At 45.7% G+C, this 138,834-nt stretch overlaps 10 protein-coding genes and 1 long non-coding RNA gene across 24 annotated transcripts in view; 6 read left to right on the top strand and 5 right to left on the bottom strand.

Annotated features, from left to right (window-relative positions):
• Positions 1-12,276: 12,276 nt before the first annotated feature.
• LOC134070474 (zinc finger protein 503-like) lies at positions 12,277-14,713 on the top strand. The gene is made up of 2 exons (XM_062526852.1): positions 12,277-12,774; positions 13,144-14,713. The coding sequence occupies exons 1-2, from the start codon at positions 12,520-12,522 to the stop codon at positions 14,563-14,565; spliced, it is 1,677 nt and encodes a 558-aa protein (XP_062382836.1). The 5' UTR covers positions 12,277-12,519; the 3' UTR covers positions 14,566-14,713.
• Positions 14,714-21,231: 6,518 nt separating this feature from the next.
• Positions 21,232-46,098, bottom strand: LOC134069558 (uncharacterized). Its single transcript, XR_009936842.1, has 3 exons — positions 46,023-46,098; positions 45,001-45,070; positions 21,232-21,441 (listed from the first exon to the last, which is right to left on the bottom strand). It is a non-coding gene; the product is annotated as an uncharacterized LOC134069558 (long non-coding RNA).
• Positions 46,099-46,103: 5 nt separating this feature from the next.
• Positions 46,104-50,229, top strand: LOC134069557 (catechol O-methyltransferase domain-containing protein 1-like). Of its 2 annotated transcripts, none has more exons than XM_062525517.1 (7): positions 46,104-46,260; positions 47,145-47,275; positions 47,684-47,789; positions 48,053-48,171; positions 49,123-49,177; positions 49,289-49,422; positions 49,608-50,229. In XM_062525517.1, exons 2-7 carry the CDS (start codon positions 47,171-47,173, stop codon positions 49,758-49,760), a joined length of 672 nt encoding a protein of 223 aa, XP_062381501.1. In that variant the 5' UTR covers positions 46,104-46,260; positions 47,145-47,170; the 3' UTR covers positions 49,761-50,229. The 2 variants fall into 2 exon arrangements, with proteins under 2 accessions (XP_062381501.1, XP_062381499.1); XM_062525515.1 differs by lacking the exon at positions 46,104-46,260 and adding an exon at positions 46,758-46,972.
• A 127-nt stretch (positions 50,230-50,356) lies between these two features.
• On the bottom strand, positions 50,357-56,222 carry LOC134069556 (voltage-dependent anion-selective channel protein 2). Its single transcript, XM_062525514.1, has 9 exons — positions 56,095-56,222; positions 54,719-54,796; positions 54,284-54,333; positions 54,016-54,168; positions 53,788-53,840; positions 53,230-53,457; positions 52,260-52,410; positions 51,940-51,997; positions 50,357-51,440 (listed from the first exon to the last, which is right to left on the bottom strand). Exons 2-9 carry the CDS (start codon positions 54,783-54,785, stop codon positions 51,349-51,351), a joined length of 852 nt encoding a protein of 283 aa, XP_062381498.1. The 5' UTR covers positions 54,786-54,796; positions 56,095-56,222; the 3' UTR covers positions 50,357-51,348.
• A 982-nt stretch (positions 56,223-57,204) lies between these two features.
• On the bottom strand, positions 57,205-69,232 carry LOC134069992 (sphingomyelin synthase-related protein 1-like). Of its 3 annotated transcripts, none has more exons than XM_062526172.1 (6): positions 69,155-69,232; positions 65,147-65,743; positions 64,094-64,189; positions 62,265-62,382; positions 60,226-60,376; positions 57,205-59,540 (listed from the first exon to the last, which is right to left on the bottom strand). In XM_062526172.1, the coding sequence occupies exons 2-6, from the start codon at positions 65,725-65,727 to the stop codon at positions 59,236-59,238; spliced, it is 1,251 nt and encodes a 416-aa protein (XP_062382156.1). In that variant the 5' UTR covers positions 65,728-65,743; positions 69,155-69,232; the 3' UTR covers positions 57,205-59,235. The 3 variants fall into 3 exon arrangements, with proteins under 3 accessions (XP_062382156.1, XP_062382153.1, XP_062382154.1); XM_062526169.1 differs by lacking the exon at positions 69,155-69,232 and adding an exon at positions 68,339-68,510; XM_062526170.1 differs by lacking the exon at positions 69,155-69,232 and adding an exon at positions 66,695-66,811.
• On the top strand, positions 68,947-70,343 carry LOC134070577 (dual specificity protein phosphatase 13A-like). Its single transcript, XM_062526967.1, has 3 exons — positions 68,947-69,089; positions 69,320-69,537; positions 70,069-70,343. The coding sequence occupies exons 1-3, from the start codon at positions 68,947-68,949 to the stop codon at positions 70,260-70,262; spliced, it is 555 nt and encodes a 184-aa protein (XP_062382951.1). The 3' UTR covers positions 70,263-70,343.
• A 699-nt stretch (positions 70,344-71,042) lies between these two features.
• On the top strand, positions 71,043-74,061 carry LOC134070200 (dual specificity protein phosphatase 13A-like). Its single transcript, XM_062526464.1, has 3 exons — positions 71,043-71,327; positions 71,830-72,047; positions 73,121-74,061. The coding sequence occupies exons 1-3, from the start codon at positions 71,200-71,202 to the stop codon at positions 73,330-73,332; spliced, it is 558 nt and encodes a 185-aa protein (XP_062382448.1). The 5' UTR covers positions 71,043-71,199; the 3' UTR covers positions 73,333-74,061.
• A 468-nt stretch (positions 74,062-74,529) lies between these two features.
• On the top strand, positions 74,530-79,949 carry LOC134070676 (dual specificity phosphatase 29-like). 5 transcript variants are annotated; one of them, XM_062527086.1, is made up of 5 exons: positions 74,530-74,818; positions 76,855-76,946; positions 77,613-77,797; positions 78,473-78,693; positions 79,094-79,949. In XM_062527086.1, the coding sequence occupies exons 2-5, from the start codon at positions 76,944-76,946 to the stop codon at positions 79,303-79,305; spliced, it is 621 nt and encodes a 206-aa protein (XP_062383070.1). In that variant the 5' UTR covers positions 74,530-74,818; positions 76,855-76,943; the 3' UTR covers positions 79,306-79,949. The 5 variants fall into 5 exon arrangements, with proteins under 5 accessions (XP_062383070.1, XP_062383072.1, XP_062383071.1 ...); XM_062527088.1 differs by having other exon boundaries at positions 74,530-74,822; positions 76,855-76,932; positions 79,094-79,948; XM_062527087.1 differs by having other exon boundaries at positions 76,855-76,932; positions 79,094-79,948.
• A 7-nt stretch (positions 79,950-79,956) lies between these two features.
• Positions 79,957-86,753, top strand: LOC134070578 (dual specificity phosphatase 29-like). The gene is made up of 8 exons (XM_062526968.1): positions 79,957-79,992; positions 80,310-80,453; positions 81,647-81,864; positions 82,165-82,356; positions 82,953-82,974; positions 84,664-84,837; positions 85,274-85,497; positions 85,689-86,753. The coding sequence occupies exons 2-8, from the start codon at positions 80,311-80,313 to the stop codon at positions 85,952-85,954; spliced, it is 1,239 nt and encodes a 412-aa protein (XP_062382952.1). The 5' UTR covers positions 79,957-79,992; position 80,310; the 3' UTR covers positions 85,955-86,753.
• A 413-nt stretch (positions 86,754-87,166) lies between these two features.
• kat6b (K(lysine) acetyltransferase 6B) lies at positions 87,167-120,917 on the bottom strand. 6 transcript variants are annotated; one of them, XM_062527081.1, is made up of 18 exons: positions 120,779-120,917; positions 119,512-119,569; positions 117,187-118,087; positions 110,238-110,346; positions 107,517-107,632; positions 106,935-107,016; positions 106,134-106,263; positions 103,848-105,115; positions 102,173-102,339; positions 100,764-100,879; positions 100,433-100,574; positions 99,911-100,072; positions 99,237-99,330; positions 96,394-96,625; positions 95,627-95,786; positions 94,024-94,317; positions 92,245-92,557; positions 87,167-91,830 (listed from the first exon to the last, which is right to left on the bottom strand). In XM_062527081.1, the coding sequence occupies exons 3-18, from the start codon at positions 117,826-117,828 to the stop codon at positions 88,151-88,153; spliced, it is 7,707 nt and encodes a 2,568-aa protein (XP_062383065.1). In that variant the 5' UTR covers positions 117,829-118,087; positions 119,512-119,569; positions 120,779-120,917; the 3' UTR covers positions 87,167-88,150. The 6 variants fall into 6 exon arrangements, with proteins under 6 accessions (XP_062383065.1, XP_062383066.1, XP_062383064.1 ...); XM_062527082.1 differs by lacking the exon at positions 119,512-119,569 and having other exon boundaries at positions 120,779-120,915; XM_062527080.1 differs by lacking the exon at positions 120,779-120,917 and having other exon boundaries at positions 119,512-119,713.
• Positions 120,918-123,805: 2,888 nt separating this feature from the next.
• adkb (adenosine kinase b) overlaps positions 123,806-138,834 on the bottom strand; it is a 156,872-nt gene continuing 141,843 nt past the window's right edge. For both annotated transcript variants that reach the window (XM_062526614.1, XM_062526615.1), the window contains exons 9-11: positions 135,345-135,459; positions 125,825-125,911; positions 123,806-124,795 (exon numbers count right to left, since the gene is read on the bottom strand). In XM_062526614.1, coding sequence (XP_062382598.1) covers positions 124,671-124,795; positions 125,825-125,911; positions 135,345-135,459 — 327 coding nt within the window. In that variant the 3' untranslated portion in view covers positions 123,806-124,670. The remainder of the gene's footprint in view (positions 124,796-125,824; positions 125,912-135,344; positions 135,460-138,834) is intronic.

Raw genomic sequence — 138,834 nt, forward strand, 5'->3', positions numbered from 1 at the left:
GTGTCCTGTGGTATTGCGCCTTTGAAATCAACTGCCCTCCCACCCAACACCCCCACCCCTTCCAACACCCCTCCCTCCATCTGTGACCCCCCCCCTTCCCACCACCCCCACCAGCACCACCTTCTCCCTTTCCCTCACAGGGTCCCCGGGAGGACCCTAAATCAGATTTATAACTACTGTCAGAGGCCGGGATGACAGGCAAATTCATCTTCTCCTCATGAGTTGCCGTCCACGGCATCTGGGCCGCTGATCTGGTCCTAACAAGTCCAGAGGTCCCCGCGAGCCGTCCTTTAAGGTTACGGCCAGAGCCTCGGAAGATGAATTACGTCTGTCATGGGATTCTATTTAGACGGCAGTTCAAGTAGGTGTGGCTTCCCCATATTGGGGTTGGGATGACGGAGTGAACCAGGGGTGTGTGTGTGTGTGTGTGTGGTGGGGGGGGGGGGGGGGGGTAAAGTCCAGCTGCATGTTAGAATTAATAATATCCTCTTGTGTCAGTTTGGGAAGCCCCACGGCTGTTCCAGTGTCTGAGTAATGCGAATGAAACAAGACGATTGTCCCATCCTTAGCACACGAGAGTGCACACCTGTGATCTTCACAAGGTAACGTGGTCTCCTCTTTAGCGGTCGGTTGAGAAGCCTCTGGTTGTTATTCGCCTACAGCATCCATTCTAAGTGGGTACACGGAAAAAGGGAACCAGGAAAGAGTGTGTGTGTGTGTGTGGGGGGGGGGGGGGGGGGGACCACCGCCTTAGCTTTGCTAGTCGAGCGTGCCGATGCCTTACTCATCTCCCCGGCCCCCACCCCCGACCCCCAACCAAAAACACCCGATAGGCACCACCCTTCACTGCCTCCTAGACAAAGGGTGCTTTGATGTCATTCTTCCCTGCATTTCAGACAGTTTAAGTGCAGACAGGGGAGAGCATCTCTTGAAAGAGAATGAGCAATTACATGCCACTCAAGACCCGGGCCTACGACAGGGGTTTGCGCTCCAACACAGCGGGGAATCAGTCATAATTAAGAAACTGGTGGGCTGTGGGTGCCAGGATGCCGACTGAAGACTTAAGGATCACTGCTGAGCTCTTCTTTTCATCCATGAAATCAATGTTTTTCATGATTAAAAAAACGTTGTAAATACATCATTATACCCATTATGCGTTAGCTATTTAACCCTGCGTTATCTTGAAGGACTAGCTCAAGTGTTATTGTTAGACAATGCTACTGGAAAGGAAAAGCTTGAAATCTTGAACACAGCTTGAAAAATGGACGATTTATACCAGTCATGAGTACCCATGAGAAGCCACAAGCCATCTTCCTCCTCCTCCTCCTCCTTCTCCTCATTCTCCTCATAGGAAGTGTTAACAAACAGTTAGCATTTGCGGGAGAGGGCAGAGTCAGCACAGAGGTGTTGCTTTTGCCCTCCCGAGAGTCCAAGCTCTCCCCTATACCTCTGTTTGTTCTGCGGAACAGCACTCATCGCAGGGGGTCTTTGGGAGTTAATGCCCGGGAAAGGGGGGTAAAAAAAAAAAAAAAAAAAAAAGAAAGGGGGTAGGCTGAGTGGCAGGGGAGGAAACATTCCCTTCCCTTTTAAGCCTTTAAGAGGATGAAACCTCTGGGGCTAGCTACAGGCGCGCTCGTAAGGCTATCAAAGACACGGCACTAACATATCGCCTCAGAGCATCTCCTCAGCCGAGCGCTAAAGCAGCCAAGCTATCAACCCGGGGCTTTCACAGACAAACACTACGCTGCCTTCCTGCCACAGAAGCGGCTGAGATAGAAGACAGTTATATATATTTTTTCATCTATAATACATTAGTTATTCTATTTTAAAAGTTGTCTTACATTGATTGATTTAGTAAACCAAAATTACCTTCAGTTATTTCGACTACAAAAAATTACAGTCTATACCTGTAAAACTAAACAATTGGGCTTACTTAGCAGCATTGGGAATGGTAACAATATGCGCATGATTTAAAATGCTGCTCTTTGATATACGTTTTAACCCACATTCTACTGAAAAGTTCATGTGTGAGAGAGTCACACTGTTATTTCAGTGGTTAGGGCATACAGTTGATCTGGAGATCTATTTTATCCATCACCTCGAGAAACACCTATCGGTTTTTAGAACTTCAAACGGTACCTCATCAAAAAGTCAGCAGTCGGTGAGAGGAGTGCCCCTAACCTTGATGGCTTGCCAACACCAAAGGCCTGGATTGATTTTCTGTAAAGCAGGACAGGATCAGCCTTCTACTGGGATCACCTGCCTCGGCGGAGCCCGTGGGTTCACCATAAAGTTAATAATTCATTTTTAAGGTGGAGAAGGTGGAGAAGAGGGGGGAGAAGTACAAACACAAAAGCACTGCCACACCAGCCACAAAGGCAAAGTTACACCCGTTACCTCAGTGGTGGTGGAGGAGTTGATTTGCGGCGGAGGGCTTCAAAGAAAACAAAAAAAAAGGCATCGCTTGGCAAATAGTCCTGACTCACAGAACCTTTATGATCAGACAGCGTCATTGGGTGGCCCCGATTTCGAACAATGTCTCGAGTGTGTACCAACACAAAGACTCCTGTGAACGCAAAGTGCAGATTATGGGCGATACATTGTTCTCGAGTCGGCCTCTACATCCCACTTGTATTAAAAACATGCCGAGGTCACGGCAAAGTCAACGTGATAAATGAAATCTGGGCAAGACTTAACCTGAGCCTTTTATAATCCCCTTTAAATGAAACCGCTTTTTTATTTTTACCCTCGCAGAATATTTAAACTGACATATGAGTTTGTGGTCTAGCATCATCTCCTTGAGGGGCGAAAAAAAAAAAGTCTGGGAGATGTATGGAGCTCCTTGAACGGGGGGGGGGGGGGGGGGGGGTCTTCTTGACCTAAAAAGTGTTGGTGATGAATCTGAAGGCATGCCACATTCCCACCCCTGCTCTGAAATGATGATTCCCTCTGGCCTGACTCACTCTCTAAGCATACTGAGCCCCACATCACTTCTGAATTGAAATGAGGGAGGTTTGTCTGCGAGACGTCACAGTAGCAAAATAGAGGTTGCAATATATGCCATGACACTGTGAAACACATGGAATCTCCGCACGGAAAAGGCTTGGAGGGTGCCATTCTACCTGTCTAACCAAGAATTACAGACTTGATCGATTCTTTGTAGTAAGAGAGAGAGTGAGTGAGAGAGAGAAAGGTGGCATAGACATTCTCCTTTGGGTGTTTATCTGAAGTCATATTTCTGTGGAAAAACCAGGCATGTCAACAACACGTACAGCTGGGTAAATATGCAAAGGAATTTCTTTATACCTTGGAGGTGTGAGTGTGTGTTTGGTTAGCCATCCGCCATTTTTAGCCAGCTCTAATGTAGTGTCACACAGATACATCTCCACCATTTGTTTTTGTGGGAAAGGCGTGAAGGCATGTTAGCGTGATGCTAAATGCTCAAGCAAGCAGAGCCGGAGTCTTTGTGAAAGAGCAATCTTGTGTACACCACCGTGTCAGTTCAACCTGTTTGAACCCATCAGCATCACCTTCACCACCCTGCTTTCTAAAGGTTGTGTCATTTCATTGTAAACATGCAAGGGAAATGGCCCCACCCTGCTCAGGACCTGCATTAATAAACCATTACAAACAGAAGAGGTTAATTATGTACATGCTGAATTATGCACAAGAAACTTCTCAAATGTTACCATAAAAACAGCTAAATATTGATTTTTCTTTCATGATATGGATAAGGTCAGTGTATGGTAATATTGGTTCAAGTCCAAGGAACAGTTCATCAAAAAAACTTAAAACATAGCTCTTCAGGCAGAAGTAAAACACAGGTAACTGCACTTTAAAGACTATTAGTAAAACATTTCACATTTGTAGAACTGCTAAGTGGCAAGAGGCAATGCTATTAAAACACATAACCACTTTCAAAACACACTTGCAGTCAACCTAAAACGCCTCTCAATCCAGATACTTCACATTGAAATTGCTTCTCTGTCTGTAGCTCCATTTTACGTTCCAGGAAAAAAAAGGATGTATTTCGGTCACAGGTACATCTGGCCCTGACAGTCACTATGATTTATAATTCCTACTCTCCGCATCCTACGGGCTATACAAATAGATGGCAAATGTGATAGGCCACACAGACAGCTTCTGTAACCTAGCACCAAGTTGTATATTTGCTCATTTAATGGCCTAATGCTACCCTCCTCACATCTATATATTCCACTATACTCACTCCTGAGTACACACACACAAAAATGTATGCATGTATTGTATTATAGTATGCACATACTGCAGAGGTTTATTATAACAAATTGCTACCTATGTAAGCCTAATATCCCTACAGGAGAAATCTGAGCAAAGATTTGGTCGATCACATCACGATGGAACTGGAGAGTGCAGCCCATTTGAAATTCATTATTCATAAACGGATGCAAATGTTGCCAAAATATTCAGCAGGACTGGTGTACGCGTGAATGTAAATCTGGGTAAATGCAGGCACCGTCGGAGCGGAGGAAGATGCGCTAATAAACGTGTGTGTGTCTCTCAGCAGGTACTTTTTCACCGCGCTACAAAACCTAATTAAGCTCACACACCCCTCAGGATTTCCCCTCCCTGACGCTGAAGCGATTCCGGTTATTCAACTATATTACCTCTAAATGGGTCAGATAGGCCTTTGCGAAGATTTTTTATCTTTTTAGTGCACAGCCAATTCCCCCAAGGAGGCCCGAAACAGCCCCAGACAGTCCACGAATCAGTTCATTCATAACACTTTTAAAAGAAAGACAAAGATTTTGCTATCTGTGGGGCCATACCGAATCCCGAAAGATCGCGCTCGCCAGTGGATGACAACGACAACTCCCCCGGTTCTTGTCACTTCTCGTTTCGCCGAAGACTGAGTCGCCTCCTGTTTCCTGTCAATAGGAGGGCGTCTGAAACAACAGTGTTCTCCCTTCAAACGCCACACGCTCTCACTGCCAGCCGTGAACGTCAGTGTCACTCATTCGTCAATTAACGGGATCCGACCCGTAAAAGAGCGAACACGCTCTCGGACTTAAAAGGCACCGTCAAGCCTGGTATGAATCAGAAGAGACAGATAGGAGTTCAGTAGCAAGCTGGCCGGTAATACCATAATGTGCTTTGGATATGGATATCGGCTGACAGCGATGACAGGTTTTATTGAACGTCTTACTGTACCCAGGCCTCTCACTTTGTCCTCTTTGTTCTCCCTCATCTAGGCCGGAACATCTCATTTTGACAGCTAAAGGGGCCATTTAAATTGCAAAGCAGTGCACTTGATTTAAGTTGGCGATATGCAAAATGGATACATTTTCATACCTTGTGGTTTGGACTAAAAAGGCTTTTTCATTTTTCTTTGACACACCCTAATACACTGAGGTATAATTATCTCAAAGTGAATAATTGTTTTAACAACGAACATGCTGATCAGTGATCATAAGAGTATACTAATGTCCTCATCTTCAACACCATAAAAGCAATAGACGTTTTTCATCTGTAGGAACATTCACCTTTTTTACAAGTCAGATTTGATGCAGTCTCTCATTCAGTGCCTTCAAACACAGCTCATTCACATAATTCAATCAAAGTGGTGTAATAATTTTTAGAACGCAACAAAATGGATGGCATTTTGACTCAAGCTGTGACATTCATACTAAAATGTTAGGTTTCGTTGAGTGTCTTGGCACGTCCTCTCTACAACAGCTCTGGCGTGTAGAACGAAAACACATTAACACACACACACACACACACACACACACACACACACTCAGAGGAGTGGGCAGGCCACTATCCATGTTAGAGTCTCTTCTGCCAGCCTGATCACACTCATGTGCCAAGCACACCAACACAATTCGGCAGCGCTCAGAATCCGCCTCTGGTGGTGTCTGTATGCTGTACTGAACCCCCACCCCCCCCCCACACACTCACACTCTCACACCCTCCCTTTCATCACCAAATCCTGATGGAAGCCTCCTTCCAGGTAATCCATAATCCAGGCGGTGAAATGTAGTAAGAACATTCTTTCAGGGAGATAGAGATGAAACTAGTCACTCCTACAGACATTCATCCACCCTCCCCCCCCTTTATCAATGTGCAGACCCAGCCTTGCATATAAGTCTACACACGCACACCGTAACCACTGTGAGCATGGTCTATAGGTCAGATGGATGTGTATGGATCAAAGGGAGTGTGTGTGTGTGTGTGTGTGTGTGTGTCTGTGTGTGTGTGTGTGTGTGTGTGTGTTTGCGTGTGTGTGTGTGCGTATGTGTTTTCTCAAGTTACTGTGGTTGAAGTGCAGTGAAGGCATACTCAAGCATTGCTGGCATTTGCGCGCGACATCTTATATTTATGGATGAATGTACGGTATTTGCCTTGAAGGGCTTATGTTTGTGTGTGCACATGCGATTTCTCTGATTACAAGACACCTTATTATGTAAATATGTAACAGTTTACGAATAAGTGGCACGGACGCGCATACCGGTTGTACACACATCAGTGTTGATACAGCAGCGCTTAAGTTGTGATGTGATCATGGTGGTGTCCTCCGTTTCAGCACACCAAGGTGTACACGAGGCAAAGCATCCAGGTTTAATTCAAGCATGTATCTTTAAAAAGACACTTGAGAGTAGTCACGGGTCCTTCCTCGCTTTACTTTTAAACCAATAACATATCCTAGTGTCATTGCTTCTGGGGGATTTCAGTCCAAACTATCACTTCGTAAGACTATTAGGGAATATGATGGGCCTTTGAGGCTATCTGAAGTTTCCAGAAAGTTCTTAAGTCAATAATATGGCAGCTGTCAAGGCGAGCTGTCCCAAATGCACCAGGTATTGGTTCCAGTGGCAACCTGAGGGAGGGGGAAGTCAATTCGACTGAGCAGCATGACTGCAGGGAGCTACGTCCCATGCTCACCTGGTGGCAAGTGGTCGACAGTCTAATCTCCTGGCTTTATGTTTCTGCAGAAGACGTCTCCATCCGCAGATTTTCCTAATTGATGAGACACCCAGGAGAGAGACAGAGGAGAGGGGGGTTGGGGGTTGGGGGTGGGGGGAGCATGAGCTATCCTCAGGTTTGCAACTTAACTTTTCTTGCCACTTTGCAATCACGCCACACCTTTCGAATTGCCTTTTTTTTTCTCTCTCTCTCTCTCTCTTTTGCGCGAGCACGAAAACGGTTAAATATTTAACTTTTCCGCAAATTATATCAAAAAGCTGTCGGCCTAAATCTACACCACATGCGGCTGGATGGCTTCAAGGGTGAGATATCAGAAATACTCTCCACCGTGCACCCGCGTATTACGAGTAATACTTTCTGACACTGTTTCCAGCCTTGCCTCACAGCTCGGCTCAGGAATTTTTCTCCTTGAGTGAAGCATAAATCAGTCAGAGCCGCTGTCATCTCTGCCAAGAGACGTCTCGCAAGCCTGCAGTCTAATTCCTGCACTAAAAGGCAATGTCTGTCACCGGGTTGAATTAACATGCCATCAAAACGATCAGAGCCATTTTGTCTGTCAGATAGCGCCGCAGAGGTTGAAAGGGAAGTTGGAAACACACCTTTAAGGAGTAATTACATGCGTTCAGAAGTACAGCTCTGACAAGAGAGCGCATTCACTCTGATGGGACTGAATTTATGGTTCATCCAGCAAGGATACATTATAAGCATCCTATCTGACAGGGCTATATTGAGTGGCCAGAAATGGTCTATCTGGGATCATCCATCATTGTATTGATTGTATTTATGTGGCTGCTACAGCATTCTCTCCTCCTGACCTTCTTCAGGCACCAGAGATGCTGGGGAATTAGTTAAAAAGACTTATTACATCAACTGTATCACAGAGTTAACAGCCATTCCCCGCGCGTCGTTCAGACCCACTTAAGATTAGACACTCGGTGCGATATTCCCTGTCTACACAGCGAAAACAAACATGACAATCCATTCATCTTGGTTGGATTAATTACACACCAGCACGCGGAGGATGACCCACTTACAACATAATCAAACTTGGCATCCTCATCATCGCTGCTAAAAAACAAACATTAAAATAGAAATTGCATTTATATTACCGGAACAGATATAATCAGGGCTAAGGAATCCAGAGTATCCAGGGAATTGGAGAGTCTTTATTTACGATCACTTCCAGATGGCTTCCCATTCTCAGGTCTGGCCCGGGCTCGGCCCTCATCTGGCTCCTATCCGTGCCAGCTCTGTTCCAGAGTTTGATGCCATCTGGGTATTCCCTGGCATCGTGTTGTTTGCATTTGGGGTGTTTATTTGGGCCCTGAGAGACTTTTGAAATCATCGCTGCAATTATAAAGGTTTAATGAATTAGCGATTAGCAATGTCTGCTCATGAAGCAATACAATTTATTTATCTAGTCTCTAAAGAGAGTCAATGCTTTCATCTTCTGAGGCTGTACATTTACTAGAAGTATACAAGTATCACCTGAGCATCAGTTTAGCATAGCATTTAACAGTATACTTAGTATAGTGAGAGAGTGTCTGCATTAAATATCTATGTGCCCCCTGACAGTAGGGGTGTTGGATAATTGCCATCTTACCCTAAACCAAGTGTCGTAGCCAAATGTCTGGATTGAAACTTAACCTGAAGACTGCCCTTCTCTGCACATGTATATTCAGGTTGGAGCGCACCAAGCCCTCCATAATTAATGATGACTGACTGCGTTATGCAGCGCAACGAGCAACACTTGACCTTCCAGCCAGGGAGATCAAATGGATGAGCCCTGTACAAGGCAAACATGGAAAAGCTTCTTGCATGGAGCCCTGGTAGAACACATGACTTTTCATGTGCTCAAATGTCAGAACAGAGCTGCTTCAAAGAATCTCTCTCTCTCTCTCTTTCTGTGTGTGTGTGTGAGTGGGGGAGTGAGGGAGAAAGAGAGAGAAAGACTCCAACAGAATATATGTATTTTGTGCGAATGTATTATATCTCTGTACATGTGTGAGTAGTGGTGGTGTTCAAACACTCAGAGAAGAATACCAGCCGAGATATTTCCCCAAATGTAATAACTCTTACACATCAGTGCTCCATTAGAATCCATGTCTTGTGGCTGTTGTATTACAATCATTCAATTCTTCATACATTTATTCTCAAAAACCCCACACATTTCACTTGTGTTTCAAGTGTGTGTGTGTGTGTGTGTGTGTGTGTGTGTGTGTGTGGATGTGCGTATGCTTATTCTTGTTCTTTTTCTTATAAGTGTGTGTGTGTGTGTGTGTGTAAACCTGCAACAATTAAATGAATGGGGAAGAAGGAGTAGTGTAGCACAACCAAGAAGTGGCCAAGTGAAAGCTAACTCTGAGTCACTGACCAAAAGAATGAGCAAGAGCCCCTCTAGCCGCACGGTGTGCGTTAAAATTATTGGGGAAAGAGAAAAGGTAATTTCATGCAGTCATGACTTAAGACACCATTTAGGCGAGGCTGTTAATTTCCTGATGGGAGCACGCTCAAGCCTGGCTCCGGCCAGCAGTACTTAAGCACTGTTGATGTGACAGCAGTGGGTGCAAAAGGGAATCAATTATGTCGGACCTTCACAATCCAGGGCCTCTGGAAAAGCACTGGAAAGTGGAAACTCTACTTAAATAGCAACATTGAGGCAGGTCTTCTTCAATGTGTATTTAGTAAGATTAGTATCCTTGTAATCAAGGGGTGTGCAAAAGACAACACACCTTTGGGGAAGTCTTGCTAGACAAAATGAGGTGCAGCTTGCTTAGGATGGGCCGGGATTTGGCAGGTAAGGAAATGAAGAATGAAATCAAAGAACTGCGCTGCCTTCAGTCCTCCATGCGTTGGGTGTCAGATCCAGGAAGCTTGTCTTCCAGCCCAAAATGACAGCTCTTGTGTGGGAGACAGGCGATTTCTTCCACGCTCGTCAGAAGAATCATTCGCTCCATTTGCTAGACATTACCATCACGTTTATTGGTTGACATTGTTCCTATCATTCCAGTGATGACGTGAACCTGTTATAGTATTCAAGATCCACTGGCAACAGTACTTGATGTGTTTTATTCCTCATTCCTGGCTATCCCATAAAACAACTGAGATCATGACATTGGTTTTATAGTCCTATGACAAATACAAATAGCCCTACGTCTTACTGAAATATCCTGTTTGTTTCTTTTTTATCCTGAAATTTTACAAGGTCGGTCAATGTCTAAAAATGTAAACAAATATGAGGGTGCTGTCCTACAAAGCAAAAATGTTACTGAAGCACCACAGTGTAGGCCTACGCTTAAGAAAAACATGTTTCTCATTTGACTGGAGTAGATGACTTATTGTGAATTACACTTACACTTAACGTGGCTGGGAGGGTCACATGCAAAACATGACTTGTCATAATGATAATGGCTGTCAGAGCAAGCCCTGACTCATATCATCCCCATTTTCAATTAAACCCTTTGTGAAAGATGAGGCTCTTTCAGCTTGGTGGATGAGACAGGCCCCAGTCATAATGGATATGAAGCGGTTGCATATTAATATAAATGTATTATTGATTCATATACCTCCACATGTTCAATGAGCAATTGCTGAAATCAGTTCAGTCATACAGAGAGAAAGAGTCCAAATGGCTACCAGCCAAGCACAGGGAGAAATAGATAACACAAGCGGAATTTGAGCATCATGGCCTGTCACTCTTAAGGATAATGAATGGATCAGCCAGTAATAAACAGAGTTGCTGTTTCAGTATCCGCCTGATTATTACATGCCGAGCAGAGAACTACTGGTGTGTAGGGAGTGCGGAGTGGCGTTTCAAGAGAGTCGACTAACAGAAATACCTAAGGGTTTTTACATGCTTAACTTAGTCATTATGCACTAGCCTACTCAGAAGTCTATGTGGTAACATGGATTATAGTAAAGGAAGGCTATGGCGTTAAACAAATGTATGTGCAAAACTATGTAACCTAAGGTCTTAAAAGTCTTTTTTTCCACACTGAGTGGTTGGTTTAACCTTTGCTCTTTAAGAAAGTCTAGTCCTGGTGATAATCATATTATATGCCAACTCCATGAGTAAGTTTGTGCATTTTTAAACGTCAATACCTTGGCTTTTCCAAGAACCGTCACGCAACAAACTGGTGAAAGATTAGTTTTCATCTGTCATTTAACAGAGTCATCACTGATGCCAAAATACATCGCACTGAAAAGCCTTCAGAGATAAACATCAATGCTGTAAATAATTGTATTTGCATACAGGGACCTAGTCATAAACATGTCACTACGGTGAAATATGGACAGGCATTTCAAACTTTCTATTTAAATGTCATGAAATATGGCAACGAAAAAAATGTGTTCCCATTAAGGGATAATGCGGAGTATTTGGTGTCTAGTACACGAGGCTATCCATCATGTAGACAATAAAGGGAGTTTTTGCCTGACGTAGGAAATTTATGGTCGCCCTTCCGTGCCCTAATAACTCAAACGTAGTGTCAGGTTGTGACAGGCGTTGCCGAAAACAGCAACCCCGTTATCAATCAAAAGAAATCTCCTGCATATGTTAACTTTTCTCTGATCAGCAATGCACTTTATGGACGAAAAGGCGAATGTTGATCTGAAACCTTTTAACGATCTACTGACCTTGGTAATTGCATGAGAAACGATGCCAGTGATTACGCATTCTTTGCTCTCATTATGGCACAAGTAAAATGTCAAACTGATTTTAATATCTCCCTGAATTTTCTGCTTTACAATGTTCAGTTGAATATTATCAGTTTAACACTGAGTTAGTACCACCTCTACGATTGTCTGATATTGTTCCTAAGAGTCTTTAGGAACAATATCATATAATATTGTTATAAGTCGCCTTATTTAAGTTAGGCTATGTTTGCAGTGTCTATAAAATCACTCAAATATCATAGCAATCTTCAAATATAAGTAACCCCTAAATTACTGAAAAGGGCAGTATGTTATTTGGCCAAGGGCTTGGTGGTTGTACTTGTACATTGGTTTACTGATCCAGTGGATAGCCTACAGCTAGGTACTCTGCGCTGTTGTGCAATAATGTTTTCAATAAGAAAGTCTAGGAGTCAGCACCACCTAAAGCGTCCACAAACCTAAAGCTCAAAAGGAATCTCCTCCCACTAACAGGAAAAACAGCCTAAAAACTTACGCCCATATCAAAAGGGAACGTCACATCCCCTTGACCCTCCAATCACCTCGAGGTTCATTTTGATTGGAAGGCGGCAAAGCCTTTAATCTCGGGACGAACGCTGCGCGTCTCTGAAGAACGCGAGTCATTCTACAACATCTCGAGACACGATTACTTGCTTACGGACCTGCTGCAAGAGTCGCAGAGCGATATGATGTAGTCTCAACTGTACATCTGCGTAACATGACTTGGTGTGGATTTTAAACCTTGTATTTGAGGACACAAGTTGTTTTTATCGTCGTTTGGCAGTTTTCCATACAGGAAATATACGTGTTGTTAACTTTTTAATTATTTTCCTTTTCTTTCACAACAAATGCGTTTCCTTTCGTCTAAATGACAGTTGGGTCATGATTACATCGCCTTCGGTTTCTGTACTGAGAAATTGTTCAACCAACCCCATCTGGGAGAGCTTCGATAGAGCGAGAAACGTCTCTTCGAAAACAAATAAACCATTCGTGCATCCCGTGTCTCCGTCGGACCCTCAACGGCAGGCAAATCGAGTCCCCATCAAAATTCTGAAAATGCTGACGGCACGGGCTGGACACATCTTGCATCCTGAGTATCTGCAACCTTTACCATCTACTCCCGTGAGTCCTATTGAGGTAAGAATTTTAATATAGAAGGGCAAATATGCGTAACACTCAACTACGCACTTCTAGCCTGTAATCTATGTGTGTCTTGGGCGAATGCAGTTCTATTTATCGCTTCTTATGGTTGTATAGATATTATGGAACGTGCATAATGATGTTTATAAGTAGCGGTTTATGTAAACTTCACAAAAAAAGACCATGATGTGTTTAACTGTTTTGAGCGCACGTTATGTTATGCGCAATGCGGAGCGCACCCTAATAGTACAACCAAAATATTGACGTTGACATAATTCAACAAATGAAAGCGCTTCTGCGTATCTAATGCGCCCTTTCTGAACAAGTGGAATGACAACATATTGTGTTTTTATTATTTTTTTGCAGCTGGACGCCAAGAAAAGTCCTCTGGCTCTTTTAGCACAAACATGCTCTCAGATTGGTAAACCAGATCCACCATCCTCGTCCAAGCTGTCGTCTGTAACAAATGGATCTAACGACAAAGATTCCAAATCCGGTCCGCTGAAAATGAGTGATATTGGAGCTGAAGATAAATCGAGCTTCAAGCCATACTCTAAATCCACGGAGAAGAAGGACTCGTCGTCGGGTGCTTCAGCTGGAGATAAGACAGGTTTCCGTGTGCCTAGCGCCACCTGCCAGCCGTTTACTCCAAGAACAGGGAGTCCGAATTCCTGTACCTCTGTCTCTCCTCTCCCGTCGGAGTGTAAATCGACGGACAGGGAGGACAAAAAGGATTCTGATAGTAACAAGAATGGCATTTCCGAGGGCTCTGGGAACGGTGGTGCGAATCACAATAGGATAAGTGGTAGTGGTGCTAACGGGGAAGTAAACCAACAACCGGAGACTACAATCGGGTCAAAGCCCGTCACATCTGACACAACCTCTGTTTCATCTGCCTCGTCTGTCCTTGGATCAGGACTAGTAGCTCCCGTGTCCCCTTACAGACCGGGTCACACCGTGTTCCCCCTCCCGCCTGCGGGTATGTCATACCCTGGAAGTCTAGCGGGGGCCTATGCGGGTTACCCGCAGCACTTTTTGCCTCCGGGGGTTTCCCTAGACCCAACAAAGTCGGGGAGTCAACTGCTGAACGCGCAGTTCGCTGCGGCTTGCAGCAAAGCTGCTTCCAGCCCTCTGGCCGGGGCTTCGCCCCCATCAATAATGTCCGCCAGTTTGTGTAGAGATCCGTACTGTCTGAGTTACCATTGCGCAAGCCATTTATCCGGCGCCGGGGCCAACTCACACGAGTCAGCCGCTGCTGCAGCTTTGAAGTCTGGATACCCTCTCATGTACCCTTCACATCCACTCCACGGCGTTCATTCCACGCCACCATCGTTTGCTGGACACCCATTGTATCCCTACGGTTTTATACTGCCCAACGACCCCCAGCCACACGTTTGTAATTGGGTCTCGGCGAATGGACCCTGTGACAAACGGTTTTCCAGCTCCGAAGAACTTCTGAATCACTTGCGGACTCACACTGCCTTCGCCGGGACTGAGAAATTGATCTCAGGATATCCAAGCTCTTCGTCTCTAGCCAGTGCCGCGGCAGCGGCCATGGCATGTCATATGCACATACCCCAGACGGGGGCTCCCGGAGGGCCGGGAGGGCTGGCACTCAGGAGCCCGCATCACGCACTAGGACTCAGCGGTCGTTACCACCCGTATTCTAAGAGCCCTCTGCCGAACGGGGCACCTGTACCTGTGCCGGCGGCCACGGGTCCCTATTACTCTCCTTATGCATTGTACGGGCAAAGACTAACCACAGCTCCAGGCCTTGGATATCAATAGAGACTGTCATGTTCAAAGTTTATAAAAGATTTGAATTATATGCCTAAAGATTTTCTATATTGAATGTCCACGTCGGCATATGGTCGACGGGCCACTATTTATTTACGTTAGCTTCAAGCGATACAAAAAATAAAATGATGAACCCCAATTTGGAAGAGACTCAGTGTTTTTAAAAATCAGACAATGATCTCTTAAATTGCACCATGTTTTAGGGCTATTGCTTTTGTTTTAATCTTTTGTAGCAACCGTGTATAACTATTGCAGGTCTATGCAAGATGCATGTCGTATATTCAAGATCAAATCAAATTCAGTCTCAATTTATTTTAAATTACACATATTGAAACTAGTCAAAAATAGTGCTTTAGGACAGCTTGGAGAAATTACAAGTCTATTTTACGCATATTAAACGTGTCATTAAATGTAACTGAATATTATACCCTTATTTCATCAGGGTATTTTATAAATGATATGGGTCTTGGTATATCGAATCGGAACTGAAATCCTCTTAATATTTAGGGACCGAGAATATCATTATTCCAAACAGAGATTGTCAGTGGGTTCTCGACTGTCAGGCCTGTCCCATAATGTCTGCATTAGCATGCATTATTGACATGGCAGTTGTCTGTGAAAAGGGGCCTTGCGTGTTTTTGTCTTCTTTAGCCTATTATAATCGTGTTATTATCCAAAGTTTGAAACACAATATATTTTCTCCCATGACAATTGCAGAAAAAGTACATCTGTGACTCAACTGTATGTATAGCCTACAAATAAAAAAGTTGACTTAATTTTGCAATATTAAGCGAGTTTCCTACGTCTGAAGGAGCACAGACCTAATAGTTTTGTTTATCACCTGGACATAGTAGCCCAATATCTGGTCGACATGTCACGTTAAGTTTTAAGACCAGGTTATTTCTTGCTGTTATTCTGTTGGCCTCACCAGATTAAGTAGGCTAGTCTAAAACAAACTGTAATAAACCTGGAGAGGTTTTCCATTGTGGATGAGCCAGTCAAAAGAACTGTCCGTATGTTTTCGAGGATTTTATTTGTCCTCGTTTCTGGCCTGGTCATACGTCGACTAGTCTCTGGCTATGCTACAGACAACACATTTTCACAATCTAATTTAAGACGACAATTCTCTATAGAGTTAATGTTTAATAGTTTATGAATGTAGAACTACGCGATGGCCTGCTGCAAAAACAAAGCAGCTCGCACAAAGAGAACCACTGACTGAGAAAGAACTCGGCCACTCCAATATAGGCTAGGGCTCCGGATGTATGGTCTTTTGGTCTCAGTTTATTGAAATTGTTTTAAATGTGGATTTTTATCCAAAGAAGTGAAGTAAAAGACAACGAAGTAAAAACAAAACACTATCGAAAGGTTTATTTTGAAACTGCATTGCCAGCGCTGATGACAGTACTTTGCTCGCATAGGCCGATTCCACAGCTGCAAGGCAGGGATGCGCCTAGGGAGTGATCTGTCTTCCATTTTCAATCCAATCGCCGAATCCTAGCTGTACCTCCATGGTAATATTCATCTGTGTTAGGGAGGAGGGAGGACGTGTTGGGGGAAAAGTGTGGTGTCTGCTAATGTCATAACCTTGGGCTTGACCCGTAAGCTGGCCTTCAGATGATTAATGGAACCTCATAACCCGGCGATTGAGGTCCTGCTGAGATTAGTCTATGAAAGAATAAATAATCGTGCATTTTTTCCGTGATGGCAGTAAAGTCCTCACATTCACACACCCCTTTTAATCTGTGCAGTGCAGGACAACATGGCCTTAGAGTGCCGAGAGCGCAAACAAATGTGCTCCCTCAAATATTGGTTGCGCGGTTCTCTAACTTTGGCTGTTACAAAGTCTGAGTCTGACGATGCCCATTGGTATTTCGGCATGATGGAGCTGCTTAGTATTTTGTAGACATGTTTTGTTTCTTTGGTTTTAGTTCGACTTTACAATTAAGTTATCTTTTTAAAAAAAATCTGAAGAGAAATTTGATATTTTTTATTCCAACACGACTAAGCCTACTGAAAACCAGGTCCCACCAGACAATATTTAAATAAATTAAGAATGTCAAGAAATTGAGATAAGCATGTCAATATTCAAATGAGAAAACTTCAGGTCCCATGCGCAACACTGGACAATTGTAGTGGGAACACGGTGAATTTAACCATGCATTGAGGTACAATCTCATCCTGTTTTTTTGCGAGAAACATTCCACCTAAATTAAATTAACATTGAATTTATTTTAATTTAAATGGAAAACAAATGACAAATTAGTCGTGACTTTGCCTGTTTCTGTGTCTGTGTTTTCAATGGGTGTCATGGAAAAGTTGAAACCGTACCCAGGTCACATGAGTAAGTTTCATTGGCAAACTCTTTTCCTCTGTTGTCAAAACTACAAAGTCAGGTGTGTGTGTGTGTGTGTGTGTGTGTGTGTGTGTGTGTGTGTGTGTGTGTGTGTGTGTGTGTGTGTGTGTGTGTGTGTGTGTGTGTGTGTGTGTGTGTGTGTGTGTGTGTATTTGTGTCGTGCATAGGCTAATCAGGCGATATCTACTGCATTAAAGAAATAATACATTTGGCACTTTAGTAGCCACCTCCATAAACCTGGGCCTATAGTATTGGTTTATGTTCAATGTGCTAAAATGAAAGTTGACCACCAGTCTAACGCTGAAGCAGTTTACGTGAACAAAAAGCTACACGCATAAAAACGTTCACCTCCTCACTCGTTGATTTTTCAGAATCTGGGGCTGGCACGGCAGATTTTGACTTTATCTCCAAACGCGCAAGTATAGTTTCCACAGGAGGCGCATAAAAAATATCCATAGTCTATTAGCACAACACAAGTCAGCTCACTGGCATACGTCGGCAGCACTGCCCTAAACAGTGATTTATGGTGACAAGGGACGCGAGACATTTCTACAGATTGTGTGATTGCGATAATGAAGCCGTAAAACCCCGACAACATGAAACGACGCATGGGAGCCCTACTCGTTTAATCAGCTCCCTACGAACCCTACTGCATCTGAGGTCCCGCGACGGCATTACCCATGCAAAGTAAATCACATTAATCCCCGGAGATAAAATCAACATCATTAATGGTCACATGTCGTATTCATCAAAACGAAGCCATCCCCGTTTGACAGATTAATCCCAGCCAGAGCTCCTTGGTTGTATGGTAATGGGCCTTGTCGTCGACGATTCACAGTAATAAGGCAGCAGTTTAAAAGGACGCTCAGACCATAGCAAGGGACGCTCACTGATCTACACGACTAAGGATCACACTAGTGTACAACGCTGGGATCTGAAGATCTCTTCCCCAGTTCATAACTTCAGACGTGGCTGTGGCCAACTATCTTAGCCACAAATTTAAAAACGAATAAATGCTATTTATGAGGACTATAAACAAATGCAGTATAGCCATTTAAATGATTTAAAAACATATTAATTATCAGGTGAAGGACACCATAAATAGGAAATAATTAGTCATAGGTATTGTCTCTTGGTGGGTTTGTGTTGCAACCCAATCAAATATACAGTCAGATAAACAGGCCTTCCTATACTAATTATAATAATATTATTATATATAATATTGTTTTAAACAGAGTAATGTAATACATCATATTTCTAAATGTCAAGACACTATAGCTGCAACACAGTACACTTTCAACATTATGAAGCTGGTTTTGTTTACAACAACTTTCTATGCTTTCCATTGTATGCTCTGTTCACTGTAGCCTACACTGTCAGCCTTGTGATTCACACAAACGTTATGTAGCCTAGTTGTCTACAGTAGACCTATCCAATGTACTCAGTAATTAGATTCTGCACTAAACACCTCAACTTACCAATATCTATTATATAAAAGAATAGCTGTCTTATTGTTATCCGCAAATTATCCAGGTATATATATATAGCATTATCTATAACACTATAATAATTAAGTAAGCTATGTAAGCTTTATTTATATAGTGCCCTACATATATCACAGAGTGCTTTACAGGCAACCACAACATCCTAATCAAGCATCAGGTAAAGGGTGCCCTGCTATGAAGTCCTTTGTATGCCTCTGCCTATGGTCATCTCGCCTCTCTCGAGTTTCAGATCCGTCATTGTGATTTAATGCTGACGAGTGGCTGGACAGCCGTGCCAGGGTCACCCACGGCCAGCCTTACACCTTCCAAATGAACCTGCGGCCCACCTTACCCCCCATACATAATGTAAAGTCATACTCTATCAATCACGACCCTGCGCCATATATCCACCCCAGCTCTCGACACGAGACCCACTCCTCCGAAAGGACTCGCGTCCAATGGGGACTTCAGGTTTGTGAGAGCACCAGCCCCCTCCTCAACCTGCCCCCCTGCTGTGCTTTGAACTTGATATAAAGGGGAAGGGGGGGGGTGGTGTCTCTGGCCTTGGCTAGGTCTGTGTATGGGGGCCGTGTTTTCAGCCTGGTAGCATGACCAGAGCGAGACATCTGCTTACACGAGGAAAGATGGCCGCCGATGACCGAGCCGTGCCGTGCTCATCTCTCTGGCGGCGGCAGCTGTTAGCCATGTGTCTTAGCATCTGGGAGCTGTTACGCTCGACGGCAGTGGATGTCATAAACACCGCCCGTGAGTCAGGCCGCGGCTATGTCACGTTTCAGAAGTCCGTTTCAGGGTAGAACACTTCTCAGATTGGACTGTGTGTGTGTGTGTGTGTGTGTGTGTGTGTGTGTGTGTGTGTGTGTGTGTGTGTGTGTGTGTGTGTGTGTGTGTGTGTGTGTGTGTGTGTGTGTGTGTGTGTGTGTGTGTGTGTGTGTGTGTGTGTGTGTGTGTGTGTGTGTGTGAATTATACCTTCAAGTTAAAGTGCACATAGCCACTGGGGATGGACTCCCTCTCAAAACAACATAGCTCAAAGTTTAAGCCCACAGACCACTATAAACAACAAACAACAGCTCATGTGAGCAGCTCCTTAGCAGACTCTAGCACAGATAGAGAGAGAGAGAAAGAGAGAAGGAGAGAGAGAGAGAGAGAGCGAGATGAGAGAGAGAGGGAGGGAGGGAGGGAGAGAGGGAGATGAGCAAAGCAGATCTGTAGAAAGCTACAGGTCCAGTCTGTTAGAAACTTCCCACCGAGCGCTTGACTGATGAGGGCCCTCGTCACACTTATATAAATGAATGTCATCATTTTTCCTCAGTTGGTTCGCTGGAGAATTCAGCGGCTCTCGAGTTTTGTGTGTGTGTGTGTGTGTGTGTGTGTGTGTGTGTGTGTGTGTGTGTGTGTGTGTGTGTGTGCAAGCTCCCTGCTGGAAAAGGGGACTCGCATCACTGTTTACCGAGCCAGAGGGAAAATAAATGACTTTTCGCATGTTCAATCAACTGCGAAGTGTGTGTTCAATCACGCCGAGGACCGCTGGTTTGTTTTGGTTGCCGAAAAGCTTGACTTTTCTTTTTTTCAAACATTCCCCCATATTAATCACTGCTATACCCCCCCCCCCCCCCCCCCCCCTTCACACCATCACCCCCCCCCCCTTCTCTGACAACTGGAGTAAACAAAAGGGTCCGAGTCCAAGCAAGTGTTTGAGGGGAACGTCAAGTCAGCGCAACCCATTCAAGATACAGCATCTCGACTGTCCATTGAGAAGCATTCGGTCGAGGGGAGAGAAAATCACCAGATCTGTAGCGCTATGTCGTGCATGGCAACTGAACAACATAAAGAAGCACTGTACCTGGAGGAAACTCTGTTATAACAAAAAACGGGCTTTGAGGTTTGGCCTGGGAACATGCGAAGCAGAGCCGCTGTCTAAGATTTCAGTAATTGAACAATAGTCTTGTGTAGGTTTGTCCAGAGAAACTCGGCAGCAGATGTTTGTCCTGGCATGCTGGAGCAGAAGGTTTGTTTTATAGGCCTACTAAGGTGCGAACTTGATGAGGAGTTATAGTTTGCTATGTTACTGTGTCAAGTAGGGTTCAATATATTTTCCCTGATTTTATTCAGCCTAATTCTCCCTCCAGTCACGCAAAGGGTCTGGCGTATTTGATCATGCCAAGTTAGGAGGTTTGAGAAACACAATGCCTTTACAAACACGGCTACACTGAACACGATAATACTGTCTTTATTTAGTGTGCAAACAGAGTGACTGAGTCCGAGGACAAAAGGTATTTAAGAACTGTTGACGGGCCAGCATCCCAAACCTCACTTGATGTTGGATCGTTTTTTATCGAGGAACGGCCACAAATCCTCTCTCATAGTCCAGTCATCTCTCCTCATTCCTGTTCTCAAAGCTGGTTATTATGAACAATTAAAGAGGCATCGACTTGTCATTAGTCTAGATTACAAGGTTATGCTGGTGCACGACTTTTCCTCCTCTTTGCCCACGAAACCAGAACCCTGCTGTACTTAAAATGCAATCAGACATAATACCTTTCAAATAACAGCACGGAGGAAGTCTGCTTTTTATCAATACATCATTCCTCCACCAAAAAAACTTAAGGCGGAGGAAGACGAGTCCTCTCCCCCCCCAACCCACCCAACCCTGTAGGTTTGGCGCATGTAACATTTATTCTGCTTTACGGAGAGATTAATGGCCCACTCATGCATCTCGGGCGCTCATACATTTTTATAACTCCGGTGTGAAGTGATTTTGATTCATCAGCAGAGACAAATGAGGAGTAAGTTACCGCAGCAGCTGCTTCGCCAGTCGGCGGCCATATTTCTCCCGCCGCCACAGCCGCTGCTGCTGCCGCCGCCGCCCTCATATTCATATTTCTCTCTCGGCGTGCCTGTCCGGCACAATGGCTAGCGCGGGAGATGGATGGGACGCGCGGTGGACTGATGTGTTGTTAATTGCAGGGCCTCCAGTCTCTGGTGTGATTGCTTTTGTCCTTTAATCACTGCAGAGAGAGAGAGAGAAGAGAGGAGAGGGAGAGAGAGAGAGAGGAGAGAGAGGGAGATGTGGGTTGGGGTTTGGGAAGAATTTGTGTACTGATGAATCTGTGGGCTGGGGAAAGTTTGATATTAACTACGTGGGCAAGAGTCTGAGTCGCTTTTACATGCATTCGTACATAGCCTCTGTGTGACTTCACGTGTGTGTGTGTGTGTGTGTGTGTGTGTGTGTGTGCACGACAGAAGGAAAGAAAAAAAAAACACTAAACAAATTTGCACATCCACTTGAAAAAATATGGCACAGAGAGGGACAGGATGAAGGAGAAAAAAAACAGGGTGGACTCCACAATCAGTCATCAACAAAGCCTAGGGATAGAGCAACTGTGAGTTAAACAGTGGTCCCTTGTCTGTCAACAGGAGACAGAGCCTATAATTAACAGTCCGCCAGGCATGAAGGGGAGTGTGGGGTTAGTTTTGAAGCCCGCCATTGAAAGCAAACTTTTTTTTGTATCTAAACGACTTGCTTACATGGAATTGACTGCTTGCGGTTGGTGTGATTAATGACTTGTGGCCTTGTTTTGTGTAGTCGGCTAATTAGCTGCACGCAGGCCAGCTGAGGTGCCATGAAATCTTCCCCTCCCCTTTCTCTCCCTTTTTTCCCTTGATAACCTGAACTTTCTCCCCTCTTTCTTTCTCTCTCTCTCTTTCTCTTTCTCTCTTCCTGCATAATGGTAGCATGTGGAAACTCTTACAGTCAGATCTGTAGAAAGTGCAGATACCCAGATGGTGAGGAAGATGAATGGAGGCTCCAAAGGCAGCAAACATACTGTCTAATTTGAGAGAATACAAATGTATGGAACACTGGCATTGTGTTCTTATTCGGTCTATGCTTCCAGTGCACGTGGGGGTTGGAGTCCAAGCGCCTTGGCTGCTGGTTTAAAATTAGGGCCCCGGCATATTCAAGCCAGAGAGAACTTCGCAGAACTGCCAAGAGCGTGCTTATTTTCCCTGAAATAGCTTTCACCACCTCTTTTTCAAAAATGTACAGAACAGCAATGTCAGTTGTAGAAGAAGTGGCAGAGGCAAGGCTTCCTAAAGTCTTTTTTCATCATCAATTGAACTGTCTATGTTCAAAAAAAAAAAAAAGAAATAGAAATGAGAAAATAAGTTTTGAAAAGTGTTTCCTCGAAAAAGTTTACCGTGCCGAATTTATTTGAAGTGTTGCCACGTTGGCTGTCACCAGTCGTCTGGCTTAAAAAAAAAACGTAATAAAGTTACAGTGAAGTCTGCATACCTTGCCCAAGGTGACAGCCTCTAATTGCTTTGGTGTCAGCGTGTCACTGAACAATGCAAAGCCCCTCTCGGGGTGAAAACTACGTGCGGCGTTCGGCGCAAAAAAAAATCCTCTCCGTTTTGGTTGGAACCGACACACACTCAGCGTGACACCGTGTTTACACAGTATTTCCAAGATGGAGGTCCCGCGCGCAGGGGCGAGCCAAGGCAGAGGAGGAAAAATAACTGTGAGCGCGACTTGCCATTTTCCTCCTTTTGCGAAAACATTTGACTTAGATCCCTGACATTGATGAAAAGCAGCGGGAGAGACAAGCAGAAGGGGGATTTCTGGCGGCGATACAACAAATGAAAAAAAAAAAAAAATGCAAGAGTGTGGACCTCGCACGGAGAAATATGTTTCGTGTCACGGGGGCTGTCAATGGCGTGACACTCACAGTCCACAGTGCCGACCGAGCAGAGCCGTATTCTTTAATCACGACGGCCAGAATGAAAGCGAGGTGGATCGAGGCGGAGGTGTGCGAAGGGTTAAGAAGCTAAATCAGAAGCAGCAGCTGATTATATTATCAGAATAGCATGGTGGGGAATGAGAGAGGCTCTCTCCTGTCTTCCCCCGGCACTCAGCACCGGGGCCCGTCTGATCCATATATCACTTAGCGTCGTGACAAATGTTTTTCACTTTCCAAAATTAGATCAGACGAGCGCTATTAATCTTGTCACCGTCTGGAAAGAGCAACAAGATTCCACCCTTCACTCTCTCCCCCTCTTTTCCTAAATGTCACTCGCTTTTTTTTCTCTCTCTCTTCTCTCTCGCTTTTTTCGCGTCCTTGTTTACAGAGCAGATGTGGCACCGGTGTGCTCAGTCATTCACAAAATGTTTATCCGGTTTTTCCCTGCGGCGCGACATAGTTCTATAGCGGCTATGAATCCGTGACCATCCTCGGCTTTTTAAATATAGTCTGCCAGTGATCTTGCTCCTGAGAGCGCTGATCGCAGTCTTGAGGACATCTTTGGCACCAGCACCGGGTTGACCTCTATAGGAACTCAAAAGACCTTCAGTCTGTCACCCACTTTGCAAATTAACGGCACGACACAACATGTCAGGTGCCGGCCTCCCCTGACAGTTACAAGCCATTAGGGGAGTAGTGATGTTTTCACCAAGCGACAGACAGAGAAGTCAGTCAGCCAGGCCTTCTTTCTCCCTTCTATCGCATCCACCACCTCCTCTTCCTCCTCTTCCTCCTCCTCTTCTTATTTTTTATATCTCTGTGAGTGAGTGAGTGTATGTGTGTGTCTGTGTGTGTGTGTGTGTGTGTGTGTGTGTGTATGTGTGTGTGTTTGTGGGCTTTATAGAGGACTTGTCTGTCAGCTGGCGCTCAAGTCATAACAAATCACCAGCACTCAGCTGAGGCTGAACATTCGGCAGCGTCGCGAGGAAGACGGATGACCTACAGGCCTTTGAAGTGAGGCTGGCGTCTCAGATGGGTCCCGCGCGCTGACAGAGAAATATACACAACAACACAACCAGTAATGAGAACATTAAACATTCTTGCCACCTGACAGACGTGACAGAAAAGCTTCGGACGCACATCAATCATCCCGGCCAGACGTAACCTTGACAATTAGTCCTCTCTTTAAGTACCCGGGGGAAAAGAAATGACAAACCCCAGACTTCTCGAAAAAAAAAAAAAAAAATTGCGTCACAGTGCTTTCGACCATTAGGGTGGTGATGAGCTTTCGGGGGGCGGGTTGCATTTCTGACAGTGCGAAAAAGGACATTAAAAAACAAACCCCCGAGACACTGTGCGGCATCTGAGAGTGAGCCACAAATGGACAGATGACAGTGGAGGCAGAGCCGCGGGCGAGACCGTGATGTTGGACGTCGACTCGGCGGCGGCGGCGGCGATGACAGAGCGATTCGTGACAGGCCGAGCACCGCCTCAAAGATGACAGCCAGACGTTAAACATTACACGCATCTCGGCGCGCGCTCGATACTTTGTTGCTATGAATAATACCACGTCGCGGCACTCGGCTGGGCTCGGAATGAATATTTTATGCTCTGTCTGTGATAATGTTTCGGTGATGGAGGTTAAGTGATGGCTGAGATAAGTCAAGAGCCGACCATTTTAGCAGCACTCTTCGCCGTGAAAGTGAATGGTCTCTTACGGCCATTTTGTCCGCGCTGTAATTTCTCATTCAGGATTTTTTTTTCTCAGGCCTTCACTCGTCTTGGACACAGCTCCATTGCCACAAGACTGACCTAGGAGTTAGAGGGTTCACATTTGTGTCTCTCTCTCTCTCTCTCTCGCTCTCTCTCTCTCTCACCCCTCCAGCGCTACTTTTAGCACCATGTTCATTTATCTTGAAGAGATACCCGAGATCTCTCTCCAATCTGCTGTGGTATTAACACACCCTAATCGCACCGTACGACGTAATGATGTGTTAATCACCAATCTGTTTTCGGCACCTGCTTCTTCTGAACTGCCCCGTGAAAAACGAGACCACCAACCCCCCCTCCCCCCACCCCCTACCCCCGACTCCTCTTCTTCCACCCTCAACCCTCGTAACTGAAAATGAAGACGTCTCAACTTCTGAGCCTACAAAAACAAAAGGGCATTGGAAGAGACACATGGAGACAGGAGGAGGTATAGCGAGAGAGCCTGTTACAGTTAGTACTAACATACATTGCTGTTTTGTCTGTCGTCTTTAATGGTCTTGCTATATTGCTCTGTTATTCTTAACACTATCTGTATCCAAACAGTCATGCTAATAAAACAACTTGGACTTGAAGAGGTATTAAGAAAGATGGGGGTGGAGGGGAGGAAGGGAGGGGGGGTGGAGAGAGATACTCTCTTCCGAGGAAGTATCATTCACCTTATTTTTTTCTGTTCGCTGGAAGAGCAATAAATAGCGTGCCAAGGGGTGCCCGGCTGGCAGCGTTACGAGATCCACCTGCACTTGAGCGGCGTAATTAGTGGCCCTGAAGATGATGGACGACGCGGCGGCCTCACCCACTGGAACCGCACACCAAATGAGGACACAACTAATTGCCATGCAAAGATCCCTGGCATGGGGACGGACAAAGAGAGAGAAAAGAGGGCAAGAGAGAGAGAGAGAGAGAGAGAGAGAGAGAGAAAGAAAAAAAAAAGATGCAAGGGCCACTGCTGTGGCCAAAAATGCGTCTCCCTCAACCCTTCCATCTCTCAACTGGTCTTTGCCACCCATAAATCACTGGCTGTTTACAGCTGATACAGCTGACACTGGCCTTAGTCATCAGCATGCAATCGCTTAAGCGACAGAATCCATCCCCACCACATTAATACCACTGCTCCAATGTGGAGCTCATGGTTCTTATTCCTCCCCCCTCCTTCATCTGCTGCTGTTACTGTCTCCTGTCCATGACATGCCTCCCACCATCAACTTGCACTTATCAGAAAATGGAGAACAGATGGGGACCAACAACAACCAAAAAACACAGTCGGGGTCACTCTCGCTACGAAGCCGAAGTGCTTCTGAACTCGTAGGACGGCAGATATTTTTAGGGGGGAGGCAGGAGGGGGAAGAGAAAGAGAACTACACTGAGAAAACTACAGTGTGATGGTTCTTTCTCTGTGTGTGTGTGTGTGTGTGTGTGTGTTTGTGTGTGTGCGCGCGCATGAGGGAGTGTGTGTGTGTGTGTTTGTGTGTGTGTGTGTGTGTGTGTGTGAAGCTTGAGCTCACCTGTGTAACCTGCCAAATGCTTTTGGTGATTACAATCCAAGGATCAGACAACGAGACAAGTCCAGGGAGCGACGGAGATGAATGGCCTGCACACTCGCCTGTGGCTGAGCTGAGCCTACTGTAATTGCAGACAAACTAAACACCCAGTTCTCTCTCTCTCTCTTTCTCTCTTCCTCTCTCTCTCTCTCTCTCTCAATCCCTCTCAATCTCTCTCTTGCTCTCTACCTTTCTCTCTCTCTCTGTAACTCACTCAATCTTTCTCGCTCTCTCCCTCTCTCTCTACCTCTCTCTCTGTAACTCACTCTATCTCTCTCTCTCGCTCTCTCTCTCTCTCTCTCTCTCTCTCTCTCTCTCTCTCTCTCTCTCTCTCTCTCTCTCTCTCTCTCTCTCCACTGCTACTCCAAGGTCCCTGTAAACCTATGGGTGTCATTTTGGTTTGATAAATGCTGGGGTCATTCAGGAGATTAGATTTTACATGATCCTTCCAGTCTACCTGACTTCCATGTCTGCCTCTGCTATTATGATAATGAGAGTAGCCTGAACACAAATGCATCAAATTCCAGAGGTTATTGAGAATGTGTAGTGTAGTAAAACTGTAATGTTAAAACATGTTAGACACATTTAGTGGCAAAACCAATTAGTGGCCAGAGGATACAAAACACTTTAGTGAGAAACCCATTCCCGAAACTCTAAAAGATGTGCTGGAAACGTGACAAACCCAAGGGTCTTAGCGTAATTATTAGCATCCCTGTGCTCAAGTCCAGTGTGGGACTATCCACATTTATATAAAATCACGTGGGGAGCAAAATATGGAAAACCTAAAAAAACACTCAATACTTTGCAAATGTTATGCCCACATGCCCAAAGATGAGGTCCAAACATCAAACCCAAGCACTTCACAACAGAGAAACTCATTTCACAACATTAGCCACACAACTATAAAGCCCTGTAATGAAATAAGCCAATAACTGCAAGTGCTCCAGGGCCAGCCTTCAACAGTGTTGCTGCCCTAGACGAGATTGTGCGTTGGTTCAACTGAGAGGCATACTGTAGATGGACTGCTAACAACATAATGGACTGGAACAAAGGTGATAATATCTGACTGGGAGACACTCAAAGCCATATGCTCAAAGCACTCATGCTGCACCACAAATATGTACACAAAACTTTAGTTTGAGGGTTTTTTTGAAGTGAAAATTAAATTTTTTGTTCAAGTCAAAATTGGTGGGTATGCATTGAGTACTGAAGATAAGGGAGAATTTCAACATTAGTCTTTCTGTTGCCATCTCTCTGCTGACAGCAAGAGTTCAGGCTACAAAACTCCTGCACTAACTAAACGAGGTGTGACACTATTGGTCTATCGTGATACTGATTACAGATTTGGCATCAAATCGTGCTCTCACAACAACATCATTCTGCCGCCTTCAAGCCAGCAAAACAATGCTTTGAAAACATGTGTTTGACTGGAAGGGCAAGGAGGTAGCAACAGGACAACACTACAGTACAGAGACTAATTAGGCCTGATTGTAGAGTTAATGTTATGAGAGTATTAAAATATGGGGTATTTTATGGGAAAATATTAAAATGGGAAAACAGCTTGAAAAAAAAGTGTAATGCGAGAAACACAAAAAAACAGGTTGCCAGGTATGTGGTACAGAGGGCACGGTGCCGCAACTGACTACAACACCCAAACCACATTCGGCTCCAAGTGCCCACAGGGACCTAGCCTGGCTAGCGCCTATCACTTCTCAAATGAGACGTGGTTTCACCATTTTCTCGTATTTGAAAAAATGCCCAGATCCGTTCATTGGGCGTCACGGATGTCTATCAAATGCGTCTGTGCATACAGTAGCTCATCATGGTCTTGCTTTCTCCCCTGTTCTGTGATTGGTCGCCAACATCAGGCGAAAATTTGGGTGTTAGTTTCCAGACTGCCTTAGCTGCGTAATTGAAATCACCGCGCAAGGCAGGATTTGTGTCCTTTCCTCATCTCTCTCTCTCATACTCGTGTCTATCACAAAAAAAAAAGGTAAAAAGCCCAAAAACTGTTTTAGAAAATGGGGGTGGATACAAAATTGGAAAAAGTGGCGGGGACATGTCCCTGGCACTCCTGTCATAAATGACGCCTGTGTTGTGAAACCTGTTTGATCCAGTGTCCTTTGGCTCATTCATGAAAGCAACAGGGTTGTTTCTAATCAAAGCCTGCAAAACAACGTGTCATGCAAAAAGAGCGTGTCATGAGCTCAACACAAGGTTAGAAAAGCCATTGCTGAGACAGCCATTCAAATGTCTGCTTTCCTTCTCCACCTCAGAAGAGCTGAACAGACATCTGGAAACTTCCACACCCCCCCCCCCCCGACTCCATCCTGTTCTTCCTTCCAAATCACTGTTTGGTATAAATACATAAATGTTCACAGTTGCCAGGGAGAAATTAATCATTATTGATCTCACAAGGTGCACGAATGAACTGGACATCATAAAGTCCCTTTACTGCTGTTCCCAATAACCACAGGCAATATTACTCCAATATACACTGAACGTAAAAAATATTATCTTTCAAAAGTGTATAGAAAGAACATTACCTTTCTACTATTACATTCTGTCAACCTTTTCTGAGGGCACAGGGACTTTATAGCCACCTAATGCCATAAATCAACACATTCAGGTGCGCTCGGAGCACAGGTACAAAGGAATATGTCTTTACACAAAGCAGTGTACGAGGCCAGCTCCTCTGCTTCTCACCTCCTGTCTCTCTCTCTCTTTCTTTCTCTTTCTCTTTCTCTCTCTCTCTGTTCCTGTAATGGTATATCATCATCATTATCGTCCTGAGCTTGAGTTGCGGCTGTCAGGAACTGGCTCACGGCGGCTCGACGAGAGGGGAAGAGGGGAAGTTTCATTACGCTGGCAATCATTCACCCTGACAGGGCTCCTTACAGGAGTGTGTTAGCGTTAGCGCTGCTTTTTCACTCCACGGAAAAGTGTCTGAGGCCGAGATGGCGGTTGGAGAAGGGCTTGAAGGGAACCAGTGATACAAAAGAGGGGAGGATTCCAAGTTTTTAGGGCGTTTTTTTTTTTTGGTTGTATGGTGCGTGTTTCATTTCAGTGACTTGATGGATCACCTGTCATGTTGTACTTGCTTGATCATTACTTAACACATATGTGTGGGGAGGAGGGGGGGGGGGGGGGGGCGGAGTTGTGGGGTCAAGGCAACCCAGTTGAAAAAATTAAAAACATAATTTTTTTAAAAAACGTTTTCTTCATAAAATGTTTTAAAAGCCTTACAGTAACATATCGAAATGTCAGCAAAAACACATTTGTCATCGCATTCAATAATGCATCAGCAAGAATCAAAATACACAGCCCCAGTTTTCGTGCAGTGAAATGTGTTGCACTCACTGAAATGAATCCTGCCATGCAGTACAGGCTTTTCAGCGTCTGCATAACATCTCACATTCTCCTGGTGTCTCTTCGTCTTCTCACCAACCACCCCCCCCGCCACACACACACACACACACACACACACACACACACACCATCCTACTTGCACTCAGTCACTCATCACGTTGCACTACAAAGAGACGTGCCTGCGGATATCATCCGTCAGAGCAGGCCTTTTATGACCCATCAAAAGACAATGCGCTGTCGAAAACAAGGAGCGCCTCCGACATGATGTGACAGCAAATACTCCAGAGGAAGATTAAACAGTCTTTGAAAATGGAGGAAAAAATGGGGGGAGCCCCTACGTGGTGTTGGTGTGCAGGGGCTCTCTCCCTCTCTTTCTCTCTCTCTCCCACACTTCTCTCTCTCTCTGTGCTGTTCTCTCTCTCTCCCACCCTTCTCTCTCTCTCGTTCTGTCTCTCTCTCCCCCTTCTCTCTCTCTCCGTCCCTCTCTCTCTCTCTCTCTTTCTCTCGAGGCGAGGTTTAGAGAGGAGAGTGGCATCTTTGATTGGTTGGTACAGTAGGCTCAAAAAAATTATAGTGATTTGTACAAAAAAATGTTGTGTAATTTGTGCCAAAAGGGAAGGGAAAATAAAATATCGACAAAGTCACAGAAAAAATCAAAGCGTGATTTGCATTTGTTGACCAAAATGGCTGCGACGGAAATTGCGTTTTGTCATCATTCTTTCAGGTGTGAGGTTCTAGCTCCTCCACAGGTCGGGCAGGTTGATTGGAGTGCCCTGTTTACCGCAGAGGAACGATACAGCGGCTCGCCTTGTATGGTCCTCGAGAACTTGAGCTCGCGAGCGACTCCTCCTTAGACAGGAAGACAAGTCTGAGGACGAAGACAAATTAGTTCTGTGATTAATGTATACGGTAAATGAAACTCCCAAGAGGTGAAAATGAAGCCACTCCGTGCCTACAGACAGACACCTGCAGCCAGACACAGCACACACACACACACACACACACACACACTCATCTCTGAAGGTGTCTGAGGTATCCTTTTTCATTTTTTTTTTTCATGTTTTCTTTTTTCTATTCCCCAAAAAGGAGTGGCCGTCATGTAGCCATTACGGGCAGGGAGACCGACAGGACAAGAGAAACGAGACAAAAAAACCTCCACCCCACCCCCCTCCCTCCCTCTCTCTCTCTCTCTCTCTCTCTCTCTCCCTCTCTCTCTCCCTCCCTCTCCCTCTCTCTTTCTCTCTCTCTCTCTCTCGCACCACAATTACATTGTTGTCAGCATGTCACTGATACAGGCTGACAGCGGACCCGGCCTCCAGAAATAATTCATCAGGTGGCAGCGACAGACAGAGAGAGAGAGAGAGAGACGCGATACGTGATCCAGTTCAGACCTGTCAGTGCACTCCTCTCCGATATTATGGGGGCGAGAACATTAATCGCCAGAGTTGCCCCCACCCTTGCCACCCCCCCCACACACACCACCTCAAATCCCTACCAACACCCACCCATCCGCCAAGCACATTCACAGCTTATAAGACTCTCAGAGTTGGATAAATTAGAGTGAGCACACATACACACAAACACATACAGACAAACACGGAGAGACACATAAGGGGACAAAAAAAAAGAGTGGATCTCACATTTCGTTGCATAAGTGGTTAGCACTCTGCCGCTAAGCCCCGGAGGAGCCTATGTTTTTTTTCCCTTAATGCCACACATTGAGCCCAGGATCAGGTTCAGGTTCTCACTGCCCTGAATGCTGCTTCACAACAAACAACGGCATGTTAACACAACACAACACAACACACGACAACCACAAACACAACACATGAAACCATAGATTCCATATAGACCCTTTCAACTGCATAAAAAAGGAGTGTTCCTAAGGTACAGAAAACAACTTTGAGATAATGCTAACTTGAGGTCGAACAAAACTGTAAAAAGAAGTTTTAGAGTCTACGTTTTGTAGAGCATTGGGCTAAAGAACTAATTCATTCATTTTTCCGATTCGTTTCAACATGGAAACCTCCAGGAACAGATTGAAACGATCTATACTAATAGGGGCTCCATCATAACAAACATAATGATAAGCAAAACAGTATGCTCTGAATGCCGCTTTTCAACAAACGACGACATGTTAACACAACATGACACAACACGTACTAAAGCCAAGGGTTCCGCGTATTGAAAGAGGCTCCATCACAACAAACGATAATGAGGAGTAAAAAGAGCGGGAACGCGGGTTCTGAGAGTTCCTGTACTGGCCGTTTCCACGGTTCCCAGGGGTGGTGTTACTGTGGGTGCTGTGCTGTGTCACATCGTGGGGGCTATTTCTTTTAAGTGTGTTCTGGCAGACGCCCAAACCAGCCTAAGCCGGGGCCTATTAGAGCGTTCATCAGACTGGGCCACGAGAGCAGCCGTGTCAACATCGTTTGTCATCAATTATTCACCTCGGCCACTCAGGGGGCTGTGGGGGTGACCAGGAGAGAGAGGGACGCTCTCGGCCGACAGCGACGCCTTTGAACCCAACACCGCCCACCCCCACCCCAGTCCCCCGCACCCCAACACCCCCGTCCTTATATGGGTAAGGGGTTCCTGACACCCTCGTTCCGCGGCACAGCAGAACCGGGGGTGTGGGAAACGAGCGCGATGGCGGGAGGGGGGGGGGGGGTGGTGGGTGTGGGGGTTTGTGCGAGTGTGTCCGTGACCTGGCATTTGCCTCGCGGCTCCCGGAGGAGCTCGGCTGTCCCCAGCTGAAGATGCAGATGCCCCCAGCTGTCAGAGCCACTTGAGCGGGCCGGATAAAAGGGGGGGAGAGCCTGTGCGGGGGACGAAGCGGCGAAGCGGCGGCGCCCCGCATGTGATCACTCCTCTGTTGTTCTACAGGGGGAACGGCTTAATCGCCCTCTTATCGCCTCGCCGCTATAGGCACGTCCACAAGTGCCTGGCACAAATGTCAGACACAGGACGGTGGAGAGGGCTGATACTCGATGCTGGTGCTGGGAAGGTTCACCAGAGTTGATCTCACATTTGTGACAGTTTTGCAACATTAACATTTATATGAACATAAACATGTCAAGATTTAATTGGTGAAATATACTGTAATTATGCATGGGAACGATTACCACATTCATGACATTTACTTACTTACTTACATACATTTGATCTTAGAAGAAGAGGCTAGTAGATGATAGGAAGGGTTTTGTTTTGACACACTTTTTGTAAATAAATAATATCATGGAGCTGCTTTTTTTTTTTTTTAAAGCTCAAGTTCAGTTGAATTTCTCAATATTACTATGTTATTTCAGTCCTAAAAACACTTCAACATTAACTCAACAAATAAGTCTGCCATTCCACAAAATTCAGAATTGTACCCATTCTCATACAAACTCGAGTAGCTCACTCACAGCCTCTCCCATCTGAGCACTTTACAGTTTGGGATGCTCTGCACGGCACAGCCAAAGGTTAAGCACACTTCATAGCTTATTTAGGGCAGGCATGGAAATAGCCTTCCAGGCCGTCCGGCCGGTTGTCCGACCGACCGACCGGAGGAGCCAGGACGAGAGCAGCTCCGGTTTCTGATCGTCGCTCCAGACCCTGCGGAGGCCATTACGTTCGTGACTCAGATATGAACGGAGCTACAGGCTCCGACTCAAGGAGCGAGGGGAAACTCAGGAGAGACTCTCAGACGGAGTAAATCACCTCAGAATCCTCCACCACCGTCCAACCACATTTGCTAAGTCACTTAGAGTAGGTGGAGTACATCCTACAGCAACAAGCGCTCTCCAAATCATACGGAACGTCCATGTCAAAGTCACTGGCAACACCCATGTGAAAAAGCCACTAGGTAACTCCAGAGCATCTAAATACTTTTATGAGGTGTTAATCCGAGGATGTCCAAGTGACTTCACGTTGAGTGATGGGTTTGTGAGGGAATTGCAGATAGGTGTTTCCTGTAACTGACCTTACACTAGAGTGTGTCGTCTGATCCAGAAGGAGTGTGTGCAACCGCCAACTGTCTCACAAAGTCGATATATTTATTTGAATTTTGGCATTCAAGGCCTCTGGAACTTGCCAACGAGGTGATTTTAGGATTAAAGGTTTACTAAGAGACATAAGCAGGTTGGTCGGGATACATTTTGCCAGTAGCCACCCACTCTCTTCCTGTGAACGTAAAATACTCAGACAGTGGGAATGTCTTTCGACGTTTTTTAGTGGGCTGACGGGATGGTGACCAGTTGATTTTGATGTTTAAGTCTTTTTGTTTGTTGTTGCTTACCTAGTTTAAAATGGTAAAAAAACATTGCGTGTCTAGGGATTGCTCCCAGTGTGAAAGCAGTTCACCTTAAAATAACTATTAACAAGGTCCACGACTTTAAGGATTATGGCTAACATAAAATCCGATTCATAATTTCATAATTTCTAGGCAACATATCTCTCAAACCCATTCCACAAATTATGGGATTATACTGAAATATTAAGAATGGCAAAAAGAGCCCATATTAGTCTCATAACTACAACAAGTGACAGACTGTATATGCCCACTGTGTACCAACAAGGCATTTCACTGGTGACTAAAAGCTCAAGAACCTCATTGAAACCTCATTCATAATTTACATGCAACCACTTGGATAGCATGCGACCGAACAACAGTTGGGATTACAAATGACAAAGGCAAGGGTTTGAACGCGGTTGCACTCATACACACACAGAAACATTAGATGTGCCGTCTCAACACATCTGTACGATGCAGAGCTCAAATGACTAGTGAGGATAAAAGCAATACAACACACACACAAAAAAAAAGACGAAAGTGTGGAGGTGGACGATTCACAGCGGCCAATAAGATTAATTACGGGCATTTCAGCTTCCAGATTGGATTTTTTCCCCCCTTGCCTTAACTTCTCCTGTAATGGCTGGTCATGCTCCACGGGGCTGATACATTGTTGGTCTCTTCGCTGCCCGTGTAACAAAATGCCTAATGAGAATTCTTAATGAGCATCATCTACCTGGCTGTCTCTTCAGTGGAAAAGTCAATATGCTGTCCATTGCTAGGAAAGAGAGTATGTGCACGTAGTGTGTGTGTGTGTGTGTGTGTGTGTGTGTGTGTGTGTGTTTCTGAGAATATGAGTTTGTGTGAGTGTGCGGATACCTGTGTGTGTATACCCATGTGGTTGTGTGTGTGTGCGTGCATGTATGTGTGTGTGTGTGTGTGTATGTGTGTGTGCACACATCTTGCTTGTGCTTCTGCATGTGTGTGTGTGTGTGTGTGTGTGTTTGTGTACACATCTTGCTTGTGTTTCTGCATGTGTGTGTGTGTTTATGTGTGTACACATCTTCCTGGTGTTTCTGCATGTGTGTGTTCTTGTGTGTACATATCTTGCTTGTGTTTCTGCATGTGTGTGTTTGTGTGTGTACACATCTTGCTTGTGTTTCTGCATGTGTGTGTGTGTGTGTGTGTGTGTGTGTGTGTGTGTGTTTGTGTGTGTACACATCTTGCTGGTTTTTCTGCATGTGTGTGTGTGTGTGTGCTTGCGCCCCACTGTCCCAGCCAGATAAGCAGAAGTGAGACTCTCCTTCGGTTCTAAATGATTCCCTCTTCCCGTGAGTGCTGGCCGCCTCTAATTGCATCCATCAGCCTCAGCCACTTATCTCCCATCAGTATATTTATTAGCGCAGCAACTAGATCTGAATTATTAACAGCTTAATGATGTCAGCTCGGAAAATATGTTGTTCCTCATTTTCCCCCTCGGAGGATCAATGCAACACATTTGCTGGATAAATGAACTACTACTTCACCCAGACGGGGAGGCTGTGGTCAATGAAATCCCCACTCCTCGTGCACACACACACACACACACACACACACACGCACACACTTTCTCTCATGCTGTCTCTCCCCTCTCTCTCCCTCTCTCTATCCCCCCTGCCCAGGAAGATGAATGTTCATAACACAGGGCTCCCAAAGGCCTGGCTATATAGGATGACATAGTTCAATTTAATGAAAGAGTTTCAGCTCGGTAATGGCTTGTGCGATATACACATTAGCTCAAGCCCAATGCACTTAACACAGCCCAAGCCAAACAAGACTTTTCTGAGCACAATCTCCCAAGTAACAAACAAGACTTTTTACGAGCCCACTGTTGTGCAAATGAGAACAGACTTTTCCCCCGAATGCAGAGAAATAAACACTGAAGGAAGAGGTATATAGGACAGTCAGTGTAACGACTGCAAAAGCCATTCCTAACGAGGGAATTAGCAAGACATACTCCTTCATTCCTATCATCCATCTCCTATAAAGCGTTTATTTGCTCCCCACGAAAACAATCTCTCCTTGGCGTAGCCAACGTTTGAGGTGTCAGCACATTACCAGTCAACCAGTTAAAGCGCCTGAAATATTACCTGAAATGCGGATGTGTGTGAGGTTTTTTTTTTTTCACACTCTCACAGCCACCATAACAAATCGCTACCCTCCCCAACCGCCCCCCCCCCGAACTCCCCCTTTGAAATAACGGCCTGAGTGATTTCTGATTAGTAGAGCAAATCAATGCGGAGAGAGGGGCGAGCCAAATTTGTCTTTTTACAAGCATGTGAACAAGGCAGTGGAGATTGACATTTACATCGGCTAATCTCCTGTGACTGGCAGTGTATGGGGGGAGGAAATCAGATCATTGATCTGTGCTTTTAAAAGGGGGGGGGGGCAGGGGGTTTAGGCAAGCACTATAAAACGCTCAAGCCAAATTTACACAGGGAAAACCAACCGGCTGTATTTTCCAAAGCAATACACTTGCTGGTCGTGAGATGGCATTTGTTGTTATGTTTAGGGGCTTATTGATTTATTGAGAGAGGGGATGTGGTCGGTTTGGCTAAGTGGAGCAGTCGCGTGGATTAAGGGCTGTTGATCTGAATTAGGGAAGAGTTACAAGACAACAAACAAACACCAAAAAGCCACTATAGGCCTACGCCAGACGATCCGAAAAAAATCCCTTTTTCTTTCACTGGGCAGTTAACATCTCAAACTGCCCCTGGAGAGGGAAGAACAATGGGGATTCGGGATTTGACGGACACGTGCTTCCCGATTTGATGCCATGCCTGGCACTTTGAAACCACCCGCAACAAATTATTCAGCAACTCGCTGCCTTCTCCGCCCCGCCTGACAGAGACGCACAGCATTTATAGGCTCTGCTCAGCACGGCCAGTAACACGGAGAAGGGCTCCCATAATTCCTAGTGACAGATATATCTATTTATTCATTTCCAGGTGTAAAACCTGGCGTTGCCAGTCAAAAAGGCGAGAACGCACTGCCTTGTTTCAGACGGCTAATAGCTAACTCGCGTCTCAGGTTTCGGGGCTTGACAACCACAAAATGGATGCACTTCGCAGCAGCTTAGGATTCTAATTTGACGCGAGCGCTCGGGGCCTGTCTCCAGAAATGAATAGCGCCAGTCACTTGGCGAGAGAATTGATGTCCACCGGCCTCTATATACAATTACATGTGATGCAAGCCAAGGACGTTTCTCTGGACAAATGATGACAGTCATCTTTAAAAGTAATGGCCTCTGCAGCATTTTCTAAAAGTTCCAGGTCCCACCCCACCCCAACCCTACCCCACAAGTAATGAATTTCTGATCTGGGACACAATGATAGATCACCGGGCCTGGGACAGGATACTGTGCCCACAATTTAATTGACAGGGTATAAATCCAAGGAAGAGCGCAGGGAAGGTAGGGGGAAAATTTTTTGCATGATCAGCAAGGTATCAAACAATCATTGCAGATAAGTCATTTTTATAGGACCTGGCGAGTTGCTAAATCCAGACCACTGCTTTATGGTGGAAATTAAAATGTCAGTTCAAACGGAGCACCACACGATTAATTATTTGGCCTAGGATTTCAAAGTGATTCAACTTTCAAACATTGTCTGTCCGACTCTATTTCATAAATGAATCGCTCTCTATCTCTTTCTTTTTTTTTTGGCCAAAAATCTTAAAAAGCGCAGACATCGCATCATGATCTGACTCTTACAACTAAATCCAGTGTGTGTTTCAGGATGAGATTCAAACCTGCTCCTCAGTCTAGTCTCCCCTGACGGACCAGTCCAATAGCATGGGAAAATAGATATTACTCCATGTTCCCGCACTGGAAAGGATCCAAGTCATTCCGAAAAGACACAGAATTCTCATTTCAAGGCACTGCAGAAGGAGATGACTCAAAGTGAGAGCCAGAGACCAGGAGAGACAGAGAGAGAGAGAGAGAGAGAGAGAGAGAGGGGGGGGGGAGAAAAAAGAAAGGAGAGAAAAGAGGAGAGATATTAACCAAGAAATCACGGTCTCATCGCGGCCTTCCTTCCTTTGCACATGGACGGCCATGTGTGGAATTCCAGCACGTCACTTTGGCGAGATGGACGACCCCGGAATTAAACCCGGCAGAGTTAAACATAGTAGAGGAAGTGTCTCTCGCTCTGCTCTCAGCGGTGATGTATTGCGGCGGTCTGTCACGGACAGAGGGCCGTAAAAACCTTTGAGCATGCAGAAATTTGTTTTACAAGCTGTGCCCCGCTCACCCACCCAGCCAGCTGCTCATAAATTCCTCCGCTGTGGGTACACGCAGTCTCTCTGTCAGATAAAAGGGCAAAGCAGCACAAGATGGACGCCGCACACACCACCCTCCGCCCACACGGGGAACAACTTTTAACATATTTTAGCACATTTTAGCCATCCCTTGCATTCCACATGCCTCGACACCTTTTTTTTCTTTTTTTTTTTTGCTTATTTGTGTTGTGAGTTCAAACACAAGACACCTCTTTTGGTTTTCTGAAGGGCTGTTGTGCGTTCATCATCCAACGTGACCTGTCCTTCATACCACTCCTGACACAGCACTGAAGAATGTTCCGGACTAGTTTTGTCGAGTTAAGACACAAGGCATCCCTGTGACATTATATTAATTCATCATCATATGATGGTCTGGTTCCTCGTAGCCTGCGTAGGTGAAAACTAAGTCATCCGCCCCGAGTCGTTAAAACAACTTATAATAACTTAACGACTCTCTCTGAGAATGGCATCGCGTGTAGATCATTCTGGTGGCCTGATGGCCCAATTGGAAGAGATTTACAGTGCGGGCCCCAAATAACTGGCCCGACAGCAGCACGGCAACAGGGATCCCTCCGAGTCGAAGAGCACAGCTGGCGCACTACATCTTCCTGAGGGGTCAGGCAAAAGGGCACGCGTCTGACTCGGACATACGACACGACGCTCCCGAAAGGGCAGAGGGGGTTTTAATGTATGGACGTATAATGGCGGTGGTATGGAAACAGCCCCCTTAACTTCTGCAAATGATGACAGAATGACAACAACAATGGCTGATGAACCAGATCCCATTGTAAGGGATGTTAACTGTATGTGCTTCCTATTCCTGGGCCCCTTTCTTGCCGTTTGTCTATCTGGCGCCATCTAGTGATACAGACTCTCACTACGCAAATCTCTCAGGGAAAATAGCACAATCTGCAAGACAGAATCAATCCATCATTCTCTCCAATGAGATCTTATTTAACATAAACATGCTTGGGTCTATGATTTAACACGAGCATGGGCGTTTTTAAATATATCTGTCTATTAACTGATGCGTAACCCGCGCCTTAAAAAGGTCTGTTTAATGAGCCGTGTAATAACAGCACAGATCCTCTGTTTAGAATGGCATTGCATCGCCTCTCGTTTTGGACGTCCGTACGAAGTGGCAAGCGGTTTTGGGGCTCGGGCACGAAACGACTGTCTTCTACTTGACATTTAATCATCGTGGCTTAAGGCTAGAGTCTCGTGCTGAGCTCACGCAGTCATGCATTCACAAGTAAAGGTCTCTTGTGCCGCTCTTCTCCAGTATAATTCAGCCCTAGTGCTTTACCCACGCCCAGACGAATAACTCACAAAGTAATCTTAGTCAGGGGCGAGGGGGTAATATAATGTCACTGATGCTTATGGGTTAAGGGCAAGGCGATAAACGAATTATCAGGTTGTGAAGCAGCAATGTCGTGAAATCACAGAGTTAATGGGGTGCTTTCTGTTTTTATTGATGGGGGTTTGTGACACACTCCTTAGCACATACAGCAATACTTCAAGTGATCGTAATTGCTTTGCGGACATGAAGTCAATTGCTCGTATTGTTCACCAAAAGGATGTATCTGGGAGGAAGTTGTTTTTTTCCTCTGCTTATTAGGTAAATATGTAACTTGTGTTTATACTGCTTCAGAAAAGGGCAACATATTTAATATGGGCTTACTGGGGACATATCCTTGGGCCTCCACACACACTGCAGCTGTGTGAGCTCAAAATGGTGGGTTTTCCAGATGAAGACGCCACAAAAAGTAATCAATAGAAACGAGGGCAAACACAGCTAGTCATCACTAAATTGAGGTCTCGCTGAATGAAATGTAGGGGCCTTGTGGGAAGTTAAAGAATTGTTAATCTTTATCGCCGACTTACTGGATGCTTTATGGCACTTTGAACAGCAGTTCTGGGACGGAACATCCATAGATTCTGCGAAGGGGGGCCAGGACGATTTACGGCTTTATTACGCTTTGTCTAAGAGCCCGGGGAGACTTAATTGAAAGGAGGAGACAGAAACGGTGAATTGATTTAAGGGGTTGGTGCACGGCAGAGTGGGATGGCGGCGGAACAGTGTGTCATCATCTCGGAGGCTGGTTTACAGCACAGGGGGGGACTGCCCTCCATTTTGATCTTCTGTTAAAGAAGAGACCAGAAGGCCAATTTGCCCCCCCTCCACTCCACTCCTACCCCCGCCTCCCCTCAGCTATCTCTTCTCATCCCCCTACCGACCGTCCAACTCGTGCCTCACACACCTGTGTAGAGGTCGTTACCGTGGCGCCGGAGCCACGTGAGCGCTGGAGGTCACCAGAAGGACTCCGGCAGGCGAGCGAGGCAGCGTCCGTCCACCGCATGAGCTACGCTGACAGGAGCCTGCCCGGGGATTTATGGTCGCCGTGACGACCGGCCCCCTGCTTCCACTGATAAGGCCGCGGTATCCGCGGTAATGGCCATCAGGGGAGGCATAAGTCACCCAGGAAGGAGGCGACACCGGATCAATAGATCACTGCCGATTTCTCATAAGGCCCGGGAAGCCATTAGTGAAAGGGAAGCCTTTGTTTGTCTAATGACAGATACCCCTCGGAGGGGCGAGGCAGGGGCAGGAGGCCCTAGTGAGGTATTAACGAGAGCCATAATGAACACACACTATGGGTCACTATGAAGCCCCATCTAAATATTTGTCCTGACTGTTGAAAGCTCCATTTGCCTTCGCAGGGAAACACACTCTAGCCGTGTAGTCCTCAGGGTTACAGGGCTAAATTAAACAGGCAGTCGCTGAAAGAACACGCAACGCGGCAGAGACAATGTGCCTGTACCTCGACTGGCACGGAGCCTGTTCATGAGATCACCACAGTCATGGGTTCAACTCCCAGAACATCGGCACATGTACTGATAAGGGGGGTGTATGCTTTCATTGTAATGTACGGCTCTCTGACAAACAGTGTCAGCTTAATTAAAAATGGCCTGTATGGATTCAATACATTAAATGATAATGCTGAAGGGGCAACCACAAAAGAGTTAATTAATAGTCAATGTGTGCGTGTGTGTGTGTGCGTGTGTGTGTGTGTGCGCGCATGTGTCCATGTGCATGTGTGAGAGAGAAAGCGAGAAAGAAAGAGAGAGAGGGAGAGAGAGAAAGAAAGAAAGAAAGAAAGAGAGAGAGGTGCCTTCAAATTTTCAGTTAATCTGAGCAGACCGAACTGAACTGGACTAGCCATCATGACCCAGGCCAGACAGAGAGAGCGAGAGTGGAGTCCATCTATAATGAAAGCCCTGTGAGCCATGCCAAGCCAGTGGAGGGCTGGGGGGTAAGTGGGAGGAGGGGGGGGTTAGAGGCCTGTGACTCCGACAGCCCCACAGTGCAGTGCCCTCTGCAATGCATTAGTTCTAATCTTAAGAGCATTCAAATGCAATTACCCCGGCACATGTGACAACTCTAATCTGGGACAATCCCCCATTAAATTCTCAAGGCAAATGCATATTGTTGCTATCACGGCGAGACTGGCCTTTCAGGGCGAATAAGGGATCATTAGTTGTAACAATGTATTAATGTATAATGTGACGACAGGGCCGGAGCCAACACAAGGCCACAGCTGAGCGAGCAATGTGCCTATAGACGATGAAGGAATAAATTAGTGTATTAGGATGGCGGGACATGCGTTTTCACAATTAATAAATTCCACCACATCAAGTTGTGATTTAATTATGAATTATGTAAATGGTTGCCATGTATTATTCACACATCTATTAGTCGAATGGGGGTGGGGGGGCTTAGTTGAATGGTAATGATTTTATTTTATGCTCCCCCAAAAAGTAGTCAGGACAGGGACGGGAAGAGAGACAGTTGTGACTGATTCAAACATGAAGGCTGTCACACACGGGATGTTGGGAAAATTAAATAAATCCTTTTTCGGTGAGGAGAGGCTTTTGGACTGTAATGCCTTCTCTGACAGAAACATGCACAACTCAACGTCTAAAAGTCTCTCGCATCTCTGTGCAACATGCACTCATGGATGTATCCATGTATGCATACAGTAGGCATTATCCATACATTTGGGTTTGGGAGCCCGTTTGGATGAGAATATATCCCAAGAGTAAAAATAGTCCCCTAAGATATAAGAATGTTCTCAGTGGGGACTATCTTTGAAGAAAAAGATGAAAAAAAAACTCTTTCATCTCGTCGACAGGAGAATGTGCCGCTCACAAAAGGCCTGAGGAGGGCTGCTAGATCGGCCTGTCTGCCCGAGCTTTTGTGACTCAGGGAAAATCGCCCACTCAGCTGCCAGTCAAAGTGAAAGGTAGTCGGCTGCCAAAGTCCAGCTGTCTGCTTGATGAGAGACTATGAAAACGCTAATGGGTTGTATCTCTCCCTCGTGGAAGTCAAGAAGAAGAAGACGGGCAGATCTAAATCTCCGTTTGACGGATGATGAAGGAGACACATTTGTCATCTTGGCTCTATTACCGTGCATGTCGTTGTAGCTTTTAAGTGTCAGCAGGGTTGTAATAAACTGTTAATAAACTGTAATCTCATAATAAGCTGCAGAATGTGTGCAGACGACACTGTGTGACAGGCAGCTAACATGACAGCGCTTCGTATGAATGAAGCATAATTTTGAAATGTACATGTTATAATGGATAGACGTGAGACATATGAAGAGAGTTCAGATGCATAAGCCTCTAAACGCCACCTCCATCAGATAACGATAGTGAGTGAATACTCTCCACACACAGTATGTTAATCAAATAATTTCACTTCAAAATAGGGTGACCAGACGTCCCCGGTTTCAGGGGACAGTCCCCGTTTGGGGTTGCCTGTCCCCGGGAAAATACAGAAAAACTACCTATATCCCGGTTTTTTGAATATAAAACTTGTATTTCAGTCAGATTGATGCTCAAACTGAAAATGTCCCCGTTATTTCCACATTTTTGGGATTATGTCCCCAGTTTTGGTTTCGGACATCTGGTCACCTTACTTCAAAACCCACTAAGTACCCTTCTCTTCCTGGTCTGAAATATCAATTTGTAGTCAAAAACCTATAGGAGCATAACATGCTTATATTTAAAAGAAAAGTGGTCAGGTGGATTTAGAAGGTTTTGCATCTGAACTCTTCATTATGTTGATAACGTTTGCTTTGGTTCTTATTGTGTCCAAAGTTAGCTTTGGTTCTAACAGCTTATTGTGTCCAAAATTAGGTCCAAAGGGCACGCCTGAAGTAGAAACTCTTTCTGTGGCATGAGAGAGAGAAGGAGAGTGCTGCGTTGGGTCAAATATAAAGATTAAAATCGGGTGCTCTTCGGAATGGACATAAATGAAATTGAAAAAAATGCGACTGTCCTGTATTAAAAACGCTGTGCTGTGTTGAAGGCAGTCAAAAAGTCAGAGGCACACCGATATAGTGAAAAAAGTTAAAAATCATTTATTGCATTTGGATAAGCCTACACGTTTCGACTCTTTCTGTGGCATGTATCAAGATCCTGGATCCTCAACATGCAGATACGTAATAAAAACAAACGAAGAGTTCAGATGCAAAAGCCTCTAAATCCACTTTTGTCAAAAATGAGATAATGATGGTGAGTGAATGCTCTTCACATATAGCCTAGTGTAAGTTACTTCAATAATTTAGCTTCAAACCTCACTAAAAACCATTCTCTTCCTGGTCTGAAATATTGATTTGTAGGCGAAACCCTATAGGAGCCTGATACAAAATGCTCATTTAAAAGAAAAGTGGTCAGACGGATTTAGAGGCTTTTGCATCTGAATCCAACGTTAAAAAACACTGTTCAGTGAACAGCAGTTCAAGAACGTGAGTGATACCATAGACAGGACCAAACCTAAGGTAGCCTACCGTAGTGCAACACACAGTGAATAGCATATAGGGTAGACTCACTAGAGAGAGAACATGATGACATACTGGCAGGTCTGAGGAGAGATTTCCTCCCTGAGGATGCTAAAACAAGAACAGTGGCTAAGAGTGACATTGCAGTGCCACTGACATGATGCTTCCCAGATAAGTAGAAGGGTTTCCGAATGAAGTCTTTTCTGGCCTCTGGTGGCCATCTGTAGGTACTTACATTTTGGCCATGACCCATAAATGAAGAAAAAGTATTCTGCTACATAGGGCAAAAAGAATCATTGACTTCAAACTGCAAAGGAATCCAATTGTTTCAAACAAAATTATGATAAAACTATAAGAACTGTTTTAAACTAAGTCTGAACAAAATATGGTAGCATAATCATGACAGAATTATGTTATAGATGTGTAAAAAATCATTTTCATCCATACAAGACTACAGCTAGCCTATAGTGCAATATTACGATCTTCACCATCCATTGGCTTACTTTACATTAAAGGGGCTGCCTTAGTCATAGTTCATGCAGCTGAAATCAACAGGATGCAAAGATCTCAGACCCCCTCCCCCCATTTCATACTGCCTTGCAAGGACATAATGCTTGCTGATCTTGACCTTATGCTCATGTGTGTTTTGGCAGATTAGAGTAGATAGTTTATCATAATTAGATTAACTGGTGTGATGTTGCGTGTTGAGGAACATTACGTGTTATGGCGTTTGATGTCCTCCAACTCCCATGTGTCCACATGACTTGTCTGAAGATCACATGATGTTTCTTGCCCAGAGTGAGGGAGGTGGGGGGGCGGGGGATAAGCAAGCACATCACATTAGAGGCTAAAATAGTTACTATTTTGATGTTATCATGCAAAACATGACCACATGACATCTGCATTCGAGCCATAAAATCAAATCGTGTGAGATAGTGGTCAACAATAATCAATTGGAAGCTTTTTCAGAGAAGTGAAATGATTTCCTGGTCAAAATCTTTGCCAGTATGCAGTCTGAGATCTCTAACTGTAGCCTGGTCGAGTGTCTGTAGTGGTGGTATTGGTAGCTATTGAGTTTGGCTTTATTTCTGTGTGATTTGATTTCACCGACAATACTTGCCCATCTCTAAATGCCTGTAGCACACCATACTTTAATGGAGTATCCTACATGGCTCTCCTTAGCTGCTCTACCTAATTGGCTGTTATCAGGACACCGATGCCATAATTATCAAAGCATAGTAAAATATACTGATTAAGAGTGAACTCATTTCATTGGACAATGTTAAGATATATATTAAAATATGCAATATACCAAAATCTCACATGTTGTTTTAACATTGTTATTGCCTTATTAGCAGCAATGACATCCAAACTGAACCTCACTGGCAGCTCACTTATAACCTCAAAGTTAATGGTGAAAGAATGAATGCCCGAAATCCTGATATCAACAGCATGAAAATTCAGATGCATTTTTAAATGCATTTGAAAAGGGATGACCACACAAAACATTTCCATTTGAAATGGCCATGCTCCTCATAAACTGCAGAGGGCACTGTTATGAGAATACAATAGCTATGATTCATGATGACAAAGCAAAACTGATATTGCATATTGTTAATAGGACAGAGCCTACAGTAGCCTAAGTGTTAAAGTGTGATACATTATTAAGGTGAAAGGATGACAGCATTAAATACGGTTAATGTTTCCTGTAACTTATTTTAGGCTATTTGGATGACTTACCAGCCTAAACTGAATTATGGATGAGGGATTGCTGCTATATTTCCAAAACTCCCACAAGCATGACCTTAACTTGGACAACAGCCCACACTGTCCTGAAATTCAAAATCGGTTAGTCACGCGTTAAATTTCAGCTCCACCTCCTACAATAGGGGCCATTTTAACCGAATCCGCTGCATATTGCACTCCACTATTGACATAGACTAACGGTCCAGCATCTTGAGCAATAAAGTCCATTTAGGTGAGTGCACTATCTAGCCTTTTAATAGGTCTAGCATTTTTAATGAATGGAGTTCGTTCGATTATGCCACATGGACATAGCAAGTTAATTGTGATTAATAAAATAGCCTGCATCGAGGAGTCACACGCCTCTGTCGTCTTAAAAAAGTCAGAAAGAATAGCATAATCATAATGTCTCAGATACTAATGATAAGCTTGCGACATTGTAACAGATCTCAGTTAGCCTTTTAACAGGTGGTTTGATTGCTTACTCAGACTAGCTTACAATAAGATGAATCGTGGGGTTTAAGGCAAAAGGAAAGGGAGCAAGTTAAGGTCACGCAATGTTCGCCTATGTTTTGAATAAACAAGGCTATGCACAAATTGTGAGGTTGCTGCAATTAGAGACACAGACAGTAAAAAAGGGTTGCATGAACGCACGAGCAATCATGTGACTAACAGCAACATTGCACCCCTCAGAGTTTACCACATGTTATCTAATACAAGCGCCCCGATGTGGACAGGTCGCGGCTTCTCAGCTGGATTTTTTTAACGGTTACAGCCACTCAAGTTGACGGTAATAGGAACAGACTTCGGATGAAGTAGGCTAAGTTGTATCGAGTCCTTGGTGAATGACTGCTAACCGGTAACAATGTCACTTCAAAATGTCAGTAAAGAAGCTTTGATCGGCTCTGCAGCACTCGGAGTTGTCTTTGTTGCAGGTTATTATGTTGGTAAGAGAGGTCAATTAGTTCTTCCACTTTTTAAGTTTTGATAGACTCACGTGAACGTCATGTCAACAAGATTTAGCTGAACCTTACCTGAAGCAATTGTGTCAAACATGCGGGACTGTTTATTGTCGAGCAGTGTAATGACTTGTTAATAACTTGTATTCTTGTTTCAAAGGCAAAGGAAGATCCAGATTCACCAGTATGGATATTTTTAAGAGCCACGTTGGGGCAAAGGACAACCCTTTGATGCAATATGTGCTCAATAATTCCCTGAGAGAGCACCCCGTCTTGAAGAAGCTGAGATTGGTAGGCCTGCACCGAACATAACGTTTTACCAACCTATGCCAACTGTGTGTGTGTGTGTGTGTGTGTGTGTGTGTGTGTGTGTGTGTGTGTGTGTGTGTGTGTGTGTGTGTGTGTGTGTGTGTGTGTGTGTGTGTGTGTGTGTGTGTGTGTGTGTGTGTGTACTGTATGTGTGTATACTATATATATTTAATATTATAAAAAGTCAACATTATATACATTGAATTACCCTACAGGCTAGTTAGGCCTATGTTGTGTTGTTAAGGTATATTCACTTTGTAGCCTTAATGAAACTATGGTTTCAATTCTCCATGGAGTGTCACAGCTTTCTGACTACATGAAGAGATGAATGTAGAGCTACATAAAATACTCTCCTTGTTAAGCTTTCCCTTTGCCCCATACACATTGCAGAAGACAATGGATCACTCCTTAAACTACATCATGGTGGCTTGTGAGCAGTCACAGTTAATGGCGAACATGGCAAGGCTAATCAAAGCTAAAAAAGCCATTGAGATTGGTGAGTAGTGTATTCCCTAAACAATATCACCATCCATCACTTTCAGTTCATGTCATTCATACTTATCATACAAAACACTTTGAAAACTTTGCAATGAACCATTTTGCCAGCACATTGTCACTAATTAAATCGTAATCATATTCGAATGCTGTATGCAAGCATATTTGATGATTTATCTTATAATGTATTTTAATGTGTGTGTGTGTGTGTGTGTGTGTGTGTGTGTGTGTGTGTGTGTGTGTGTGTATCATGTTGTTTCGCAGGCGTGTACACTGGGTATAATACCCTGAGCATTGCCCTGACCCTACCTGAGGACGGCCGTCTAGTGGCCTGTGATGTCAACGAGGAGTTCACCAACATTGGCAAGCCCTTCTGGAAAGAGGTGAGAACCAATCAACAAGTTAATCAGTGCTGGACAGAAAGGTAGTCTGCACGCTAGATGCTGCCTTCATACTAATGTAATTGTCAGAATGGTCAGAATGTTATAATAATTGCTTGTGAAAGTCTACACAAATTCAAGTTACGATGTTATCCTTTGCTGTGTTCATTTTGCAGTGGAATGCATAACCACAGGTAACTGTTGAGTTTAGTAAGCATGACTCATGCATGTACACAGAATTGTCATCAATCAACAACAATCAAGTTTGCCCTTGCTTTTCCCTCTTAACCATATCATCGGTCTTTTTTGGCCAGAGGTTGAAAGATAAAAGTGCCATGGGGTGACCAGTTACACCTTGGTCTTTCAGGTTAACCATTAATCCACTTGCTGAACTGAATGGATTTGTTACACACATGCATGTACACTATAGCATGGTGTGATGAATGCATACCACTTCACAGAAGCAACTCTTTGTCAGTTGGCAACGTCTTGACTGTAAGACCAAGATGATAACACACCAAGATGTTTTATGATATAATTTTTATCATAAAACAACCATATTAATCTGGTATGCTAAATGGTGTGTTTATTGCTCCATTTGTAGCTAGCGTTTCAAATATGTAGTCATAAATGTTTCATTGCAAGACGGTTTAAATGGTGTGTCGTGTGTGTATATGCCCGATAACACAGCCTAAATGTGTTGAGGAAAGCAAATCAGTATTCAGTTTTATTTCAGACATTTTTTGGATCTGGCATTTTAAGAGGCACCTAATAGAAAGAGTAATACGATTATAGAAGATCAGGGATTTCTCTTTCTTAGGCTTTAATCAATCCACCATTTACAATATCTTGATATATGTTTGGCAACCATTCTATTCCTTTAGGTGCATTACTCACTGAATCTAATGTCTATTAGTAACACCGTCGTCTCTCCTGTAACCCCCCACCCCCCAGGCTGGAGTTGAACATAAAGTGGACCTGCGGTTACAACCTGCTTTGAAAACCCTTGGTAATGCTGATTAATTAAAATCAATTAATTAATAGAATCACTTAAAATCAATTCATATCAGTTACACAAAAACAAATGAGTATTATTTACAATAATTTCCTCTCTATATAGATGATTTACTAGCAGCTGGAGAAGGAGAGACATATGACTTTGTCTTTATTGACGCGGATAAAGTCAACTATGACAACTACTACGAGAAATCTCTTCAGCTTCTGAGGAAAGGCGGCATCATCGCCCTTGATAATGTAAGTGGGGGATCATCAGACATTATGGCTAGGCTACATCCTCTTTGCTGATACAGAGAACATGGGATGGTGATGAAGTCTAGTGTTCCATATTCTTACCTCCTGTTGTCCATGGTGACATTGTCACGTTCTATCTCTTCGGAGATTGATGATTCTCATTTTGCTGTGCGTGCTTCTTTCCCAAGATGCTTTGGAGCGGTAAGGTCGTCAACCCCGCAGAGGATGACCTGGACACCAAGTGCCTCGACAAGTTGAACAAGAAGCTCCACAGGGACGTGAGGGTCAACGTCAGCCTGCTCACAGTGGGAGATGGACTTAGTCTGGCCTTCAAGATTTAAGCCACTATAGAGAGGGCGTGACGACACTGCCATGGCCACACAGGCAGTCAGACGGTTGTGTGTTTGTAATGTTGTTTACGGTGAAAGTAAAGCTGTACGGTTTATATTTTGACGATTGCAGGGATCAGTTGAATTTATGAATTGTATATGAGGCATAATGGGTACTGTTACTACAGTGTATTTTACATGTAAATGATCTGATAATTTGGTAATTTCTATTTAGCAGACACTGTTGTCCAAAGTGATTTACATGTATCAACTATATTTCAAGGGATTACATTGTTCCCGGAACAACTTGAGGTTAACTGCCTTGCTCGAGGGCACAATGGTAGAAGCTGGGAATTGAACCCACAACTTTTCAGGCTTTTGCATGCTAGCCCAGCTCCTTAACCAATAGAGTACTACTGCCTGCATTACCCAATTTATCAAAACACCCTTGTTAATACAGTATTCTGAGAACAGACAAAAAGTGTCAAGTTGTGCCTTTTGTTCCTCAACCCAATAGGTTAAGTGATGGTTTTACATTTCTACACAATTGATCCACTAACTGGCCAAGAACAGCTTGTACAGTACATCACAGCATGTGCACCAAGGTGTCAAGTTTAAAGACTTTATTGTAAAGGTTGACATACACAATGGGGGGGGGGGGGGACTGCATGGTTTCCAAGCAACGTCCTTGTCGGCCATTTACACTGCAGTGGAATAGGGGGAGCAAAAGAGGAATGGGTATGGTGGATTTACTCAGTAATTCAATGTGGATATCTCTTAATTGATCACACTGAGAGAAATCCATTTTGGCATTATTTGTGACTTCATTACAGTTTCCAACTGAAGATGAGAAGCAGTAACAGGTGGATCTGACCAAAGCTACATCTACTTGAAACGAGACAAATAAAGCCAAGCCCAGTCTGACAAGACTGCAGGGCTTTTTTAAGTGTATTGCAGTCCAATAGCATCTATGTTAAGAGCCAGCCTTAAGGACCAGCAAATGATAATGCTAACGCCAACACATGTGCAAATGCTGTTTTTGGGGGGGAAACAGCAAATCTGAAGATTTAAGGTGATTCTGAAGAGTGCAGAGCAGCTGAGGTTTATAATTCTACATTCAGAGAACATTTACTTAAAAGAAAACACTCTCAAGTAAGATCAGGAGGCCATTCTCTTTCAGACCACCCGAATGAACCCGCAGAACCAAAACATAAACAAACAAACAAACAAACAAACAAACAAAAAGACAGAAAAAAAGCCAAACATGCAGAACATGTTCCAAGTTGTGTCTTTTAGAAATAGATGTATTTCATTGTCATGGCAACTCAAGTGTATAGAAGAGGGGGGGGTGGACAATACAGCAAATAAATAACAGGAGTGAACATGATGGAAGATTTCAGGAAAAACAAAACAAAAAAAACTGGACTGTAGCTGTCGGGTATCCATCATATCACTGTGGTATGGAAGGTGTGAATATATAGTTTCATTATTATTATTTTTTTTCTTCCCTTTGAAAGACCGCCCCTGCTGGTTAAGCCAGAAATACATAAGGCCAAATTCTTCCCATAATTCCTTTCTAAGGTGACAAGCGGACTGGATGTTATGCCTCCAGCTCCAGCCCCAGGCCCAGCTTGTGACCGCCTGCGTTGATGTTCTTCCCGTCCATCAGGGCGGACATGGTGAGCTTCACACCTGGAACGTAGCATGTGTGTAATGTTAATAGGGATGGACCACATTAAAAGGAATAATTCATCAACACACACACACGGGAATTGCCACAGAGGCAATGATACGATAACATTTGAGCCAAAATGTGATATTAGGATTCTTTACATTTCACAATAAAGAAAGAGCTGCGATTTGATTCAGTGAAACAAAATACCCTGAAATGCATGGGTACCCTTTATTGGATTTCCAGAACTGACTGACGCTGCATTTAGACTGACTTTCTCTGCCCTTTTTAGTGTGAATGAGGCATTGCGCCATCTTGTAAACTTTCAGAGTTACCGCAAAGTTCCCCAAAGTAGATATGTGGCAAAATAGAATTCACCATCACAAAATACATGTCAATATAAATATCAAATACAGTTAACTGAAGGCACTGCATCAACATATTGTGCATAAAATAAATATTGCAATACATTCCCCCCCACCTCTAAGCACACAGGTAATTAACCGGCAATGTACATACCTGGCCTAAGTGTCTGGGTGTAGCCGACGCCAACCAGGCTTGCGTTATTCACCTTAGCCTGTAAAGTAGCAAACACACATACCCAAATTAGTCACCAACAAACAAGAACACTCTGGCCCCTGGGGGTGGGTTCACACATACACACGATTTTCACCTCTGGGTGCTCAAATTCAATTGTTTCGCTATGGAATACTGAGACTCTGGAAGAGGGAAAAGCATGTCAGTGTGAACGCCGCCTCGCAGGAGTTCATATGGATTTTTGGAAAGATCCATATCCATTTCAATGGATCCGAATCCAACTAACCAGAAAGCATACTCACACTTAGAGAGGCACTGGAGTCCAGCTGGTACTTGGCAGCGATACCAAAGCGTGTGCTGTTGTTTCCTGCAGTCCAGGCCAGATTGACGGATGTCTCAAGCTTGTCACTGACCTTCTGGTAGATGGAGCCACCGAACTCAGCTCCGTCATTCCTATGGAGCAAACATCCAAACGTGGCAAAGTCAGCATACTAGACAATAGAGTGAAACCTGCAGCTTAATTTAAGAATGGTCCACACAATGCGTTTTTTTTTTTTTTTTTTAAACAAGTGAATATTTCTCATCGGTTAGATCCCAGCATTTTAGGAGGTTGTTTTTTTTAAAAAAAAAAAAAGTTTTAAACACGGGTTAACTTTTGTCGTGTGGACAGCAAGGCTGACGATTTTACTGGTGACATAGCCACAAAAGGCTGGTACTGCATGCATAGCAATCATGACTGGTAAAAGTAAAACATGTTAATATGATAAACAATGGTTTGGCTTGTTCTGACAAGCAGAGTGTCAGGTCGAGTGCAGTGACTGGGTTCAGGGGTGGGGCTAAGTTAGAAACACAGTGTAACTTATAGTTAAACATTAGCTTAGCCTACCTATGACAAAAGTTTCACATTTCTCCGGTGTAACTTGCCCTACACTAGACCTACTGTAATACAAAATGTACAGGCATTTCCACATATAGCAGTCGCATACTCAGAAAATGACTTGAACCTGATGAGATGAGCTGAAAACTGAATTTCCCAGTCTGTTTCTCTCATGCATAGATCGCATGAGGCTGCTTTTGGAACGTTTGTGTCTCTTCATCACAAATTAATCGTGAAGCCTGCACCATCACGGTGCCATTGACTGGCCTGGCATATGCACTAACAGCACTCTGTTTGACCTCTTTGTGTGGCCTTTTGTTTTTTTAATTGGTATCGTTACAGGTTGGTTTTGTGTGGAAGAGGCCTTAGTGACCTTTAATGGGATGTGGGCTTACACGTTGGTGTGCAGCTGGAAGTCTCCGGTTTTGTAGCCAACCGCAAAGTTGTTCTGGGTCATCTTAGACTTGGCCGTGTCGAAGCTCATCTGGTAGCCAGCGAGCCAGCCCTCATAGCCGACAACAGCGGCTCCGTGGATTGTAGGTCCGGCAAAGTCGAAGTCAACATCGCAGCCGAGGTTGACGTACTCACGCTTGTAAGCAGTCTTCACCTTTCCGCTTTTCTTGCTGACAAAACCAATTTAAAAAGGAACACAAAGGGTGAAAAATAGATTTGACAAAAGACACTGCACACAAATGCTCTAAAAATATCACTCTAAATGTCAGCACTTAGAGTTAGAAGTAGTCAATACATTATGCATAACTGCTTATGATATTGTACTCGGTTATGGCTGTGATCTGCCAGGGTAAACATGGGACCAGTCAACAAATATAAAAATCTGATATGTGGGTGGTAGAAATGTGCTTGCATGTGGTTATAACATTTTCAAAGCCCTTTGTCTCAGTAAATATATGGGTCTGTGTTAGATCAATGTTCATAAGCTATCAAAGTCTTACCCAGTATTTGGTGAGAAAGTTGTGTCGAAAGTAAGTTTAAGTCCTTTGGTAATCTGTTTCACAACAAAAAAAAGGGGGTGCCATGAATACACCACAATTCAACAAATTTAAAACACACGTTCCCACATACAGCCACCCGTTTGATTTCCATTTGACATCCGGATGTCTAGCTCAAAGGGGCTATAGAGTACTGTAAAGCAAGATGGTGGTTCCCTCCCCTCACTATACCTGGTCTTCAACAGTGATTTCTGTTCCCAGAGTGTTGTCTGTGTTCCACTTCTCCGTAAAGGTCAGGCCATATTCTGACCACTTGTACTTGGTCTCCAGGTTACCATTGACTTTGCTGGTGTCAGTGTTCGATGAGCCTGAAGTTTTGAATTCCTGAGGGTGGATGCATACATATAGATCAGCTACAGATATTGATTAATATCCTTCATCAGGTGTGTCAACATGCTTTGTTCTCTTATCTAGATAGACAACTAGATCAGAAACATACCACTCCGTTTGCGGACTTGGTCTTCACGTCAAGCTTGACTATGCCAAACCCTGTAGGACAAAAGGAGTCATCTTTATGGTGCAATTAAACGTACATGCAAAGGACAATGCACCACTCCAGAAAACATATTTTCCGAATCATTAACTGTACTGACATTACTGAATGTATAAATGAATGTCCATAAATCATACAGCTTGCTCTTGCCTGTATGAACCACGCCCTTCTAATTTGCAGAAGCTAAATTTGCAGTAAGAACAAACTCTGGAAAACTACTGTATTACAAAACTATGCAATCTCCACCCACTCACCAGTGGGAGGTCAACACCCAAAACACATACTAGCTAACTATATTATTGGTTAAAGTGACGCCTCCATGTGTCATTACTTTGACATTTATGGTGCCTTGTGGAAACAAAGATTCTTTCAATGACATACCATATCCTTTGTTGAAGATGTCCTTGGCAGATTTGCCAAGATCACCATATCCGGGAGGAACAGCCATTTTTTTTTTATCTGCAACAGAGACCTGAACATGAGCACATCTGTACACAGCATAACAGCCTATTCAGCATCCCAAGCCCAGTAAATGCAGTTATTGACTAGAAATACAATTCAAACGCGAATGCAACCTCCACCGTCTCCATATGCCAGTTCATGTACCAACGGAGTTTCATGGTATTTCAGCTCATCTTAGATCAGTTACCAATGCAGAGGCTAATCATCTGACAACCCTTAAGCATAAGGGTTACCATAAATACTATTTGCAGTCAGACCACTCACATTTATTGATCTGCCCAGCTGACGATGATTGAAGTGATGCAATTGACTGACGTTGCAGATTCAACCAATGAAAACGTACTATTGAAGGAATGGAACAAATCCACTCCGCGTCTCAGGAAATCACAATTTTTGAGATACGCTTGAGATGTCACGTCTCCATACAGGTCAACTGCGGTTCAGACCCCTAGAACATGTGCAGCAGGCTCCAAACGTGAAGCTTTATTCTCCTGTGGACGAGCTGGACGCTGGTCTCTTGACTGATTAAGCATATTAGAGTCGCCTAGCTAAGTTGGTTAACTTGGCACGAGTTTGCTTGACTCAGCACGCAATCAATTACCCACCATTGTACTGATCCGTCAACTCCACAATCGAAAGTAAAACCAAAAGGGTTGGATTTCAAACTACCTGTCCCTACTGGCACGGTTCCTAACAAGTGATGACTTTAAAAAGCGTTAACGTAAATCATTTTACGCAGATGCAGCACTGCCAGCTAGCTATCCGTACCTGCATAACCGGCCAACTTACTGATCACCCTCTGACCAAATATCACGCCAGCATACTAATGAAGAGAGGTCAAACACGTTATTATCTGCAGTTTGACACAACCTGGCTACATTGCTACAATGCTATGGCTAGCTGGGCGTAAAAGTCACGACATTTGGTTACCGGCACGGAAGCCTACTGTTGTTCCCTATGCTATGTCAATGCTAACTTTCACGCTACGTTGGTGCAATGGTTGATACCGATAGTTACACAGTTAGTCAGCTAACATTACCAGCTAAAGTTTCGCATTCCTAAACTGGTGCGGTCGACTCCCACCAAGCAGCTGCTGGACTGCTCGCTAGTTAAGCAATACTAGCTAGCGTTAGCCCTGGCTAACGTTACCTATCCAACAACTCAGGAGGGCACGCCATGTTCTATTAGTATTTCGCAAGTTGTACAACCAAGCTGGCTACATTGGCATACAAAGCGGTGTTGTAACAACTGTTAACAATTTGTTCCATATCATTTTTCAGCGATAATTGTCTTACCTGAACAGAGGAAGCAGGTAATGTCAAGAGGGTATTGATTTCCTGGCTGTTACTGAGGCTGCAGTGCCACAGTACTTCACTCCAGCTGGAGGGCGATGTGAAGGAGACACTGCACCAGCAGAGGCGAATGCTAATAGCACTTTTAGGACCCTTGATTTATAGCTGTCCTTAATATGCCTAATTGAAATGACCACTAACACTTGAAGATGATGAAATGTAGTACAAACAGTAGTGTTTTGTCATCGTACACAAACATACGTACTATTCATTTGAAATGAGTATCTTACAAATTCATACATTATGAATACTTTCACAATAGTTAAATTTCTTTCTTGTTCGGCATTTGCTAACGGCATCTGTCAAAACTATCGTCAAGGTAACCATAATGTAAATATTGGGTACATCCTGGGGTACATCAGTCGTTGCGGCTACCGGTAAAGTTTTCGGAAAGTATTCTTTATAACTCTTTTGCAACGTTAGAAATGGAAATCAATAATATTCAACTAATAATGCACGCAAATATCACGAATTATTTATTTATTTCACGACTTTGGCTATCGACTCGCTAGCATTCTGGCTCTTTAGATGTCATGTCTCCTATGGTAGTAGCTGCTAGCTAGATTAGCACTTCAATCATGATAAAAAGACGTCAGAATTGACATATAGGTCAAAATATGTGTACAACCAAAGATCCTTCATTAACCCTCTCTGGTACAACACATCCCCGTCTGACATGTGTTAGTGAAACTATCAAGCACACAATTGACAATATAAAGAAATACTTCAAGGCCCCCCCATCAGCCTTATGAGGTTGTTGCACTGTCATATAGTCAAACGTTACGCTAAACTGACCACCATTAACAAGCCAGTGAATGTTTTCCTCGCCGTGAGGGAATCTCCACAGAATGCAGAAAACGTCTACTGGAGGACAGTTTAAAAAAATGTAACGTTAGGACAGTGTTGAGCCGATTGCCAGAATCCGCTGTAGCCTAATCCAGCGCACTGTCATGCAGACTGCTAAATATGCACGTGTCATCTGGGCTGCAGCTTGGCGAAGGGGATTTGGCCTGGGGACCAGAGTGGACAAAACTACACCTGCAAGCACGCACGTGAACTGTAAACTGTTTTAATAGTGACAGACCGTTTAATATACAGAAATGTTCAACAGCCTATGCAACAGCCTATTCAACATTCTAAGAACTAGCAGGGGTTAATCAAATTATTGCTACTCACATGATAAGGTAGATCAAAACCATCTCAAAAGAAGAGCCTACGTAATTAAATTCAGCCATGATATTTTAACAAATCCAAACGCAGAGGCATTTATGGCCAGACCTGTAGTCAGTTGAAAATTTGATGTGCAGATTAGATTACTGTAGGAGACATAATTTACCATAAAGAGGTTATGTGGCTTTTTCTGTATACAAAATTCTCCACTTACTTTTGCAGTTATTCCAGTGTTAAGTTTGTACCTTCTGAAATAATGTTGAAATGTAGAAAACAAATACCCTTTATCCTTTGACATACACACCAATAAATTAAGACAAACAGTTTCCAAGAATCTGGGAAGGACAAACATTGTTGCAGTATTTTCTTTTCTTTTTTTTCTTTTTAAACAGGGACACTTGGCTCTTGTCATGCCGTAAATTGCACCTGTAAATTGTAAACAAAAAAGGTACACCAACCCATACCTTTTAAATGTGAAATTACGACGCAACAAATTCAATCGCAAAAAAAAACTTCAAAAAACATTACCCAATAAACCTTTTGTACACAATATACAACATCTAAACATTATTGGCAAACAAGATGATCATTAAGACAAGTTTGTCCACCATAGTCTCCCCATATTTTGGCGTCATTAGGCTTCATCATTGGTACAGTATTCAGATCCTTAAAAAAACAACATGATGTTGACAGCAATAGCAAGGCAGAACGACAACAGCACAAGTATAAGGAAATCTGACATTCTGCTTTACAAACACAGCATCCATTTAAAAAAAAGTCTACATCAAACTGTTTTCTTTTTCTTTTTTTAGCAAATGCAGTCAAGGACCACTCAAAAAGTATCAGCAGTTTGTTAAGGAATGCAAAAGCTCTGTGCGCAAGTTTAAACTCTTGGCAAATAAGAAGCAAAACTTACTTCACCTAATAAATGAAATATTTCTTTGAATGGAAAAATTAGACACATGGTTAATAATTGACCACAGCTGATATCATTTCACAAGTCTTCCAAATTAGTGTATCTAGTATATGAAATGTTATGTCAGGGTTTTAGGAATGCATCATAACTTTAAAAGGTATCATATCTTATGAATCTTTATAACACAAAAGATTCCACTTATTTCTGTACATATAATACTGTTTTATGGTTTACTGAGGAAATGTTGACACAATAAAAATGGCCATGCACAATAGACTGACCATAAACAATCTCTCCGTGGAAACCTTGTTTTATGTTTAATATCCTAAGGCTTTTCTGAGTCATCCATCAAAGTTTTTTTGTTTAGCATTTTTTCATCTGTGTAATGGCAAATTAAGTTCTGTTTCTCCCGCGTAAGTTGTATTCTATTTGAAAAAGCATGGCTTTATTTTCTTATGTTTTTGATCCAAAAACCCTCGTGCAAGGGTTTGGGAAATGAATGAAGTTTTTCGAGCTTGCAGAGGAGCCGACAGATTTTGCTTAATCCCTTTTACTAGGCCCAGCACAGCAGGGGGAACCACTCCAACTGCTAAGCCACGGAGTGGAGCGCAGAAGGAAATATGGCAGCGTTGGGCTATGTGCCGAAACAAATTATAATTATAATTGTAATACTAAAAACAAAAACACCAACGAAGACACTGTCGCTCCCAAAACCAAAAAAAGAGACAAAAAAACTATAAATATTAAAAAAAAAGATATTGCAAACAAAATGGCATCTTGAGACGCCAACATACCACCTCAAATCTCAGCACATGGCCTTATGAAGCCTCTCAGTCGCTCTCTCACACACACACACACTCACTCACTCACACACACACACAAACACACTCACACACACACACACACACACTCACACACACACACACACACACTCTCCCTTTCTCTCACCCCGTTCCCAGCAGCTTTTGTACCAAAGGGAGCCACACCGGCACCCGGGTTTACCAGATTAATCTCCTCATGAAAGTGGGCTTGGTGAAGGGCCAGCAATACTCGTTGGGCACGGGCCCGTTGACGTTGCATTCGAAGAAGGAGAACATGGGGAACCAGATGCGAGCGCGGCGGCTCTGCTGATAGGCACGCGTGTTGGCCAGCGTGTGGTAGTACAGGAACAGTCTGGTTGTGATGTAGAAGGCGATGAAGACGTCAATGGAGTAGTGTTCGTGCGCCGCCAGAATGAAGAAGATGCCAAACAGGTTGAGGACCCAGGAGAGGGTGTGAATGAAATTCCAGTTTCTTGGGGTGTCTGTTGTCGATGAAACAAACAAAAGCTTCTGTCACACACCTTTCTCTGGATCAAACGTAATGACTAGTGTAAAACAGTACGCCATGCTGTGTACGGTACTCTGCAAACACTAGGCTTACTTAATAATTGCAGGTTTTGGTGTATTAAGCCCTTTATTAAAGTAATAGTTCTTCCATACAAAACCAGGTTAATCTCGATTTTCTACTTACTGTGCATACAGTTAGTAGGATATATTATACTGTATGTGTCTAGGATCACAATATGGGAATTTGAATGACAGGCAGAGGGCAAACGTAATCAATGCGCAAAGTGCATCATGCATGAACTTCAGCTATTTTGTGGCATTGAGCTGATGTTGACACCTATGTTTGAGCTCATTGTATTATGTATGCAAATATATTTTTGCCTCGTTTTACAAATCTAAATTTGGTTAGACTTCTTTGCCCATTTTTTACATACTATGATGGTTTACCTATAATGATTTTGTTGTTTTGGCTTAAGTATTAAAAGGACTTCGTGACTCTGAAAGCCTGAATCATTACTGGTTACCAATCTAACATTGACATCATTAATATAGCATGCCAAACATGCACATGAAATCATGAATGTAGAAAAAGGAAAATCATGAAACACATTGTGACTTCTGTTTTGTGGCAGCGTCGGTCAAAAGACTTGACCCACTCACATTCAGTAACAAAGAAGTTCAGCATAGTGAGAACCACGGTATGGCCGCTGAACATGTAGTCTCCGCAAGTGTGGACGCCCGTGAGGGTCATCCCAAACCCACTCCAGATGGCCACCGCACGCTGCAGCTTGGCCCACATGTCACCGTAAATCTGAGCACAAACACAAAGAAGCAAATGTTAGACTCCACAGGCAATGCACAGAGGGCGTGTGTGTGTGAGAGCACTGATAGGACTATAAATGCTTACAATTTATGTAACCATACCGCAATGAAACCGCACCATAATTATCTTGACATAAGACTCCGCTAGGAAGATGGGAGGCGGAAGGTATTATTGAGGGCAACATGTATGGATGATGATAGATGTAGCAAATGTTTGTGTCTGTGATATATAAATGTGCATGTTCAATTGGTATTTGGTCAGAGCAGTCACTTAAAGATCTGCCGGGACGAGTTCTGGGCACAGGCCCAAGGCCCGAGACATTAATCCTGCACAGACCTACAGTACACAGCACCGCCAGAGCTCTGTCCTGACTGAGCACAGAGCTAAAGGATGTCTGTGGAATCAAAAACAAACTCTACTAAACTCGCTTCATATCTCAACACTCAAACAATAACCAAGAGTTATTCACCTTATGTGTATTTGGCCATTTGTGTTCCCGACATGAACGGAACTATGTGACTATAGATCGCAGTCTAGAGACTAATAAGAGATCTAGAAATTGAGGACAAATGCTACCAAAGCTACATCTAAAGGCTTTTCCTCTAAGACTAACCCCTGACTTTCAAAATCAGTTACAGGCCTCCTTTAGCCCTCGGCCTCAGGAGGTGTTTGGCTAAGCTCAGGCATTTCAATGACTCTGAGGAAAATTCCGGGGAGTTTTGACATAGCTCTCGGTTTGTCGAGGTCAATGAGTGCTGTCAGTACGAAATAAAACAAAACAAAAAAAACAGTGCTACCTAGCTCGAGTCATTGCAGACAGACAGCTACAGTGCTACACTCTGGGGGCATCTTTAATGTCAAGCCCCTAGAGCAGGGGTTCTCAATGTTTTTGGTTCCAAGGACCCCTTTTCAGGGATAACATTTTCCGAGGACCCCCTTGTAACCGTAACAGTTAACCATTCGTATTCTCTGAAGTTGTGGCCGGGTCCACTATCCCAAGTTAATGTGGGTAGGACCAAATAGACACAATTTGCTTGTTTTATGGGTGAAAAGAGCATCATCTTTTTAAAATGTTAACTTTATAATTTCAAGCAAATTATTTCGCGGACCCCTTGGCTATGGGTCACGGACCCAACTTTGAGAACCACTGCCCTAGAGTGTAGCACATCTTTAACCCCAGAGCGTAGCACTGTAACTGCCTGCCTGGCTGCTATAGCAATTGCCTGCAGCACAACAAGCTTTAATGCTGTGACTGCTCCTTCACAATTTTGGTCAATATCTCCCAATTTAAGACACTATCATAAGTTATGGCTGTCCATAAGGCTAAAGGGGCCACAGGCATCAGACAGATAAAGGCTAGAGGCTTTGATGCACTTATTACACTCATTGATGCACTTATTGTGTTTTTTGTTCATTGATGTAAAATTGTTGTTAGAATTGCTCCTAAAATGCTTTGGTTAAAAAGCATCCGCCAAATGTAAAGAAATGTAATGTAATGTAGAGAATACATTGGCCTAGAGTTTGTAGATAGATAGATAGATAGATAGATAGATTGATACTTTATTGATCCCCAAGGGGAAATTCAAGAATGTAGTATGTACAGAACAGTACAACAAAGCCTATCTAATAATTGCATCTACTGTAATTAACTCTTACAGTCACAGCATGTATATGGTTACGGTTATTGTTAGTATTCTGTCAAATGTATATAGTTCTAGTACTGATACAGACTTCACATTAAATGGTTCATTTTGATGTTAACGTAATGTTTATGTCATTGTGAGTCGCGTCAGACAAAAGCCTCTGCTAAGAACAATAAACGTAAAATGTAAACATGAACGAGGTGAAGTCGGCTCTGGCCTGCCGGGCGGCCTACCTTTCCTGAGCACTGTAGATGCTGTCCCGGCACAGAGAGGGAAGTGACAAACATGGTGATGCAGCGCAGCATGAACACCGTGCCCATCAGACTGCAGAGGCGTCTCAACAGGATAGACCTACAAAAGGAAATGGCATCATCATCATCATCATCATCATCATCCTGCTAACTTCCTTTACAAACCCTCAGACAGATATAGACCTCACTGTGGTGACGGTGAGATTTTCTATCGATTACATTATGAGGCAGATACAGACTTATAAACCACCAGTATAGACCTAGAAAAGGGAACACCACCATCACCAACATCGTTTAAACAGATATAGCACTCACTGCGGTGATGGTGAGATTTTATATCTTTTAAGTAGGCCTGTACAGATATGTGGCGGATACAAACGTACAAACCAGTGAAGGTCAACCAACCACAAACTGACAATAAAGTCAGGATTCGTGTTAACATAAGCAACAGTAAGTTTCTTCCTTGGGTCATTTACCCAAGGAAGAAACAATTAAATGTTGGGAGTGGTGTGCATGCTGATAACATTAGGACAGCAATAAAGGAGACCGGGCTGCTGAGATGTGTGTTAAGGCTTACACCCGGCTACACCAGGTCCACAACTGAAGCTCTCCGTTCACATAGCATAAATAGTTTTGGAAGACTGGTGTCATTTTTTCCGAATGTACGAGCCGCTATCACGTCTGGTGTAGCCAGTTCCATTGATTTCAGTAGCAGCCTTATTACAGCAGGCACTAACGATGTGCCCAGTGTTTTCTGTCATGCCTTTGGCCCATACTTGACTGTATTAATATTGCATACCGGTCAAATTAGAAACAATAAAAATGCAATGAATGCCGTCATATTGTGCAATATTTAGGCATGTGTCATAATTTTGACTGAAAATGCAGAAGTTAAAAACAAGACGTCAGCAGTCCAGTTGGTACTTCCTGAGCAGAAATAGCTATGGAGACACATGGGGTGATACTTCCTTACTCTCTTTGAGCCTTCATAATATGACATCAACTTGCCCCTTAACTGCTGCTCTACAATGCTAGATAGATGGGCAGTTCTCCATTAAGAGTCATTAGACTCATTACACAAGCTTTACGCAACGCTATGTTGTTCAAGTCCATTAAGTCCCTGCATTGTTTATTAACATGAATCGATATAGTGCATAGAGCACAGGCTGATGTAGAGTATTGCATAGACTACAGGCCAAAGTGTGGATTCTCCCCTGAACACTAAGAGGAACAATGAGTCATACTGTTATTTGCCAAGGCTTATACACTGAATTTGTGAAATTTCCTTAGCTATGAGGTCAATACACAGGGACAGTTAATATGGTATTAATATGGTTTAGTTTCTTTTAACTCCCGGCCACGACAAACTGTCCTGCGGCTCATACACAATGCAGCTAATACACAGGAAATTACTGTACTTGTGTTACTTTGTGAGACTCCCAAGTTTGTGTGGTAAACACTCCACAGACTGTTTTCACAATACTGGCAAAAGACACCAGAGAACACGAAAACACCAATCAAATACTAAGTAAGATAGAAAGACATCCACTGCATGCACACCACATCTCACACTGTATACACATTTCAGCACCATTTAATCTCCCATAGAAATAATAATCTCTCCTCCTTCAGCTCATATGCCTCGTCATTGGTGACTCCAAGGTCAGAGGCTTCACCTTGTCAGGGGTGCACAGGTGCGCATGTGTGCCTGCGGTCTAGAGAAAATCTTTACGGATGAGGCACCTCCTAGCGTCCGCTGTGTATATAAGGATTAAATGGTGCTGGTGCAGCACAGTATTAGAGAGGCCTACCTGTGCTTATGCAATAGCAGAACCAACAGCCAAATGCCGCACAGGATCACCCCACACGCCTCCGCCATGGCAAAGGCCCACGGGATTCTCGGCACGCTAGGAAGTCAGGGACACATAGAGAGAGAGAGAGAGAGAGAGAGAGAGAGAGAGAGAGAGAGGGAGAGAGACAGAAAGAGAGGGAGAGAGAAAAAGAGAGGCAGTGAGTCAGTGAAAGAGTGCAAGGCAATAATCCTCTTAAGACCAGATGTTGTGCATTTACATGATTTTTTTTTTTATGCCCATCAGTACTTCAGCCTGACCTTGATCACTGTCAATGCGTCAATATCTTACACAAGCCGGCATGGCAGGCCTTAGCCATCATCACTATAGCTATGATGATGGATAGAAAACACACCACCAGTTGTGGTCTTATGGCCTTAAATTAGCTCAAGTCATTGGCTCATTCTGGTTCATTCAAATTAAATGAATGGGGTCAGAGGTCATAACGCGGGGGGGGGGGGACGACACATTTTCTTTTTTTTTTTTCCCTTTGTGGCAGTAATAACATGAAAATGAGTATCGCATTACAGGGATAGAGGGAGTGCTTATGCAAAACACCACAGGCATGCAGCACAGAGCCAAGACCCTCATTCTGAGACAACAATAATCAATGGTAGAGAAAAACGGGAAGCTACTGAATAACACTAATTATTTTTTTTCCTTTAACCACAACCTCATAGCAATTGCTGGGGTCATCAGAAGTAGCAATATTAGAGTCAACAAAAGACCAAAAGAGAGCTCGACATGATGACCTCAGCACGGGGGTCACATGATGACATGACATGATTTCAACAGTGCTGCTGACTATCGGTGCAGACTCACTAACGGAGCAGCTACTAAAGACACTATCATGGGGCGACAAAGTTCACTGTATTTCCCACGCCTACAAGCAAGGCGGGCGTGTTGTCATGACGCGTTAACCGCAGCCGAGAGACGTGACAACACTCACAAAGGACAAGTGCAGACTTGCAGACTAACACAGGTGTGTCACTTCCAGTTCCATCCATCCCTCACCTGTCCAGGAAGATGTCAGGCAGGGGAGGGTAGGTGCGCATGTCGGGCACGCGCTCGTGCACGATCACCATGACGAAAGAGGTGAACCCGAACACGAACATCACGTAGACCGAGCTCACGATAGTCTTCCAGTACTCGGGGTCCAGCCGCCTCCCCTGCTGTTTGTGCTTCCCGTTGCTGTACTGGTGACACTGGTGGTACTGGTGGTCTGACCCCCCGCCGCCGTTGCCCGGCGAACCTTCGTAGTCGCGGCCTGAGTCGCCGTTACAAAGCCAGTCGCCGCCGCCGCCACCGCCCATTGGCGAGTGTCCATCGAAGCTGAGGCCCAGCTCCTCGAGCACGTCGGCGTGCTGCTTCTGCAGCCGCCGCAGCGACACCATGAGCCGCTTGATGTCGCCGAGCACCTGCAGCTCGAGCGGCGGCGAGCGCAGGTCGTACTCGCTCAGCGTCAGCAGGCTCAGGCCGTCCAGCCGGTGCTTGTTGCACAGCAGGTCCACGTAGTCGCAGAAGCCCTCCTCGCGCAGCCAGCGCGCCACGTGCTTCGTCGTCCAGCGGCGAATGCTTGGCTGCGAGCCGGCCATGTCGCCTTCGCTCTGACTGTGCAGGGTAAGGAGAGGGGGAAAGAGAAGGAAGAGGAGGAGGAGGAGGAGGAGGAGGACAGAGACAGTGATCAATGTGGGCAGTAATTCACTGCTGGAGTTCCGCTGGAAGACAGACAACGGCAGCAACATAAACAGTTATTCACTGTTGACGGTCCACTGGAAGAGAAAGACAGTGACAAAGCACAGAGTTCAACGACCTGAAGACACAGCTACTGACAAGGCAGGGACTGTTATGGGAAGATATTTTTGTGTAACATGCAAATATATCAGCACTAACAAAGGATGTCAATGTCACTAATCAGGTTGACCCATCTCTATTTACAGTGAGTAATATTATACAGGCCTACACGTACAGCACTGTGAGGAGGAAATAATCAGCTTTCGTAGCATGGGTGTTATCCATACCCTCTTATTACTTGAGTGTCTGATCAAGGCGATCATTCCCAGGAAGGAAAATGAAACAGTCACTTACTTTCAAGCTGTTCCCTGCTGCTACACACAGTAGTTTGGTGTACAGTAAATGAAACAGGGTTTCCTAATCTGATGTCAGAATCTCTCAGGCTTAAGAAGTTGCTAAATATCTTACAAGGGTTTGGCCAGACAGTCATTTGTCTAGAGGGTCCAGTCTTTTGTCCATAGAACGCGTTAATCACAGTGCTGTAAGAAAACTATGATTCTTAAAGTACAGATTATGGCAGTTCGTCAAGTGGAGTAAATCATTTGAAGCAAGCCTGAGAGCCACCATACACTCGGTGTCCTACATGCACTGAGAACTTAGCAATATTAACCTGCTTACTTTCTATAATTATGTAAGCCTCACAGCCTGGTTTCTAGGCTCTGCCAGAAATATACTTGCCTTACTCCCTCAACCCTTCACTGACACTTTCTGAAACACTTCAAAATAGACAGAGCTATGTTAACAAAGATAAATCTGTCACAAACCTACCTTCAGAACTCGAGAGCGCTGTGCCCTGGGCTGACGAGACAGTTTGACAGGGCAGTTAGTTCAATGCACGTGTGCCCTAATAAGCCAATGGGAGCTATGTAATCGACAGTCTCACGGAGCTGTGAAGTTAACTTACGGATGAAGCTTTGCCTCAGCTGCTTTTTGTGAAAAACACTTCGCAAGACATTGCTCAAGACGCCCATGCTCTGTTTCATGTGTGTAAGAAGTTCAATTTCTGATGAAATAAGTGCAACGACCTTTAAGACAGTGTCCTCTGTTTTTTGTGTTTTTTGTCGAAAACGGTGCAATCTTGTGACAATGCCCTTGAGGAAACAAGACTAGACAAGTAATTGCACAGAAGTGAACCCAGGATTGCGAAAGTTCGCCCAAATGATTCGACAGAGGAAGTTTTCTCCTCTGATTTATATGCTGCCTGGTCATCCAGTCGACAGTGACTCTTCATAGCCTATGTGTCCAACAAGTGAAGCTTTCTGAGAAACATAAAGGACTCTCTGAATGATCTCATTTTTTCGTCATTGGTCTTGGCATTTGGGACCTTTATAATCCGTATCAGCTGCCAGTTGGTCAGAGGACACGCCTTGGTAAATGACCAAAATATAGCTTATGGTTGATACGCACCCCACCCAGCTCAACGCGATATACGCTACCGCCCAAAGAGCTCACCACAAGGAACAACGTGGCTTGTTACAGACAGATAACCACTGCCAAGATAACCAGACAACAATGTAACGACATTCTCCGGATATGAAACGGTACACAACTAACCACCAACCCCAGTTCACCACCAGTAACAAAGAAAATAACAATGTAACCTTTACGTGTCCCCATGCTACTCTCCAGAAGGACCCATTCTACTGTTTGGACACGGTGACATTAGCGAATCGGCATTTCATCTGACAGAAATGTTTAAGTGGTGCCTATTCAGGCTGACTGAAGACGTATTGATGTTGTGGAAATTGGCTTTGACTTTTATCAGAGCCATCGTTTTAGAAATTTAGCTTCAGGTCCCTGTCAGACATCAGAGTTGGTTTTAGTCCATTGCACAAATCTAAACTAACACGACAGCTAAAGTTACACGCTAACCTTAAACGCAATGAATACATTGGACCCATGCTTGGATTATAGGGTTGTCTTAGGGAATACGTAAATAAAAGCTCAACTAAGATGTTTGGCTAACATTAACGCCAAGGCTGACAGACAATCTAGGTCAGTAGGCAGCTTTACAATAGCTAACGGTATCCTTTCTAGCCGCAAACGTGAGCTTACATGCTAAATAGCCTACCCTGAAATGCTAACGGACAACATCAAATAGAATATATTTAATGACACAAGGCATTTCAGTCACAGATTCATTTGCCTGGAAGAACTCAAACGTCTCTCTGTGTTGTGTTGACAAGGGATTCTTATATTGGATTCTTTGGACACTAGGGATCCTTATTCTTGTTAGCCGAGGACTACAAAAGCGTCCTTTCACTGCTGACATTCTAGACCTGTCAGGTAGCCAGCTAGCTAGCTTGCTAGTTGTCTGCTACAGCACTAGTTAGCCCGCTAGCAAGTGGTGAATCGTAGCCTGTATATTACCAATTTGTTAAATGCAGAATAACTAACAGAGAGAGTGCTCACCTTTGTCTCATTCGGAGGACTGGACGTCGCAAGCCGTGGGTCTTTTTGAGTTTGTCCAGAATTTCTGTGGTACACGTTTAAAGAAAATCATTGCGCCCCTGATAGCTGACTAGCCTTTAACGACGTACATTAGTGTTGACTGTGGGGAGAGTTGTAAACAGGCACCGAGAAGGGAGAGAGCGCTTCATGGGGACGCGCTTGCACATAACAAGCACATGATTATAAAGACACTGACCTCTTGTGGTTTTGCGTGGACTTGCGCCATTGTCAAGCATAAACAAGGGAACTGCAATCATTTCATTTCAGTCATGTTATATAATATTACAATGGTTGTAGCCTAATGAGATTTTCCCTAATTAAAAAAGTGACAACATTCAAACAGTTGTTTATTTTAAGAAACCTGCCCCCCCCCCTCTATCTCTCTCTCTCTCACTCACACACACACACACACACTTGTTTCAGCTTTCATGAGTGCTGCCAAGTAGCACCTGCTCCTGTCACTATCTAGATGAAATGTAGGCTACCACTGCCATTACGACGAACCAGTGACTATGAAGAAAATGGAACAGATAGGCTTCTAAACCAAGCCAGAAAGGTCTAGAAAAATAATGTCTGTGGACACAGCTCAAGACAAACTATGTACATCAGCCGAGACTCCATCTGTAAAAGAACTAGAACGATTTTTTTACTCTGGAAGAAGGACAGGAAATCATGTGGATGAAGTTTGGCCTAATTTGTTCATTGGGGACATGTAAGTGATGTCATATGACCTTAAACCATTTTATGGCAGAGAATGAAATTAAATCACAGTTTTACCTGTGGCCATCTGAGTTTGGTCAGTCTGTCTTTGTAGATTTCAAATGTATATTCCTCTATGATAGGCCTATGTCTTCCCTGTTCCCCTGTTACTCTATACTAATTTGCAATGATCTCTTTCCCTCTGCCACCCTCCCTTCCAAAAAAAAACGTCATTATTGACAGGTCCATTGCCAATGACCGCTATGGCTTGTGGAAGCTGGGCATCACCCACGTTCTGAACGCTGCCCATGGGAAGATGCACTCTCAGGGGAGTCACCAATTTTACGGGTCGACCGTGGAGTACCACGGGGTTCCCGCCGACGACTCCCCATCCTTTAATCTTTCACGCTATTTTCAGTCCTCAGCTGATTATATTCACCAGGCGCTGAACTCACCCGGAGGTATAGTTCCTACTGTTCCCACATTAGTTAAGCTATTAAAACACTCCCTATTAAAAACATGCGCTCTGCTCTCTACGCTCTGATATTATCATTACCCAGCTTGTACGCCTCTCCAGAGATCCAGTTTCATTAGGAGGCTACAGTCTAAGTGCACATGAGGCCAATTTACAGTTAGTTAGACATACAAGATACTGTAAATAAAAAAAGCGTGCTCTTGCTGATCTAATTAGCTATTTTCCATCAAGAAATTACATATCATTACACATATTTATTAAGACAGAATTAGTGGATCAGTAAAGTAATGCAGTCAACAAACAAACACGTCACAACACAGCAGCAACAAAATCCTGTTCTCTCTTGCCATTTATTGAGGGCATAATGTTTACATGACAAGATGTGTTTTTTTTTCTCTATCTTTTAAATAGTGTTTTGAAAGTTACCAATATTTTAGCTCAGACATCAGATATAGTTTCTGTGCTTCACGGTATCTCGGTCAGTCAGACCAATCCCACTATGTTCTCCCCTGTCCAGCTAGGGTCATTGTCCACTGTGCTGTAGGGGTCAGCAGATCAGCCTCCCTGGTTCTGGCCTACCTAATGATCCATCACCATTTCACGCTGGTGGACGCCGTCAGGAAAGTCATGGAAGGCAGGTGGATTTTCCCAAACAGAGGATTCCTCAAGCAGCTCAGGGCTCTGGATATGCGCTTACGCGAGCAACAGTGACGATGAGGTTTTCAGTCACACCAAACCGGAAGGAATCAGCCCTATAGGCCAAAATAATGCACATCCAATGGCTTGTATAAGAACATTCAGCTTGTGTGGTATGGAAAACACACAGTGCACCTTCCGTGGTCAAAACAGTGTTTTCTCCACAGTCTATAAGGTTTTAAGCCTACATGCAACATGTTTGTAGATTTGCTATATAAGCATCGACTTCTGTTGTGTAAACTCACAACAACACATGGAAATGCCTTGCATATTAGTCACATTTTATGGTGTTACTCTTTTTTTAATGTTGTTTCATCACAGCTTGTGGTCATGTCATAGGAATTATACAGTCAAAGCTTGGCTATTTCTGAGCTATACAGTGACAGACATACTCCACCAATGCACAGTGAAAAATATCAGGATCAAAGTGCCACAGTGGCATACCAGTGACACTCCAGGGATACAGTCATCACGCTCACAGCAGAGGTGACAAGTTCTGTCCTTTGAAAGGACAGATTGTGTCATGTATCTCACAGAGATATAACCCTCCCCAGCTGTCAACCGTTCCTTTAAACGAAGGACTGCCAGGACCAAGCATCAGGCTCTGTTTATCTAAAGGATATAACGTTCTTAATGTAATCTTTTGTAAATCTTGATAAGCATTTACACGTTCGCATCGAGTGACTCCCACCATCCACCAGTTAGTTACACTGAGTGTCCAGTGGGGTGTAGGAGCCACAGGCAAGGGGACAGCTAGTCCGTCATCACGCCCTGTCAATGGGAAAGAGAATACACTGGACGCTTGACGAGACACTAAATTGGGTTACCCTCCAGTGAGCGTAAACTAACACCTGTTCGTAGCCGTCAGCCCGAGCGAGAAGATATGACAGAGACAGCCGTGACAGAATAAACAGAGAAGCTTCATTGGTTTGGCGGGCTATTGGGCGCCAAAATGGCAGCTCAGAAGGACCACAAAAAGGAATATCTCACTGTGAAAGACCTGGAGAAACTTCTAGATTCTTGCAAACTGGATCTACATCAGATTGATGAAGTGTGGCCAAACCTGTACATAGGAAATGTGTAAGTTTTCTCTCTATGACTCTCTCTCTCTCTCTCTCTGTGTGTGTGTGTGTGTGTGTGTGTGTGTGTGTGAGAGAGAGAGAGAGAGAGACTGTGTGTGAGTGTGTGTGTGTGTGTGTGTGTGTGTGAGTGATTCTGTGTATGTGTGTGTGTGTGTGTGTGTGTGTGTGTGTGTGTGTGTGTGTGTGTGTACACATACTGTAAATCTCTAAATCTAAAAAAGTGCATGATTAAACTTAGTCTGTGGCTTGTTGAGAATGGATGCGTAATATCTGGCTTGGAATCGGAAAGTCTAAATGTTCCATAGCAAGAGACTTTCCTTGAGTTGAAAGATTAATTACTTTAGCTTGCCATTTTAAATTTTGAATAAAAACACATGGAACGCTGGAGTTTTGAATACTTGTTCAGAGGTATGGGAAAATATTTCTTGTTCCCCTTCATTTGTTTCATAATTTAGGTTAGCCTACCACAGTCTTCATTCTGTCTCTTTCTGTGTTAACAGATCCATTGCCCAAAACAAGACTGCCTTACAGAAATTAGGCATCACTCATGTGTTAAATGCCGCCCACTCCAAAAGGGGCAGTATTGGAGACCAAAGATATTATGGCAACAACTTTGTGTATTGTGGTATTCCAGCAGAGGACTCCACTCACTTTGACTTGGACGTATACTTCCGGCCAGCTGCTGATTTCATTCACAAAGCTCTAAAAACACCCGATGGTAAGGCGCAATAAGTATTAACCGGTGCCTTTACCCCAGCAACTAAACACAAGGTAACTTGCCAACAACACATTTCACCAAAAGCCTAACCACAGACAGTTGCCCTCAAGTTCATTTAACACTCTCTGTCTCCAAACCGTCTGCACAAAGAGTTTCGAGCTCTGGAAACCAGACGTTCTCTTTTGTGCAGGCGGGGAAGCACTTGAACTTGAAAGTTGCACTGTCATCCAGTTTCCTCCTTCTCTCTCTCTCTCGACTCTCCTGTCTGTCCGGGGACATTTTTAGCCCGCGCTATCAAAGCCATTGTCATTCCATTCACACAAGAGGCTTAGAATTAGGTGTCTTACCTCTTAAAAGTGTAATTTATAACGTCCGTCCATGGGGCCTCTGAAGTGTGGCTTCTGCTAAAAGGACTGCAAGGCGGCCGCTGGATTAATTTGCCACCCAGGACCTGTCTGCAAGGAGACCTTACATGAACAAAGGCAATGAATTGTGCGGGCTATTTTTATCCCAGAAGCTGAGGGAATAACGGGCCGTGCTTTTGTGAAGTGGGCAGTCATGTATGTTATTAATAAGATGAAGGGGACTAATCCTTGGCCCCTGATTTTTCCCCTCTCTCTTCCCTTCTCTTCCTCACTTAGGCTCCCGCTAAATTCTCCCAAACAATCGCGTGGCCTTCTTCTCTGACATTCCTTTTGCTCCCGTCTCCTTCTCTCGGCACAAATTGGCTCTCCCTTTCTTTGTGTTCCCTGTTCCTTGGCCGGACAATCCCACACCGCTCTCCTCACCTCTGCTCCTCATTCCTTTAACCCACTCCCATGTCCTCGATTGTCCTCTGTCCCACCTCTGAAAGCATACCGTGTACTGTCACACTGTAGATCCAACTCAAATAGCTATTTTAGCATTTTCTTAATTTAACGAGCAATCTCTATGATCAAACAATTATGTCTGTTTATTCTAGAAAGTGCCAATGTCAAACATACAAACTATTTTAATTAACATGTCAAACCAATTCACATGCTGTTGGTAGTACATGTATATACACAAATCTGGGTCTTCTCTCTTCTATACAGCCAAAGTTCTGGTGCACTGCATCATGGGATTGAGCCGGTCCTCCACCCTAGTGCTGGCATACCTCATGCTCTATCACCGTCTGCCCCTACGCGGGGCTCTCCAGAAGGTGGTCAAGAAGAGGGCCATCTACCCCAACCGGAACTTCTTGGCTCTGCTGCTGGACCTGGACCTGCAGCTCAACCGCAAGAAAAAGACCTGCGTGCTCCTGTGATGGCGGTCGGCTGAGAGCTGTCCACTGGACTTCACATGAAACACATGACCTTTATGCCTGTTTAAAAAAAACAAAAGAAAAACACCCAAGATGGAATGCATTGAAATCATGGTGACAACTAGTATTGTAGTAGGAGTCTGAGTGGTTTCGATACGCCCATAATGTTACTGTGAAAGATTTCTGTTGAGTCTTTGATTGTTGTTGTAGTAGAAGTGATTAGGTTTCTGTGTCTCATCTCTTTTAATAATTGTTTTCCTTTTGAAAAGACAGAGAGATTTACTGCAGTGCAAAAGGGTTGCTCCCTATGGAGGAACCTTTGGGAGTGTTTCTGTGGTATTGCAGCTGTTGTAGGAAGAAGTTGCAAAAGATGCTCTGTGCTCAGGGAACAAACACTTCGACAAATGTAAAATGTGTCTGGCTTCACACACACACACACACACACACACACACACTGAGAGAGAGAGAGAGAGAGAGAGAGAGAGAGAGAGAGAGAGAGAGACACACACACACACACACACACACACAGAGACAAAGAGACACACACACACACACACACACACACACACAAATAGGGTGAAAGTCAAGGTCACAACTCCCTAGTCTTTAGTCTTAAGTTCAGCTGTAGTGTTCTTTTGTGTCTGCTGTCTATCAGTGTCCTGTCCTGTACGTCTCCAAAATCACTAAGGCAACACTACCTATGTAACCAAGAGGACCAAAGCCCATTTGAAGAGACAGAGTCTGTAATAAACATGGATTTTCAACCAAAACATTCATTTATTTTCTTTCAACGACATATAAATTGCAACTGGCAGTGTAGTGCAATAAGCACTAGCATCATTACAGCATGCAGTAGAGAATGTTGACAACCAGCAACTCCATAAAAAGATGGCAATGTGACATTTTCTTTAAACATGCATGTTGGATAATTAGGCCTGGGTTGGTGGCGGTGTCGTCTGAATGATAAATACAGCTCCCACAGTAGTGATGTGGGCAGAAGGTGGACAGAATCTGTGCATATTTAAAATGATCTGTCTTATTTTTAAACTTGGCTCGACAAGAATGAGGTCGGCTATTTTGAGACATCTGCGGCATACGAGGGGGCAGATTGGAGAGTAAGTGAAGATGAGTAGAGAGAGAACGTGGAGGAAGGGGAGGGGGGGGGAAATCATTTCTTTGGCTAACGAGATTTTTTTTTTTTTTTTTTTTTTTTAAAAAAAGGCGGATATCATTTCTTTCACTCCAATAAGAAAGTGATAAACGCTTGCTGGTGAGGCCTGTTCTAGCTGCGGTGTTCTCTCTCCGCTAGCTCACATAACCTGGGGGGAATGCGAAAGATGTTGCCAGAACAATTTTGAGCAGTGATTCAGACGTTAAAATAGAGAAAGCTGCAGGGCAGAACGTTCCCAGCGGTGCCCTGCACAGAACTTTCTCCTGTCAAACCGTAGCTCCACTAAATGAGAGATCTTGACAAGCCGCCACATTTAAGGCAAGTGAGAGTGTGCCTGGGACTTGCTTAAATATTCTCTGTCTTACAATGTTTACTCTTTAAAGGGCAATCAGTGCAATGAATGAATGATAGCTAATTATTCATTGCCACTGTGGTGCTAAGTGTGTTGTTGTTGTTGTTGTTGGGAATAAATGAGAGTCAAAAGGTAGAGAGTCCTCTTCATATTCTATTGCTCTGTTGTTACTGTGTAGGCAGTGAGGTTTCTTTCCCACGTCATCGCCCATATATATAGATGACATATTTATGACTTAATGGAGTTTCCATACATTTACAAGACTATATGAATGATGTTTGAGGTCTGCTTATGAAACTTGAAAACTCTGTAGGTTGAATCAAACTCTCCTCAACTGTCGTGCCTCTTGCATAAAATATTGTGAAGTATAAATGTGTCTGCAAAATATTACTCGCTATTAGAATATTACTGCTTAAATTAACTTATGTAGATGACCTTTAGCTAATGCAGAATCCTCATGATCATGAATTTCAGTAATGATAAACTGCGGTGCGATAAGCGTGTTAATTACTTAGCCTCATGATTTGCCTACGATACTAATGCATTATGCTTTATACATTCCAATTAATTTATAATGTCATTAACAAACAGTTAATCAAAGAGCAATTAGTTAATGTTTTATTAATGAGGAATGCTTCAGTTAATGGTTGTAAAAACAATTAATAGTATATACTGTATACATAACTGATTATAGTTTAACTTTTATGTGAAATGTGACACCCTAAAAACATTGTATAATACTTGTGCAGAAGCATTAAAAGGATCAAAGTCAAACAACAGAGGGGGAGCCAGAGACATGAAACAGAGGAGAGAGTTACAGAAACAGGGGGAGAGAGGGAGCGAGTGAGAGAAAGAGAGAGAGTGAGAGAAAGAAAGAAAGAGAGGAAGAGAGAGAAAAAAGAGAGAGGGAGAAAGAGAGAAATGAAGTAGGAAAGCTGCTTAGCCTGAGGGTGATGAAAGTGTGACAAGCGCAACAGCTCTGCATGTGGTCCCGCAGGAACAGTCCTGTGTGTGTATACCCGTGTGTGTGTGTGTGTGTGTGTGTGTGTGTGTGTGTGTGTGTGTGTGTGTGTCGCAGGAACGGTCCTGAGTTTTCTGCAGCAACACAAGAGTATTTTTATGGCACAAAAAGGAAAGTGTGTACAGGTCGTAGAGAAAGAGAATGAGAGAGAGAGAGAAAGAGTACTGTATGTTATGAGATGTCCTTGTAAAAAAACTATACACAACTTTGCACACAGTGCACATGAACCTGTGTACAGTAGCTGAAACAGGCCGCAGATTCAGTTTGATCTATTTCCATTTTTTCCCCCCCAAGTGTAGCTATGTTCATGTTGTATTATACTTCAGACGGCCTCAGGGCCATGGGGGGATTTACACACCGAGATAGATAAATCCATCAAGCACAGGCTAGTGAGAGACGCCTGGGTAAGCTGCACCAAATTTAGCAGAGGTCATTACACTAACGGACAGCTTGGGTTTCGACACCCTGTTCCCATTTCGGAACTAACAATGCATTTAACCTCACAGGCTGAGCGGACCCTCTCAGCTTCGACCACAGCCAGTGACTTTGAGGCTTGAGCAGCACAGAGCAGCCACTCGCACTCGTGTCCTTTCCTGAAAGCAAAAAAATGGGGACAATGTCTAATTTCAGAACATGAGCGAGCTCCCACTATATGGCAGGGTTTGAGAGAGAGGTTGTGTGTGTGTGTGTGTAAGTGTGTGTACGTGGCTGTGCATGTGTGTACGTGTCTGCATGCATTAGTTTGATTTGTTTTTCACAGGACAACTAACCAGTGCATCTCCACAGAGTGTCGACATGTTGCCAAAAAATGTATCTGTCAAATGTAATAAAAAGTGGGTTTGTTTTCCCCCCTTGTGATAATGTGGGTTTTGGACGTACGTGTGTGTGTGTGTGTGTGTGTGTGTGTGTGTGTGTGTGTGTGTGTGTGTGTGTGTGTGTGTGTGTGTGCTCCATTGTGATTGTTGTGCATTGTTTTGAAAGGGGGAGACTCCTGAAGAAAACACAGCCGCATTCTCCTGTGACATCTGAAACATAATACAATTCACAGCAGGAGCTGCAGTAAGTAGGTGATGGTGAGACACATGAAATATTGTTTGTTAAATCCCCTGCTTTGCTGCATGCTGTGGGACCATGAATAAAAATATTATTGTCGAAATGTTGATCAGCAGGTATAAAGTGCTTATTACACGACATGTGTACAATGTTATTACAGTGAGTTACACATATAGCATACACGGTAAAATAGGCACTCCTATGAAGGGAAATACCAAGTTCTACTGAGCATTTTTTTTTGTATATTCTGTAACATAAGCAACAGTCATAAAATGTATTGATTACATGATAAGATTACATTCTTTTCAATAAGCATCCTCATGTGCTACCACCGAGTAGAAGGCAATGAAAACGGTATCCCTCACTGTGACAGATCTGCAATGAATAAGGGAACGTTTGAAACAAGATAGTGTGAATGTTTCATTAAAACCTCATTGTCAAGAGTCTCTATGAGATTGAAATGATAACTTCCTCTCAAAGAAGTGCTTTCAAAGAGACCTCCATGCATTGAGAGAAAAAAACTCCTCTTAGAGTGATTGATCTAAGAGGAGCAAAACTCTCAGCAGTCATTATAATTCATCTAAAATCACCCATACAATCAATGCTGTACAGAGATTACAGCGCACCTGCCTGCTGTTATATCAAATGAATGGCTTTTATAGATCTCTTAAATCTGTGTTCAAAAGGGCCTGGTGTGGTGTGGAACTCAGGCAGAGATGCCCAGAGGTGCTGGCCCATCAACGGGCACCAACGGCGGGGGGAATGGCTACGAGACGCCCTCTGCCTCTGATCTCCAGAGATTGATGTGGGTGAAGAAGGGCACCAGTGCCCACATGGATGAAGTGGTGCCCAGGATCTACATCGGAGACATGTAAGAGAAGGGCATACGACATTTCACTATCCATGGCTGGCATCTCACAGTGCAGCAGACTCATTCAGAGATCCTGCCATAAATGTTTTAACTGCCAGGAAAAGAAGGCTGTGGGGTTTTTTGTTGTTGTTTTTGTTTTACTTGGCACAACCCTTTGGTGGCTCTCTTGACAACATAAAAAGCAGGTCTGGTCGACAGGAGAGCAAGCATTTCTTCTCTGAACAAGCAGGTGGTGCCACTGACACTAAAGCAAAATCTGTTAGTGAAAAATTTCAGTCAGAAAAATAATACACTTTCTAATATGTAATCTCATAAAATTTATGACGGGATCATTTGTGCAATAATCTGTTTACATACATTATCAGATGATACAACCCATGTATGCATTCACTTTAGGCATACCTAACACTTAAACAGACACTTCTAATAAGGGTTTTGGCCAGAGCTCACAGCCTTTTTTGCCAAATAATTGCTCGATGGTGTTTTGAGCCCCCAAAGTCGTCTTCCAGACAGCGCTGCCACTGTTGACTTAAAGGCACTTAATCCTAACCTTAACCCTAACCCTAAGCTTAACCCATGCCTAACCCTAGCGCCCTCCAGGCAGCGCTGCCTTGAAGACAACGTTGGGGGCTCAAAACACCAAGAAACCAAATTATTTGCTGTTTGCCACACCAGGTATGCAGCCAAGGACAAGAGACTGCTGCAGGGCCACAACATTTCTTACGTGCTGAACGCAGCACACGGCAAGTACAACGTCAACACGGGCGCCAGCTTCTACAGGGACACCAAGATCACGTACCACGGCGTGGAGGCCTTCGACATGTCCTCGTTCGACCTGAGCCCCTTCTTCTACTCGGCCGCTACGTTCATCAAGAACGCCATGGACACACCAGGAGGTAGGTTTTGTGGGGGTCATGACCTTTGACACTTGGACCTCCAACTGACATCATCTGGAGTTTGAATCTATAAATCACACGTGCATATCGACAGTGAAAAGGCCCAATAGAATGGAACTCATTGTAACAATAGTGCTGTTTTGTTTTTGTCTTAATCGCGTAATCACACTGACCACATTTAGATAGATTTATTTTGAAATTGGTCACTGTTCTTTCTCTGTTTTAGTAAATCTGTATATGACTGTACGTGGTTTTGTACTTAACCCATAGCTTCTGTTTGAGTAAAAGTGTTTACAATGGGGTCCAATGGACCACTATCATTCAAAGTGTCTACTAGATTATGTGTAAACTTCCAACTTGAACACCTACACCTCCCCTCTCTGTGTGCGTGTATGGACAGGTAAAGTGCTTGTCCACTGCGCCATGGGCTTGAGTCGCTCCTCCTCGCTAGTGCTGGCCTACTTGATGATCCATGAGAACAAGACCCTGCCGGACGCCATCAAGGCTGTGGCCGAGAACCGAAACATTTGCCCCAACCAAGGCTTCCTGGAGCAGCTCCGGCAACTGGACAAAGAGCTGTACAGCCAGAGGAGAACAGGAAACAGAGTGTAGTGGACTACGGCATGCTGGGAAGGAAGCGGACAGGCCAGGAGGACATTTAATGAACTGCAGATGCGTCGTGAAACGAGCTTTGCAACAACAGCTTTGTGTCCAATAGTCTGCATCCCAAGCCCACAAGTGTTGTGTTTTGCTGTATTTGTGACCATATTTGAACTCTCAGTCTTGTGAAATAATGGTGTCTTCAGGGCCTATTGTGGTCACTGTCAGTTTATATATACGTGAATGTATATGAAGTCTTTTTTTTGTTTATACTACATTGTCTTTTTTTGTTTATACTATATTGTCGTGTTAACAGCTCCATTGGAGCTAATGGACATTTTGGCACTCGGTTGATAAATGATTGTACGAGAGTTCACAGTGAAGACACAAACACATCTGCAATGGGGGGCTTCTTAGAGTGCGCGCAGAAAAGCGACTTGGCCACCGCCGCCAGCGTTGCTCCTCTGCAGGCCAGCTCTGGCCAGATTCTCAGCTGTGTGCGACAGATTGGAACCCCTCCTGTGTCTCGCTCGCTGGTTTATAATTAGCTTCCTGCCAAAGAGGCAAACGCTGTCCAGAAATAAAAAAACACGCCGCCACGGAAGCAGCAACTCACGTCCGTAGGAGGTAGACATTTGTGTTGAGGAGGAGGAGGAGGTGAAGGAGAGGGAGGAATAAATCTTTTGAAAAACAAATCAGGTATGTTCAGCGTGGGTTTTGAAGAAAGTCTAATTATCTACTTTTCAGCATGTCCTCTCAGATAAAAACAATTATCTCAAATTAGCGTTCACTCTAACTTAACCTTTTAAACAGTGCTGTAATGACTCATTGTCTGGTTTAACGTGAGCCAACAGTAGCTGTCAAACAGAGACAATAGAACAGGAAACTGTCACCAAGACAGAGCTCTTGCCGATATCTGCAGGATAACTGAGGACATTCAGTCCAAAAAAAAAAGTCTTTATATCTCCCCCCAGGGCTGTTGTTATTGTTTTTGACAAAAGATTTTCTTTGATAAGAATGAACGAGGCTAATGACCCAGAGACTGGCGAGCTGCACTACACACCTCCAAGCATCTCAGCGCTGTTGAGTCTCCTCCTGAAGAAAAGACGACCAACTGGCCCCTTCAATGAAGTCTGGCCTAGGCTCTACATAGGGGATGCGTATGTATAAAATCACTGCTTTGACAGTGAAATAGCTCTTTAGAAAGGCTAGAATTGTTTTCAAACACAATGGGCACTTCAACACAACTTACTGTACAAACAAATCATGTCCAGATCGACTTCTGGTCCCAGTTAAAGGTACAGTCTGCAATTTGGCAAAGGTGGTCGTGTGGTCATGTGGTCATTCAACAGCCAATTAAATGAGACCCATTGCTTCTGTGCCCCTGAAGTTTTTAATTTGTGGTTCCCCTAGAGTTGTGTTAAGAAGGCAAGACAGCCAGCTAGAGGATTGTGTGGAGCAATTTACCGCATTTGACAAGTCCAATGGAGTGGTATGACATACTGTAATATATCTCTGAGACAGTAGCAGGCAATAACTAAATAAATAGCAGTTCAATAGATCTCCAACCAGGTCCTTCCAGTTCTGTGATTTGTGGTTGAGTCTGATCATGGTTTCATTCATCTCCGGGCATCTGGGACGGTCATGTTCATTACGACCCCCATTGATTATGACAATAATCAAGATGTGTGGGGACTCCTCGCAGAAGCACAAACAGGTGCACGAGCAGGCAAGCCAAGATGGCAGAGGAAGTCCAATTACCACATTAAGACAAACAATATCCACAGGAAACTGGCAGTTACTCCACGATAATCTGAGCCTCCGTGGATCGGATTCTGGCTTGGCAAATCCATAATGGGAAATGGCAATTTGGAGCATAATGTGATATCCATTATGGCAAATCCATGATGGGATCCTGTGAATCCATGATGAGAATTGAACCGCTCCATAAGTGTAAATCAGTCTGCCACTGGAGGGAGATAAGTGAATGGCACTGTATGCTATTCAGAAGGGTATGGGTACAGCATCACAACAGACAGAAATCAGAGCCTGTATTGTGTACGTGTACTTCTCTATTTCAATTTTCAATTTATTTTTACTTATAGAGCGCCAAAACATTACACATGTCTCATGGCGCTTTACAGTGTTAAACATTCAAAGAGAGCCCATGAGTAACAGGGGCAAGGAAAAACTCCCTAGAATTGGAGATACATATAGGAAGAAACCTCAGACACATCTCTATTTGTTGACAAAAGAAAAGATATCCGCAAACCATCATGTATGCTCCCAGTTTAATGGCAGGTTACAACGTCTTGACCACTCAGGTCTTCATCAGCTTTATGTCTCTCTTCAGGCACACCGCTCAGGATAAAGCCTTGCTGCTGAGTCTGGGTGTGACCCACGTTGTGAACGCAGCCGATGGCCCGGCGCACATCGACACTGGACCGGGCTTTTACATGGACACCCGTATACAGTACCATGGAGTGGAGGCGCCCGACAGTAAAGACTTTGACCTCAGCCCTTACTACTACCCAACGACAGATTTCATACACAGAGGCCTCTCACAAGGCGGTAAGATTGAGACTATTGTTAGTTGTTGAGAGTTTTCCATCATGTATGTTCATGTATGAGCAAGGAGTTATTCATGGGTTTCGTCAGGTCCCTTTCCGCAGGTGTATAAAATCAAGCACCTTGATTGTCAATGCAGACTGCATGGTGCTTGATTAATACACCTGTGGAAAGGGACCTGATGAAACCCATGAATATATAGCACTAGATACAGTACATAGAGCACTTCACAAAAAACCCTTGGACATTTCTCCTGCTTGTACTCTACTAGTGCTATACTGAACACACCACTGTGCTCTGTAGGTAAAGTGTTTGTGCACTGTGCTCGAGGGATCAGTCGTTCGGCGGCACTGGTCTTGGCCTACCTCATGATCCAGGAGAGGCTGTCGCTGCCCAAGGCAGCAGAGGTCGTCCGCAAACACAGGAACATCCTCCCCAACGCTGGCTTCCTCAGCCAGCTCTGTTACCTGGACATGATCCTAACTCTGGAGAGGAGCACAGAGAAATGATGGCTTTGAACCACACTTCATTTTAATTATATATATTATAAACATTTTAAAACATACGTAGGTCTGTTGTGAATACATTTTTATAAAACTCTGGATTCAATTCATATGCATGTGCCTTCATATTTTAATGCACTATCCAGGATCTGTTTTGTGTGTATTTGCTATGTGAAAAGCTGTATAGACCTTTCAAGAGGTTTGGTTTAGAACCAAAGAGAAAATGTTTTTTTTGTGAAGATAAAATGAGGATGTTTGATTCACTGTCATTGCTACTTTGTGTTTTGTTGTTAGTTTGAAGAACATCTCCCCACATTAAACTTAGCGTTTGTTTATTCCCCACCTTTGAGAGTTGCGACAGCACTAAACGGATCCATTATCTCCTCCTTAATGAGTGTTTCTGACTGCTGACAGGTTGATAACACGCACTCACACGCAGTTGCACTCTCGAAGAGATCACAGAGAGTTATTAATGGAGCGTTAATTTATTCTTCAAATGCTCGTCTTCCTCTTTCTCGTGTTGCTCGTTTCATTTTTTATTTTTCGAAATTAAAATCAATGCGGTGCACCGAGTGTGTCTGTGTGCAGAATCAGGTCATCCTTTGAAAAGGCGAGATGAAATAACAAGATGAAGCCATCTCTCTCCGCCGCAGCGCTGTTCTCCTGAGCCCAAACGCAGACGTGAAGCTGCCACAATAAAAGGATTTGAATATCAATTTTAATGATTGCTCCGCCAGGCTGAATGACGGCTGGGGTGAAAGATACGAACGAAAGAGAGAGAGAGAGGGTTGGGGGGGAGAGAACGGTGAGGAAAGGAGGGGTGGGAGGGGAAGGGAGAGAGCCGATCGTTTTGAACCTTGCGTCTGCCAACTGAAACGATGCATGCTCTTTCTGTCTCGAGACAGAAGCAGATAATCATCACAGCATTTGCACTTCTATGGCTCACATAAGGGGGAACTTTAAAAGCTCAGAGAGTGTAATACCAGCTTGATAAAATGAGATTATGATTTCATGCATTTGAGTCAAATTGGTAGCTCTCTGTGGCCTCACAATAGGGGAGTTCCTTCCCTTTCAATCCTGACTTAAAGGGGGACAATTTGAAAGGGAATAAAGTGATGGAAGATGGCTTTTTTCTTTGCGGGACATGATGGATCTTGTTAAAAGCCTCTTACAGAAGACAAACAAAAGCTGAAGTGCCTTCAAGAAGAGCCACCCCATCAGCCAGTTCTTGTTAGCCGCTGATTTTGTATCAATGCTGGGAATCTTCCACTGAAATATAACAGGAACACAACTGTAAAATACAGACCGAATTCTCAGTCGAAAGGCATACTGTGATTCAATGAAAAACAGTCTTGCGGTGCTGAAAAAATGAGTGCACTTCTGCATATATTTCTACCATATAGGTTCAAATGAGAAACATGGCCGAAAAAGCAATACCATCTCCACACACAGACAGGGGTGAGCAAAGTTCAGTGCCAGCAGTAGTTTTAAGTTTCCAGCTCGGTGTTTAGATTCTCAGTCGGGATCGTGCTAAGTGCCTACCCGCCGGGGGAAAGTGGAACAAGACTAAAAATACCACCCAGGCTCAACGCCTGTCAGTGCGTCTGTCATACGGTCCTGCCTCCGCGGGTTCTCCGTTTCCAAAAAAACAACTCAAAGAACAGTTAGAACTGGGGGCGACATAAAAACAACTTTGATCTGCACATATTAAATGACAGTCAGAGGGAAAATAGGAGGACTGACCCCTGGTAAGTCATTCTTTGAGAGACAAATAGAAAGCCTAACTGGACCACATGAAGGGCAAACTTTCTTCACTGTCTGATTAATGTGGTTGATACTGGGGACAACGGTTTCAATATACATTTAATATATATGCTTTCAATGCAATGATGGAAAGGCCCGTAGTCTTGCTTGCACTAAATCCAGGACGCTGGCTTCTGTTAGAAAGATATTTTGCGATGCCTCGGTGCTGCAGTGTCACGAACAGATACAGTGGAGATGGGGGTAGCCTAAAGGGTTAAAAGCATCATGGAGGACATGACCTTCACCTTATGGGGTAAAGGGTTAAAAGCATCATGGAGGACATGACCTTCACCTTTTCAAGTGGCCTACAACTCCACTTCTTTACACACGCTAGCATTAGCAATGCAAGGAGTAAACTGAACAGCACACAAGTAGGGAGATGCCATTGCCGCTGGACTCGACAAAATGAGAGCAGGAGTCAAACAAGAGATGACTTTGCGCTGGGAACAGTCTTTGGTGAGGAAAAGACAGCCTCATGACTTTTTCTCATTCGCAGCTCAATGCCTGGCAAGAAGATCAAGCTTCCGAAGCCGCCCGCGCCCACGGCGGAGGTGGAGGAGGAGGACTACGAGACTCCCGGAGGCTACGAGCTGGAGAAGCACCTGACCCATGGCAGCGTCGCCTACACGCACGTCAATGAAGTCTGGCCCAACGTCTACATCGGGGATGAGTAAGTCAGACCGCTTCGCTGGCTGCCTGGCTGGCTGTCTGTCAAGCAGGGGTGCGGGAGGATGAGATGACGGCGCATAAAAAAATCATGTCAGTTTTTAATAGCGTGTAAAACTATTCAGACACAGTGTATGAACACACACAGAGGGAGGACGGAAATTTCCATCTCAGTTCATCTCTCTGATTCATGACTCTGCAAAAGAAATAGGAGAAGAACCGAGTAAGGCCAAGTAAGAACCAACAGAATAGAAAACACTCCTTTGTCCTGATTGACCAAAAAATTCTGAAGTGATGCTGAGGAATTCCTTGAGGGCTTTAAATCATATTCATCTTGTCTACCATCAGTCAGTAAATTGTAAAGGAGAAGCAAGAACCTTAGGGCCCACCTATAGCCTCCAGGTCAGCACCTGATTGGCTGCATTTGCTTTTGGTTACAGGGAAACGGCGAGGGATCGCCTCGGCCTGCAGAAGAAGGGCATCACCCACGTACTGAACGCTGCTGAGGGGACGTGGAACAGCGTGGACACGGGTGCAGACTACTACAGCGGCATGAACGTAGACTACTATGGGATAGTGGCAGAGGATATACCGTCTTTTGACCTGAGTGTGCACTTCTACTCGGCAGCAGAGTATATCAACCGTGTCCTAAGCAATCCAGAGAGTAGGTTGACGACTTATTCGTTTTCTTATTGAAGGGATAGTTGCTTTAAAAAGACTTGCCATCAGTTGATTGATCATATCAAACACCTTGCATTTTTAGCCTACTGTAAGTTATCAACACCTATCTAGTGCTATGAACTCAAGGATACTTCATTGACTTGACTGCCTCTTAAGAGTCTCTTTTTTTTACAGACAAGCTTCTGGTACATTGCGTTATGGGAAGAAGTCGGTCAGCCACACTCTTCCTGGCGTACCTCATGATCTACATGAACATGACTGTGGTGGACGCCATTGACAGGGTGAAGAGTTACAGACGCATTATTCCCAACTGGGGTTTTCTGAAACAGCTCCGCGAGCTGGACATGCATCTCCACGAGCAGCGGAAAGGAGGGGAGGAGGGGAAGACGGAACCCGAGGGATCTCCCAAGTCTGTCGACAGTGATGTGCAGAAAACATAGGAGAGGGGGGCACAGTTTTCCCAAAACCCATCTGGAAAAATAAAATAGAAAATCACCTCTGTAATAGAAGTGATGACAAGTTGATGGGCAGTGTTTTTTTCCCTTTCAAAAAGTAGTGGCATAAATATTCACTGTCATTACGAGCCGAGGCAGCTGAAAGAAGTCCCTTTTTCCCTGGACACAAACAAGATTTTGATCTTTGCTACCACCCACTTCTGCCGGGCTTTCTTACCCACACAAACCAACACCATTAGACAGTGATTCACTCTATGCATGTGGGCAGCAGCTTTCATGCAAGCAGTCAAATGGGTTCTAATAAGGACCTCGCTATCTGACCAAAAATGGAAGCGTTTAGGGCTTAGTGGCCGATTAACGCTGATTACATCCAGAATCTGGCAGATAGTGCGAGACACCAGAAATCATTGAAATACAACCCAAGAACAGCGTGATCTAAAAAGCCTGCCAGAAAAACACACAGCAAATGGGCAATACGGGCAGGAGAAACTGAAGATGCTTTCATCGCTCTCTGTGTCTTTTTTCACTCTGTTTGCATCAATAAGCAAACGGCAATCTGGACTCGATGTGAGACGATGCAAATCCATTAACCGTATGAGCTAATCAAAAAGCTCAGGCAGCACACACATACCACCAAAATCTACAGAAGGGAAGGAGAAGAGAATGGAAAAACAGAAGAGAAGTGAAAGTACATGGTTGATCATAATTTATTTTACGCTAAAATGTACAGCATTTTGCTTTTTATTCGACTGACTAAGTGATAACTCATAAATACATGACTTGTCGTTGCGTCGTTATCTGTACATATAACCAGGATTGCCCACCCCGACCCTCTGCCTCCGTTGCCATGGTACCAGTCACTCTGAATTGGTACAAAGGCTACAAAAAGAGTGATCTAAACAACACAAATACAAGTCGCTTTTTACATGCAGTTGTCTGTTAGCTTCCGTTTGGTCTATTCACAGGCTCTACACCACATTTATGTAAAATAGAAATCCAACATTATTTTATAAAGATAGAAAACAAATCTACACATGGAATGAAAGTGTAAATTCCAAGGCATTTTTTTCTGTAAAATATCAACTTTGGACTAAATTAGGTCTCTATATTATTATATTCATTTACTTTCGGTTTTTAATTCTGAGATCTGTCTGTCTACATTTCGAAATGTTTCGGAATTGAACTGGGTACAAACTCTGAAATATATGTGTTTTTTATTACTCTTGACACATCAGTCTGCATTATAAAACAGAAAGCTGCCGTGAAGAAATTTGTTACAAAAAGAGTTCAGAATTATACATACAGTACATATCAATAAAACCTTTCAAACACAAAAAAAAGCAAGAACGAAAACAAAAAAACAAGGACCAAGTTTTACAGGGGCATTTTCTTTTTTTTGTACAGTATCAGAATTAACAAAATATAATTTGTCATCTTCTTTCCCCGGACCAGGGAAACCTCGTGAAGGCCCAACATTTTAAAAATGGCTTGCTATTAAGCACGACACTCGTACAGTACTACTTTGAATGCACTGTCACTAACATAGACTCTGTAGCATGCTAATCGTCACTTTGCAAAATAAGTCTGAATAATTTAAATGTACAAAGGCAAAAAGAGTATGGTACAAACGGACTTTTCAGCACTGTTTGACAGGTCGGCTGGAAAAGGCCATGATGTCCGATCGCTCCGTCCACAGCAGGCACATTTCATGGCTTCTAGGAAGCTGCTATGAGACGGTTTTGCCCCTGGGGGGATGGGACGGGGGTCGAAACTGGCCAACACCAGCCCCCTCAAGTCCCAATCCCCATCCAGAAGGCTATTAATTTTTTTTTTTTTTTTTATTACCATTATTAGCTTTTTATTAAGTAAGGCTTCCAATTTCTTTTCAGAACAAAGAAATAATAGCACAAATGCTTCTCTAATGTCAAAAATAACTTTCTCTGTTTAATCTTAATTTTTTTTTTTTATTTATTTACTGTTGATTTGAAATTTTTGCATTCCTGCCAAGTGCTGGTTTTTCAGTAACTTCAACGGGTAACGACTCAGAGACAAACAGAAAGGCAAAAGCAGTGCATCTCAAGACCATATGGACGTGTGTGTGTGTCTATGTCTGTCTGTCTCTGCATGTGTGTGTGTGTATATGTGTGTGTGTGTGTGTGTATGTGTGTGAGTAGGCTTCAGCTACCGCCTCATGAAAGATCCTTTGAGAGACTGTTTGGCTATGCCCGTGGTCATGTAACCGTGGTGACCGGCAGCGGCCGCCGCGGCAGAGTACATCACGTTGCCGTGTGGCGGAGGCGGAGCCTGCATTGTCTGCTGCGGGTAGGGCTGACCACCCATCATGCCCATCTGCATAGGGTACTGCGGCGACTGGTTCATGTAGGCGTGGTTGCTGTGGTAACCGCTGTTCATCATGGGCTGGCTCACGCGGTAACTGTTCATGCCGTTGAGCGTCGACACGTTCATGGAGTTCATGGAGTTGTAGGCGGCAATGTTCATGCCCATGTTGACGTGCCGCGGCATGGCCGTCAGGGTACCGCTGGGCGCCTGCATGGGCACAGACACCTGCTGCTGCTGCTGGTGGTGGTGATGGGGGTGGGCATGAGGGTGCGGGTGGGCGTGAGCGTGGGCATGAGCGTGGGGGGAAGCATGGTGGTGCGAAGCCGGGTGAGGGGGGTGTGCCAACGGGGTAGACTTCGACCGGGCGCTCGCGTGACTCTTCGCCGAGGAGGACGCAGAAGCGCCGGCGGCGCCGCTACCACCACCAGCGCTGCTGCCCCCGCCGCCCACCTGCGTCTGGATCCTCTGCGACGACGGAAGCCCCATGCCGGCTGCCGCCGCAGCGGCCGCGGCCATGTTCCGCTGGAGCATGATGGGAGGCGGCGTGAGGTTGGCCGTGGACGGCGCCTGGGGCTGAGGGGGCCCGCCACTGCTCGGGGGAGCGCCGTGCCCGTGCCCGTGTCCGTGTCCGTGCCCGAGCTGCGAGGAGAGCGCGGCGCCGCTGCTTGCATAGGAGCCGATGGGGTGCGGCGGCGCCGTGGTGTGGCTGAACGGGTGCTCCATCAGCGTGTTGGTGAGCTGCTGCAGCTTGGCCAGGCTGAACGTGGCCGACGGCTGTCCGTAGGGGGCGCTGTACTCGCCGGGCGCCGCCATGCGCTCGTACAGGCTCAGGCTGGGCCGGGGCGGGTGGGGGCCCCCGGGGGAGTCCCCGGACATCTCCGCCAACTGCATGGGGCTGGAGAAGTTGGAGGGCAGGCCGCACTGCTGCTGGGGGTGGTGATGGAGGCCGTGCTGGCCGTGGCCGTGACCGTGCCCGTGCACGTGCCCGTGGCTGAGCACGGGGCCGTGCTGGGCGCGTTGGGCGTGGGCGGCCACTGCCGCCGCGTGTTGGGCGGACGAGTGCTGCTGAGCGTGCTGGCTCAGAGCGGCGGCGGCCGCCGCGTGCTGCCGGTGCGGAGTCTGGGGCGACCCGTGAGCGTGGTGGTGGTGGTGAGCGAGCTGCCCGTGTTGAGCCGCGGCTGCCGCGGCCGCCGCTGCAGCCGCCGCACCTCGCGACGGCATGTGCTGCTGTCCGTGCACCGCGCCGTGCTGCGTCTGCGTCGGGTGCGGAGGAGCGTGGAGCACCTGCTGCTGCTGCTGCTGCTGCGGCCCGTGTTGACCGTGCTGGACGTGCTGGACGTGCTGCCCGTGGGGGCCGTGCTGAGCGTGTTGCGTCTGAGACGGGTGCGGATGCGGCGCGTGCGGGTTGTGGACCACGTGCTGCGGGTGGTGCGGGTGCTGAGGGTGCGACGGGTGGTGCTGCCCGTGTTGGCTAAGGTGACTGTGCGAAGTGTGCTGGCCGTGCCCGTGGGCGTGCCCGTGCGGTCCGTGTGCCCCGTGCGGAGCGCCGTGCCCGTGCTGCGGACCGTGCTGCCCGGGGTGGTGCGGGCCGTGCTGGCTGTTGCTAGGCGGCCGCTCCACCACCACCACGCAGCCCTGCGGCGACTTGACGCTGCTGATGCAGTGCTGCGGCGAGCTCAGCGTGCTACCGGGCTGCTGCTGCTGCTGCTGCTGCATGAGACCGGCCATTTGCTGGCTGACCGCGCAGCTACCGTTGGGCCCCAGGACGCCGTACGAGCAGCTGCTCTGGTTCGGCCCGCCCGGGCCGGACGTCGGTCCGCCGCCTCCACCCGCGGCCCCCGCACCGCCGCCCAGCGACGAGTCGTAGCTGCTGGGGTTCTCGTAGTTCTCCGTGGTGCTCTCGATGCTGCCCAGGTCGCTGAAGCCGCTGTCCACCACCTGCTGAGAGTGGTCCGACACCGACGGCAGGTCCATCATGGGGCTCGTTTCCATGGCGAGGGAGGGGACGGATATGGTGCCACCACCGCCGGCGCCGCCGCCTCCACCTCCCTGCTGCTCGGGACTTATCTGGGTGTAGCCGGCGGTCTCCAGGATGGTGATGGCAGGGCTGCTGGCGGAGCGCACCGATTGGCTGGGGTGGGAGGAAGGGACGGAGGACATGGGGCTGCTGCGCTCCGACTGCGAGTAGTCGTCCAGCGCCACGGCGTGAGCCGAGGCGGGAGCAGGGCTGCCACCGCCGCCGCCACCGCCGCCGCAGCCGCCACTTCCGCCGCTTCGCTCCAGCTGCGTATACGTCTGCAGCGTCTGGCAGGCCTCCTGTGTCTCCACGCAGTCGGCGTACAAGCCGCTCTCCTCCTGCCGCTCGGCCTCCTGGGTCAGCGACTGCACCGCCTGCGCCGTCTCCGAGTCCGTCTCCGGGCAGACGGAGGGGGGATTATTCTCCTGCATCGGGGGACTAGGCGGGGGCCGCTCGAGTTCCTCCAGCGGAGGTGCGTTACATCCTGGCTGGCTCGCCAACTCTTCCTCCTCCTCCTCCTCTTCTTCTTCTTCTTCTTCGTCATCCGGTTCAGACTCCGCAGGTGGCTCAAAGTTGGATATTGCTGGCTCCTCTGGCTCTGGAGCACCAGGACTGCTGCAGGGGGAGGCAGCCGTGCTGGTGGGAATGACCGGTTCCTCGGGAGGAGGGGCTGGGCTGTTTTGCTCGCTGGGAGCTAGAAAATCTTGAGCGTAGTCTGCGGCCTTCGGACTCGGACTACTCTCCTCGACTGGCACCTGTTCTTTCTCCACCACAGCGGAGTCGTTGTGACTGTCGTCTTCGTCGTCGGCGTCCCGATCCTGCTCCTCCACACGACTGGGCTGCTGCTCCTCTTCCTCATTATCCTCCTCCTCCTCACGATCATCCTCTTCTTCCTCCTCCTCCTCCTCCTCCTCCTCCTCTTCTTCTTCTCCTCCTCCCCGCTCTGCTGTAACCCGGGTGGACACATCTATCCTTTCAGCCACCACCTCCTCCTCCTCCTCCTCTTCGTCGTCATCTTCCTCCTCCTCCTCTTCCTCCTCATCGTCGTCCTCCACGTCATTGTCTTCATCCTCCTGCTCTTGCTCTGGTGAGGCCACAGACTGCTGGAGCTCGTCCTCCTGGTCTGGCGACTCCTCCGGCGATCCCGGCTGACTGACGAGGGTCCGGTCGGGGCTCTGGGGCTCCGAGCGGACCCTGCCCGCCTCCGTGTCCGTCTCCACCGACCCCGGGCCCATGCCGGTCTCGCTGGCCTCCTCCGTGATGGTCGGCGGCTCCAGCAGGTCATGGCCCCCAGCGACTCCACCCCCAACTCGGGGCTCCTCGGCGGGGATGTGATGGTCCGCCTCCAGGGGCGTCTCAGGAGGGGTGTAGAGGTTGAGCTTGAAGCCCATCTTACACTCCTTCTTCAGCCGCCACTTCGGGGGGCCACGCTTGACGCCTTTCGGCCAGCCCTTCTTCCGCTTGACAGGGCGGGGGTTCCCCACTTTCTTTGGGACATCAGAACCTGCGAGAAAAAGAATGAGAGAAGAAAGCCCTTGTTAAATCATTCAGACGTGGCTGTGTTGCGGCGCCCCAATGGCTTGCATGCAAAATTCTGAACTTTAAGCCTTATTCTCCAAGTTTACACAAAAGTCCTTCTAACAAGTCTTTCTTCCAGGGAAATGGCCGACAGGATATTCAATTATGGTTTGCCCATCTTCTTTTTTTTTTTTTTTCCACTCTCCCACTGTAAAACCCCTATTGTGATACAGGAGAGAGAGCGTACTCGAAATGAACCAGAACCCTATTACTGTCAGACAATGGAAGTCTGCTGTGAGGGCTAAGCAATTTTGGCTCAGTCAGCAGGGCGAAAGAATGGAAAAGAACAAGCCTCAGTATAATATTTCAGAACGCAGAAAAAAAAAGAAGGTCAAATTGCCTTCATTCCGATTGTCGCTCTCCTCGCTCTTCACCAGCCTCGGCCGACCCCTGCGTCTCTTGGCCGGTCGTACGATGAGAGTCTCCTTTTCTTCGTCTCTGCGGTGGGGCTTCTCGTCCTCCTCCTCGTCCTCTTCCTCGCTCATGTCTCCTAACCGCGCCGAGCGCTCCAGGAGCGGCATGGGCCTCTCGTCCTCTGAGTTCTCGAAGGGCTCGTTCAGGACCTCCGTCGTCTCGGAGATGGTCTCCGTGGTGACACTGCTGTTGATGCGTTTGCGCTTGCGGCCGCGCTTCTTCTTGATGGCAATGGGTTTCTGAAAAGATAAAAAAAAAAAAATTGCATGAATCGGTGAGCTGTTGCTTAGCACAGAGTGACAAGCAAACATGACACTGTAATTGTACCCTTAGCTCTCTCTGTGAAATGCTTTAGAAAACCCCAAAAATGATACTTAGCGAGAGTTCAAATTGAGGGTTCAAGCTGTGGCCTCATTACCAAGCCCTAAAACTCTTGAAAAGTCAGAGAAGTTGAAAAAACAGAGACGAGGGGAAAAAAAAGATAGGATACATAGAAAAGAAGGATACATAGAAAAATAGCAAAAGCGCTTGAAGCTAACCACAGTGCTTGGGCAACTCTTCCTCTCAGCAGACTCCTGCCTCCTTTTTGAAAGCCACAAATGAGCCATGAAGCACAACCAAAACCGCAAGCCATTCGAGCTGCTCTCACAACACACACACACACACACACACGCACACACACTCTCATCATGAGTTTGACTAAACACATGAGTTGCTTTTGCTTATTTTTGCAGTTACACTTTTATATTCTTTTCCAAACAATATACGACGACAAAAACACGTGGTGCATAACCTTAAAGGAAACAATCACTTGCTAAAGGAGCATCACCAACACAACATGCTATACCGCCACAGGCACTAGGTGGCAGTGTTCCAGTTCCCAGACAAAACTGTTGTGACTACTCTGAAGGAGATGTAAACTCTCAAGTAAAAATATATCACATACGCACACACACACCTAAGTACACACACACACACATGTGCGCACGCACGCACGCACGCACGCACACACACAAATATTTGGTCTAGCGCAGACTGAATGCCATTAATAAATGCAGAAGACCAACAGTGTTGATTTAAGGCTACCGGGAAGCTTGGAGGAGGGAGCGGCTGCAGGAACCCAAAATTGGAGGGTAAAGAGAGGTGACTGCTATTTGCTTAACGCAGTCAAGCAAGATCTCAGCTAACAGAGAAGCGCAAACAGCTATGATGGCTACCACAAAGACACGTTTAAATAAAAACATGCCATGAAAAGACCATTTACTGGTTAAAGCATCAGTTAAATGAGTATATCCATTTAACCTCCTCAAGCCTTGAGTCAAATGGATTTTCTACTTAAGGCTTTGAGTGGTCAATTTCACATCAACAATAATTGCAGCGCTAAACTGTGACAAATGGAAAGGGACAACGAAATAGAGTGTAAATTGACTCATTTACAGTGATTGCTCACAAAACAAATCATTCGTGTATAAAGCTTGCATTACATTGGTCTCGTTATGCTAAGGCATCCGGACATGTTAGTTTGCTCTACTGAAATTACACCTGGGCTCTCTTAAAGTACATTGTGTCCACACGCTAAATGTTACATTCTCCACCAGAAAAACGTAGCTTGTCCACACCCGAGACAGCGGTCTCGCCCCAAGCTTACAGTAGCTCCCTTAAATTGAGCCTCTCAAGAACCTTTAGAGTTTTGATGGCGCCTCACCTTCCTCTTGCCGCCAAACATGGCCTGTGCCTTGGTAAGGATGGGTGGAGAACTATCATACTCCTCATCCTCCTCCACCTCATCATCATCATCATCATCATCCTCCTCTTCGTCCTCGTCATCGTCGCTGTCCTCGTCCTCGCTGTCGTGTGTGGACGAGCGGTGAGCGGAGGAACGGTGCGGGTTTTTGCAGCGCACCTTGGCCATAGGCCGGCGGCCGACGTGGCTGTGACCGCTGAAGACGTCCCTCTCCTCCTTCTCCCAGCAGCTGGCTCGAGCAGTCAGTCGCTCCGCCTGTTAACGAGAGAAAGAGAGAGAGAGAGAGAGAGAGAGAGGGGGGATGAAGACGGAGAGCAAATGTTGGGAAAAATGATCAGGAGCAGGCGGGGGGAAGAGGAATGACATACAAGCTGTTGCAGTGTCAGAATTAAGAACCCGATGAGCAAATCCCTTTGAAAGGGTGAAAGAGCGTGCGAGAGAAGGAGAGAAAGATTGAGTGAGAGAGACACACAGAGAGCGGCGTGTGTGTGCGTCTGTATATACTTGTGTGTGTGTGTGTGTGTGTGTGTGTGTGTGTGTGTGTGTGGTAACGATTCCTACATACATAAATATTCAGATGAGCCTTTTTAATAAATGTTTCCCCTAACCAGGGGAGATTGCCGAGTCTTGATTAGATGCTTGTCATAGCGAAGGAGTCGTGTTAAACAACCATGGGAAGATCGCGTTTCATGGAAGATTTAGGACTAATTATGATGCGCGAGCGGATGCGAGCAATTTTGCACATCATTAGACATTTACCGACAGCGCCACACGCCTAAACCTCTAATGGTCTCAAACTAATCAAACTAAACAACACTTTGCATCAACGACAAAACAAGTGGTAAAAAAAAAAACAAGCATTCCATAATAGCCATGCTCGATGCAAAAAGGATTAGTGTTGTTTTGGGGGGGGGGGGGACGTTGCGATTTAAAAGCAGGTGTTGACGCGTGGTGTTTAATATGAGGATAAATGCAATTAGCACGGAATGCTGTACGCCCGCTCGTAAAGGTAATGAGGCGAGCGAGTCTATAAAAACGGCGCAAAACGCGGCCGCGGCGGCATGTGGCTCCGTTTGCAGGCGTTTTTCGAACGCAAGGAAGTGCTTTGATGTCGGGCTGCGGTTGGTCTCATGAAGCGTTTTGCGAGGTGACTCAAGAGTGTTTGTGGGGTGAAGCCGAGCGCGCACGCGAAGACAACAAAATGTGAGTGTGAGAGAGAGTGTGTGTGTGTGTGTGTGTGTGTGTGTGTGTGTGTGTGTGTGTGTGTGTGTGTGTGTGTGTGTGTGTGTGGCGAGATGTGTGACACATATGATGAAGATGTGGTCCAGTAAAGGCTCATCGCGAGCTAGCATGTGAGAGTGCGGTTTTCAACGCTGCTTCGTAGGCTTTCTGCGAACTTGCACTCAGAGGGATTATATTTTTTGATATGAGCTGGCCTGTTCCTGTGTAATTACAAAGATATGTGTCTGTATGTGTGTCTTTTTTTTATTCCTGAGAATGCTATACACATACTTTACAGGATGTGTGTGTGTGTGTGTGTGTGTGTGTGTGTGTGCATACGTACATCCATCTCTGCCTCGCGTTCTTCCTCTGACAGCACGGCGTTCACTGGCACCGTGGGCGACCAACGCAGGTAGGTGGGGTCGACCTCATTGACCCGAGGGCAAGCTCGCAGCCGCTCCATGTGTTCATGGATCAGGTCGTCTCGCCGTACAATCACAAACCTGGACAAAAATCGGATCTTAAAGTCCGACTCAACGACCATAATTCAACTGCAACAGCACCACACATATCACACATTCAACTGCAACAGCACCACACATATCTTAGCCATCACATCTGCAATTCACACTATTTCTTTTCCCTCTCAGGTGCAATCCAAAGTATATATGGCGGTGTTTATATAAGAGGGAAGGGAGGGCTGAAGGGGAGTGCATTCAACACATTCCTATAGAAAAACATTAGTCTTTCTTGTCTGGGGTCGTGACATTTCTTTGATAGCGGATAAGATTGCTGATAGACCTGCCCGACCCTGTGCGCAACCCCCCCCACACACATAATCTCAGCAAACACACACACACACACACACACACACACACACACACAAACACTGTCACACACACACAAACACTGTCACACACACACACACTGTCACACACACACACACACAGTGTCACACACACACACTGTCACACACACACACACACTGTCACACACACACACACACTGTCACACACACTGTCACACACACTGTCACACACACTGTCACACACACTGTCACACACACTGTCACACACACTGTCACACACACACACACACACACACACACACCTGCCGTGGCGCCTGTCGATCATGCTGAGCTGCTGCAGCGTGGCGGCGATGTCGTGCGGGCACATGCCGGTGGCGCGGCTCAGGCCCTTGACGCTGAGGCGCCGGTCGGCCAGCGCGGCCAGCTGCTCCAGCAGCGCGCTGCGCCAGTAGGCCACGTAGGACAGGCGGCCCAGATCCGACAGCGGCTTCTCCGGGGAGCCCGCCTGCCCTTCCCACCGCGAGAGAAGGTAACCTGGACGAGGAGGAGGAGGAGGAGGAAGAGGAAGAGGAGGAGGAAGAAGAGGAGGTGGAGGAGGAGGAGGAAGAAGAGGAGGTGGAGGAGGAAGAAGAGGAGGTGGAGGAGGAGGAGGAAGAAGAGGAGGAGGAGTGAGAGAATGAAGAGGAAGGAAGAAGGAGAAAAAGAGGGAGGGAAAGAAAGAAAGTGAAAAAAAGATAAAAAAGAGAGGTGAGAGAGCAAGGTGAATGAATAAGAGAGAGAAAAGGGAGGAGGGAGAAAGATGGGAACAAATCATGAAAACATGTACACACGTAGACACAAGCACAGTGGGTGGCTCTCAAACACTCTCCTCGGTCCTCCAGGCTCGTTCCCACTGATCTATAACTAACTCTGGATAGACTATCCCATTGTTGCCGCCCCATCATTCTTTATCTAGATCAGTGAGGACGAGGATTGAGGAAAGGAAGGGAGGGAGTATAAAAGAGCAAATGAGAGGCACCAAGTATAAGCACTAAGCAGACTAGATCTGCCATTCTTTACAACACATTAAGACATCTTCTACAAGGGAAAATACATTTGAAAAAAAGAAAAAGAAACACATTTGTACGCGGAGTGACATGAATCGGCCTCCTGAAAGCATTCCATTTTCACCTTCAAAGGGTGGTTTTGGGGGGGTGGTGGAGGGGGAGGGGGGGGGGTGAGGATAAGAGGTAATCTGTTCCCTCTCCTTCAGCCTCTGTCGGATGATATGATACAAACTGGCAAGGGCAACGGAGAGGGTGTATGTGGGGGGTGGTGGTGGTGGTGGTGGTGGGATGGGCAGGCAAGAGGAGGGGAGCGAGAGAAAAAAAAAGAAAAGAAGAGAAGAGAGAAGCTGTGGGATAAACAGCGAAACAGCTGGACGGCATCGCTCTGAAGAGTCTGTGCCTCTGAGATAATGAACAGCAGAGCCCACATGTTTATTAATAATAATACTAATAATAATACCAGTTATAAATAATAAAAAAAACCAGGAGAAGCTACCTCTATCAGTAATTTGTCTCCTCACAGGCCAGTCAAGGGTCATCCATTACCGGCAGTGTGAAATTAATTAAACATCTTTTAAATGTGCAGTGGTGGCGGCGGCAGCGGCGCTCGAAAAACTGAGTGAGGGGGAAACCACGCGAGCGAATCTAATCAAAACAAAAGCCGCCAAACAGCCCAAGCTGCACAACCGTCTTTTTTTTTTAACTCACTCTCTCTCTCTCTCGCTCTTCTGTAATTAGGCCGCTGTTTACTCAATCGGCAGAGAGGAACAAACCACACAGGGGATCATCCATGCAAAGAGAGCGAGAGAGGGAGAGAGGGAGAGAGCGAGAGAGAGAGAGAGACAGAGAGACAGAGAGAGAAAGAGAGAGCGAGAGAGAGCGAGATCGCTCTGGGTCATCTTTAATGTGTAATCACGGACTAAATCATTAGCTTTATATGTACAAATAAATCAGCCGTAATTGTGGAGTAGCAACCCGGTGGGTTTCTGCTCAGCAGGGCGAGGCGAGACACTACCAAGGTCACACCGCACACGACAAAGCATGTTCAAATATCGAATGTTGAACACGACATTCAAATTCTTCTCCAGGCGTGCTTATACACACACACACACACACACACACACAGACTCTAGTCCCATTGTTGACACTTCTCCATGAAGGTAAGCCACCGTGTGCCACTAGTACAGCAGAGCTACTTGCTGCCTACAAGTACGCGCGGACAAAACCCAACCAGAAGACAACAAAAGGCTTCTCCCGCGCCACAGTCCGACGAGAGCGGCATAATCCAGAGAGCTCAACTCCACTGGCCGCCGCTGTGGTCCCCCTCCTCAAGCTCTTGCCCTCACTCTCGGCGCTCATCTCCGCTAAGCTCTGCCTTTGTCATCGACACACTTTCAATATCTCTGATGATCCCTCCTTCCTTTAAAGATTTTTTTCTCTCCTTCTTCTTCTCTCCCTTCTGCATCTCTCAATGGTGGGGGGCTTCCTTCTGTGTCTCTCTGAACAGGCCCAAATGACTGACGCGTCATTACATCTCCAAAAGGACACACACACGCAAGCACACACACACACTCCCTCAGGAGAAGTAGAGTGTCAAAGCTAACAAAAGACATCAAGAGATGACCAAGACCACCACAGTTTTCTTCCTTAAGAAAATGGGGGGGGGGAAAAACCCACAAAAAAGCTAGTGTCATCATGACTGCATTGTGTGGTTCCATTCTCCCCCTCAATCGTGCGGAATGACACGGCGGAGAAAAGAAAAATTCTGGACAATTAGAACCCGGGGAACCCGCTCAGTATGCGAGGCGGGAAACAATGGCCTTCAACAATTGACCACATTTGCATGCGCTCGACATCTGCGTTCCGTGTGAAAAACAAGGAAGGCGCATGTCATTGGCTTAACACGTTTAATCACCCAACCACAGAAGAGATTTAAAGGGCCTTTAATAAATCGTGTGACCGCACTAAAAGCATGAAGGGGGTGGCGGGGTAGGGGTTGAGGGGGAAAGGGGGAGGGGGGGGGGGGGGTGCGTAGGCTGGGTGTGGAGGTGGGAGGTAGGAGGACGATATCAAGTTCTCAAAGGCATTAAGCAACTTACTGAAATCAATGAGGAAGCGGCCGAAGCCTTGCCTTTGGTACTGGGGCATGATCATTATGCAGGAGACATTGTACTTCTGCTGGCAAAGCTTTTCCTGTGGGGAAGGAGAAACAGATCAAGAGTGTCAGAGCTCTGCTGAAGCTGGCAATATATTGCACCTGCCACCGTCCTTGTCTCGTGCACTCACACACACGGACACGGACACGGACACACACACACACACACACACACACACAGAGAGAGACACAGAGAGACACACACACAGAGAGAGAGAGAGAGACACACACACACACACACAGAGTATGTTTCTCTCGTGTGCAGAGGAGGACAGATTGTCAGGCAGGCAGACACACACACAGACAGCCAGACAGAAAGACACACGAGCACTCACAGATGACATATCCCCACATTTGTTTTGATTTTAATCGGTGAAAAGTTTACAATGGCATGGGCCGCGCGGAGACACAGTTTAATCACGCAGCAGAAAGTGCCGGGAAGTCTCAGCGCAACGCGCCAAGATTGCAGATATCAAAGACCAATACCATCCAACAACTTCATAAAACCCTCGCCGCACAATTTATTAACATCAGCTATCTTTCCACTGACTCGTGCGGGTGTGCGTGTGTGTGTGTGCGTGTGTGTGCGCGTGTGGGGGTGGTGTTCTGCGCTCGTACCTTTGAGAAATAGCCAACGAGATGACAGCCTTTTTCATCATTTTTTGTGAGAACGTAGAAGAGAAAGGGCTCCACGTCGTAATATAGCGTCTTGTGGTCCAGGAAAAGCTTGGCGAGCAGGCAGAGGTTTTGGCAATAGATCTTGCTCACGTTGCCATCAACCTGGTCAGGAGGAAAAAATGAATAAAAAGAGGGGGAAAAAAGAGATCAGGAAAGGGGAAAAAAAATAACCATATAAAAATGGGAAAGATTCATATCTAAACACACAGCAACCAGAGAAAGTGATCCCAGCCATTCTGGGCAAACAGACAGGGCCCTCTGCCGAGTCCCTTATAAGAAGAGAGAAAGAGCACGAAAGAGAAAAAAGGGAAAAAGGAAGAGTGAGGGAAAGAAAGAAAGAAAGAAAGAAAGAAAGAAAGAAAGGAGAGAAAGACAGAGAAAAAAAAAGACAGACAGAGGGGTAGCTAGATAGAAAAAGAGCGATGAAAGATGGCCTTGTTCTAAAGGGAGCTCGAAACTGACCTCGAACACGGAGAGGTCAGCCTTGCGGTAGATCTCGTTGGCGGGCGGGTGGAACCAGACACACTTCTTGACGTGCCGCTGCAGGATGTTCTTGCTCCGCATGTACTTCAGGCAGAACTCGCACAGGTAGAGCTTGTGTAACCTGCAAAGAATGCGAAAACAAAACCCCGGAAAAGGGGTGCAAAAATAGCCAGAGATTAACACCAGCTGAGCACTATTAAGGGGCTAACGATTATTATTAAATATTATGAACAAGCAATGAGAAACAGCGCTGCTCGGCAGGATCCGAACGAGCGCGTATTACTCGGAGCCGTAAACACGTTCGTCGTACCGGGAGTATTCAGGTGGATAAGGTGAGGAGTACCACGTCTGAATGTCGTACTTTCCAAACTCGATGACCGCAGGGCTACGGCCCGAGGAGTCGGTGCTGTTCATACTTCCCGTTCTCTGTAGACACACACACACACACACACACGCACACACACACACAGACGCAGCAATAAAAAGACATCAGTCTGGAAGAGACTCAGGAAGCACACAGATGGCATCTCCAAATGATCCATGGGAAAGATACTTCCACGGGTTTATAATTCACTCATAAAACAGGCCCATGAGCACTGGCAGGCCGCTGCGTGAATGGAGAGGAGCCAGCAGCCCACTTCCACAATGGAAATTCATTTATTTCTCCGCATTAAAAGGTTTTTAATTTTCGGATTCTTGCAGAAATCCATAGAAACCCCCCCCCCCCATTAAATCAAGTGCATATTAAATATCTTTAATTACTGGGCAGAGGTCATAGGAGTTTGTAGGATTAGAGGGGCTTTATTTTACCAACTAAACACACTGTCAAAACGAACATTTCAAAAGAAGACTTTGTAAGTTGAGCTTTGGAAATAATAATAATAATAATAAAAAAAACCTCTACACTCACACATTCACTAACAGTTACTTTTGGAATAGACAGCCCATATAAGCTTCAGCGGTAACTACTACAAGGTCTCTTTGTGTAAAACAACTTGGCTGAAATGTATAAACGAGTCCAAACCGTTTGCGATCCCAAACGGTGACACATAGTGCGGAAGACTGCCAACACTAACGACCCAATGCGCACTTTCTCTTACTGTAACATGTGGGTCAAAGAAGTGGGACACGGTGCCCTAAGAAGAATTCGGATAAGCTGCCGAATTCCACTACCTGACAACCTTAAGTGCCAGCAGGAAGGGAAATGTATTGGTTGACCCTGGGCCAGTTTGCTGCCCAAACTATCCTCTTAGCCAGAGGAGGAAATCTCCAGGTCCATATGTTGGTTCCACCTGTAGATTTAATGCAGGTGATTCCACTACCTGTGATCTGTATGGCTCAGGAGTTGTGCTGACTAACCTACAGTAATTTCCCGCATATAAGCCGCATTGTGTATAAGCCGCAGGGCAGTGTTTTATGCAAGTTAAAAGAAACAAATCCATATTAACACCATATTAACTGCCCCCCTGTAACCTCATAGCTGAAGAAATTTTGCAAAATCGGTGTATAAGCTGCAGCTAATAGTCAGGAAATTACAGTAGTCACTTTATAATATAGAAATGCATAGAATCAGATGGCTTACTGAAAGATTGAAATAACCATGACGTAGGACTTTTACTTTCTGAAGTCCGTGTTTTTCAAAACTCATCTTCACATTTGTGGACCGTTAGCGTTGCCCCACCCACACCCGTTGACATGTGTCCGGCCACCGCGCCTCACCTGTGCGGAGAGCTCCTGGACCCGCCTGAAGATCTCCACATCCTCCTCGGTCACGTGCTCTCTGGCCACGCCCACCGGCGGCAGAGCCAGTGCCAGTGCCAGCGTCTGCGGCTGTGGGTGCAGCTGCCGCTCTCGCTCCTGCCTCTGGAGGGCGCTCCGCTCTGCACCTGCCACAGTTTGAACAACAGGAACCAGGTCAGTACTGGAGCGACTCCCACCCCCCTCCCCCAACACATCCAAAATACACCCTCGCATCCTGTGCTGTGCCCATCATTTCGGGCGCTCAGACACTTCATCCAGAAGGTGCGAGACCTTTTGTGTGGCCTTACTGGCTTCTGTTCAATGACAGCGAGGCTCAAAATGTGCTGACATCGTGAAGTGCAAACTGCCACTGATGTCCTTAAGATCAGAAGTTTGTTCTTAAGCTACATGAATAATATTACGATGACTAGAAATATCTGCATTATACTGTAGTAAGTGTATACAATTTCCTGCTAGTAAATAAACACACATCAGAAGACATGATAAGCTTTCAAACAAGAAATACACTACGGGATGAAAGCATTTACATGAAAGCCATCGTTCAGTTTATGCAAACAACATCAAAAACACACTCTGTGTGTGTGCGTGTGTGTGTGTGTGTGTGTGTGTGTGCCTAAGTGCATACATGGATGGATGGTTAAGAGTTTAAATTACATTAGCACTACAAGCCCACTACTTCCTCCTGAAGGAGGGGAAGGAGAAGAAGAAGAAGAAGAAAAAAAAAAAAACAAAGCAGCGAGAACCAGGTCTCTTAAGAACCCACAGAGATGGGGGAGTTGTGGCCCCCTAGACGTCCCACTTAACAGCGGAAAGCCAGGGCCAATTCCCCTCTCATTAGGTGCCCAATTAGGGGCTGTTAATCACATTAAACCTGTGAAACGTCGAGGCAGGCAGCTGGGGTGCGGATGAGCAGAGAGAGAGAGAGAGAGCTTTGAGGTGGTGGAGGCTAGAGGATGGGATTGTGGAGGATGGGTAATGGCTATGACTCAGCAGCAGCACAGGTTATTATGGGATGCGCTTGCGGTTAAGACGATGGGAGCTAGGCGATGGACTTAATGGAGTAGCAGGCTAGCGCAGCGTGAGAAGGAGGTATGGGCGCCATGCATTTCCAGAGAAGAGAAAGGAAGGAAGGAGAAGGAGGAGGAGGAGGAGGAGGAAGAGGAGGAGGAGAGCGGCAGATTTTCCACAGCCACTACGAAACCAAAAAAAAAGAACAGATCATCGGAAAAAGAACGTCCGAAGAGTCAAGATCAAACGAAAAAAAAAAAAAGAAAACGGGAAATCAAATTGAGAGGTGGAGGATTAGTCATAAACACACATTCGGCTGCATGTTAAGTAAAAAAAAAAAAAAAAAGTGAAAGCGCATAAAAGCGTAGAATAAAAACAAAACAAGTCAAAGTAGTTTCCTCTATACTGAGCACAGAGAGGGTTATGAGAGCGAGCGAGCGTGTGTGTGTGTGTGAGAGAGAGAAAGAGAGCGCAAGCCAGCCAGCAACAAGCCGAAGAGGGGTTATGTTGTTATTCTTTGCTGGACGACACGCAGCTGTTCTGGGCAGTATAGCTGGGGAGGAGGGAGAAGGTGGGGGGGTGTGAGGGGGTGGGGTGGGGGGGATTTTGGCGGGCCGTTGCTTACCATCGAGGCTCTCTGGTTTAACTCGTCCGCTGGTCATGCTGCCCTTTGCCGGCGAGGGGCCCCCCTTCAGAGCGGACACTCTATATTTTAACCTGCCTAGCAAGCGGTGTTTTTTCAGGAAGGCGCTACGTCGGAAATGGCTGACCACCTTAAAGGGCCGGCCACGGGGCAAGGGGTGGGAGGCAGGTCTGCTCTTTACGCTGTTCGGCCTCGGTCCTAGAGCCTGGGGGTCGGGGGTCTGGGCCTGGGAGTGGGGGTGGGGGTGGGGATGGGGGTAGGGGTCGGACGCAGAGTCGGCCTGGGCCTTACGGTGCGCGCGCCGGGGCTCGGCGTAGCACGGGAGTCCCTTTTTGCGCGATTGTCCCTGAGCGGTGAAGATGTGGGAGAGTCCGTCAAACAGGCCCTTGAGCTGACTGCTGCCCGAGAGGCTGCCCACGGACGGGGCGCTCGACTGGCTGGACGAGCTCTGCGGGGAGCCGGGGGCCCGGTGCGAGGCCGGGGGGCTGAGACGCGGGGCCAGGGGGGAGGTGGCGGCGGCGGCGGCGCCGGGCGGCAACGGAGTCGAGCTCTGGCACTCGGGGGCGCCGGGGAAGCCAGTCGTCCCCGCGGCAGTGCCGTCTCCTGCCATCGCCGCTGCCACGGCATGTGACGACAACGCGCCGAACTCGAGAAGGGACTCGGAGTACGGGCTATGATGGGGGTGGGGGTGGGAGGATGGGACGCTCTTACGGGGACGCCCCGCGTGACTGTGGCGGTGGTGGTGGTGGTGGTGTGCAGGACCGTCCAGGTCGGCCCGCGACCTCCGGCCCCGGGGGGAGGGAGTGAAAAACTTGGTGAGGCCGTCGATGAGGCCACGGGGTCTCTTGTGCAGGGGGCCATGCCCAGCAGCAGCAGTGGCAGCCGCAGAGGTGGAGGAGGAGGAGGAGGAGGAGGAGGAGGAAGGGGGGGAGGAGGTGGTGGTGGTGGTCTGGGTGGTCGTGAACGGAGACGAAGTGAGGGGGGCGGTGGAGGAGGCAGAGGAGGAAAAGGAAGTAGAGGCGGAGGAGGAAGAGGAAGAGGAAGAGGAGGAGGAAGGGGGAAGAGGGGGGGTGACGCGGGAGCCAACGGCTGCCCAGCGGGCGTCTACAGCTGCCAGTCTGCCTCGGGTGTCCTTCACGGATGCGGCATGAGCAGATGAGGGTGTGGTACAGAAGGTGATCTTTTGACCCCTACCAGGTGACCCCCTTCCTGCCAGCGCAATCTCAGAGCCATCACCCCCGGTAACAGACCTGCAAGGAGAGACAGGATGTCATTTAAGGAAACACCTGGAGGCACTCCCCTGCTTACATGAATCAACATCACAAGCTCTGATTTCAAAACACGACATTAGCATTTTGTCTTTCAGCCGATTCACTCCATGACCATATCGGCACAAACATGTAAACATTACAACATCATCTACATATCTTCTCTATCTATTGGGTCTTTCCATTTGTCTCGCAAGTCCCCTGCCCCCTTGGAAAGTGTAAATTACCCAGCTTTCTTGTGGCTATCACGGAGGCACGCCCCCTTTAGCTCGTAATATCAACTGTCCAACTCGGGGCCCCTCAGAGTACACCAAGGTGAAGGAGGAGGGACATACGACTCGCATCATAAAAGATGGCTGAGCCCATATTTCATGGTAAGTTGAAATGAATTTTCTTTGCATTTGTACTACCTTGGTCGTTTTAATAGTGTGTTCTTCCACACTTGGTTACATAGTGTAGTACATATAGTGTATATATACTTCCCGTGAGGGAAAATCGTTCACTGCATTTAACCAATCTTAACCGAATTAGTGAACACACACAGCACACAGTGAACACACAGTGAGGTGAATCACACAGCAGTGAGCTGCCACCCACTCCAGTCAACCATGGTACTCGGGGAGCAGAGAGGGGTTACGTGCCTTGACTGGTCGGGGATCGAACCGGCAACCCTCCGGTTACAGGCTCAAAGCCCTAAACAGTAGGCCACGGCTTGCCCCAATTGCCGCTTCAGTCCGGTCACCAATTTGGTTTGCACGGTGTTGCTGTGCGTGCAATACAGTACACATTTTGTTTTCGAGCTGGTTTGCTAAATTGGCCAATGTTGCTAACAATAACAATGACTTATTTACGGTACAAAAGGAAAGACTCATATGTATCACCAGTTTTGGAACTGAGGAAGGGTTTATTTCACAAGAAATCGATAGGATTTGTTTCACAATATATTTTTAAGTCTGTTCTGCGGAGTTCATGATTCACTAATGACTGGCAGCATACTCACATTCTTTGCTTGAATTTCTTCCGCGGCCGGCCGACGGGCTTTGCGTATCGCCGTCGGATCTGATCGGCTTTTCGGTGCAGCAGCATCCTGCTGCCTCCCCTCGGCCTGCACACCTGACAGACCCACGTTCCTGGACACACACACACACACACACACACACCACACACTTAGGTTTCGATCAATTGAGATAACATCCAGACACTCCAGCAAATTTGCCTTAAATCATTGTGTTTGTTATCGGGCTACGTTTATGTTAATGACAACAGTAAGTTCATTCCTAAACCCACAAGTGAGGGAAGCACAGAAAGCACACAGATCTATAACAAAAAACAAAACAAAACAAAAACAAAAAAACATGTAAACACAAACCAGTCGATTCTTCCTCCCTCCCTCCCTCCCTCCTCCTCTCCCTAAAGCTCTAATACACAGGCCTGGATCGTTCCCATAATGCGTGTGGATTTACTGAATCCGTCATTTATGACACATTGGTATTGTGAGCATCGCTCTGGGCCTCGGCGCTGTAATCCGGAGATAGTGGGAGGTCCCACGGGAGTGAAGCGGGGAAAGGAATCATTCGACATGCACGCACACACGCACACGCGCACACACACAAAAACATCTAATAAGACATCACTGAATCGTCGTAGTGACTGACAGGCCCGGGAGGCGAAAGATAAAGGGAAAGAGTTTAAACCGATGACAGGGACGCAAGCCACTGAAGTGTCGAGGGGAATGAAGGGGTGAGGTAAGGTTCAGGGGCTGGGGGGCGGATGAGGGGGGGGGGTGTTCTGGCCATCTTACCTTTTGGCATTCTAGAGATTGGAGGGTCGCAGCACTCCATGTGGAAACCCCGATCGCAGGAATCGCAGAAGAGCATCTCGTCCTGGAAAAGGAAACAGGGAAAGGTTATGTGTTTTGCGTGTGTGCCTGTGTGTGTGTGTGTGTGTGTGTGTGCGTGTGTGTGTGTGCGTGAGTGTGTGTGCGTGAGAGAGGTCCTGTGGGGAATATCCGTTTCAGAAAGAGAGGGCTTTGCAGGAATCGCTCCAATAAGGCAGCCTGAATGAACAGGTGTTGAGAGAGAAGCTGTGAGACAACTGTTACATTCCGTACAGCTGGAAAACTCCCGATGCGACAACGCGACACAAGCTCAAAACAGCCAGTTAACAAATGTAGTTTGTGCAACATAACGCATCAAGCACTTTGTGAACCTAACTGGACGTATGAGGTGTGCAGTAAAAGACAAAAGATGTGTTTGAGGTATCAATCTTTTAGACAGCTTTATGTGGATTCTCCCAAGAGGGCTCGTTTCATCACATAACAAACGTGAGACATTTCAGGAAGAGAGGGAGAAAGGGGAGAGCACCTAGACAGATGTCGACTTACCGCATTTTTGCCCTGTATTCGACATGAACTGCACGTCTTGCACTCGATACACTGCCATCTTAGGGCCTTCACGTTAGCCGTCAGCTCAGGCGAGAACTTCAGACACGAAGGGTGGCCTTTGAGGATAAAAAAAAGGAGAGGGGGGGATCTTAGTAACTGCTGTTCACCGCAACACTGAAAAGACGTAACCAGATACACTTAGCCTCAAACAATTTAGCATGAACTTAGCCTCAAGAACCTGTTAGACACGCTGTGGGTTTCCATTATTATCTGATGGAGCGCTACTGCGGCAGTCCTGTCAGAGCTTTCTCGTCATAGCACTTCACCTTGTTACACTTCAACACATCAAACTGAGAGCCTCCATCTCAAATTTTCCTTCGTGTTGATTGAACATTTAAATCACTATTTGCTTTTTTTGTGGTTGTACAGCACGGCTGAACTTCTTTCCAACCGTGTCTGCTCTCTGCCGTTTTATTCTCACTTCTGGAATTACCACTGCACACAAAATTGCTGTATAAATAAATTTGCCTTGCGCGCATGAAACACAGACCCAGAGGAAGTCATATTCCTTCCTCTATTCACTAACTGAAGGTTAAATATTAAACATGAGTCTAATCAACGAGATCTATAGTCCCATCCCTCCCTCCCTCCCCTCTGCTTCTCGGTCTCGTACATACACAGACATACATGTATATTCCACATTAGCCGGGTACAGCCGGTAATTGGCCGGTTTCACATGTAGTTTTCCGGCCAGAAAAAAAAAAAAATGTAAAAGGACGGAATGTCTAGTGGAAAATATGCTACATTTGTAAATAAATAAATAAGGCATAACCATGACAACTTAAATATACATTTAAAACTATGAAACATTTGTTTTTTATTTCAGGTTTGCACAAACAGCGGAATACGCTTTCTTTCTCTGAAATCACGTCTTTAGTAAGCAGGAGTTGCATTTGCATTTGTAACTGCTTTCTTTTGCATTTGTGATTGCTTACTTATTAAGCATGGTTTCAAGTCATTTATTGGGACTATTGTCATTGTATGGAGGGGGTGGAGGGTCCATAGCAACACAAATGACATCACGACCACCAATCTAACACTTGCAGTAAAGGTCTGTATCTATTCTCGGGTCAACCTGCATGTCCATTCATCACAGCCGTTGCTTCGTTATAAGGCTACTAGGTCTGTGGGGAGAATAAGAGGAAAAGGGCTGTGATTGTTTGCATAAGTTAAATACTGCGCAAACTGATATCGTGCCTGTTCAATCCACCGGGAATTCTCCTGACTCCCGCGACTCTCCACTACTTTGCTTGTGTAGCATCTTGTAGGTTAGAGTCTGTTCTCAATGCGTGCGCTCAATGAGGCTGGCAAGACGTAATGAAAGTAGCCTTCTCCACTGCTTGTGCAAAGCTCATCCTAAACGGTGGTGCTGGTGTTGGAGGCGCTTAATAAACTGCACTGTGGAAATATAGTTGTGATTTAGTGTCTTAAATGTAGAGGCAATTATGGTTGTTTGCAGCATATGCCCCGCAGATTTTCTGTGTGTCCGGTATTCTGGAATATTACCGGACCTTTTGTCCGGGCCAAAAGAAAATCTAGCGTAACCTCTGGTACGTTTCAAACTCATGTCGAAACCACAGTATGATCACACACTCGAGAGACTAATCATGGATAATTTGATCTTAATGAGGCACAAATGGTAGCAATGTAAACTGTATAATGGCGGAAGAGCAATGGAAGTCATGTAACAGACACACCCACACCCACACACACCTTCTCACTCTGAGTGGTAACACCACAGCTGTTTTACAGTGTTCTACACAAACACACACACACAAACACACACACACAACCCTGCTCTAATGAAAACCAACTCGAATGCCACTTAGTCAAAATCACGAGCAATAAAAATGTCACCGCGAGGAATGATTCTTCCTGACATTTAAAATAATTGTTCCACACAAATGACTCCTTTAAAAGAGGTGATTTTATGGTGAGGTGGATAATTTGGTCTGGAACAAAAAAAGGAAACAGTTATGGGGGGGGGGAGAAAAAGGAAGAGAGAAAATGCCACCAATATGCTTCAGCAAATGGACGATCTCTTTGACCTCTCGTCTCACTTCCCTCTCGCGCTACACACCGACCACAGTCAACCTTGGACGGTTTTGTCATTGCAAAAGTGAAAGGTGTTTTGCAGCCGGAGCCGCCATTAGATGCTCGTCAGCCGTCTAAGTACAATTACCTCAAATCCAACCATGTTCAAACGAGTGCAACGTGAGGTACCCAGCAGATATCATAACAGGGAAAAACAAAAAAGGAGGAGAGAGAGAGAGAGAGAGAGAGAGAGAGAGAGAGAGAGAGAGAGAGAGAGAGAGAGAGAGAGAGAGAGAGAGAGAGAGAGAGAGAGAGAGAGAGAGAGAGAGAGAGAGAGAGACAGAGAGTGAATGCAGGAAGATGGGCTATGACCGAGTGACACTTAAGAAAGATGACACTGAACCGCTCTGGCACAGCTATTTAGCGATCTATTCAGGTGCATCATATCCAAGCATCTCCTTGTCCCACAAGGCTGCTAGTGTGCTAATCGTTAGCCTAATTGTCCTTGGCACCACCCAAGGTGCCTAGAAACGCCCCCACTATCCAGCAGCCATTCCCCCTGCAAGGCTGAGGTGGTGCTGCTGACCAGCTCTCTGGCTGCAGAGAGACATCCAGGAGGAGGCTTACCACTGCTCCCGCAATCTGCACAGGACAGAAGGTCCTCTGGCCGCTTGTCCCGGTTGGTCTCCTTCGTTCCCAGACAGAAGCTGCAGATGGGAATGGGGTCAGCCCGAGTCTGTGGAGAACGAGAGAGGAAGAGAGAGAGAGAAAAAAAAAAACAGTGAATCTCAAGGAACCAGCATTACTTAAAGCTGCTGTATGGGTTATGTGAGGTAAAATGACTTAGACACAGACACACACACACACACACACACACATACACGATTAACCTTAAATTACAGCCTTGAGCTGTCTGCAATCAACCTTATTGCTACTGCCGGCAACAATAAAATGTTTCGGGTCAGCCTGCTTCCGCGCCAAATTCTCTTACATGACCGTGTCAATAACAATTTATGCATGCAATAGGCAAATATGTTAGGCACTTAACCGACAAGATTGCTCAAGATACCCAGAGCAATCAGACATTTCTCCACAGTGAAGTACCAATTAAATTAAGTCTGAAAGATGCCCTGTGCGCTACAATAACACTCCATTTTATCCGGCAAATCAGGAGGAAGGATGCCATAATCACAGTTTAAGGGCTTAATAATACTCAACAGCTTACACAACAGTCTGAAGGGATTAGCAGGCCCTGTAATCAAATTACTTATAATAATAAAAGCAACATTTCACCGAGCAAACCATTGTTTCAAGTCACGTTAGGCCTATTCAGCTAATTAGAGTGTGAGAATAATGGCATGCCCTGTATCTCCCAACAAGAATAAGTCTTTGGCCTATTTCACCGTAGGGGAAAAATACAGTAAATAAATAATAATGAAAAAAAAAAGACTGGAAAAAGTAAACAACATTTTTAAGGAATTCATTTTCCAGAAGGCTCTATAAATAAATGAGTAAACAAATAAAGTTTGATGTGAGATGTCTGCGGTGCTGTTGTCAGAGGAGGAGCCAACAGTGTCTCAACCCCCACGCCCTCCTTAACCTCTTTCTCCCTCTCTTCCCCCCCCCCCCCTCTCTCTCTCTCTCTCGCTTTCTCACAGTTTCTCTCAAATCTCTCTCCCTCTCAGGTCGCTACACTAACTAGGCTGCACTGTAGATGCCGCGGTCCACTGCGTTGGCCTTACAGGGGCGCTTGCCACCGCTTGATCCGGTGGGGCACTCCACTGACTCCGGCTAGCCTTTCCAACGGCTCTGGGCGAGAGCCAAAGAGGCCTCGCTGCTGTAGCACGAGCAGCGGAGGTAGCGAGAGGGCCCGGCAGTCAGCGCACCGTCAAGTGATTGCTAAACCGTAATTCAGCCGGAATCCGCTGCCCGCCCGCCCGCCCTCCCGCCCTCCCGCCCGCCCTCCTCCCTCCCTTCGCCCGGCCCATTGCCTCGGTCCGATCGATCGCCGTCGCATGAGGAAGCAGGTTAAGGGCCCCCCAATCAATGTCCACTCCATTTTCTAACGCTCCTCATCAATAGCGCGAGTAGGGACTCGGCGCTGCGCAAAGAGCCAAGTTGCCAATAGCCGTCGCTGCCACGGATACTCTAACGTCCACAACACCGAGACGACGACAGCACGGCACGGCACAGCGCAGCGCGGACACGCAGAGTTCATCTGACCTCCATCCAGTGCCGGGGGGGTTTTCGGAAACAACTAGACCACAGCACAAACATTCAGGATGGCTTAAGTAGGTGCCACTTCTGCACTGCGATCCAGAAGCCTCTGGGACTTGTCCCAGAACCCTGGCTTGAGAAGACACGTACACAGGGGCAAGGGTAAGCGAGACAATAAACCTCCTCATGGTACAATAGCCAGGAACAAGTCAAAGCAGACGCAAGCGTGCCATAATAATAACATCAACAGCAAAGACAAACCCACTGGCACCAAAACACATGAGGTGAAATGTCAAGACGATCCACTGCTGGCCTGAACCAGATGCCAGCCAGACATCCTGGCACTAAGACTAACAGTGTGTGTGTGTGTGTGTGTGTGTATGTATGTATATGTGTGTGTGTGCATGTGTGTATATATGTGCGTGTGTGCGCATGTATGCATGTGTGTAGATGTATGTGCGTGCGTGTGTGTGTGTGTGTGTGTGTAAAGGTTCGCAAATACTAAGTTATACATGCACTTTGATGTGTTTCAAACGTAAGTGTTTGTTTGTATGCCTAGCGGGGAGGCTACACCAGGGACACAACTGAAGTGTTTAGTTTGTGGACCGTCTGCTGCAACAATTAGCTTCCACCAATAGAGCTGGCTGCACCAGGCGTAATAGAGGCGCACGTATACATTAAGAAAACAAACAATTAGATCAGTCTTCCAAAAATGTCACAGAGTGCTTCACTTGCCCACCCGGTGTAGCCCGACTGTAAGAGTCCCATTCCATTCCCCTTGCTCGGACATCTTGCAAAGCGGTCAGTTTTCTGCACGAGCAGGACCGAAATATGACTGATGTTTTAAGCAGTGGGAACCGCCACTGACACTTTTCCCACCTAAAAAACAAACTCGTCTTCCGAGCTTCCATGAGGAACTCTCCCAGATCAAGTAGCACACAGTGGGAAAAGCAGCATTCTTTCGGAATAACCAAGACCATTGTACAAAAGCTAGGAGGGGAAAAAAAGGCACCAGAGTCCATAAAGTCAAGGCCTAGAATATTTTGTGGCTATGGTGAAAATGCTTTCAGCGAGCCTCTCCATTAACCAGCATCACAAGGGTTGGGCAATTGCTTCACTTTCTAATCACATACAATTCAAAAGAGGATCGCTGTTCATTATCAGCGGCCATTTAAGGGGTTCCACAAATAAAAGCCTCGCTTAGGCACCCATGGCAACTAAGTGGACAGTGAATCAGTAGCATTCTCACCCAGCAAAAGGTCCTTCAGCCAGGTTAGATCAGTTCAGCTCAGCGCCCTTTACAACGCAGACGTCTCATTCTCGGACCAATTATGGCCGCCAAACAACCCTTTTGTCAGACGAGACCAAGTAAACAGAACCCGACTCAAGGGCTCTATGGACACACCGCTCTCCAACGAGATGATGTTCCCTGCCTTTGTTTGGACGTTTCCAAGGCAACCACAAGAGTGGCATAGGCTCGAGGGTGATATCAGGCACCAATTATATACTTGGCCATTGTGAAAGTGTACGTCCGTGGCGTCAAACAAGAGCATTCAGAAAGCATCTGACAAGCTCATCACATAATGACCATTTCAATATGCGGATGCAGCATGGGTGCATCCAGTCATTTGCTACACAACACGCAGTCTGGTGAGGCGGTGCAAGAATCAGGTCAGATTAGACTACCTGTGACTCAATATCAGACCTTAAAGTCCCCAATAAGACATACAGACATACTGAAGACGCCATGGTATTTTCTTAGCCAATGAGCACATTTCCTTGGCTGCGAAACTTAACAATTTGTGAGGTAAAAAAATATAAAATCAAAACAAAACGAAAAACCCACCCTGATCAGAGATTTGCCTGGTTAACAATTAGCTACCTAAATACTCCAATTAAAAACTGCAACGATCAATTGGGGAAAGAAATTAAAAGGGCATTTGTTTCCTCTGGGGCAATTTGAAATCAGCTTATCACTCACAATCCAACCTAAGCTAGCCAAGCAATTAGAATTACTTTTATTAAGAAAGTCAAGTGATTGAGGGAGCAGAGCGAGTGTGCGTGTGTGTGCGTGTGTGTGTGTGTGTGTGTGTGTGTGCGAGTGTGTGTGTGTGTGTGTGAATGTGTGTGTGTTTCAGGGGTGGGTCTCCCGGATATTAGGGTTTCCTGTTGGGCTCACATTATCCACCATGAGCCTCGAGGCCAATTAGTCCTAAATATTTAACTAGGCGGCCTCATTTGTCCCACGTCTCTTAATCCCAGTAATAAAGATTCCCCCTTATTCTTCCAAGCAGTAAATTAGAATTGGTCTTCGGGCCCGGTCACACCTGACGTGGAAACATGCACGTTTTCCAAACGAGGAAACAAGGGAAGAAAAAAAAAAAACAACCGACCAAAAATGTCAGAAATGAGCAATCCACATGCCATCTGAAGACGCGCATGTACGCAAACAAAAAAATCTCCCTTTTCATTTTCCCTGCACACTCACACACACACACACAGACAGACAGACAGACAATCAGGTCCCTCCTTTTTTCAGCTGTCCCTTCTGTCAAATAAAGTAACTAGGTCAGAGGGCCTACTGTAAAAGGCCGAAGACGAGGCTGGCGGGGCTGCAGGAGCCTCCACTCTTTCATTAAAACCTCGCTCTCTCCGCACCATGTGTTTCTCATTCTCTCATCTCTCTTATGACACAAGATAAACGACCTGTGCACCTTGACAGTGAGACAGAAGAAAGAAGGAAAGAAAGAAAGAAAGAAAGAAAGAAAGAGAGAGAAAGAAAGAAAGAGAAAGAAAGAGAGAGAGCAAAAAAGAAAGAAAGAAAGAAAGAAAGAAAGAAAGCACACCAGATGATTTCCCAGACACAGCACGGCTGGAATGGGTGACCCAGGCATGCCAGAAGGGGGGGGGCGCCAACACGACATGCAATTAGGGTTGCCTAACCCCCACTCCATTTTTTCCCCTTTGCCTTACCGACTTGACTGGCCACCAAACTTTTGGAGCTGGTGGGACTCGCATCAAGTGGACATGTCTTGGCTGGTTGCCAAGGAACTAACATTCTTGGGACTGGCTGATGGCATGCTCTCCCATGCCAACACATGACTTTATGGGGTGGGCTAGGGCCTCCAGTTTGTAGTGTAGCCTATAAGATGAAAAGGGACACCTAATAAAAAAAAAACCCTACCTGGGCCTACATAATGTTTTTTTGGCTATGCTGTGGTCTAATGACTAGGCCTGCTTTCTTTAAGAAAGAGGGAAGAAGAGGAGAAGGAGGAGGAGGAGGAGGAAGAAGAGAGAGGGGGTGGGTAGGTGGGTGCAGCTGGATCCAAAAAAGGTGGACTGGGCTAAGCGCAGAGTCTGTGCTCTGCTGTGCTCTGCTGTGCTCTCCGAGGGTTACATAACTGCTGCTGAACAACATCTCATTCCTTCCCCTTTTGTTCCATCCAGGCGAGAGAGAGCCCTGGAACAGGGAGGCTTCTTGTGGCCAGAGAGACTCGCACTCCTTCAAGGTTGGATCGTTTTTCATTTTATCAGACGCAGGGTGGCACTTCTGGCACTGGCGCAAAAGAAAGGGGGGAAAAAAAAAAAACAGTCCAGTTTTGCTCGGACGAAACCGCAGGAGTCTTCACAAACAAGCAAAAGGGCCTGGGCCATAAGATTGCAGTTAACCTCATCTGACTCTGTGTGTCATAACTGTGCAAGGGAAGGGAGGACTTTAACTCCGAAAAGCAGGAGGAAGAAGAAGAAAAGACAACCAAAGTGGCAGTTACACGCAATAAACAAGGCTGGAAGACAAAAATATCCACATTCTCTGCGAGTCTTTCAAGGATATTTTTCCCCTCAGAAGCCTAAAATCAGTCACATGACTCCTGCATATCTGTGGAAGTTATGTAAAAGCATCAAAAGTGAACATCAAAAGGTGGCAAACTCGGGCTTTCATATGTAATCGTGTGCCTTTTGGCTCAAGTAGTCAAATATAGAATTTAGTCAACTATATTCTCTCAATACCACTACCACCACCATGCTACAATATGACCGGCAGAAAAACAGACTGACTCATCTAGTCTCTGCAACAGGATGTTGGTTGGGTTACGTCTGTCAAGCGCAGTACATCTTCTCTAACCACAGACACAACACTCCCACAGTCAACAACTCGGCTAGTGCTCAACTCGTGGGGCTTTTTCCGTTTTTGGGGGTTGAAGTGATATTCACGAAACAGAGTTAGCAGATGTAACAGAGATAAGTGGTGTTGCTGACTCATTAGGCTACTGGGCCATGTCATGGAATAGACATTTTTGTTTCAAAAGATTCTGAAGCATACAAAATGATTAAGCATACAAAACCTCCTCTACTGTACATGCATGCAGGCACACATTTTCGGATCAGACATGATTGGCCTATATTCAGTCACTCAAAATCACAACATTCAATTAGATCACCACATCAAAACGGATATCACTACACAGCAACACTCATTTGGAGCTGTTGACACTTAAAATAACAACAACAGAAACTATTGATGAATGTAATGAAAAACAAGCAACATAACAGCTAAATGCCTACCGCAAAACTTAGCAGTAGCTGTCTAAATAGAGCCAGTGCATCTGTTTACAGACAAGTCTCTACAATGCATCACTGTGACTTCAGGGGGGAATCTTATCACACTCACACACACAACCCATGCAGGGAGGGAACTCTTGGCCCCGGGCTATGTTTACAAGCAGAAACCACAACATTTCTTGTGGTTGGCCCTGTCTCTAGGTAATCGAGAACAAATAACTGGCAGTGGCAGGGTAGTAGGGCTGGGCTGGCTACCACCTCAGATGTTGCATGAAATGGACTGGGTTGAGTGCAGATTGCTCTACTTGTGGGAGGTCAATCCAAGTTCATATTCATGCACATTTTATGTACCAACTTGAAAGTCTCTAAAACTACACAACGAAAACTGAAGAGCCACCATGCAGAGCAATCTCTTAGGCCTTGTAGACACTGTGCTTGGCAAGAGTTCCAGAAAGTATCAGATAGTCCCATAATAACACCACAGAATCATGAATACAGACAACAGTCAATATCTCATCACAGAGAAATGTTGAACACAGACCAACTTTTAACTGCAGTAGACCTTGCTGCAGGGAGAGTGGCAGGGGGGTCAAATAGCTTAAGTACGACCTAAAAGACATTGGCCGGGTTTCCCAGATTCGTTAAGAAGCCCTTAAGTGCTACGAACGTTCTTAGGAGCGTTCTTAGAACGTTCTTAGAGCGCTCCTAAGAAGTTCTTAGCACTTAAGAGCTTCTTAACGAATCTGTGAAACGCGGCCCTTGGCTGTGAAATTAAAACTGTGCACATGGGAGGACGTACCTGATCTCTCTCGTGCGGCAGCAGGGTGATGGTCGGCATGGGTGACCCAGAGACACAGGCCCCGCGGATGCCGGCTCCTCTCCCGCCGTCGCTCCCGCTGCTGAGCCGGTAGCGTGGCCCGTTCTTCAGGAGCCGCCCGCTGCCCACCGCCCGCTTGGCGGCCAGCCGGAGCCGCTGCTGGAAGGCGGGGTTGGCGATGACGTGGACCAAGTCCTCCTGGTTCCTCAGGTAACGCTCGATGTTCTTCAGCGAGGAGCCGTGCGAGTCATCCAGGCCCTCGATGGCCCGCCGAAGGACCTTATTCCAGTCGATGTGCCGCAGGTCTCCAGAGCTCAAGGTAGATCCTTTATTGGTGGTGGACTGCTGGGGCGCAGTCTGGGCCGACCCGTGATTGACAGAGGCCATACGTCCAGGATGACCCGGGTCTTTATACGAGGCACTGCCCTTGTTGGTAACCTTGAGCACGGCGCCATCGTGAACTCCTAATTCCAACTGCTCGAGAACGGTCTTCTTGTCCAAGCCATGCAAGGTGGCAACAGCGTGGCAAATCCGCTCCTCGGAAGGCCGCTGCTTTTGCCGTTTGATCTTCTGAATTGCCTCTAAAATCCACTCCGTGTACAGAGGGTTGGCGAGTTTTACCATGGTTGAGCGGTATGGCGTGGGAAAAAGCGATCCATAAATAGGCCTAATTCCGTCCTCTTTCTCCACGACGTGAGACTGTTAAAACATCCTCAGGACAAAGCAAGTGATGAGTGATGCAGAGCAGCATCAAGACATGTTTATGTAATTCCCAGGTAAGGTGACGGAGACGAATAACGATTCAGAGATAATTCCTCAATAGACAGGATGCTCATCAACCAAAGAGCTGGTGTACAGACACATTTTGTAATTCCACTGGGACCTACAACAGGAAACAAACAAAACAGAAAATCAGCACTAGCACAACACTAGCACGCACACGCGCACACACACACACAATTAGACAGATGCAGATGGCAGACACTACAGTGTGTTCTAAATAAGCTCTACATTAAAAACAAGTAAAGTCTGGGAATATGAACAAAACAATAAAATACAGGACAGACTTTATCCTACATTATGCAACATTTTTCCAACCTGCAAAATTAATCGTAAACTGAAAACGGCATATTGAGACCTTGTTTACCCTCTGATGCATATCAAACTTGACAGAACACCTAGAATCCGGAAATGTAGACTTAAGGAAGTGTGTTCATTCCCATGCTAACAATTACTGCTTTTCCAAACAACAAAAAACGCTATTACTAATAAAAAAAAGATTTCGTTCATATTACGAGTAACGTTATTTGCCCCAATTACCATTCGACAAGCCAGAAAGGGTTTGTTTTGCCTGAATAAAATCAATTCCCAACTCACTTTCTCTTCAGAGAAGTGCAGGGAACAACCAGCAGGTGACACATTTTATACGTGTGACTTCTCTCGGAACCCTCAACTACCAAATGGTGACATCAACCTCCACTCGTCACTGCAGTACCAGGGTCAAAGTTGGACCGCGACTGAGAGATAACGTGTACAATGTTAATGTTTAAATAAAATATGGTTTCAGGCACTGTCATACTATCTTCTCGACCTGGCAAGGCATATAATCTCGCTAACTAGCAGGCTAAAATAACACGACAATGCTTCTATGCTATCCTAGCTTCCCAGGAAGCTAACAAGCTAATTCGTTAGCCAGATGGAGAAGTGCCATTGGAGCCAAGAGCTAAGAAGAGGCATTGGGTGACATCACTATTTTTCTACGAACATCACTGGCATAGGTCATCATATTTGCGTAAAACATATAGAAGTTCTTTACAGTATTTTATATCCACATGCAAAGTATGTCAAGCTATATTAGCCGTGCATGCTATCCGGTATTTGCCAAGCCAATGTTGCTAGATATTCGGCTAAGTGTCTTGCTAGGTAGCCAACAGCTGCTAAATTGACAAATCTTAAATTACCAGTTGTATACGTGGTTGACACTGATGTCATACAACGCAATCATGCAAGTTCTACTATTGACAACCCCATAACAAGTTTGCAACTTGCTGCAAAACAAAGTACCTTGTTAACTATGTTGTCGGGTAATGTTACCGCAACAGAGCCAACCAGACTTGTCAAAATGCAGATTAGCCAGCTAGCTAGCGAGCTACAAGGCTACATAGCCAGCTGCTATTTGCGTGCTAACGTTAAGCGACGCTTAGAATTAGTGGCAGCGACTGAGATGCTAACGTACTTTATTTCACGGGGAAATGCACTGCTGAAATATTTGTACAAGAGTGATGAACGAAAAGTCAAAACACCAACCTTGAAATTTAGTAGTGAGGTTGCGAAGAGCACTGCTGGTGCCTGCTGCTGATGTTGCCTAAAACAGTCGCCATTTTGTTACAATGTTGTAGTTTACATGAATCCGACATGACACTGATTACAATCCAATGGAGTCTCATTAAACCTTACCTACACACTAATGTGCCCTCCCTAGCAACTTTAATATTGGTTGTAAAGACAAGATCAGATTTCTGGTTTGATAAAGTACATGTCAATCATTACATATACGCGTAACCAAAAGGGGCGTGTGTTGGCTACATAATTTGCCACTACCTACAATTGACCCGCCTCTTAAGGTGCCAACTCATGTAATGGAGATGACACACTCGTTTACTTTGTGCGCTAATCATATTTTGACAGGACAAGAAAGCCTAGCGTAGGGTGACTTTTAGAGGCCAACCTACGTACCTTAATCACTGATACCAATCAAAGATGGAGAAGTGCATGGAAATTTCCTTCTCCAAACAACAATTTGTAGACAAGCCCACCTTACGAACACTGGATGAAACAATCAGTTACACTTGAGAGTGATTTGTTACATTCTAGAGACGAATTGGATACTATTAAAATCTATAACACTGGCAACTAATGTAGCGGCAGTAAGATGGGAACGCGTTATTACTGTCCTGCGTGGTGAAACTATTTGTCGCTGCATTAGCTCGTTGACTGTAGCCTACATCAAATGTAATTCACACTCGAGTTAAAAGACGCGCGTTTCCTTTAGCTCTGCTATCGATAGTCATTTTCCGTCCGACATGCTGTCGACTTAAGATCTTTAACAATATTGTGCTTTCACAGTGATTAAATATCCTACTCACCCCCAAACAAGTACAAGCACTTGACGTAAGGAGCTTTCTCGTAGCCTGTCTTGCAAATAAGCCACATGGGTTTGGGTTATTTATTATTTATCAAATTAAATATGTCCACTGGGAAAATAAAACCTTCGGGAGAGAAAGAAAATCCATAGCCTATCCATTCAATTTCGCAAGCACAGTCTACGTTAAAATCTCATTGCTCCACCTTGAGTGCTGATGCATGATACACTCGTTAGCTATCCATCAGCAGATTAATTTCAATCTTTGGTTAATTTATCAACATAAATGGCATCATTTGTACCACGAGAACGAATCCCGAGCGACCGGTAGCCTGCGTGAACAAACACAACCCAAGTGACAAGCAATGGTGTAGGCGAGATGTAACCTTGCAAATGGTGGAGAAGCAAAGCGAACATTTTGCTGGTAGTTACCTTTTCAAGTTTTCTCTCCTCGAGACCTCTCGTCATTAACACGATGATTGAAAGCCCCCAAAATGTAAGCATCAAAGTATTAATCCACACAGCTTCCCAAAACACTAGTCTATTTGAACACACGTAGCAATTCTCGCGGTGGCAGAGCGGACCTGATAATAACTAATTGAAAGGTTAATCTACATAGCAGTCTGTGACAAAGTGGTACCCTCCCCCTTCCTCACTGTAGACATCCCCGGTTTATTGTAGCGGATCGTCGCCCTGTGTGCGTTCATATGGTGATCACAGGAAAATAGCCTACATCAGTTTTTTTTTTTTTACTGTTGCGATCTCGTGTATATTGACATGCAGAAGACAAACTGTAGTGCATGATAATGACTTGTCAATAACATCTAATTCGGCCATAAACCACATTATCCATAGCTTGCGAGGTTTGATTCCCCATATCGCTGTCTTTCTACAGGGAAATAAAAACTTCCTCTGTTGATGTATCCAATTATCTTCACCGTGTGGCGTCCAGCTGGACGGGATGATAGGGCACTAGGGGATATCTTATTAAGCGAGTTGCTCTTCTCGTATGGATCTGTTTACTATTTGTGTCAGGTTGTTACACACCACCATTACAAATAATCAGTAGCTCAGAAGGGTAGTAAATATAAGTGTCTTATTTGAAGTTGTTGACTTCGCTGTTGTCATGTGAACAGCAGCTATTAGCCGTGACAGTATGTTGCCATCATGGTAGCACTGAGTGGCATGCGAATGACAACAAATATTAGCAATTGTCATGCATCACCACACCACTGACAAAATGCATTTATGTAAGATTTTCATTTGAAGATTATGAGGACACCTAGTGACATCCATTAAGCAAACATACAGCGGAACCAGAGCGAGATTCTGGATTTCTATTAGGGCGCGCATGGAGATGGAAATTGCGCCTAGGCTGGCATATAATTTCAGCTCATGTAGCCTATCTTATTTTAACAAATTATTACATCTAAAATATAATTAGGATCACATAGATCACTTATTTTCAGATTGTTCACATGAATGATAAACCACTGTTCATTTGTTCAGATGAGCTCAAAGCACGAATGATATCAATATGATTGACTGACAAAGAAAGTGTCATAAGCCTAGGCTGATCAGATGTAGTTAGGATTCATGTCAGGAGTGACAAAAGACATCTGTGTCCACATATAATGAATGTCAGTAAGGCCCCAGCAGGTCCTCCATGGCTTCGAGGGTCTGGGGGATAATTTGAACTAAAGCATGTGCCATCGCATGGTGCGCCCATCCCCCAGTTCGCTCTCTGCCAAATGCCACACTGGTGCTCGGAAACGCGTCTGCCCATCTGCGGGGGGGGGGGGGGGGGACGACGACACCGCAACCCGCGTCTCCTCTCCTCACATCAAATCCCACGTCCAAACGGGAGCTCGTCATCAGCCACACGGAGAAAAATAGAACCGGTCGTCGTGACTGGTTGTTTGTATTCGTTCACAGCTGTTCAAAATGAATCCGTCAGGGCGAGCATCTCATAAAGGGTTAGAACTGTCATGTTTAGCCTATCGTTCATGACAATGGCCTCCACCACACACAGCAAAACAAAATAAAAAATATTGTAGGCAACGATACACATTCATTTAAAATGTCTGGGATTAATAGAGAACATCTTTTTAGTGAATAAGATGAGGGGCATTTAGACTGCAAACAGGCAGACTTTCACATTGCCTGATCACGCTCCCAGCTTTTTTTGTGTTTGTGTTTAGCCATCTGTCACCTTGAGTAGAAAATGAACCAGCTGCCACCGAGTGTGATCTTGTCCAATCAGAAATCTGCACCCTTTCAAAACGTAGCCATGTGCAACTTAGGGAAAAAGACACCACAAAGAAAAGCTTAGAAAAAAAAATCTACCCATTTGCTGAATGACAATTTGGCTGCAACTTCTCACACTGCCCAAAAACAAGTGCCATTGCCAGTAGGCTAACAGCTGCTGAACCTACATCAATGAGTTACCTTCTCATCTCAACACACCCTATGCAATGCCACCATAGTCTGTGGTGGGGATTTGTTACATTGGTACACTTATACGATATGAGTCATCAATCATTGCCCCCCCTCCCCATCTTTACCAGTAAATGCAATGCAGGCAGGGGCATGATGTACTTGGCATCAGAGGAAATCGTTCCACCTCACACTCTGTCAACACATTAAAGCCTGTCTGACAAAATCATCCTGACTACATGTAAGCTCCAACACATTCAACACTGCCAGGCAGGCACATGTTACACACTATCAGGCTAGCCATCAAATATCAAGGGTAGTGTTTGTGTGTGTGTGTGTGTGTGTGTGTGTGTGTGTGTGTGTGTTTGTATCTACATGATTGTCTTCAGTCCCCCTGGATGAAAGGAGGTGGGGCTGAGATCTCCTCTGAACTCTCCCAGACATACACCCTATCCACCCACCAAAGCTCTCTCACACACACACTTGGAAACCCATGCATGACACACATGCATAACACAGCTGGGATCAGGCTCATTTTCAGGTCCCTTTTAGCGGTCCCCCACATATGAGGGAGCCCACTAATCCCATAACGGGGGAGAGAAGGACCTCCTGCGGGCATGCAATCCACATCCAGGAGTGAGCGCCTCACCGCGCCCAGCTGAGATGGCTGAGGAGACACCCCCCCCCCCACTCCCCCAGATGCCTCTGGCAGCCCCCCCCCCCCATTCCACCCCATCCCAGTCCCCAATTCCCACCACTCCACTGCTTTCTCCATTCTGCTGGTTAAGCAATCTGTGTGTGTGTGTGTGTGTGTGTGTGTGTGTGTGTGTGTGTGTGTGTGTGTGTGTGTGTGTGTGTGTGATCAGGCACAGGATTGATTAGCTTGTTACCCTGCATGTTCCTCCCTCCCTACCCACACAGCCATCCACACCCAACAACCCTTTCGAGTGCCCCAGACTAAATGGAAATAGATTAGCAAAGCAAACAGCACATGTGGTTCACATTCAAAATCATTCTCAATAATTTTTTTCTCTTCTTCTTCTATTTATTTGTCTTGTCTGATTGCATTACGTTGACGCTTGGCCGTGTAACAGAGTATGCAGACAGATCTTGACCTTCAGCAGACAACAATCGTGTACCTTTTCTTTTAACATAGTGGATTGTGCGTTTACAGATACATCCTGAGCTTCACAACAATAATTGCCGAATATGATCTATTCTTGTTCCTTAGTCTGAAATATGAAATCTATGACATTGATTACATTAGCTGCTATTCTATGTTCGCATTCCAAATACTAGATTTTCTTTACATATTCTCTTTCACTTCAGTATTAAATACAAAGGAGATTGCTATTTGTGTGTGTAAAAAAAAAAGACTACTGTGATGCTGTTTTGGACAGCTAAAGTTCAAGTTCAGGCTGCTTCTCACAGTTATGGGGGAATTAATTTTAGTGTGACGCATCAGACGTATACATTTGCAATTTCTGTGGAGTCCTGCCAAGGAGTAGAAAGTGTAAACAAAAACAAAGAGGCACATTAAGAGTCTGAGATGCAGGCATTACATTACAGAGGCTGAAAAAAATACAAAACAAAAAGAAAGTGTCTGTGTTCAAAACAACCACTTACTCACTACATAGTGCACTTTAAAGTGAACAGCAACCTTATTAGTGATTCACTTCAGAGTACACATAGAGTCAAACAGTGCACAATATAGTGAATAACTACTGTATGCTTTTTCATAGTGCACTTTATAGTGAATGAGTGGATGTTCTGAAGACAGAGAGATCAAAAGAGAGAGAGAGAGAGGCAGAGGATATGGAAATACACAGTGTTTAGGGGAAGAGGAAGAGGAGGAGGAGGAGGAGGAAGAGGCGTGAGGTTGTGGAGGTTATTGGAAGTCGGGCTTGTCAGGGAAGGTGCACCCCGCACGGCGGATGATGACGTTGGCGGCGTAGTGGCCGGCCCGGATGCACTGCTCCAGGGGCTTCTCCAGGACCAGCTCCGACAGGAAACCTGGACAGGGAAAAGGGAAGCAGGAAGAAGGCCAGTCAGCAAACAGCTCACGTCATGCATGTCCCAGGGAAAGGAGTTCCCCCTCTGAAGCTTTGTGCGTGATGGCTCTATGCTGGGCACGTCACAGGGTGTGATAATGGTCTAAAGTCAAACCACAACAGAGCCTCCAGGCGTAGGCTTTCAAACCACACTAAAGCCTACAGGGGACAATTTCATAAATCCCCTTGGTAATAAATTAATCATCAAGGAACAATTCCATGTCAACACAATAACAATGTAATACATGTCATATTAATACAATCCAATACATTGTATACCTTCAACATGCATATTATGTATTAAATCCATTTTAGATACTTATAATATGTAGTACATCCACATATAAAATCCAGAATTCAGTTGGCTGGTGACAACAGTAGACAGTACTAGGTGTCTTCTACTGTGGCAATGAGGATCAACATTTCACAGCAGGAATCAGTAGCTGTCTTCACAGTACCTTTGGGTGTGTGTAGGTGTGAAATATATAGAGCCTACACCCCTTTCAGCTACTCTGGATTCAGTGAGAAGGAACTGTAAAATAACATGCTTGTATCCAGTGAGGCACTTGGCTGTCTTTTCCTCGAAAAGGAAGAATGCCACCTTGCTTTCACAGGTTGTGCCGAAAGTCAAATTATAAACTATTTATAGTCATGTTGAAGAGGAGGCCATGAAATTGGCTATGTACAACCAATTGACGACAACAAATCCTACAATGGAACCTAATCTTCTTAATAAATATGTAAAACGTATAAATGAAACATATATTATAAATACTTAACAATTATCTATTTCACTAAATAATTCAAAATGAAGATAAACTCAGTGTAGTGGCTTCAACACCTTGATTTCCATTACATTTTACTATACACGTATTTGTACGTAATTTAAGTGCCTTGGTGGTTTGATACCTTGTAGGATTTATTTTGATTTTTGTTTATAAGGGTGGTGAGGTGGTTAGATGTGTGGCGATTGGACATGTACTGTACATACCTCCAACAAAAGCATCTCCAGCTCCGTTGGTGTCCACAATGTCACTCTGATCAATCTCTAGCACTGGGAAACTCGTCACATTATCACCTGGGAGAACAGAAATGAAGAAGAAGCCGAGCAGAGGTGTTGGAGAGAGGGAGAGAGAGAGAGAGAGAGAGAGAGAGAGAGGGAGAGAGGGAGAGAGAGAAGGATGTTGCTTGTTAGAGTAAAAGTGGGCTAAGACAGTGAAACATGGCATGTATATCAGACATGACACACTGTAGCATGAAACCCTGTGAGGAAAAAAAAAAAAAAAAAAACACATGCTGGCAGGAGCTTTACTTCAGTTGGTTTTGCTTCACAGATTTGGCACCGAAAAACGGCGTTGCGTTTTTACATTCTTTACGGCACATTTTCTCTCGGCGGTCCATGGCGGTCCACGTAAACGTGTTTAGCGTTGTAACATTACGCCGTTGCATGTGTTCGTCGGGGGAATGTAACACGGTGTGGATAATTTCATCACTCTCTTGGACTCAAATCATTTGCTCTGCCAGGAGCCTGGAGGATATCTCACAGTAATGTCAAGCTTCTTGAAATCAAACTACCCCAACGCACACAAGATCTTCAAACAAGCGCGTCTCCTGTCAGCAACAATGAGGCTTCAGAAAGGGGCCTGCCAGACAAAGACTGACACGCAGATGAAAAGAGCAGAGCAGAGGTTGACAAGTTTGATGGTGGTGATGGAGCAAGGGAGGGAGAGAGAGAGAGAGAGAGAGGGAGGGAGGGAGGGAGGGGGGAAGGAGGACAAGAGACAGGTCGGTTGGATGTTTGGAAGGCTGGGAAAAGCCAACAGCAAACGTGATGAAGCCTCGTGTCATGTCACAACAGATCAGCGGCAGATGATTCGCCAGTGGCATGGAGGAGCCGTCAGGACTGACACACGTTGGGAGTCGAATGTGCGGGATGCCGTCTCCCTCTCGGCTCGAGCGGACGCAAGCAAACCTGGACTCTTGACGAGGGTAGACTCTTATATTGAATCAAGAGAGGTGAGAACAAATTCGAACACCCCCCAAAACATCTTGCAAGCTACATTACAGACCCCCCCCCCACACACACACACACTTCTCCCACCATCTCTGCCTCTCGCCCACACACACAAACACACACACACACACACACACACACACACACACACACACACACACAAACACAAACACACACGTCCCTTTCTCAGAGCCTCTTAAAATAATAACGGACGTGTTTGCAGATGCGGCAGTGACGCAGACATCTAAGGAGATGTGAGAGGACTGGAATTTATCAGCCTGCCAAGGGATTTTGTTTCTTCTCGTGACAGACAAGCACTTGAGAGCGGGCTAATCCTCGATGGCTCGAAGAAAGGAAGAGGAAAAGGAGGGGAGGAGGAGAAGGAGGAGGAGGAGGAGAAGAAGAAAAAAAGAGGAAGAAAAGAGAGAGAGGGAGAGAAAAAGCAGACACAACACTGAGTGTGAAACGCTTCGGAGGCTGGAGCTGCCAGCTTCACTTAAGACGGGCGACGCCATTTGCAATTTTTTTTTTTTTTCGGAGGGGTGGGGGGTAAAGCGAGACAGGAGTGACACTTGAAACAAACAAACAAAAATCACTGCGACATTCCGATAAAATCAGAAACTTGAAAAAAAAGCACAATAAGAGTGTGGAGGGTGGAGATAATAAACAAACATTGTAAACAATTTCCATCAACGCATTGTTTGGCGGCCACACAAAACAGGAACGCGCGGATAATGAGTGTTCTGGATAGGAAGACGGAGGCGGGTGACTGCTTCAAGTCTCCAAAAGAAAGTGCTAACACCATGACAGACATCTAATTTAATTAGCCTTTAAAAACACAATAAGAGGGGACACATTTCTGAACACATTTGTTTGTGCTTCAGGGCCATTTGTTTTAAAAAAAAAAAAAAAAAACACAACAGCCAATTTTTTCAACTGGCTTTTTTCATCTACATACCAACCAAACCTCAGACAGAAATGACATGTAGTCTAAAAACACACCTAAACCTATATGACAGGCGCTCGATTTCTCTGTGTCTTTTTTCCCCCCTGCAAAGTTCCTCAAAAGGAACATTTTCCTGTTAACAAAGCTGCTGATTGTCAGGTTGATAATTAATTACAACAGACTTGGCTCCTTTTGGGAGCTGCTAATTAGTGGCATAACATCTTCGCTTAATTAATGCTACAAATTAAGCATTCAAACCCACCTCCCTGTTGATGTCACTAATGGCAAATCCTACACGCAACAAACGACAACAATAGTTTGGAGCTGGCAGCCACATTATGTTGACTTTTTGACATCCTATTTGGAAACTGTCTTAATTTACTATACACCACAGTATCGGTTAACCGTAAAGATGTGGCATGTGTGCAATGTAGACCAGACAAAGGGCATACCAAGAAATGCTAAAAATAAACCTGTGACTGCATCGCTATAACACTCATCAGCAGATAGAATGGCTCAAAGAGGAAATATTGGCCACAGCTTGCTAAGATGATTCACCAACTGCACAGGGTAGGGTCTAGAAGATGGGTAGAAAATGAGTGACAGCAAAAACACATTTTATTCTGGGCCTTAGAAGGACACCCCATTAAGGTACAGCGGAGACGACTTCCTGGACCAGATGTGGTTTGTGAAACTTTCTTGCTAAAGGACGCTTCCTATCATACCAAAGTGCCAGACATGAATTGGAAGGCAACTCATTCCTGGATATCTACCCCTTCCTTCCTTCCTCCCTGAGCCACTGTTACTTAGGGGCAAGACTGCTCTGATCAGCTGCCTCTTCCCACAGACAGCTCAGCTCCTGTTCTGGTGGGCGCGACTGTCTCTCTGTCTCTGGGCTGGCCTTCAGCTACCAGTGAGTCACTCACACACTTCAGCACAAAGCATTCCAGAGAACGACAGGGGAGACAGTTACTCACATCGCATCACTTAAATCAGCGATACACCCACTCAACAAAAACACACCTCAATGGCTAATAACAAAAAAAAAAAAAAAACACCCTCAGAGATGTCACTGAATTTACTCATTTGGTCTCCAGGGTTCTTTTCATGTAGCGGGGATTATTCTCATTCCTTTTCCCCGGAGAGAAAGGGAAGAGGCATGCATATCATCATCAGTGCTTTCACTTGTGTGCTGATTTCAAAACCCATGGCCTTGGTTGCCATTACTGGAGCTGTCGTGGCTCGGTAGGCTGAACTATGGGGTGGAATATCTCGTCTGATCTGAGTCATGCAGCCACTTATCAGCAGTAGTTTAGAGAAAATGGGAGAGAAATCAGTTTAAGAGGGGCCGGCCATGTGAGAACGGCATGATGGCCGGTAGGTAGCACATGCTTGCGCTCGGGCCTAGCGCGCTCTCTCCGCTGGCTTCACCGGCCATTAGTTATTCAAGTCCTGCACTCGGCAATTACCGCGAGCTCCGCTAATTTGAGATGCGTGACAGAGAACGGCTTGCTTGCCGACGATTTGTTTGAGTCAGCGTTCTCTCGCAGCGCCTGGTGACAGCGTCCTCGTGTCTCCTCGAAAAAAAAAAAAAAATCTTGTTTGTTCAATGTGTCTAATATCATTCACAAATGAACAGACAAAAATCGTTAGAGAGTTCACTGAAACACTCTGGCAGTTCAGTACTGCAAGTTCATACATTAATACAGGGGGGGGGGGGAGAAACATGTTTTGTTCCAAGGGTGCAAAAGGGCTACTTATACGGTTACTGTACTTCAAGTCGATAAAAGTAGATGTCCTCTTGACAACCTGATACCCACCTCTCTGGGGACTGCCATAGGCACTGTAATTGGCAACTACACATACGAAGGTGGTACCGCTTTAATAATCAATGAAAAAAAAAAAAAAAAACTTCCAAAGAGATGGCTAGCTCGGAATTATTTTATGTGTTCACTTACAGCACATTACAGGAAGGGTGTAGAGAGTCTACACTATAGACTCGCATAATGAGTAAGTCTGGCAAAAATAGCCAGAGTGGCTAAAATGAGCAGGATAATAATAGAAATAGAAACATAGTACTTCAGTAATGCATTAATGGGAAACACAAGTCTCGGCTGGCAAAGGCATTTAAAAGCAGCATACTAGCAATAAGCAGAGCACTGCCAAAGCACTGTGTGTGTGTGTGTGTGTGTGTGTGTGTGTGTGTGTGTGTGTGTGTGTGTGAAAATGTGATTTTTTTTGTTGTTGTGCGAGCTGCTGTGTACTGTTACTAGCTTGTGGTTGTCTCTGTAAACACCCCTATGGAGGACCATTTGTTCCTTTCTGAGCTGATTAGGGTAGGGTTTACTTTATATGCAGGGTCGGGTTAATTTTCACACTGAGTCATCGCGCTCAAGTGGAAAGGCTCCTAAAAAACGTTCTTTGAAGGACTTGGGCGAGTTTATTCTTCTCATACATTTAACAAGGCGACTTGGGAGAAAACAACAATTTAATGCAAAACATGTACTTTATGCAAACGGGTTTATAGTGACAGTCCCATGAGAAATAATTCTGTTTCTTGCTGACCTCAGGGTTTGACACTGGAAGCATTTGATGATATTATTTGACTGTTTAACTAATGATGTTTAAAAAAAATAATAATAAAAAAAAGAACAAAAGTGCCTCGTGCTGAAGAGGCATCACAAGAGTGAGAATGATGTCAAGCTACATAGGCCTCGAAGGTGCACGAATTCCACTGTAAACAAATTTACTGTCACTGTGGGGGATCGCGATACCTTCACATTAATTAACATTTAATTAGGTCTGAGACTTGCGTCCCAAAATGCGAACTTTTCAAAGCGTCAGAGTCTCCGGCAATCGGCAACCACCGGTTGCCATGCATCGTCTGGGGACAATCGTGTCGGTGGGAGCTATTCAATCAAATTATTTAAAACTCTAAATGCCTTAGCTCCAACAGCACTGAACGACTAAAGGCCTCAAAGGAATGTCATCAAGCGAGGCAGCAAACAAAGAATTACTGACAAGCACCACTCTGCCCTTGAGCACTAATTCAATCATGACGTTGAGTTTTATTTTAATACTTTTGCTTCTTTGAGACAATAATAGACTCGTAATAGACTCAATTATAATGGAACATGACAACATGTTTGAGGGCGAGACTTTGCTTTAAATGGGCAACTCCTAGATAATCTTAATAATAGTCTTTCATGATAGGCGAAGAGCAAGGGAAAAAAACGAAAGGAATAATCTCTGTGACGGTATAGAGTCACAATCCTTGTTGATGCATTATCGTTTGTTCTGTACACATGAAGTAAATAACTCGCTGACCGGCTCACCAGTCATTTTACCCTCAACAATAATGGCCTCTCAAGGCAATTCAACTACCATTTCGCAAATCAGTGGCTAGCTAGCATGAAACGCCATGCATCGATCTCTTCATCGTTTTTTTCTGTAATACCACTAAACACACATAAAAAAAAGAACCTGCCTGTCTGACTGACTCCCTCTCAAACCGCTAGCCTCCCACACCCTACCCACCCTCTCCCTGAACCCCCCCCCCCTCCCCCCACCCCAACCCCCCCTCTTTTCCCAGGAGAGAGCGCACTTACTCAGGGGAGCCGACTCAGGCTTTCTCTCCCCCGTCCTTATCAGTGATTAGAGCGACTTGGCCCTGGCTGAACGATCGTTTATTAGATCTCCTTCCCGTTAGGGTTCAGGGCACAATGATCTTAATTAGTGCTTTAATAGGTGTGTCTCGCGCAAGCACACTGTAGTTCAGCGGTGTCAGTGGCCGCTAAATAAAGGGACAACGGTTCCCACACAGCCTCCATTAAGCACTTTTAAGAGCCGAGGGGCGATGAAAGGCTGATTTAACATTTCAAATGAGAGGCTGTGAGAGAAAGGGAGGGAGAGAGGGAGGCAGGGAAGCAGACAGAGAGAGAGAGAGACATAGAGAGAGAGAGAAGGTGGTGGTGGTGGTGGTGGTGGTGGTGGGAGGGGGGGAGAGAATAAGGCAGAAAGAAAATCGAGGGAGCAATAGAGACAGTAACAAAAACAAATTGACATCTCTCTCTGTGCACAATCCAACTGGGGGTAAAGCGTGCGCTATCTCTTCTCTCTCTCTCTCTCTCTCTCTCTCCCCCTCGCTCTTTCTCTTTCTCTCTCTCTCCTTCTCCCTGTTCTCTCTCCTTCTCCTGTCCTTAATCACAGCAAAACGGTTTAATGTGACAACGCAGAGTCTGGCAAATGATCAAATCCTGACAGGGGGACAAATTGCAAACAAAATGAGAGATCAAGTTTATTAGAGGGCCGCCTCTGGGAAATGAGAATCTTTAATTCTCTCCGCGCACTGACATTTATTTGGCTGCTGCGGCGACGGTTCCCGATGGCTCACCCGGCGTGGGGGGGCGGGGTGAGGGGGGCGGTGGGGTTGCGGCGGGGACGAGGGGGCCTTTTTTCCTCCGCGATACCAGGGGCCGTCTGTGCACGCCTCCCATAACCTCCCAGTGACATACATCATGTCCGCCCCCCCTCGGATGCCATCACAGTCAGGCAGCCTCTCATCGCTCTCGAGCACTCCACCGCGCGGATCTAATGCCGGGCCCTACGTGCCGTGTCTTCAAACACACGGGAAGCCTGAGGACATAAGTGCGCTGATTGCAGTGGGGGAGTAGCTGCTAGCGCTTTTTTTTTTAATTTTGATGAAACACACACCTGTGGAACAATACAGTCCACCTGCAGTTGTGCTCGTCAATCACGGAGGACGGCATTCGCAGGCTCTATTAGAACTGCGGTGCCGTCGAGACCAAGAGTCCTCCAGGGACTGGCAGTGCTTATTGGAAGTGAGCGAGTAAGGAGTGTGAGTGCTTACCACCAACGCCATGGCAAAAGGCAAAGTGCTTTTCCCGCTAACACCACCATCAAAACTGGGGGCTTTGGGCAGACTCGGCTGTCAAAAACAACAACAAACATCGGAGAAGGCCCCCCCCCCCCCCCCCCTTCTCATTGTCCTTCTACGGCTTACGCTCTTGGCCGTCAGATCAGAATGAATGGGAGGAGATAAAACACAGGGAGAGTGAGAGAGCGAGAGAGAGGTGGAGCGAGAGAGAGAGAGAGGGGTAGAGAGAGAGGTAGAAAGAGCGAGAGAAAGAGGTAGAGAGAGAGAGCAAGAGAGAGAGCAAGAGAGAGAGAGACAGAGAGAGAGAGAGAGAGAGAGAGAGCTGTCCAAACTGATGCATGCCCCATCATCTGGACGGCGCGAGGCGAGGCGAGGGCCCGAGTGCTTAGGCAGGCCATTCCACCTGGCTCGGCCCCTCGTCTCCGCTGATCTCCTGCTAGCGCTGCAGTCTGGTAATTGCTGTGGCGTGTTGATATATAACAAGTCCTCCCCGGCCCTCCTGAATGCCTCGCCTGTGCTGTGCTGCGCTGTGCTGTGCTGCAGATGGCCAGGAGGAAATCCAGCGTTTCAGAATCGATGCTTTACAGAGATCCCGGGGATATTAACGCAGTGGCCGTTAAACACCGTAAACGTTTCCCCCTTTGGTGCTCAATACAGTGGATCACTGTGTTATTGGACCTGATGAGCCCGTAAGGCAAGGGGCCTAACATGTGTTTTTTTTTTTGTTAATGTATTGTTTATCTTTGGATTCAGACGTTTACAGAGACATTTTATGGAATGTTTACTAACTTTAAAGCACAGCAAATATATTAAGTGATGTTAAAATACTTAAAGGTAAACTATGCAACGTTTTTCAGTTAATCGATTTGTTCCATACTGTTATATATGATTAAATGAGTCATTACCGGTCGAACAATGTTTTTTTTTGGCCGCCCTAGTGGTCTGTAGCGATAGAACCACGCTTGCAATTTCAGGAGCCCTCGGGCACGCACCCACGGTCTACTCCAGGAAGTGTCATGTGAAGTCTCATGAAAAGGCACGGCAGACTGACTGATTGAGAGGTTTTGTAAAATATACACGCTTAAGCTTTAGAGAAACATGCAAGCATAAAACGAGCGAAAACGCCATGAAATCGCCAATCCTGCATAGTTTTCCTTTAAAGACCAAGGCCTTGACAAAGAAAAATGGCATTTGACCAATTCTTTATAGTGATGTAGGACACAATTCAGCAGAATAGGGATCTCCGAAAAGAAATTAAACAGTTTGACACTTCTTTCGCCAGGCGGTGGGCAATATGAACAGATTGATGAAAAGCGGAAGGCAAAAAAAAAAAAAAAAACCCACAACAAAACCAAAAAAAGAAGAAGAAAAAAAAATCCTCCCTGCTCCTTTGCCCTGCTGGCAGCGGCTAGCGGGCAGCTTCTTTTAGAGGTGAGAGATGTGTCCGCTGCCTTACCTGCGGCTCAGTGGCGTCTCGCTGGCCCCCACCGCCAGGGCAGCGGGGGGAGGCTCCCCGCGGCTTTGCACAAAGCACTGGGGCTGGCGAGGGTAATCTGACACCATCATCTCTGCTAACACAGGCTCGCTCTCTGACTAACCCCCCCAACCACCTCCTCGAAACACACACACACACACACACACACACACCTATACACACAAACACACATACACACACACACACACACACACACACACACACACACACACACACACACACACCTATACACACACACACACACACACACACACACCTATACACACAAACATACACACCGGCCCCAGCTTGCTGGCTGGGACATCGCCTTTTAATATGCTCCAACACTGACAGAAATGCCAATATTGCAGAACTAAAAGGGGAGAAAGACCCGGGGAAAGAGAGAGGGGGGAAAAAAACTGGGGTTGGCAGTTTTAAATCACAATGGGCCTGGGTTGGATGGAGTCCAAGCCTCCGCAAAAAAAAAAAGAAAAAAAGAAAAAGGAAACGGCCTCAAAAATACCTCCCCTAGGTCCCTTTCCCCGCTGCACGTTAATGGTCTAATCAGCTATAGCTTTGCTTTTCTTTCCTTTTTTTATGTGAGTGTGTGTGTGTCAGTGCCTTTTTTTTTTTTTGCCTGATTGAAAATTAAACCACTTGTAAGTGCTCCTAATACGCATCTCATGAAAGAGCCTCTCAAATGTAACACACACTAACCCACCGATAGTTCATCACCTGGAGTACTCACCAGGGATACCATTTATGTACGTGAAGAAGTGAATTTTAACACTTTGACCCCCCCCCCCCCCCCCCGCCCCTCTCCCACCCAGCCCCTTAAGGATAGTGTATTGCATACATCAGAGGCCCTCTCGACAGGTCTGTCAATAGTGGGCTAGGACGCCGGCTGGTGTTTTGTACGGTCCACCACAACACATTGATCCCACTGGTAATGCCCCTAAGCACAATGCATTCCGTGCAGGATCTATATCCAGTGCAAGACTGCGCTGGGGAGCCAATGAATTTTCTGTCCGAGGCCCTCCCTACCCCTCCTCCCACGTTAAGAGAATGATCGGTCGCCAGCAATAACAATTCAGCGCTTTCGTAAGGATGCGGATAATTGAAAGAGGGGAAAGGCAAATCATTCGTGATGGACGCCAGCGAGGGGAGGATCGGTGCTTACCGACGGTTGCCACGGTGTCGTCCTTGCCTTGCGTGAAGACCACGATGCGCTGACGGTTCTTGTTCACCTTCGGCAGGTTCTGCACCTTCCGCGCAATTTCTCCAATATCCTCCGTCTGCAAATACACAACGTCATGGTATTGTGAAGTTTCTGCAAAAAAACACCACTAAAAACCTGTTAAAAAACAGACAGGATAATAACCTATTAACCAAGCAATGTTTATAACAAAGCAATAAACTCATTCTGAGCTATGACAAATTCATAACACAAATATTTTGTTTTCTACAGCTTCACTCAAAACATCCGGAATACCAAACAATGAAAGGCAATGTCTGTTAAATCACAACATCAGACAATTTTTGCCTCAAAAACAATCAATTTAACCAACCAAAACAAATAAACCATCAGTCATTGTTTATCGACTGCAGCCTGGGAGCACGTCGTCCCTAAATGCATTCTGGGAAGCGTCCCAGAGGGCTAATGGCGAGCGTGTCTCCAGGCCGACGCGGCCCACTGCAGCTCAGCCCTCAGCATCTGTGTGGGACGGCTCCAAAAGAGCCTAGGGACTGTGGTGTGTGTGTGTGTGTGTGTGTGTGTGTGTGTGTGTGGTAGGGGGGGTTAGGGGGAATTCGGGAGGTGGGGGTAGCTCTCTGGTGAGCTTCTCTTTGATCAGGATGAGAGGGAAAGGGAAAAAAACACACACACACCACTCTCACACACACACACTCCTGTCAGGAAGGCTTGATTATTAGCCCATCACTATGCATCATGAGCAGGTGGGATGTCTCAATCACCCCCCTCCCCCCACCCTCTCTCTCTCCGTCTCTCTCTCTCTCACACACAGTCTCTCTCTCTCTCTCTCTCTCTCTCTCTCTCTCTCTCAATCCTCTCTGTCTGTCCACCAGGGGCTCTTTGCAATCATCTCCCCTCCTCTATATGGGACTGTAGCTACGGGGGTAGACGCCCGGAAGGAGCATCCGTCTTCTCGCCTCGCCTCTCCTCTCCTCTCCCCCATCCAACCCTAACTAAAGATGAGAGGTGACAGCTGCTTGTGGAGCCTTCGCCTACCTCCACCTCACACCTGGGAGCAGGGCTCGCCTCCCAAGCACTCACCAGCTCATAACCCCTCCATTGACTCGGCTTCTCTGGCTTGAATTGAGCACAGTAATAAAAGCCTTTGGGGGGTGGAAAAGTTGGCTTACATGGTAGTGTCTGAAACGAGACCGCCCCCCCCACCTCCCCCACCTCCCCCAATCCCCTCCAAAACATGCCCATAAACCCCTCCCCCCCCCGTCGCATTATCCAATCCAAACGTCTCCCGAGCTGTGCATCCCTGAACGGTACCTGTTCCGGAGAAAGCACTCAAATTCCCACCCACATATGGCATGACGGCGAAAACCTTCTGTCTGCCAGTAGCAGGCGAGTCCCGGCGGCGCCTCGCAATATCGTCCGCGATCATGCGCTGCTGCGGTGTGATGTACCGCCATCATACATCGCCGGCGATGAGCACGCCATCACCATCGCCGTCGTCATTTTTCCGCCTATACTCAATCAATTTCCTTAACATCACCATCTGGGCGTGATGAGGTAGTGGCACTCGAAATGGCAAGTCGTGCCACGGGCGAAAATCCATTTTGAGGAGTCTCTCTGCTTCATAAAAAATATCAATACTTGGCGCCGGGGTATCGATGGCACGTCACATGATGACATATACATTGCTATATCAATTCCTTGGCCCGCCCACTGTCTTTGATCGTTTAAAAAAAAAAGACCCGATTCCCCAGACGCTACCTGGGTGTAGGCGGCAGGCACAGCTGTGTTCATTAATTCAGCTACCACACGTGCACAAACCCAAAAAAAAAACCAAACCATCGCGAAACAAGTCAGTCAACAAAATGCCAAATGCCTGTTCCCAGTGGCACCATACCGCCAAATCCCACGACAAACGGAGCTTCACTAGCATGGAGCGAAAAATAAATAAATAAATAAATAAATAAATAAATAAATAAAAGGAAGAAACGGAAAATGAAAGAGGCCATTTCCTAAACTTGCTCAAAGGAGCGCAGCACTTCTTAATTAGCCCCACGCTCTCATTAAAACACGATGATGGGGGTGGGAGGGTGTGTGTGTGTGTGTGGGGGGGGATAGTGGGCGGCCTTCCCTGGCAATCCCTGAGCAGCAAGGTTGAGGAACACTTAGCGCCCTGGCTGGGGGGGCTGAAACGCCGCTCACTGTGTCCCCGAACGTCCTTTAATCAGTCCGGGGACATTGGTGGGGAGAGAGCAGGGAGCCGGGGAGATGTCTGGGGGTGGGGACGAGGGGACGAGGGGCTAAGAAGCTCGGAAGTGTGCGCTAATGGGGAGGATAATATGGAAGGAGGCTAGCAGGCCACGGTGGAGAGTGATCGGTCACTGTGATTAAGCCCTCCTGCGTCCATCCGTTTAACACAGAAAACACACACGCGCACGCACGCACACACACACACACACACACACACACACACACACACTTGCTTGCTCGCTCACTCACTCACTCGATCTGTTCAATTACGTCTGGTCGTTACAGGCCTGACACTCCTCTCCTTCTATCAGGCCTTTGGCAGTGACTGGAATTAAGGTGCACTTTAAAAGAGCTTTCTTACATATATCCATTAATTATAAATGGCTTTGGGTAACCTGGGAGGTGAGGGTCAATTAGGTCTCATTCATGGATTAAACAAAACACCGCTATAAAGGGCTTGGGACAAGAGAGTCCATGACCTGGGAGGTGAGGGTCAATTAGGTCTCATTCATGGATTAAACAAAACACCGCTATAAAGGGCTTGGGACCAGAGAGTCCATGCCACGTTCAGGTCTGTTTCAAGTGCCCACGGGGACCTGGGTTCGATTATATCCCAATCCTGCTTCCATCTCTCTACTCTCCTATCTCAATTAAAAGGGAAGAGCTCAAAAAAATAATACTACTGCCAATAAAGTCACAAAGTTAAAAAATGTGCAACTGTGTTAGCTGACCTGTTACCAACTGGCTAACTAAGCGGTCTTATCTCATTAATGTGATGTGATGAGATGTACTCCGTATTGTAAGCTCTTATCTGGAATGTAAATGTGCTATTCTACAGGGCCAGATCAATGTTGAATTGGCTACACAATCTCCTTTGTTGTTCCACAGGTGTAGAAAAAAAACAAAACAAAACAAAACAAAACAAAGCTCTTTTCATGAGCACAGAACGTTCACATCTTTACTAGTCACGTTCAAAAAGTCGCCGTCTGTATCGGAGCTAATGAAAAATTGATCTTCCCTAGAAAAGTGTTTGTGAGACGATGATGGGGGGTGGTGGGGGGGCGGGAGATTCAATTACCGCTCTTCAGCAGATTGCTTGGTGCGGCTTGGCTATTTAAAAAGAGAGCGAGAAAGAGAAAGAGAGCGATGACTATCGGAGAGGGGCCTCGCCGGGCTCCCCTGTGATGTCGGCGGAGATAATAAAAATGAC

Source organism: Sardina pilchardus, chromosome 22, assembly GCF_963854185.1.
Source record: "Sardina pilchardus chromosome 22, fSarPil1.1, whole genome shotgun sequence".
Classification (NCBI taxonomy): domain Eukaryota; kingdom Metazoa; phylum Chordata; class Actinopteri; order Clupeiformes; family Clupeidae; genus Sardina; species Sardina pilchardus.

Bases quoted from the DNA above. Each gene is read 5' to 3' on its own strand.
- LOC134070474 (XM_062526852.1), top strand. From the start codon at position 12,520: ATGATTACATCGCCTTCGGTTTCTGTACTGAGAAATTGTTCAACCAAC. The intron at 12,775-13,143 runs GTAAGAATTTTA...ATTTTTTTGCAG, and splicing joins CTCCCGTGAGTCCTATTGAG to CTGGACGCCAAGAAAAGTCC.
- LOC134069557 (XM_062525515.1), top strand. From the start codon at position 46,891: ATGTCACTTCAAAATGTCAGTAAAGAAGCTTTGATCGGCTCTGCAGCA. The intron at 46,973-47,144 runs GTAAGAGAGGTC...CTTGTTTCAAAG, and splicing joins TGTTGCAGGTTATTATGTTG to GCAAAGGAAGATCCAGATTC. The intron at 47,790-48,052 runs GTGAGTAGTGTA...GTTGTTTCGCAG, and splicing joins TAAAAAAGCCATTGAGATTG to GCGTGTACACTGGGTATAAT.
- LOC134069556 (XM_062525514.1), bottom strand. From the start codon at position 54,785: ATGGCTGTTCCTCCCGGATATGGTGATCTTGGCAAATCTGCCAAGGAC. The intron at 54,169-54,283 runs GTATGTTTCTGA...ATCCACCCTCAG, and splicing joins CCAAGTCCGCAAACGGAGTG to GAATTCAAAACTTCAGGCTC. The intron at 53,458-53,787 runs GTAAGACTTTGA...TGGTTTTGTCAG, and splicing joins ACTTTCTCACCAAATACTGG to CAAGAAAAGCGGAAAGGTGA.
- LOC134069992 (XM_062526169.1), bottom strand. The intron at 62,383-64,093 runs GTAGGCCTCTCT...TTCCTTTTGTAG, and splicing joins CTGCTATTGCATAAGCACAG to GTCTATCCTGTTGAGACGCC. The intron at 60,377-62,264 runs GTAGGCCGCCCG...GTTTGTGCTCAG, and splicing joins ATCTACAGTGCTCAGGAAAG to ATTTACGGTGACATGTGGGC.
- LOC134070577 (XM_062526967.1), top strand. From the start codon at position 68,947: ATGTCTGTGGACACAGCTCAAGACAAACTATGTACATCAGCCGAGACT. The intron at 69,090-69,319 runs GTAAGTGATGTC...CATTATTGACAG, and splicing joins AATTTGTTCATTGGGGACAT to GTCCATTGCCAATGACCGCT. The intron at 69,538-70,068 runs GTATAGTTCCTA...TCCCCTGTCCAG, and splicing joins GGCGCTGAACTCACCCGGAG to CTAGGGTCATTGTCCACTGT.
- LOC134070200 (XM_062526464.1), top strand. From the start codon at position 71,200: ATGGCAGCTCAGAAGGACCACAAAAAGGAATATCTCACTGTGAAAGAC. The intron at 71,328-71,829 runs GTAAGTTTTCTC...CTGTGTTAACAG, and splicing joins AACCTGTACATAGGAAATGT to ATCCATTGCCCAAAACAAGA. The intron at 72,048-73,120 runs GTAAGGCGCAAT...TCTTCTATACAG, and splicing joins AGCTCTAAAAACACCCGATG to CCAAAGTTCTGGTGCACTGC.
- LOC134070676 (XM_062527086.1), top strand. The intron at 77,798-78,472 runs GTAAGAGAAGGG...TTGCCACACCAG, and splicing joins AGGATCTACATCGGAGACAT to GTATGCAGCCAAGGACAAGA. The intron at 78,694-79,093 runs GTAGGTTTTGTG...GTGTATGGACAG, and splicing joins CGCCATGGACACACCAGGAG to GTAAAGTGCTTGTCCACTGC.
- LOC134070578 (XM_062526968.1), top strand. From the start codon at position 80,311: ATGAACGAGGCTAATGACCCAGAGACTGGCGAGCTGCACTACACACCT. The intron at 82,975-84,663 runs GCGAGATGAAAT...TCTCATTCGCAG, and splicing joins TCAGGTCATCCTTTGAAAAG to CTCAATGCCTGGCAAGAAGA. The intron at 84,838-85,273 runs GTAAGTCAGACC...TTTTGGTTACAG, and splicing joins AACGTCTACATCGGGGATGA to GGAAACGGCGAGGGATCGCC.
- kat6b (XM_062527081.1), bottom strand. From the start codon at position 117,828: ATGGTAAAACTCGCCAACCCTCTGTACACGGAGTGGATTTTAGAGGCA. The intron at 105,116-106,133 runs GTGAGTATGCTG...CTCTCCTTGCAG, and splicing joins AAGAAATTCAAGCAAAGAAT to GTCTGTTACCGGGGGTGATG. The intron at 102,340-103,847 runs GTAAGCAACGGC...AAACTGTGGCAG, and splicing joins TAAACCAGAGAGCCTCGATG to GTGCAGAGCGGAGCGCCCTC.